At 39.8% G+C, this 121896-nt stretch overlaps 2 protein-coding genes across 9 annotated transcripts; one reads left to right on the top strand and one right to left on the bottom strand.

Annotated features, from left to right (window-relative positions):
• The first annotated feature begins 408 nt into the window (after positions 1–408).
• On the top strand, positions 409–59403 carry NFKB1 (nuclear factor kappa B subunit 1). 5 transcript variants are annotated; one of them, XM_068187481.1, is made up of 24 exons: positions 409–505; positions 12304–12356; positions 13474–13558; positions 21394–21434; positions 23822–23920; positions 30924–31072; positions 32583–32746; positions 33522–33680; positions 35322–35426; positions 37269–37360; positions 37951–38089; positions 40485–40607; positions 41503–41589; positions 42447–42644; positions 45720–45861; positions 48973–49087; positions 51051–51252; positions 52930–53099; positions 53963–54065; positions 55053–55177; positions 56020–56086; positions 56404–56576; positions 56711–56888; positions 58531–59403. In XM_068187481.1, exons 2-24 carry the CDS (start codon positions 12312–12314, stop codon positions 58716–58718), a joined length of 2949 nt encoding a protein of 982 aa, XP_068043582.1. In that variant the 5' UTR covers positions 409–505; positions 12304–12311; the 3' UTR covers positions 58719–59403. The 5 variants fall into 5 exon arrangements, with proteins under 5 accessions (XP_068043582.1, XP_068043581.1, XP_068043580.1 ...); XM_068187480.1 differs by lacking the exon at positions 409–505 and adding an exon at positions 804–964 and having other exon boundaries at positions 21397–21434; positions 42450–42644; XM_068187479.1 differs by lacking the exon at positions 409–505 and adding an exon at positions 804–964 and having other exon boundaries at positions 21397–21434.
• A 4939-nt stretch (positions 59404–64342) lies between these two features.
• Positions 64343–110686, bottom strand: MANBA (mannosidase beta). Of its 4 annotated transcripts, XM_068187482.1 has the most exons (17): positions 110407–110683; positions 100778–100872; positions 100178–100283; positions 98093–98263; positions 95328–95451; positions 92727–92902; positions 90005–90115; positions 84879–85030; positions 83657–83774; positions 81441–81527; positions 80773–80940; positions 78595–78813; positions 77147–77311; positions 75278–75422; positions 68942–69084; positions 66962–67219; positions 64343–64773 (listed from the first exon to the last, which is right to left on the bottom strand). In XM_068187482.1, the coding sequence occupies exons 1-17, from the start codon at positions 110587–110589 to the stop codon at positions 64549–64551; spliced, it is 2646 nt and encodes an 881-aa protein (XP_068043583.1). In that variant the 5' UTR covers positions 110590–110683; the 3' UTR covers positions 64343–64548. The 4 variants fall into 4 exon arrangements, with proteins under 4 accessions (XP_068043583.1, XP_068043584.1, XP_068043585.1 ...); XM_068187483.1 differs by lacking the exon at positions 78595–78813 and having other exon boundaries at positions 110407–110686; XM_068187484.1 differs by lacking the exon at positions 66962–67219 and having other exon boundaries at positions 110407–110684.
• Between the last annotated feature and the right edge of the window lie 11210 nt (positions 110687–121896).

Genomic DNA, 121896 nt, shown 5'->3' with positions numbered 1-121896 from the left:
TGAACTTCTTTTACATAGCATTTATGCCAATTAAATATGGCACTACCTGCCTTGCTTCAGCCTTGCTTAAATGTGTCTGGGACACTTGATTACTATGCTGCAAACCTGGATTCTGGTATTAAAATCATATTATTGATGGTTGGCACTGTTCAACAGACGTCAAGTTACCTGGGAGCCTGCTCTATCAGAAACTGTGTAAACCTACACAAAAATGGTGCTGTGCAGCCTGTACTCCCTGCCCAGTGATGTTGTCAGGCATCTGGCGGTAAGCAATCGGTAAATTTCCTTTAATGAAGTGCCTGGGAAAGCCAGCCAGCAGCCAGGCACTGCGGCAGGGCGGTTAAATTCACTCGATGCAGAGTCTCTCTCTCCCCTTCCAAACTTTTTATTTAGAGGTCAAAAAACTTTGGCGGCCACCGGGTCGGGCCCGTATCCACAGAGATGTCGCGAATGCCGCCGTAGGCCAAGGAACGTGGGCAAGGACGGGATTATTCTTGCGGCGGCGGTAACTGCCTTGGGATGAAAGGACCCGCGTGTTTACGCGGCTTCACCCGGGCGGGAGGGCCTGTCCCCGGCCCAGGGATTTCGTGGCCAGCGGGTGGCTTGGGGGCAAGCGCTCCCCGGCTCCTTCTCCGCCGCCTCCGCGGGAGCGCGCCCAGGGCGCCGCGGCCGCGCCTCCTTCTGCCCCGCCGGCCGCCGCTGCCGCCCCGCCCCGCCCGCGCGGCCCTCCGCGCTGCCGGAGCGTCAGCGGGAATTTCCAGCCAGGAAGTGCGGCGGGCCGGGGCGGAGGCTGCGCAGGCCGGTGCCGGGCGGGTGCCCTCGCCGGTGGGGCGGGCGGGAAGGAGGGGGAAAGTCCGCGCGGAGCCGGGAGGCGGGCGGCGGCACGCCGGGTTACATGGCGCGGCGCTGAGGGACCGCCGGCGGCACAGCACGACGAGGAGGAGGCGCCGCCAGCTCTGCTCCGGTGAGCCCCAGGCGGCCCCTGTCCCGCCGCTCGCTGCCTTCTTTCTCCCCTGTCTCCGCGTCCTCACCGCGACGCCCGCCTGGCTGCGCTCCCTCTGTCCCGCAGCGGCGGGAGCGGGGCGGGAGCGGGCATTTCGCTGGGCTGGGGCAGCGCGGCAGCCCCCGGAGCTCCGCAGCCCCCGGAGCGCAGGTTTGCCGCGGGAGGCTGTGCCCGGTCCGGCCCCGCGCCTGTGAGGGCGCGGAGCTCCCGCTGGAGCGCTGGGAGGGATTGCCGCGGCTCTCGCCTGCAGCCGGCCCGGGGAGCGGGCGGGATGCCGGCTTTGCTGCTGCTGTGTTGCCGGGCTCTTCCTGGCCAGGGAATCGGTGTCCGTGACAGCAAAGTGAAAAAAATTTGCAAGACCAGCTTCTGCCGCTCGCATAGCGGGTGGTCGTAGGCAAAGGAGGTGCTGCTTTTGTCGCTTTTGGTTTCGAAGGTGACACACGTACGTGCTGAACCGAGACGCGGCCGGGGCACAGTCGCCGGCCGGGCTCGGGAGTGCAGGTGGTCACCACGAAAACGTGGGCTGATACTGGCAGCTCTGGGTGACCTCGTGTTGGGTGCTGCCCGAGAGTGCCGCGGACTGTATTAGGAGGTACGAAATTGTGAGGTTTTTAAAGTTGCAAGTGGTGAAACCGAAATGTTCTCGTCGCGACGGGGAGTATTACTGCACTGATTGCTCGCTTACGTTTGACCTTGAAACCCAAGAATATCGAACTTCTCATCATCATAATTATTTTTTCATCTCTTGGTGCTTTCTGCTTTGATGGTAACTTTGGTGAAAAAGCGCTAGTGACTTATTTTACGTGAATGTGAATTGAAGTATTGTTTCTGTGACATGAGGTATGTGCTCTTGGGCCATTATCATCATGTGTACTGCTGCGTATTTTCAAAATAAGCAAATCTCAGTGCCTGTGAGAATTTGGGGAATAAGACTTTGGAGACAAGGGATCATCTGCTGCATTTCAGCTTCCTGTCTTAAAATGCTCAAAATCTTTGCTTAAGAATAACGTTTTAAAGGAAATACAGATTATTGTTATCATTATTTTTTAAATTGGTTTTTAAATGCTGATTATATTTGGCATGTTCTGTGCTTCAGAAGTCCTCTTTTCACTTACTCTGTTCACAGAGAAAAGTGGATGAATTCTTTGCTGTATTGCCTTGTGCCTTACATGCTGCAGGGTGCTACCCCCAGTGCTGTCAAGCTCATAGAACAGGGTTGAAAATAGAGCACTTCGATTTTATTGACATCTGGAGTCTCTCTGCTATGGACTGTGTAGTATCATCTTTTGAAATAGTATTTCAGTTAAAGCGCTTGTGTTCTTTGATGAAAGAAAGTAGCTGCCCATTCTAGGAAAGCGTTAACCAAGACGTCATTCTAAGATAGCATCCTGTCTGCAGTGTTTTGTAATCTACAGAAATTACTACAGTTTAGGAGAAAATGAAAGAGAAAAAAGTAGCCTGTAACCATCCAGAAATAGATGCTCTGTTCCGTAATTTTCCCTGGCCTGAGAATTTAGCTAACAGTTATGCTGAAATACTTTTGTCAGGATGTGCCACAGTGCGTGGAGATTTCAGGAAATCTCAGTGCTGAAATCTGTGCAGGATATGTTAAAGAACTTAATTTGAAATATGAAACAGAAGGGAAAAAGCTTTCTTTCCACCCTTTGTCCCCTTTATAAAGAAAGAAATGTTAGTCAGTGGTAGAGTCATCCAAAAATGTAGTTATTTTCTCATGCAAGAAATGAATACATTTTGAGTTAAGATTATAAAACAGAGCAGCTTTATATTACTTTGCATTGTGTTGTGTGCTTTTAAAAAACAGTTTTGTAACAGATAAACTTCCTATCTGCATTAACTTTGTTCCGGCAACACCTTGGTAATGTTTTTGTAGTATTTATTTTGAAATCAGAAAAGTTTGCTGGATAAAAGTGCTGGGACAGAGAAAAGGAGTAAGAGGGAGAGAGGGTGGAAAGCAGACACTGGTGTTTCATTTAGGTGCACGTTTGAAGATTTCCTGCTTCATTTGTTGAAAAATAGCAGTACTGGTTACTTCTCTGTTAATATGTATTTTACATTTGACAATTAATTTAAATAATAAATGTAAGTTTACATTAAAATTTTACTTCTAAAAATTAAATAATTTACTTTTTTCCTTGAGGTGGCATTATGTGACTTCAATAATAGATACCTACAAATAAATATCATTGACACAAATTTGCTAATTAATAGATTTTTGAGGTTCCTTTTCATTGTTGCCTTTTCCAAAACCTTCCCATGCCACTTTCTCATGAATTCATGCAAACTCCAGAAATATGTTCAGTTAGGATGTGCATATTTCAGACTCTGGAAGGACAGGTACTAAGTTTGAAGGCCTGTGAGTCTTCACTATTAGAGGTGTTTGTAATGCAAAGTAGATGTTCATTTTTGAAGTCGCAAAGATACAGTGAAAGAAAATATATCTTTTACTAACTTACAGCTGGCTTTTTGATATAGCTAGTATTGAGAAAATTCACCTGTGGTCCTCAGAGATGCTGGTTAATTCTCCTGTGTTTTCACAGATTGCTCCAAACTACTTGCTGAAATATTTTCACCTTTCAGTGCTGTGTTTGCCAACTCTTAAGTACAAAAGTATCAGTCATAAAGAAAATTATTGCTTGTTTATGTAAGCAACTAATGAAAGCTCTACAGTTTAAAATCCTCTCATTCAACATACTGATAGCTTTCTTTTGGTTCTCTGACAAAATAACACAGCTATTATAAAACAAAGAGAAGATGATGAATGTTTCAGGCAGGTAATGAAAAAAAACAATTCCTGGTTTTGGTCACTTTTAGTTCTGACAGAGGTATTTTAGAAGTGGAAGTTGTAATTTGATGTCCTTTAAATAAGCTGTGAACCTTTTATGAAGTTCTGTGTTGATAAGATCATAATTATGGTTGTCATTAACTGTGCCCTTAGGTCAGTCAGGCACTAAGTTTGCATCTAACTTTGAGCATAGAAATAATTCGGTGACTCTTCTTCAGTGCTTTCATTTGAACATGTATTTTGATGAGGCACTGTTGACAGTTTCAAAAGTAAGGCCTTAAAAGATGTTTCAAGTTATTATGGTCTCAAGGTAAAATCCTTTGTTTAGCATTTAGGTGGAGCTGACAGATCATGTGCGGGGAGGAAGCTTCTACTGCTACTCCAAGCATTATTTCCCCCTTTCAACTTCTGTGTTCTTTTGAAAAGCAGTGAGAGATAGATACACATTTATTTTTCCCTTCATTTAAAATACTCAGCTGAAATACCCCCATGTTTCATTGCGTCCTCCAAGCAAACTGTCGACAGGCCAAGAGCAAAGAAGTAGGTCTAAGTTGTGTGGTTTGGGTTTGTTTGAGGTTTTTTTGCTTGGGTTTGGCTTTACTTTTTTTGTTTCTTCTAGAGGTCCTGTTTCCATCTGCCTAAACAGGGACAGATTTTAGCACACAAAGTATAAACAAAGGAAGCAGGTGGGTTTTTTGGTCTTACTAGTTTAGTCCAAGTGAGTTTTGTTGTGTCATAGGTTACTGTACAACACTGAGACTGCAGGAGTTTTACAGTTTCTTAGGAAAAAGTAAAAAATTAAACCTTAGTTAGCCACTTTGCATCTGTAGATTTGAAAACTGGCTATGACTGTGATGGTCCTGGACTCAGCTCTACCTGTTTGGTTCCTCTTACTGGTGCTAGTTAAACAATTGCTTCTGTCAGGTTATGACTTCAGTGGCTTTTCAGAACCAAAAGGACACTGAGAATCCTTTAGTTCACCTTTGTGATTGCAGTGGTAACAGCCCTGGCTGTTTTCTGTTCATGAAGTGTGGGACTGTGTCTTCAGTAGGAGCCCCGAGCATGTGTGACTGTATGTGGTGATACGGCCAACCTTGTGTGAGCTGAACTTCTGCAGCTGGTGGTTACATGCTGCTTGGCTTCTCAGAAACACTGTTCTTTCCCTCTACCCCTGCCAAAAGAAAAAAAAGCAAGGGAAAGATTTGCAGCCTAATATTGATGATTCATTACACTTCAGGCTTATGAAATGGGTGTGTGTGGCTTCTTGAGTTAAAATTTGACTTTGATGAACAGCTTTTATATGAGTTAGAGCTATTTGCAAAGAACATTCAGTGATTGATCTTAATCTGGAGGAAAAAGTAACAGCATTTTAACATCATATTCAGAAGTTCAAGTAATATTAGCACCCCACATGGCTAAAATACAATGTAGTTACTACAGCTGTTTTTCTGTATTGAACCTCAGTATTTTTACATCTACTTAACATTATACATGTACCAGAATATGTTTGCCATATATTTGAATACTGTTTATTCCTTTGGTTTAAGTTGCTCTGAATGTGTTTTAACAAAAACGTTCTAACTTTATTCCAACAATATCATGAAAAAACAGTTTGTATGTTTATGGCATTTTAGTATTTCCTCTTGACATATCAGTTCACTACTTTGATACTTGGGAAAGGAATAAAACAAAAATCCTGTTTGCAAACATAGTTTATAGAATATCTTTTAGGTAGTCCAGTTACTCTATGCCAAGGAAATTTTCTCATGCTGTGATTTTTTTTTTCTTCAGATTTAGTTGTTACATGCTGTAATAAATTTGGTTCTAGATTTCATAAAATAATTATGCACCCAACAATTCTGATTTAGAGTACCACATTTGTGAAATCTCAAGTACTTGTGATTGATTTAATTTCCAAAATATTCTGTAGTTTTTGTGCTGTTGTCAAGTAATGCATCTGCTCATGACTGAAAATACCTGAAAACTTCAGCAATTTAAAAATTTTAAAAATACATAAACACAACTGCCAGGTCCCACCCAACAGGAAATAATAAGCAGGCTTAATTAGTCACAAGAGGAGGCAATTTGAGTTGTTATATTAGAAAAACAAACTGTCATTTAGGGTTAAGTAGTGTTACTCCAGCTGCAGCAGTGTGTGGATGACAAAGACTCTGCAGAACAAATTAGAATCTTTGACCAAAATGTCTCTCTGCACAAACTTTTTTGCACTTATATACTGACAAATTGGATTCAAATCTCTATTGAGAGATTACATATCTTTGAAATGCCAGAAGGAATGTGAAAAATACAGCTTCCTTATGCCCCTTTTGCTAAAATTAAGTGTTGGTTCCTTAAAACAGCTCCCTACCTCCCCAGGTATTGAAATCATAGTTGGGAGAAGAAATAGTAGTAAACATTTCGGCATTTAAAGGCAAATTTTAAATCTATTTAATTACTGACTTAAAATTCCTTCAAAATAACATGATAGATGTGGCTTTGTGTCAACATGAGCGAATTAACAATCGCTTCTTGTGTTTTTGAACATGTTTTTCTTTCGTATTTGTCCTAAAGACATCTATGCCAATATTGTGGGTGAAAGTATGCATGATGTTCCCTTCATATTTGAGTTCTGTTTATTTGTATATTACAGAACACATTAGCTGTTTATCGTCTCTTACTTTGATTTAAAGGTGTTGTGCTCTGGAGCTGTACTTCTGGCACTCTGGGCAGATTGACTGGGTTCCAAGGGAAATGAAGTGCTGGTTGAAGTGGAGAGGTGGCAGAAGCAAGGTGAAAAGGCTGTGCAGTGAGAGGGGTGGGCAGCATCCTGACTTCGAAGGAACTGCAGTGGTGAAAGGTTGAGACTGAACAGCTTGGATCATATCTCTGCTTTGTCAGAGCAGATCCTGCTCTGGCCTCCAGCCAAAATCATCTCAGCAGCTCTTGTCCTGCTGCCAGCCCTGACCCAGCAACCCAAAGAGTCTATTGCACAATACCTTTTCCCAGCATCTCTGTTTGGGAAATGCAAATCACTGAAACAATTGTCCCTATACAGATACAGATTCTGTTTTGCCAAGGGTGGAAGACTGAGGCTCAAGGATTTATAGTTGCCACCTAAAGTTAAGGAATAAACAGCAGGTAAAACACATTGTCCTGTCTGCACAATACAGCAGTTACTGTTTCTACCTCAGTACTTCATAGTTGCTACAGGAATTCTGAAAATTTGGTGCTGTTCCTAAAAATGTAGTTCTCTGTGATGAGATAATCTGCCACACTTCATAGCCCTGATGTAGTAAAAATATACTTAAAGTATATGAAAGAGACACCTCTTTGCTTCGTTTTCATCCTTATTCCTCTCTATTTTTAGTAAGCAGAATAAACAGGCTAAGGGCAAACCACACTGAATTTAATTAATTTCATTTAGTGTCCTGTCAGTGTCCTGTTAAAGAAGTTTATTTTTAACAGGTAAATTCCAGTGAAAGCCAAGCTAAAGAGAAAAAGCTAGAAAGTTTTCTCCTAGAAAACTTTCAGGAAGAATTGTTCTTTCAGTATATCTAGTCTAGTCAATTGAAGTGTAGAATTTGGGTTTCCCATTGTGAGGCTGAATCCCAGCCTTGACAGGTGAGAACAGGATGATGTAAAACATGTCATAAAGTAAGAGATGGTTTAAATAAATTTCCTTGTGGAAGAACATCCATCACACTAATTTCAGTTCTCAGGTGCAATGAACTGGGTGATAAAGATCATGTTTTTCTGCAGAAAGGTAGTAGGGAGAAGTCCCATTCCAAGTTTTTAGGGATTGGATTGGATACTGGTGTCAAAGAGAACAAGGGTTCACCTCATGCTTAAAATTCAGGCTGGAAAGTTGAAGAGCAATAAAGGGAAGGATCTGTACCCTTGAAAAATCAGGGGGTCTGAAAACAGTTGGGTAGGGAAATTTATCTTGCTTTTTAAAAGGTAAACAGACACTGTGAATGTGGGAGAATAACAGGGAAGAGCTCTGAAATCAAATGATTGAGATAAGAGAAATGAGAATTCTTGTTCGTCGATTACAGCATTCCTACATTAATTATGTTGTTTTCATTTTAAATGGCTGCTCCTTTTGAAGCTTTAGAACAAATATTCAGAATACAATAAATCATGTTCTTCCAGCTGTGCCACTTGTACCTTGTATCATTTGGTTATTAAGGAGGAGCAGTGGTACAAAGTACCTGCCCTTAGGTTTGCTTGGTTGTTTGGTGCAACAGTCATCTCCTGTGTATGTGTACATGGCTTCCTAGGTTTGTTCTCTTTTTCTCTCTATTTAAACTTTTTTCACAATGGCAATTGACCTGCTGTGAGGAGAAAGGAATATGTATGCACATGCATGCACACATCCCACACTTACTCTCAGAAGGTATAATTGTGTGGGCTTGGGCAAGTTTAGCTGGATTTTATGTTTTCCTGTTGCACTAGGAGCTAAATGAAGTTTCTCCACTGACCTTTGAATTTTCACACTTATAAATACTGTGAATTGAAATGTCTAGCTTCCTGTGCCCCATTATCTGAAAAACTTCAGTCTCCAGGGTGGAGACTGCTGTGGTTGATTGTGGTCTGCAGGTGTTGGGGTATTTTTCTATTGTAGATTCTAGTTTGCAGTACAATTTGTGGGAATTGGAACTTATGCAGGAAGCAGGCATCTATAATAACATGAACTTCCACAAAGCAATTTTAATCTGGTCATCTTCAAATGAGTGAGGTGGCAATCTCTGACCCATAATACAGCTCATGTAATGAGAGAATGAACAAAGCTACTCGAGGTAGATGCTAATCTTACCACCTCATACAAATGGGAAAGGTGCTTAGAAACTGGAGCAGTAAGGGGAAAGGCCAATTAAAGGTCACAAAGGTAGAGCTAGGGTCTATTTTTCTGTGTCTTTTTGGGATTTTGATCATGTTACTGACTGTGGATTTGCATCAATTTTCATGTAAGAGAAAGTGTACGGATTTCTGAACTTAATCCTAGCGAAACAAATGGTTATTTGAAGGTAGGGCTCCCAGGACACTTTTGTTATCTGTTTGGCTTTGGAGGGGATAAAACATAGTGAAACTGTGTGTTTTCAGTCATTTAGAAGGGTTATTTTAAACAGATGGGTTGATCTTTGTCTAGGCCTTGATAAGGCAATTAAGTATGAGTTTACATATACGAAGGTGAATGTATGCTCATCTAGACTATAATCTGTTCAAAATACACTGGCTTAATGTTCAGGCCAGAGAGAATGTCTTTAACCTCTTCCCCAAGCAGTGCAGCTGACCTGAACACGAAAGATCTCAAGTAAGAAGCATCTGCACTTAGGATGTGAGAGAGGTTGTGTTTAATACCTGGTTAGGCATTCATTAGTACCCATCTACAGCTGACTGGGTGCTATGTCAGTAGTTACCTTGCTGCTTCCAAGTGTCATGTTCATAGAATAATGGAGTAGTTTGGGTTGGAAGGGACCTCAAAGATCTTCTAGTCCCAACCCCCCACATTGCCTGGGTGGAGACATCTTCCGCTACCGTAAGTTTTCCAAATTGTTCCAAGCCCCATCCAACCTGACACCTCCAGGCACAGGGCAGTCACAGCTTCTCTGAGCAACCCATTCTAGCACCTTGCCACCCTCACAGTGAAGGATTTCTTCCTTATATCCGATCTAATCCCACTCTTTGTCAGTTTAAAGTGATTCCCCCTCATCCTGTCCGTGCACATCCTTGTGAAAAGTCCCTCTCCAGCTTTCCTGGAGGCCCTCTTCAGGTACTGGAAGGTGCTTTAAGGTTTCCCTGAAGCCTTTTCTTCTCCAGGCTGAACAGCCGCAGCTCTCCCACCCTGTCTGCAGGAGAGGTGCTCCAGCACTCTGAGCATCTTCATGGCCTCCTCTGGGCTTACTCCAACAGGCCCACGTGTTCCTGGGGCTGAAGAGTCCAGAGCTGAACGTAGCAGTGCAGGGGGAACGTCTTTAAATGCTGTTTTGGTGTTGTGACATTGTTCACTGCATCAGCCAAAAAGCCTGAAATTACTGTTTTCAAAAGGTGAAGCTGAAGGACTGATTCAGATGGACGTAGAACCCTATTTTTTTTTTCCTAAATGGGTTCTAATTTTTACATCAAAATACTTTAAATGAAAAGTTTTCAGAAGTAATACCTCTGCGCTGTTTTTCCACTTTGTTGGAAAGTCATGTATTGTAGAAGTGTAGATGTGACCAGAAGTGTGGCAGGTGTGAGGACGCTGACTTTTGCCCCCAGAGTTCTCCTGGAGGGAGAGGGGTGCAGCCTGAGGAACTAGAACGGGGCAAAGAAAATAGAACCTACTATTACATTTATCCTGTGGCTTACAGAAGAAGCTGTGAAATGCTTTGAAAGTTTGGCAAAGTATACATTGAGCAAACAGGCAAGTGGGCAGATGCCATTCATGTTAGCTCCTCAGAATAAATTATTTTTCTGAACAAGCATGTTTACCATGTCATCTGGAAACTTCAGGATTTTGGAATACCATTTTGCATATGTGACAGATGAAATTTTAAGTGTTTAAACATGAGACATCACAAAACAAGATTTGTAGGGCTAGTTTTTATTCTATTTATGCAGAAGAAACCTGGCATTTGCACTCACAGCTACCTAATCAGGGTGTAACAAGAGGGTGGGTATTTTCTGACACTTTGTAAAATAAAGCTGGCTGTTGAGGTCCTCTGATTGTTTTCTGTAATATCTACACCTTCCAGTAAGAAGTGTTTGGCAAAAAATGTTACAAGTTATTTCAGTGATTTAAGTAACGTGTCAGTTAGTGATAATGTTATTTATATTTTTTCTACAGAACAGAAGTCAAATAAAAACATCTTGGTGAATTTTGTTGTATCCTGAAGGTTTTATCATGCCTTGTATGTTGACTTTTTTCCATAAAGATGAAGAATAACAATGGCAAATGGTTGATGAAAATAATGCTTTGTGGAAGGTGCCTATGAGCTAATGTGATTGACTGGTGGTTTTTTATCTTGCTGAAATCCTCTTGTATTAAGTGATGAAGTACAGCATTGGTGACATTGGCTGCTTGTTGTATCTCTTATTAGTTTTTGGCTGAAATCTTATGACCAGTTATTTGATATTTGCACAAATACTACAAATAAATATTGCCCTGTAAATATTTCTAAAATTGAATTACAGTCAGTTGGGTACTTTTTATTTTCTAGGTTAAAAAACAGTTGTACCCACATAAACATCTTTTTCATTGAAGTCATCTGTGAATTAAGTGTCTCCTATTTCTCCATTTTATTTTTATTTACATTTTCTGCTTTGTGGGGATTGGGTAACTGTGTTGTCTTTGGAGATTGTTAACAAGCAGAGTTGAGCCTCCATCAAGGTGAAGTACCCAAGTATTCCAATTTTCCTTTTGATAATTGCCTTTCTAGTTCCTCTAGAAGGTACATGGTGACTCAGTTTTTCTTTGATGACTTACTGATCTCTTGCACCTCTCTTCGATAGTGCAGTAGGTTTTCACAGTTCTCTGCTGCCAAGCATGGCTCGTGTTCACTGTGGTGGAATATGAGGGCCAGTGACCTGTTTTTGTCTTCTGTTAGTTATTAACCTTATTTAGTGTCTGTTGAATACAGACATGAGTCTCTTGAAATTGTCCTACTGTTACTTTCAGATACTCCCTTGGAGAGCCTTATTTAGTGAGCTCAGCATAGGTGAAATTGTAGTTCTTTTAGTAATATCTACATGAAAGGAAATAACACTAATATTAATATCTTCTAATAGACCTAATAAATTCCTCAGAAAAATCACAGGTTCTGCTGCTGGCCCACTACTGGTCCCAGTAAAATCAACCAAGGAAACTTTTCCAGTGTCCAGAATTCATACGTAGACCTGTGAGAAAGGGTTGTGATGGATGCTGTGCATCCATAATTGTCATTGTCAGCACAGAGTTATTGTGTGTGCTAAGCACTTGCAGACCCCTGGAAATAAAGGTGTCCAAAATTAGTCAAGACTAGATTCCTGGTTTTATTTAATTATTTTTTTTAAATACTGTCCTTTCTTTGGCATCTTTATTTGCATTTAGTAATACTTCATAAGAAAAGGGAAACTTCACAGGGTTCATTCAGGAATGCTCATAATGTTCTTTTTATTGTATAAAAGAGTTCTGCTATTTCTATGGTAATGATGTTGCTTAAAGTCTAATGGCAGACTAGTCAGAGCAAAGACAGAATCAATTCCTGATTTTAAGAATTTTTTTTTTCTGGACTTTGACTGTAATTTTTAATTTCTTGGCAATAAGCAATGGAAAATCCTAGCTGTAGCCTATCTTATCCTTACATTGTCCATTCCAAATACTGAGGAATTTTGGAAGTATTTTAGAAATCATTAATGTTGTGAATGAAATAAAAAGTGTCAGAGATTGGGCTTTTAACTCTGAATGCTTTCCAGGCTTCTCTATTGCTCTGCATTGGAAAAAAATGGGAGTTCTAATCATGTTTTTGTGTTTCAGGACTTAAAATGGCAGCAGAAGATTCCTATATTATGGGAGTATCTGATCCCCAAGTAAGTGAATTTCTGTGTTTTCAGTATCCCTGTATCCTCTCCTAGCTGTCTGTTTAAGCCTTCTCTCATATTGTCTTGTCATTTCCTAGACTTAATATGGATATAGAAAATCATTCTGCATTGGCAGAAATCAGGGCTTTTTTCCCTGAGCTGCTTTTTATGTGACCTGTAAAGTGCCTTGCCACTGGTTAAATGGCTGAAATGAGAAGGAAAGCTAGGCCTGCTGAATTCAGCAGTTGAAAAAAATACTTATTTTTATGTCCTGCGTGCCCGTGTCACCTGCTCTGGAGTTTCTTCTGTGGTGGACATTGGAGTATTTCTGAAAACAAAACCCCTTATGTGCTAAGAGGCCCTTTTGTGTAAATTTTTGTGAGGTTTTCATTAACAGTGATGACTAAAACGTTCCTTCTCTCACACAGATCCATAGGCCTAGCTCTTCAGGAGCTCTTCCTGATCTTCTTAGATCATAAATTACTTGTACTGTGAGAATGGTGCGTGGGTGAAGAGTTTAAGTGAAGAATAGGTCATTTCTACTCACCTTAATTTTCAAAAAGCAGCTATTTTCTCTTTTATGCTTGCTCCACTTTGGAAAAAGGTAGATTTATACCTGACAACAATTACAGTAAGTTGAGACATATCAGTGTTAAAAAAAAAAATAAACCAACTTTAACCTGTATGTATTGTTTTCTCTCATTAGAGCTTGTAAATATATTTACATAAGGAATATAGTCTGGTGGGGTTTAATCAGACAGGTGGAAATGAAAACTCATAGGTTCTTAGCAAGGCCTTGGGCAAGACATCTAGGCTTAGATTTTCAGAATTTCTGTCTAAGCTCTTTAGGATTTATAGTTGTTAGTGCAGGTGAGCAAAATGGGTGTTTAGAAACTGTGCTGAGGTTGGTGTGGTCTCATGATTCTGGTGAAACTTGGGTCGGTGCTGTCAGTTCTGCTTGCAGTGCTGTTGCCAGCAAAAATAAAATAGCTATAAAATGTTTATGCAATTCAACGAGGTGTTTGCAGTCTCAGTATTTGCAGAGAACTTTGAAGTGCTTTGCTGATAGATGTTTTATGCAGCTGTGTATAAATGTAATAATGCAGAGTATTTTCTTTCAATATAGATGTTTACAGTGGATCAGTTCATGGGAATGAATGCTTTATTTAACAGTACAAATTACATCACTGCAGACTTACCTCTACGAACAGGTAGGAACCCTCACTATTTGATGGTGCCATTGTCCTGCTGATTCTTCCTGTTTGTTTTCTTTTGAGAAGTTCTTTTCAGTGCCTTTTTTGTTTACCAACTTGTGTGTCATAATAGTAGATTGCAGGTTGTCAACTTTTTTTTTATTACATCTTGCATCTTTCTTCCCCTCATGAAACTTTCAGCAGTGAGACAAATCAGATTTTCTTGTGGCTTGTACAGAAACTGAAAGTTTCAGCAGTTTCCCAGGTGAAACCAGGACAGTGACCAAAGAGCTTTGAGTGACCCGATTTTATAAATTACTTTGTTGAGGCTTTTTTCTGAATTTGAACCTTCAGCAAGTTACACGTTGCTATTGCCAGTTTGCAGACTGCAACATGTGCTTCTTTTCCTTTTGAATGCTGTTGCATTTGTTGTAGTTGCATTTGTTGCTTGTTTTTTCAGTAATAAAATGCAGAGCATATTAACTTCCTGTACCATTCAAATGTGTTTTTCCTTCTCGGTGACTTCTCTGTTTCCTGTGAAGTGGCAGTGTGGTATTAGAAGCACCTGACAATTTCCTGAACAATAACACTAGTTTGAAAGCTCAGACAAATTTTGCAACAAACCACTGAAAATAAGCAAATAGTATTCTGCAAAGGTCTGATAAGCAGCTCTTACTGTATGCTTCCAGAGCAGTAAGAACAATTACAAGTCTTTTATAGCTCAGTCAGTATCAGCTGCTTGATCAGCCTTGGTCTGGTTTTGCTAATTAAAGATCTTTATAAATACTACTTCTTGCATGAATTTGGAAAACTCTTTTCTCTTGCTTAGTCTATTAGAACAACTGATACAAAAGGAAGAAGGAAATAAAATTTAATTTAAACTTATGATTTTTTTTCTCAAAATACAGCTCTAATACAGCTGTTCAAGTATTTTACCATGACAGCTTTCTCTTGTTATCTGTTTGACTCTGTGGTATTAGGATGTAGCTGGTGTCTTATGTATTGCAAATTACTTTCTTCAGTTGAAAGTGCAAACCACTTCTGATTGCAGTATTTGGTACACTTCACAGCAGAGAAGGTGTTAAGTGTAAAATGAAATAAGCATTTAACGTTTTCCTTCATAGGTAAAATTCCATCCTAAAGTAACAATAAATGCTGCTTATAGAATAAAAATTAAAGCAGGCTTACTGTTTTAGTGTTTCCTTGTTTTCTTAAAAGAGTAGTAGCAAGAAAGGATCGAGAAACACATGGTACAGATAATTTGGTTTCAAGATAAAATGTTCTCATGAGCAAAGCACTTGACAAATATGGAAAAACATCCAGCAAATGAATGTTGCAATCATTTGCTTACAGTGTATTTTTATTAAGGCAGATAAAATTATTCAGTAAGATTCATCTGTGTAGTATTAAAGGGCTTGTGCATTATAGACCAAGGGATTTTTTTTCTCCCAGTTTCTGTTGACCAAATAAGGTTATTGAAATTTCCCTGTAATGAGCTCTTTTACATGTACTTTTTAAGCTTATTCTGTATTTTTCATGCCAGACTCATTCAATACAAATTATTCAGATATATAAAACTAATCTTCAGATAACTATGTCTCATCTAAAGTAGAAAACAGCTATTTTCAAAAGTATGTCATGGAGTCAAGGATTCACTGAGTTCTGGAGTTGCAGAAAACTCTTACTGGGCTAAGTCTAGCTCTGTCCTTAATTTGAAAAATTGCTTCAAAAAAGGCCTTCTTTTTATAAGTGCCACTGCTCTTGTCTACTGCTGCAGTATAGGTGGCAAGTTCCTTGTGCACAAAATGGGATTCAGTAAAGGATCATGGATTTCAGGTTATCACAAACAAAAAATTAATAAAAGTTTCAGAAAAGGTTGATCATTTCAGCTGCATCCGATGATGCCACGGTTGGTTTGTTTCTTGAACAGTATCCCAATAATGCTTATTTCCTCCCCTTCTTGAAAATATGCTGCATTGTTACTATGGACTGGCTCTTCAGTTAAAAGATAATATAATAATTTTTATATTCTACTTTAGTGGTTTTCAAGCAGGGACTAATGATGTCTTTCTACTTAGTAAAGTCAGTTTAAAAAGTCATGTGGGGTTTTCCAGAAGTACTTCCAGCTGAGATACGGAGAGAGTGAAATAAAACGATTTTTCTCAAGGACAGATGGATGATAAAGGCAGAAAGAACCAAAGACATTAATTGTTCCTCATGATCTGGCTGTGGTGCCTATATCTTTCAGTCTGTGCACCCATAAAGGCATGATGTCAGACGTACTACATTGGCAGACAGGTTTAATGTATAACCATGGATTGCTGTGTTGTGCCAGCGGGGCTGAATCAACAAGTAGCTGGGGAATTTGGGGACTTTCTGGTGATAGATGTTCTGCTGCTAAATTAACATTTACAGTAATAGTAGGAAACCTTTGAGATGGTGGAGCACTGATTTTCTCAACATCATTGTCAGTGCTCAAGTGTCTTTGCTTCTTTTTCTCTCTTGTATGTCTGTTTTAAATAAACATTTTTTGTTACTTTGGCTCTAAAGATGTAGTAGTTAAGTGGTTCAAGTTTTACCAGCAGAAAAGGCAGAACCTCATGAAGTCAGCCTCTTCTTTGGCTTGCTGGGAAGTATCCTGCCTTTGATTAGGTAGGTTAGGTACTGATCCTTAGTGGCATTAGGGATGGAGGGAGCATTATCCACGGCAAGTATTTAGACAGAATAAAAGTGGTGCACATCAGTGGGATGTCCACTGTGTAGTGGAGAAACAAAGTGATGCCTTACATTGGAGGGGAAATGGTCCGAGCTCTGAGCTAAGGGATTTGTAATTTTGGATGTTTTGTACTCCCTCATGATGATCCAAGATCATCTACAGCCACGTAATGTGCCCCAGTTAGAGGTGGATTTGGGAACTGCCTAGTTGTTTCTGCTTTGAGAGGCTCTGGTCTAGCTAGGTCTTGGCATTAAGGTGATGTGTTTTTAAAACTTTGAAGTTGAAGCAGAGCCATCAGGAGCTGAACAGTATTGCCTGGAGGCTGCTAAAATTAATTTTCTGCTGTTTCTTTAACCTCCTCTGTCCAATCTTGTGTGACACTTGCTGTGAAAAATGAAAAAGTTATAGAGGGAAAAAGAAGGAACTTAAAATTCCTTTTTCATATTTTTTTAGAGAGAGATAATGCTAGAGGCTCAAGGAGACCAGACCACCACCAAAAATGAGATGAGTGTTCATTTTCCCTGTTCCACAGTAGTGGCCCTAATCCTCAGGAGCTTGGGCAGACTTGCATACTGTTTCTGGTGCTCTTTCTAGATCTCCTGTGCTCGTGTTTGGAAGAGTGAACCAAGGGAAGAAGTTAAACAAAGTCTCATGTGCCATTTGCTTTAAGCATTATGCTTTGAACACTGAAGAGCTGGGATTCAAGAGAGTATTCCTGTGCAGGGGAATCCCTGAGGAGTAGGACATGCAAATGCTACAACAGGCCTTCAGGAAGGATAAGGCACTAGGTCTCCAGTCTGAGCTTTCAGCAGCAAGGTACCACTGCCAGGATGGACACGAGAGAGTTGATGTGGCATTTAACAATAAAAATCTACAGGCTACAAGCATTTCCATCCATGTCCACAGAGAAAAACAGCAATTACAAGGGTGAGATGCCTGTTCTGGAAGCCCACCAGCAGAGAGAATGTGAGGGAGGATACTTGTCCACTGGTGGTTGCAGGAAAAATGGAATGGTTTTAGGTAGTCAGAAGCCTGTTAGACACCGGACCCTGTAGATAGCGCAGGACTCCAGGACGCTTTGGATGGATGAGAGATCTCTGAAGTCAGGTCTTAGAAGATGTGGTTTATTAAAAGGGGGAAAGGCCCTGCTTGGAGTTGCCAGGCGCAACTTGTGGCAGGCCCAGGGAGAGAGGGAGAAGGAGAGAGAGGGAGCAAGGGTTCCAGGTGAGGGTCCCAGGGGAAGGTCCAAGAGAGCGTCCGGTCCCTCGGGCACACCTTATCAGAGGGCTTCAAGGTGGGCTGGAAGAGGACTTGGGCCAATGGGGTCACAGATACCTGATACTTCAGGGGAGGGTCACAGGTGTGGGATGAACCATACATTGGGGGTGAGACAGAGCATTCCATTTGACCTTTGGACCTATCTGCAGGTAAAGGGCATTGTTTAATCAGAAAAGGGGGATTGCTTTCAGCCTGGCTATACTATTGTTTTCTAGTTAGTCAGTAGTCAAGGTTTGCTATTTCAAATCTAGTTCTCATCTCAATGTCTGTATTTTCCAAATCTTTTGCCAGGCAATCATATTTATAAGGTTTTCCTATTTCATCTTCCCCAACATCACCCCACTAGTCCGACAGAGATGCCAGGCTTGCAGGGATATCCTGCCAAACTGAGAGACCTCTTTTTCCTTGACTTTGCTTTGGGGGGAAGGAATCAAGGGGGAGCCTAGGATGGGTGCTCCTTTGTGTGTGTGTAGGTTGAGGCCTGTCAGGAGGAAGAAAGAATGCAAGGGGTGGGAGTGTCAAGGGGCAGGAGGGCCTCTGACTCAGGCAGGAAGGAAAATGAAGAAACTTGGCAGTTGAAGAAGATGTGGGGAAGTGGGACTGTGACTCAGACTGGAGTGGGATGCGAGTCGGTCTGTGGCAACCGAGGTGAGAACATAGAAAAAGAAGCCCTGAAGCATGGCCAGGATGTGGCAAAGCCTCTCCAGGCTGGAGAATCACATGTTGTAGCTGCAGTTCTTGGCCTCCCAGCTCTAACCGTGCTAGGCAAAACACCAGGAGCACTCCTGTCAAAACCTGGCTCTTGGCAACTGTGAGGTGAGAGTCCATGCCTGTGTAGAGGCAGCTCCATGACAGTGTCCTTCAGCCTCTCTGTAGGGCAAAAGTAGAACATAAGCTGTGCATTAAGTAGTGTTCCTTTCTTGTGGCTGTCTAGCATTTAAAAGGGGGTTGCTCCTTAAACAAGAACTTAAAGCAAGCACCTTCCAGGCTGGAACAGAGGATCATCACAAATCTCATCATTTTTAGTTCCTCTTACAAGGTGTTCATCTTCAGGTTCCTGCTCTTTGTCTGTGGAGACAAAGACACACCTACTAATAGAAACAAAATATTAAGAACTGCTGTGTGCAAAACACTAAATGTGTTTTCTTTTCCCCGTGGGAAAGGATGAGAGAAGGAAGGAACAACACACAGCCAATGTTAGGCTATGTTATGTGCCTCTGGGAAGTATGCAGAGTTCACTGAAAACAGCTACATGAGACCTTTCACTAAGTAAAATCCTTTTTATAATCAAAGCAATATGCCATTTATGCCTGGATGTTTTCTTGAATATTGCTGGTTTAATTTTAGGTAGCTCTTTCAGATATTATTAAGTGCTTTGCATTAGAATGCCTTCTCTGTATTGTTATTTGTGTTATTTGTGTCTGGTTCAGATGCTATACCAGAGAATTACTTAGTCACTGTTAAAAAAAAAAAAAAGGAAAATCTTTAGTCATGGAACCCAAAGATTAAAATAAGACCTCAAAAAACTGTTTTAAGTACATTGCTATGTTATTTGTATAATCTGGCTTAATGATAACAGACATCTAATTTGGCTTTGTACATGTACACAGCATCTTTTTTGCACTTTTCTAGTGCTGGTATATAAAACATTATGATTTTTTCATCAACATATTTGTATGCTTTTTATAACCTTTTTTCCCCAAGAGATCAGAATAAGCACAGTCCTAAGTTTTCAATTTTCTTGAGTTTTCACAAGTGCCATGCAAGGTCAAACCATTTCAGTGGTATGAAGCATTTTTCTTTACTTTTCCCGTGTGCCAAGATAGTGTGTATGCCTCTCTTATGAGTTTGAATTTCCTTATGCTGTAACTTGGGTGTTATGTGTCCTGGGGGACTTCTGCAGCCACTTAGCCATTGGATGAGGACACTTCCTTTTCTGGCTAACGTTTGAGAGAAAGCAATAATATTTTGTGCTAACCCAACATGTATGTCTTGAAAATTAATTCCTAAGAGGAGAAGAGCCAAAGAACAATTACTTGGCAGATCATGCCCTGGAGGCTTGGTTGAAAGTTGAACTACATGCTGTTGTATTTTAGGTGCATTATTTCTCCCAATGCTCAGAAAATACATGGCTTCTGGATTGTTAAAATATAACTTTTCAGGTACCTAAAGCATGAGGAGGGTTAGAGGTCTGTGAAAAGAGATCTTAAATTTAAGTTCTGATACATTGCTTAAACCTAACTCAGTTCATCTTGACTTTATCTGTTACAAACAAAAATTGAAACACAAGGCCAAAGCTAAATATTACTCTACATCTTTTAAAGTTCCTGAAGTCCAAACTGTTTTTCCTGCTTTGTAATGCAAGATTATTTATATATGGTCTTGAGGCAATTGTTTTTCACGACTTCAGGAAGCACTGTTTACTTTTTCAAAGAAAAGTAGAGTTGATGGACTTGGGAAATAATTTATCTTTAAATGTGAAATTGTTGTGACTTATAATATTTGCAATATAACTTCAACATGAAGTTAGTTCAGTTGCTGAGTCAGCTAACTGCTGTAGCAGAATACTAATTTCATCTATTGTGTATTTATTAAAACTTTCACGTTGAGAGAAACTTGTTCAGTAAAGATCTGTGCTTGATTCCTCAGCATTAATACCTTTAACAGAGTAGAACTGATAATATAGAATTCCAACAGGAATATGGCTGGAAAAATATTATGTAGGTATTCCCAGTGAAGCTGTAATTTGCGGTCTACTTTGAAAACAACAGATCTTTTAGCGTTGAAACAACAATCATCTTGACTGCTTAGCAAGAGAGAGGGAAGTAATCATAGCTCTTGGAACTGTTGTTTTGAGACTCATCAGTGGCTTGCATTTTAAGAGATATTTCACAGCCATCCACCCAGAGAGCTTTCCGTCTTGATGTAAATAATCTAAATGATCAGAGTTGGAGCTAAGCTTTGGTCAGGTGATGAATGCTTAACTCTGAATTCTCATTGGATTTAGGGCCTACTCAAAAGCTATATAAACTGGTGAATTTTGCATGAGGTTTATACTATGAAGTTAGCCACTGTATGAGACTGAAAGTTGTTTAATGAAGCCTCTTTAAAAGACACAAATAGAATTTTAGTAAAACACAATCCTATTTATTGGCACCATGCTCAAGATGGATCTCAATATAGAGTCTGTATTTGTAGTCAAATTGAGTGTATTCAGTGTTTTTAGAGGCCCAGCAGTGTTTAAATGCACTATATTTAAGAGTGTATCTGAAATTATTAAAAGAATGTAAATTGTTTAGTCTTCTCAATTCCAGGATTTTTTTAAAGCAGTTCTAACTGTGTGGGGCATGTTGAGACAGCTTGAATTCCTGCTGTATTCCCATGCCTCAGAGCTTCCCATTGGCTGTCTCTTGACTTTCAAAAGCACCTATTCTGTAGGAAACCCTAGGGCCAAAAGCTGGTGAATATAGTCTCTAGAGCCCAAGGGGCTTAAATATAAAAGTTAACCTTAGCTCAAGAAGCCAGACTACTGTCAGTGGCAAGGGAAGGATCCTGTTCTTATTCACCACTGCAGGTTTTAACTGAATGATCAGTTGTCCATTTAGGCTCTCAAAGCTAAAATTAACTTTTTTGACTTAATCTTTCTCTTCTTATTCCACTGGTCTTTAGTTGGGAGTGACAAACTGCCAAGTGATTAAATAATTTATTGAAATTTTAGTTCTGAAGAGACTTAGATGCTTTCAAAAATTTTATCTCAAGTTATTCAAGGACAGAATCTTACCCCTGCAACTTATATATTAATTATAGTAATGGAAATATAATTTCTATTAATACTTTTCTTTTTTTTCTTTTATGTTAGCAGATGGACCATATCTTCAAATCATAGAACAGCCAAAACAGGTAAGAACAAGACTACATTTTGAAAATGTTTAAGGTAGCTATATTACTACATTCAGCTCTGAATAAACTTATAACTTAAATAAAAAAGAGCACAGAAAAGTCTGAGCTCTCAGAACAAATGTGGCACTTGAACATGAGGAGTTTTAACTCTTGCTTTTGTAGTTAAAGCATTTCCTGTTTTGTTCTGTTATCATCTTTATCGTTCTCTGGAAGTGTCATAATACAAAAAACCAACTCTAAGGGTTTTAGAAATATACCTTGCTAAGTATAGACTCTTCATCTTAGAAGTGACTGTTACAGTACCCCAGTATTTGGAAACATAAATTAATAGATGAAACATGGAAGATTTTTAGGATTTGTTTCATAGTTTTTGAAATACAAGAAGTTAAAAATAAAAACACTTAATTCCCAAGTTACATGAACTTCTGACTTGTGTTTTGTTGTTGCAAAGAAATGCAGTTGTCCTTTGAGATTCGTTTTGTTATAGTTGTCTGTTTTGAATAATTAAAGAAAAATGAAGATAAGTACTCAAATGAAACTTTTTTCTGTTATGTAGCAAATGCTGGCCTATGCTCCTCTGACAGCAAAGTCATTTTAGTGCACTGGTTAGTTTTCATGCAACTGATGTACAAAGTAATTGCTGGGTAAAGATTGCCCTGAAGTGTGCCTGGGTATTGTTCCCCTTTGGCTGATGGCACTAGCAATTGCAAGGATTCCTCCTGAAGCTGCTAATGTATGGAAGTGCCTTTTCTGTCTGTCCCATTGAATTGCATAAAATACTACCTTATGGAGCTGTTCAGTGAACAGGGGAAAACAGTGGCTAAAAGCTGTCCCATCCTCCTCTTGATCTTCTGCAGCAGCATACTGCAATCCAGTCTTCCTGGCAGGAAGCAGTGGAGAACATTGGTTTCAATCACGCACCAAAGACATTTTTGTGCTGGAGCGTCCCTCCAGGAATAGGGTTCTTCATCACAGCACCAAGTGAAACAGCAGTGTTCTGTGAACTCTTGGAAGAATATGCTGCATCTTCCTCATCATTTTAAGTTAATCCCTAATCAGGCTATGTCTTTGCATGGTGGGGCCTGCAGTGCACAGTCCATAAGGAAAAACCATTGTTTCCATGTGTGACTTCCCTGCAAGTGGCTCCTCTCGTGGAGTACCCATGTGACAAGCTGGGCAGGGGCTTATGGCAGGGTGATGAGAGTGATGCATCAGCAGAGTGATGTGTGCTGACTGCAGAGGGTGATTTGCCTTTTGCAGAAGTTGCTTTGCCTTTTGATCAACTTGAGTTCAAGCTCATCATGGCTAGGCACTTCATGAACAGTACTCTGGATCACTCAGCTCACCTTAGGAAGGCAATTGGTGAGGTCGGAATAAAAGTCATAGAAGTTTACATTTGCTTGGTAAACAAGTTCTTAGCCTGAAAAGGCTTTAGTGAGATAGGTATTGAAGCTTCTGCTTATGGAGTAATTTTAAGGCATGTTGTTCACTTTCAGCTAATACAGACTTCAAATTCAGAGTTGTCTACTACTAGAAAGAAGCTGAATGATTCTTGGAAAAGGCCACTACACTAACTGGTGCTATTTGGACACTGGGAGCCTATGGAAGATGGGGATTTTGGCAGAAATTGCAGGACTGGAGAGTAGATCTGAAAGCAAAACTGAGGACCACATGAAATGCATTGTTAGAGTATTAATTAGAGTTACCAGACACCTTTGCTTAAGAATTGGACTTTCTATGCTTTATCGATTGTCATGTAAAATAAAGGGGATGTTCATCAATGGAGTCGATGGAGAGCTGTGCTCTGGACTGGTTTTCAATATCCTGCAGTTCTCTAAAGTATATTCAGATGTCTCTTTATGTAGCTGAGATGAAAACCAGGCAGAGTCCCCTGAAGCTTTCGTCCTGTTTCTGGATTTCACACGGAGATACAGCTTTCATACATTTTTCCCAGAAGGAAGAAGTGTTTCTGTTTCATCCCCGTACTTTCATTTATGGTGCTTTGGACTTCCTTTTTATTTGTTTCAATTTTGTCTACCTAGCAGCAGTCTTGGGGGAGAGTATCTGCTCTTGCATTCTCTACAAGTGGATTTTTATCCTATTTTAAGAGTATAAATAGTTCTCTGTTTCAAAATATCTTCACTTAACTGAAAGAAAAATATGAGGATGCTGCTGTGTGTTAAAGTGAGAATGGAACAGGTTTTCTAGGGCTACAGTTAAGTGATGCTGTGTTAACCAGCACTCAGCATTTCCATGCATGAACAATTGTAACTTTTCCATTTGGGCGAGTCTTGTTTGTGGGTGTGTGTGTTCATCTTTGTGTGTGCTGTTTCTCTTTTGGTTCTGTTTCTGTACAGCTTTCAACTTTCTTTTCCTTTATTCCACAGAGGGGATTTCGTTTCCGATACGTATGTGAAGGGCCTTCGCATGGTGGACTTCCTGGTGCCTCTAGTGAAAAGAACAAAAAGTCCTACCCTCAGGTCAAAGTAAGGACAGAAAGCATTAATTCTGTGAAGTCAATGCAAGTGTCATTGTGTGTATGTGTATGGGGCCTTATTGCGTAGCAACATAAATTTGTATGAAGTTGCTCCAGACAGACTACATTTCAATCCCAACGTTCACATTTGATGTTGAAAATAAAGTTGTCCTAAGATGTGGGGGTTTGTTTTGGCACCGTTTTTATCTGCCAGCAGTTGAGCAGTAACTTACCTGCACCTACTACCTCACTACCATTGTGCAGACTAATGGAGCTCTTCCTTAAGGTGCAGTTTTAGCAAGGCTTGAGCTGCTCAGTTGCTCCATTTCCATTGCAAAGCATGAGTCTGCTTGGTTACTCCACTTCACTCTAGGAATCTATATACTAAGTTTTCTCTTTTTTTCTGTTCATGTTACCCCTTATTCAATATCTCTAGGGTACTCCATTCTTAGGAACTTAATTCCTTTAAAGTAAACGTAGAACGTGTAATTTTTATAGGAACAGTTTTATGTTCAGGTGTTCACTGAACTTTTTTTGTGGGTTTTTTTTTTCCCCCCAGGAAAAAATAATTCAAATATGTTAATCAAAGAAATGTTCTGTGGAGGCACTGTATGAAAATTAGAAAAGTGATTAATCATTCTGGGACTGGAGAACTGTCTTTGCCTATGTTTCTTTCAGCAATTTTTTTTCCTGTGGAAGTGTGGAAAAGCTACACCGTGTATTTTCAGTATTCTTTTTAACTTAAATGCAAGCCTTGGTCTTACTGCATTACATCTTTGAACAGTTGCACTACAAATCTCATGAGGAGCAGGGTTAATGTATTCTAATTCTGGTGTTATTTCTTAATGTATTCTCATTCTGGTTCTCTCTTACTCCTTTATGGGGAAAGAAGGGGAGGGAAGAGTGGCAAGCAATAAACCTCTGCCTTGGTGTGTGCCACTCCTGGTTGTTCTCCTCAGTGTACGTAGTTCATCCACAGTTCTTGGGAAAGGCTGGAGTTTGGAACAGCTGCATCTCCTAATGAGCCAGTATAAGCATAACATAATGGAAAATAATCAGCACTGGCTGAGGTAGCCTAGGCTGATAGTCTTGTGAATTGAGAAGAAGCTGGGAAAGCTGATTTCATATAGCCTTGCAAAACTCTGAGGAAAAATTACTAGCCCAGGCAAATTATCTATTTGCTTTTTTCTTTCCTATTTTGACAGTAATGATGAACCAATGAATGAAATTTCACTGGAATGTTCAGATATAAAACCATTTACTTCAATTGAGCCAGATCTTTGGATTCCGATCCAGTCTGTAATGATAATAAAACAAGTGATACTTTATAAAGGTGTGGTAGGTCCCAAAACAGCATGACAAGGAGTACAGGAAATGGAATTTCTCCTTGAGTAAACTAGAAAGTAGAATGTTCTTTGGCTTTCCATCAAACCTTCTAATTTCATTGATCATCACTTTTTAATTTCATCTAGAGCTTACACACACACACATCCCTTTCCTTCCCTCCCATCCCACTGTGTGCATCTGAGTTTTTTTCCTAGTACCAATCCCCACATGGCAACACCTGCTGGGAGAGGCTGGCAGGGGAACACAAGTAAATTCCTCAAGGCCATTGCTTGTTAGTGCCTGTTCTTGATTCAAGTGGTGCCAGTAAAGACAGAAGTGTTTCACACCTTTTCCTGTAAGTCTTTTCTGTGTTTTGTCAGAATGTGCTCATTTCATTGTAACTGAGCAGAGCACAATTGAAAATTGCAATTTTTTGTTGTGTTGGAGTTACTTGTTTTGGTTAGGTTTCTTTAACTTTATTTTTTGGTGTTGGTTTTTTTTTATTCTTGTGCCAGTGTTTTCACTATACGACCTACATTAGTTGATCACAATGCAGTGAAAGGACTGTAGCATGAGCTTTGGCTGTACTGTAATAAAGGAGGTTTTGTGACAGATCTTTAAACCCTTGGCCATAGTGTGGTCAGTGCAGCTCACATTGGGATCTGTTTTGTGAGAATTTGGCCAACTCTCTCAAAATTTACTAGTAGCTACCATGGGATGTCCTAAAAATAGACATCCTCAGTGCAGAAAAAACCATTGCAGTCTCCATATTCTGTTTTCATAGGATGATGGATTGGAGGCCAAAAGAAAACACATTTATGGGATGTAACCTCTTGCATAATGTGGACTGTTCAATTTCACCCTTTTTTTTAACTAAGCTGGAACACATCAAGGCATATCTCTCACATAAAGGCTGGAGTTTTAAAGACTTTGCTATGTCTCTAAGCAAGGTATTTTGGTATTTAATTACATGTTTAACCTCTCCCTGTATAGTATATTAGTAGATAGTGTAGGTCAGGAGTTAATGTGGCAGTTCTGCATTGCCAGTCTTTGCACTTGAAACAGACCAGCACTGGCCAGCAAGATGGAATTGGTGTAAAACCTCTTGTGTAATGGAACAGTCCTGACTAATGAAGTCTAGATTACAGTGTATATCTTTCTATAATATCAAAAATGAGATTAATTTATCTTAATGATTTGTGGAATTATGTTCCTTTGTTTAGCCCTGTCTTTGCTAAGAGTAATCCTAATATGTTGAAAACATCTTGCATATTCAGAGGATTCTATATAACTTTGCATGTCATTATGGAGAGCAGAGAAGTTGTAGATAATAAATATGTTACAATGAAGTTATGTTTAATGATTGCAACCTAAAATTCTTCATTTAAATTTAATTTTCATGCACTTAGTGTAAGTTACACAACGCTTGAAAATTTTACTGTCTAGAAAATTTGAAATCAAAGCTGCTGAACTGCTTATTCATCGTTACTTTTTTGTTCAGGGGAAAAAGCAGTCAGTAGTATAAAAAGAAATGATAAAACAGCAAAGTCTAATATTATCACCAGCATGCTTAACTATCTAATTTTTTTTTATTTATAATTTTATTGGGTTTTATATATATGAAAAAATGTGAGAAAACTCGCATAGAAAATATCCACTGCACGTTTTTCATGTGTGTCCTGATCTTGCATACTGCTTTTAGTGAGGGCAGATCCATGTTTTTACACTGAAGTGCTTGATCTAGTTTTAGGTGTGACAAGAACTTGCTGAAAACAGCAGAGTGAAAGAAATGTCCTGAATTTTCATCTCCTTGGGGGCAAATCTGCGTGGGTGGCTGTAGTCTCTAGTTCAGTGTTCTTTGTGAGCTGGATGTAAATGAGCTCCAGCCCGATGTTCAGAGGTGTGCCTGAGCTAAAGAGCTCCATCTCTCTGCACAAGAGTTTGGGCATGGAGCACTTTGGCTTGTGAATTGAAGCTGCACACCAGTTACGCAGCCATGAACACAGGCACACCAACAGAGCTGCCCAGCCAGTCGAGTCCTGGGCTATCCCAAATGATACCTCGGTTTGAAGATAAGAGTTCTTCTCAAAACAGGGATTTCAGCACATTTACTTCGAGTTCAGGAGGAGAATTTATGGAAGATTACTTTGCTGATGAGCCTTGGTGACAAAAGGAGCATATTTATTTGCTTTCCCCCCCCCCCCCCGCCTCCAATAGGAATTAAATGTAAAGTGATACAGATTGCTGATTACAAGTCAAAAAAATCACCTAACAGCTGAATTAAGGAATAAACATGAAACAGAAATAAGCAGACTTTTTGGTATAAATCTTTATCTCTCTTAAAGATCTACTGAATCAAATTCAGTGAGATTTGAGCTTTTTACTGGTAAGGCTGATTTAGCTGAATAGGAGGCACAGAATCTCTTCAGATGGGCTTGTAAAGCAGAGCACTTAGCTCCAGTCAGAGGATCAGATCTTCAGCTCCCATTTAAATTACCTGACATTGCTTTTCCTTAAATCTATTAAGTAAGTACTCAGTTGCCTACACGATTCATACCACATCTGAAATATTTTGTCTTCAATTAGCAATTGAAAAAAAGAGAGATACTGCTCTGTAAAAACAGACTGTTTATAAAGAGAGAGTGATGCCTCATCTTTGGAACATTTCTTGTACATGCCTGTTGAGGACAGCAGTAGTCACACTCTGAAGGACAGGCAGGGCTGGGGCTGCAGTTGCTCTAACAAAGGGATTGGAAAGAGAAATAGGTGTTTTTGCAATGCTGGCATTGTAGGTTTGACATGGTCTTTTCCATCATTTGCTCCTGCTGTTGACCAATTGTTTTCATTTCTTGCTTGTAAGAATAACTGGAAAAACATCTTAGAAATATGAAAATGTTCTTATAAAGTTTTTGTAAAGTTTCGGAACCTATAAAAATTCACTGGGATCTGGCTTGCAAGAGGACATGAAATAACTGAAAAAACTTTCACTCTTGTCTTGAAATTGACTCAATTTCGAGTTTACAAGGTCCTTTTAATCATTCAGACAAATCTCTCAAACAGAAAGAGCAGATAAATGTAAGCCTGCAGCCTTTTAACTTTATCAGATCAATTGAGTGCTGCTTCAGGTACAGGATGTAATCAAGTATTATAGCTATACTCTGCCCAGGAACTTCTTTTCTTTTTTTCCCCTCACCTTGAATTTGAAGTTCAATATCTGTTTTTTGGATCACAGCTCTTATTTTCAGCCACACAGCATCCACATGCTATCTCCTTTAAATGCTGAGTGTGTTTTTGTGTCAAAACCATAATCCCTATTCAGCATTGTAACACACCTTCTACCTTTTCAGGCCTTTGACAGTGTTTCTTAAGTTCCTGTGCAAAAGCTGATAGTTACTTGTATACCTTAGTGCCAGAATTAATTTTAAATTATTCTGAATTTGTGGTATGATTCAAGGACATTGAAAACTTATTTCAGACTTAATTTATGGTACATAAGGATATTTAAGCACTCAGACTATTTTCCTGGGCACCAAGTTACCCCAAATGACTCAAAATCAATTAGGAAAGTCTGTCTACAAGAAATAAAGGTAGAAGACATTCAGAGACATTCTGTCCCCTTTGCAGCATAGGACATCAGACTGGATGACAAAAATAGTCCTTCCTTGCCTTATGACCTACATAAGGTATTACGTTTTAGGAGCCCTTTTGTTTTTCCCCTGAGAGGGAGAGACTGCAAAGATCATGCTGAGCTGAGTAACAGGGCAGATTGCAATCTGTGCTTTCAGAGGCTGGAAAGTCCTTGACGTGCAGCAGTCCTGCCTCCAGTTTCACTGTGGTTTCTACAGCTGATGAAGGATTGTCTTGAACTTTTCTGATGTGACACCAGAACATCGATGTTATTCATAGTGAATATGGCACTACAGATGTGCTGGGAGTTTTGTAGTAGGGAAAGGCTCATTGAGTGAGGGGTAAAATGAAAATAATTTTTTTTAAGCTACCTTTTTGGAAAGTTAATTGTAGCAGTGGTGGTAACATATGGTAGCACCAAATGCAGTTCTTCTTATTGTCAGATGACTTTGAGAAAGGTACATAAGAATTTTCTCCCTGCTGGTAAATGACAGAAATAGTCCAGCAGTGATTATCCTGCATCTCTGTACTGTTTCAGTCCAGATTTTAATGTGGAAACAGGAGGGAAGCATCAGCCCTCTGTCTTGTAATTTAGAAACTGCCACTTGTAAAATGCACATTACTGCAGTATTATGCAGCTACCTAGCAGGAGTGGGTAATGAGAGGGCTTTTGCACACCTGCTCCTCCTGGAACAACCTTTTCATGGTTGAGTTTTGTTGGGTTTTTTTTTGCTTTCAGCAATGAATAGGAAGGCAGGGAGGGCACACATTGTACATATGCAAAGTGTTTCAGCTGTGATGGAATGGGTTCAAGAGAGGGGTTAACTGGAGTGAAGGAAGCTAGCAGGACTCAGTAATGTGGTGAAATCGAGGCAATCCCTCACTATCAGCATTTTATCAACAATATAACCTTAAATATTCAGTTCATCACTGTTTCATCACTTTAATGTTTATCATGATCCTTTAATACCTTGGTTGATTAGATCTATAAGGTGCTGTAATACAAAGAACTTGGCCCAAGGCAAATTAGAAGAAAAATTAGAGGAGGAGGGGGAAAAGCCCAACATTGATAAAAGGGTTAATTAAGTGAATTGGAAGGGAAGATAATGTTTGCTTTTTAAAAAGTGGAGTAATTTTATGTTCAGCATAATTTGAAAGTGGTGCATAAGCCGTAACACCCTTGGAGTAATACTGCCTTGGAGTGAGGAAAGAAAATAAAGTTCTAAATAATATATGTAAAGCAAATAACTTACCAGTATGGTATGTTATTAGTAATTTTAGATGTGTTTTTGAGGCATTGTTTTTTATTAAAGGCTGTTAAAATGTACGATGATTAGAAACTGTGGCAAGGGGTAAAAAAAGCTTTGTAGGCTTTCAGAGTTGAGTATATGAAAGAAAGCACACAGTTTATCATCGTTCTAGTCCAGCAAAATCCTAGATGGGACTTCATTACATATCCTTGTGTACACTTAAGGGAGATATTTACTGTACCAAGTAATATATGTTGATGAAGTACATTGAACTAACAAAATGCCTATTAATGTAGAATTTATTCACTGTAAAATCTCTGCCTGAGGAGTCATTGTGATGTGGCCAAAATGTTTTATAACAATCATAATCTTTAAAAGTAATTTTTAAAGTCTTTCTGAATTGGGCTGAACAATGCAGGGTTTTGAGTTTAATTTTCTATATGCTTCTTAATGGGTAACAATGTTTATTGTGAATTCAGTTTACTGATTGAAACTTGAGGACAGCAATGTGGACTAAATGGCCAGAATGTAAAAGTGAGATTCATGTTTTAAGAAACAGATGAGGCTTTCCTTCAGATTTTTTGGTCAGTACTTCTGTCATTTGCATGTCAAGTTTAATTGCAAAAGAAAGTGATTATCTGGTACAGTTAGTTTGCCATTTGTATTTCATGAAGAAATGCATATACATTTCTCCTATGTAAACTCGATTGTACTTAACTGACAAAAAATACTCACCTGGAATCATTACTGGTTCCATTTTTAAAAAAGAGTGAGCAAACTGTCCCACATTTTTAACATATTTATTTACAGATCTGCAATTATGTTGGACCTGCAAAAGTAATTGTCCAGTTAGTAACTAATGGGAAATACGTCCACTTACACGCTCACAGCTTGGTGGGTAAATTCTGCGAAGACGGCGTGTGCACGGTTATCGCCGGACCCAAGGACATGGTTGTAGGGTAAGTCTGGGAGCTCCTCTGGAAAACTGAGCTGTGGGGGAAGCATCAAGACTGTAAAAAGCAATACAGAAATACTCCTAAGAGGCAGCTCTGTGGAGCACTTGTCTCCATGCCCTGATCTCTGTTTTTTTTGTATCATAAATAGAAAATTTAATTGGGTTTTTGTTCACCTTTGTAGAATTTTTCCTAATCAAGCTAAATAAATTTAAGTAACTAATTTTTACTTAGAATTTGTATAGTTTTAATCTCTTGGTGTGCAGTCTAAATTTGTGTTGTAAGTCCATTCTTTAAAATGCAAGGAGTTTTGATCAGAGAAGGGAATAAAATTAGTGTTACCATTTTGTTACCTCTTTGATCAATATTTTACTTTTATTGAAACCTCTCAATAGAAATGTAATGGAAAACATTAAGAAAGTAGGATTAGAAAATTTGAAATTAATGCAGGACAAGTATAAACATGAAAATACTGCATAAGTCAAATTTTTAAAGTTTAAAGCAGAAAGACTCTAGTGAAATTGTAGCTGGCCTGCTCTTGTTTAATTTGAAGGAATAATTGTTTATATCGGTAAACGGAGCTGAAGTTCCCAACCGTGTTTTAAGACTTAGATCAGGTTTCATGCTGGCTGTGAGTTTGAGTTCTGTGATCTCAAGAATGTCTTTGTTGGTGAAGATGATGAAGTTTAAAAAGCTGAGAAGGTTGGGAGAGAGAGATTCTTTTAAACTGTAACTTTTGATGTCCAAGCCCAGTGCACTGACTTTACCGCGCACAACAATTTAAATAGCTTTATTTCAAATGCTCCTTTTCATCTTGAAAAGTTTGGCTCATTTTCTAATCTGTCTTGTTTTTCATCAGATGTTTAGAACCAGCTTTCCTGTCCTCACTTGACCCACATGAAAATTGAGTTCTTGTCTTGTTTTCTTACTTCCAAATCTAATTGATTTTTCAATATGCAGCAGATTTTTATAAAAATGCACCTTGTATTATGGAAATTTTCATTCAAATAGATACCCAAAGTGTCTTGCAGAATGACCAGAGCCTTCCTTAAAACATTTTATTTGTAAAATACTGCACTGTTTTCAGCTTCTTAGCTTGCTCTCCAAACCATTTTCAACAGATGAAGCATACTCTGAGCAGTTGCTCTGCTTAACAGACAAACAGAATGACATATCAGTGTCATTGCCAAGACACAGAAAACAAAGTGTGACTACCAGATTTTCCAACATTTCCTAAGTTGCTTTCCCAGTGGAAATCTGAAACCTGACAGATTACTACTTATGCCATAGGAAAGTGCACCCATATGATCGCTGTCATATGATGGTGCACATTTTACACATTTTGTGATCTTGACTGAATTTTTCTTGATGGAGACTTCTCCCTCAAACACTAATAGGGCCTAAGTAAGCCTGTGGAGTCCTTCTGTAGACTTGGGTTGTGTAGCTCTGTCTGGTAAGAGAAAGGCTGCCTTCTGCAAGTCTGGCCTAAAGCATTCCCCCAATCAAAATTTGGCAGGTTTGCAAATCTTGGAATACTTCATGTCACGAAGAAGAAAGTGTTTGAAACTCTGGAAACACGCATGATAGATGCTTGCAAGAAGGGATACAACCCAGGACTCCTGGTGCATCCAGAACTCAGCTATCTGCAGGCAGAAGGATGTGAAGACAGGCAGCTAACTGGTATGTGAACATGATGGCCTGGTTTTAATTGGTCTTTGATTAAAAAGAGGCTGAGCTTCTGAAAACATAGATTCCTACCTAGAAAAAGACCTTGTGTAGGACAACAGCCAATGTCTATGTGCTTTTAAGAGGTGGTGCATTGTTGCCATGTTTTAGGCAATCTGAAAGGAGTCTGCTGTCAATGCATACATGAGAAGGGAGAAACTTCCTTCCACAGCTGCATGTACCAACCTCTGCACCTGTATTCCATTGCTCTTATGCTGTTTAAGAGCATGTTAAGCTCTTAAATAGAGTAATTCTGCATTATTGCAGCAAGACATGATATCCTTAATTAACTTAGAGGCCTCCTTTTGAGAACACTTTCATTCAGCTGCATTTCACCCATATTGCTGTAAAACCTGTGGTCTGCATTGCTTTCAGGTACTGTACAGAGGGGCCAGCTGTCTTTTCACTGCTCTTAACACCAGGTATTCTGGTGTCCTTAGGGGTGGCCTTCATCCTTTTCAAAACACCTTTATAAATTGAGAGCAGAAAATAGTAATTTTCTGTCTTTTAATTATATAACTTAAGTAAGATCTGATGCACAAACTGCAAGATGAACACAGTATAATTTGAATAGCTGTTCCACTCTGCTTAGAAAGGAAAAACCCAATGGATGCTAAATGTAAAAGAAGACATTTCCTCCCTATCCATGCCTTTGGATGTTTGTTTGTTCTCTCTGTTTTGTTAAGGATGCCCTACCCTTTGTGTTAATTCCTCTGTCTCTCAATTCCAGAACGAGAAAGAGAAATCATTCGCCAGGCAGCCATACAGCAGACCAAGGAAATGGATCTCAGCGTGGTGCGGCTCATGTTCACAGCCTTCCTTCCTGACAGCAACGGCAGCTTCACACGGAGACTTGATCCCGTTATATCAGATGCAATATATGACAGCAGTAAGTATATTTGGCTTTAATTACTTTTTTAATTAGGAGCAGGCTTTTGTGCACACAGAAATGACAGGTAGATATTGCTGTACATAGACTCATCTAGCCCTGCCTGCCTGGTATTTGATGAAAAACAAGTAAGTAGCCCATGGATAATTAGCCCCATGTCTGTCTGTGTACATACAGTATGATTCTGGTTTTAATAGATGGTGATGTAAGCCATAGAGAAAGATTTTATTTTGCTGTTAGCATGTTTAATCCTGCCACTTTTATTATGAGGATTTTGTAAGTTCTTGTTATGTCCATAAGAAGGGCTTGAATTTTGCAGAGTTTTCAGTTGCTTTCTGTGACAAAGGGTTGTTACATGAGATACGAGGAAAAAAATTGCTTCTATATTTGTTGAGAATTTGACACCTTTCAGTTTTGAAGACCATCTGCTTGTCCATATTTTAAAAGATAATGCAACCATTTCCTTTAGATCTGTCAGTATTTTTTTAGAGCATTCCTCTATTTGTCTTTTTTCTGAGAGAATTTTTTCACTTCATGTTTTCCTCTATGCTGTTAAATTATACTGACTCATCTTACTTGAACCCTTTCTGCTGCCTGAATTTTCCTTCCTGAGACTTTGGATTCCCATGTTCTTGATAGTCATTCTGTAATGACTCAGGAAAAGTACTTTTTTTTTTCATTTGTACATCAGTCATGGCTATATTATTGCTTTTTAAGGACAAAATCTAGATCAAAAGGTACTAAATGCAACTGTTCTATTATAGTCTGTGCCTTGCTGTTAATTGGGAAATGTAGTTAGGTCAAAAATATTGTCCTAAACTATGGAGACAAACAAAGGTGACATTTTGTTTGTGTGTTTCTGCTGTTGTAAGTTGCTACACAGATGTCAGTTACTAGTTTCTGATCTCCCAAGGTGAATTCTTAATTGCTAATTTCAAAAGAATTTTCTTGAGTTTTGTTTGGGGTTTTTTTTTGAATACTTCATTGGCACCATTCAAGCCTTTGCAGAACAGACATAACTTGTGGTAGCATAACTTGCCTGTCACAGCTGCTTTCACTTATCAGATGATAGTTCTGTCTTGAGGACCAATAGTTGTCTGTTGATGGAGATCCTGTGGAGGTGGGCTTTTTTATCACTGGATCTGCTAGGATCTGTGGAGATGGGCTTTTTCGTCACTGTCCAGTTCACTGGCCAAAAACTGGCATGCTTTCAAGTAAGCCACAGTGTAAAGCAAAGCACTGTAGATAGCAAGAAGCAAGAAAAAGGAAACACCTCTCAAGAGTGGCAGTCTGTCAGAAAGCAGGGAGGAAAAATTGACGTTCTCTTGTACAGCCCTGTTGTCATAAAATGAGTACTAGTGTAGGGTGCTGGATGCAGTTCACTGCTGGGTTACCTTGCTAATGCAGTAATTGTGCTGCAATGGCTGGGGCCTTATTTTGTAGTTCACAGTTCAGTCAAAACTTAGACGAAATTGTCTTTTGTATGAAAAGCCCTTGATTTATTCATGTTTACAAATTCAGGTAGGTTATATCAGAAGCTTGTCTTTCTATTGCATTTCTCTGTGTTGTGCTTGGTTGTGTTTTTTGAAGTGTAAATCTGTTACAGTCTAAGCAATTTTTTTTCATCTTCCCTTTCAACAGAAGCTCCCAATGCCTCCAACCTAAAAATTGTAAGAATGGACAGAACAGCAGGGTGTGTGACAGGAGGGGAAGAGATTTACCTGCTCTGTGACAAAGTTCAGAAAGGTAAGAGTAATGAGTATTGTAAGGCACACCAGGGTGTTGATCTGGAGCCTTCCATGCTGTCTTTAGTGTTGTCCCACTCTGATAGTGCAGCAGGATTTGTAAGTACTTAGCCTTTCTGGAAGTCAAGGCAGTAGTCCAGAGATTTAATAAATCAAAATAGTCTATTGCAAAGCAAATTCAGCTTCTCTTGCTTCCACAGGGACCATGTGATCATCTTTGTTCTTCTCAAGTTTCTACCCTTGTGCATGTTCTGGAATTTTGGGGGTTGGTGGGTACTGGGTGATGTTTGACTCCAGTAACTAACACCTGCTCTGAATTATTCTAAAGTTTTTGATTTATTATTAAGTTCCTGATTGTGAAGAGTAAGTATGAGTATTCTCTATTAACCATGGATGGGAGCTTAATGTGTTCAGCACTGCTGCTAATAACTTCATTTTTAGGTATATTCTTATGGTAGAGGTTACTCAGTGTAAACAGATATTTCTCACAGGTTCATTTTCAGTCTCTGCTCATGACTTTGAATGTGTGAGAATTCAGCAGTGTGGATTGGGATACTTTGTTTTTTATTGGAAGATAATGGTTAAATGTGGTTTGTTATATTTGGGCTAAGTAAAAAAAAAAAAAAAAGATGGGAATGAGGGAGATCCTTTGTGTATTTTTCAGCTACAGGTAGTACTTGGGACAGCCTGGTGTAGATTACATGGTAGAGTGGGTGCCCCATTCTCATCTATTTGGAAACAGTTCCTGCTCACATTGTTAAAACCACTGTGACATTTTCTGTTGGTGCAGGCTGTCCTTTTCCATCTCTCTTTCTTCTAAATGCCCTTCTACCACTTAGGGAAGAGAGAAAGCTTTGGGCACTTTTAGGGACTTTGAAAGAACTATTTTCCTCTAATAGTGCATCTACCCTCTGCCATCAGGAGGACTGAGATAAAACATAACTCTTATGCATAAAATAAATAAATAAATGTCTGACTCAGTGGAAGCCCTGAGGTGGGGTTTCCCCTCAGCCAGACTGGGGTTTCCCCTGACCTCACTGCCTTCAGAAACCTCCTGCCTGAAGGAACTTGAGCATGCAGGACAGCAGGACTGGAAGTGGTAGTTCACAGTCTTGAGACTAGCAGGTGGAGCACCAGGGGAAGCAGTCTGTCTGCTACAGAAGCCTGTCCTGCATCAGTCACCTTAAGAGACAATGGGCTTTTTCTAGCTTTTTCTCATGGGAGTGCTATGGAATGAATTTGCTCGTGAGATGCTTTTCCTAAAAATATAAATAAATAACTAAATAGAGAATGAAAGAAAATTTGTTCAGAGGAGCAGAAGCCAAAGGCCATGTTTCTGGCCTGAGCTGTTTGGAGGGTGAAGGATTCCCCCCACGTCTCTGAGATGCAGCTCCACCGTGGCACTCTGCCAGCAGCAAGCGGAACTTGAACTGTGGCACTTCAGGTTTTGCTACAGTTTTTTGAACTGAAACTGTTGGAGGAGAGAGGGTGGTTTCTACACTTCACACTTCAAGTTCTCCCCTCCTTACATGTTTGTTCCAAATAAGGCACCTCTGGAATGTTTTATAACCCTAGAATATGAAGATGATGTGAACCTAGTTCTCTTTTTACAGCTCAGTAAATAGCAATTTCAGTGAAGTCATTAGGATTAGGCTGATGTAAAGTTGATGTTGAAAATGGGTTACTTCTGCTGTTTTCATAAAACAGATAGAGGTAATTGATGTATTGTGTAGTATTTTCATCCAGCCAAAAAGTAACCATGTTGATACTTACCTGATATAACCACACCCAAAGGTTAAAAAAATGCACAAACATCCCAGAGTGTTACTTTCATTCTTTGCAGATGATATTCAAATACGTTTCTATGAAGAGGATGAGAATGGTGGTATGTGGGAAGGCTTTGGAGATTTTTCTCCTACGGATGTACATAGACAAGTAAGTAACAGAGCATTTGTCCTTTGTTAAGGATTCTCCCATCTCTGTAAGCTAAGATTATGTTATAGTTTGTAAATTATGCAAAAGCATCTGTATCCTGTACTGACCTCCTCTTTGGTTTGTTGCTTCCTAATAATAATAAAAACTTAACAGTTCTTTAAAGACATCTGTTAGGTGACTAGGAATACAGTGCAAGGAAATTAGGAGAAAGCCCCATTGGTTTAACATGCACCCCCTGTAAAATGGGATAGGATATATAAACAGCTCTGAGAGCCACTGTGAACACACTGAGAAAGCCACAGAAGAGATGCTGAAGGATGAGGGGACAAACGGTGCAGTACTGACATATGAGATGTGGTAGCACTTAGCATGGCAGTTCTGTCTTTCCCAAAAGGCTTTTTTTCTGAGGAGTCAACCTCAAAGGTGAAACTGAAAGCTAAAATTGAAGTTTATTGTTGTAACAGCCCTTTGCTCTGAACTTTTGCCTCCCAAACCCTAAACCAATGCCTTCAAAATAGTGCAAATGTAAAAGCCAAGTTGTCAAAAGCCATGCTCTGTGACAGATATGCTTGTCTTTGTTTCCTTCACAGTTTGCTATTGTGTTCAAAACACCCAAATACCGAGATGTCAATATCACAAAGCCAGCATCTGTGTTTGTACAACTGCGTAGGAAATCTGATCTAGAAACAAGTGAACCAAAGCCTTTTCTCTACTATCCAGAAATCAAAGGTAACTCATTAAGCCCGTTGTACAGATTGGGAATGGAAACTGTAGGGTCTCTCGGAATGTTTTTAATAAGATAGAACTGGTTGAATGAGGAATTTTTTGTTTTAGCTGTTATTTTTAGAAAATATATTTGCCTCCATGTTTTGGGCAGAGTCAATATGCAGTGTGGTGGGTTTATAATGGGTTTTGTTGGTGGTGTTGTAGGACTGCTAGGCAGTAAATCCATGCGTATTTTCCAAGAGAGGCTTGTTCCTTGCAGATTCCCTATATGCACACATGCCTATCCATACAGTAGATGGCACTCTTCCTCTGTGTTTCTGCCAAATAATACCTAAAGAGATTTTACTGGTGGAAAAGGCACATATTTTGCTGTTCTCACCTTTTACCGTCATGCCAATGTCACTGATGTTTCTGTATTTTCCAATTGCCTGTACTAGTTTAGTAAGCCTAAGACATTTCTCATGCGAGCAGGTAAAGTGCTGCTTCAATCTCTTGTTTAAAATTTTAGTTGCTTAACAGAGGTAGAAGAGTCAGTATTGGACGTGCTTTCTGAATTATAGGTGAAAAGAAGTTTAATCAGCAGATCTGTGCCCTTTGAAGTCTGTATTTGAAATGTTTGACGGGAATGACATTGGCAGTCATGGTTTTAAATACCAATAATGTTGATGATATGGAAATGCCTTGAGGCCCAAGTCATAACTGGTGTTTCAGTGTATTAAGATTATCCTTCTGCTTAGCAGTTTACCTGCCTGCAGGGTACACTACTGAATTCTGACCTTGAATGTTTTCTGTGCCTAAGGTAGAGCAGTGTTGAAATCAATTCCCTGTCAAAGTCTCTAAAATAAATCTGCATTAGTGGTGAGAGACTCAGGACAGCTGAGGAGGGAGTGGTGGTGGTCCAAGTGAGTCTACTTCACAACTTTTAGAATAAAACAGCACAAAGCATGAATTCATAAAAGCTTCCAGAGTTGCCAGAGGGTTTCTTCTTGGTAATGATTTCAGGAACCTCTTGCACAAGTGTTAAGGGAAGTGCAGTGTTCAGCTGCAGAGCAAAGTTACCAGATTTCAAGCAAACCTCTTTTATGCACCTCTTAATTGAGTAAAATTAATTCAACATTATGTGCATTTTCAGATCCCCTATACAACCTTATCATGACATTACCATTTAGGAACTATATTTTTCCCTTGTTGCTAATGTTCCCACAAACTTAGACCCATATATGTGGATTTTTTGTGTTTCTCTGACTAGATTGCTCTCTAGGGTTTTCTCTCCTCGTCAGTGTGAGTATGCCTGATGTGTGCATGCATACATACTTAAACATCATGTGTACCTGGAAACAATGCACGTGGCTTTGTCAGTGTACTGTCTCATGTATTCAGCTGTCTCATCTGATGCACTGACTGATGTGCCTGTGCATGAAATTTCTTTTTGTCATATGGCTGTTGAAAACTACTAGATGGTTTAATAAGCAAATGATATTTCATTCTTTTCTCAGCAGTTCTACTGGATTTTAACCCATGTAATGTTTGTATCCCTATTTTTATAGCTCTTGTCATGACATTTTCACTTTCCCCAGTTATTGGGATATTCCTTTTTAAATGTTTGTGTTTTGTTTTCCAGGGGTTCTAAGTCTTATTCAGTACTTATACTGTAAAATAAGTTTAGGCTATTTTTTTTCTCTCCTGCTACTCAGCATGGTTTGACAGTAATATGTCCCTGCCTGAAAATAAGTTGTCTTTGTTCTAGTGGCTGTTACTGGCTGGTATTTTAAGTAAATAATTTTCACCATTTCTTGCCATCCCTTAAACAAAAGTTGAAAGGGCACTGCAGGTACTCTGCACTGTTGAAACTCAAAAGTGCCTTGTGATCCTTTGATAAGGCTCAATTTCTGAAGTAGATTTGCTTGGAAGAAGAGCTTGTGCTTATATTTCCCAAAGGCAAAATTTCTTCAACCAATTTGGGGTTTGGAGCACTTGTGCTGATTCATGACTTGGCTTAGACATAGAAGAATTTTGGGACCACTGCTCTCCAGGGCTTTAAGTACACGAGACACTTTTGAAGGAAGCTCTGATCCCCCCAAGACATCTCTGCATGTGTCCCCCTGGGTCTGAGCACAAGGCAGTGACATGGCTGAAGAGACCAAGGAGGCCCAAGCAATGCTGCTGGTCTGACTGAGGACTTGGCACTGGCTTGTTCTCAGAGGAATTCTTTCTGCTTTAGTACGTACAAAGATTTTCTGCTATTTGGAGCTTGAGGAGAGTTGACTCTTCTATCACACTCCGCATTGTCCTTTATAAACTAGTAACTGTAGCGATGCTTTCTGTATGCACACCCTGTGTGTGCTGTGCCTGCCACCAGCAGGACTGACTCCCTATTCTCTCTGTTCCTTCTATCCAGATAAAGAAGAAGTGCAAAGGAAACGACAGAAGCTCATGCCCAACTTCTCCGATGGCTATGGTGGAGGCAGTGGCACCGGAGGTGGTGGCATGTATGGAGGGGCAGGTGGTGGTGCTGGCTCTGGTAAGGCAGCACTTTTGGGCAAAGAGGGAAAAGGGTTCTACTTTGAGAACAGGACAGATGATTATGCTGATTTTTAAAATGTAAAGAGGATTTTGTCTCCTAGGCATTTAGGACCTGACTCTGTTGCCTTTATTCTACTGTTAACTCAATTCAGTCAAGCATCCCCTTAGTCTAAACACTTCATCATCCCATTTGCCTTCCCACTTTGGAAGCTTCATTGTATCCTAGGGCCTTGGAGGCACTGACATTCATGAGACAGCTCAGTTAACTATCATTTCTGAATTGTTTCTTGGACCATGAGAGGAATTTGGCAAATTAACCCTGTTAGTGCAAAGAACTGTTAAAAAATTGGAGATACTCTTTAGTAAATTTTCTACTGTGCTCTGTCTGAAATCAGAGTATATCTGATATGCAGGATCGTGACAGCATTGCTTTGGTTCTTGCAGCTGAAAAACGTATAGGTCAGCAAACGCCACCTGAACCACAGCCCTTTTTTTAGAGCAGCAGTTTTCAAACTGCTACATGTGTTGCTGGCAGCACATGTATAGCATAACTCCAGAATACAAATGTGTTGTAATCACAAAGATTCAAAAGCACAGAGGCAGCTTGTGATGTCTCAGTTGAGTTTTAGAGGAAAGACATAGCGATGCTACATTTGTGTGGTGTTATGGATGTTGGGATAGAGAGTGTCACTATCCAACCACTTAGAATTTCTTTGGATTTTTGAAGGTGTAGGGGAGAGCTCACCTTTAGCCTGGAAAATTAAATGGATGAAATAAAGCAGAAGGTATGCAGAAAACAAAAACTCAGTTCTTTAGGTTAATGTTCTTGATGGTGTTCTCGTTGTTTTAGGATGTAATTCTATATTGATTCTTAATCTTTCTCTTTTCTTTAGGGTTCAGTTTTCCTTCATACGGATACTCTGCTTTTGGAGGGATGCATTTCCCTGGCACAACAAAGTCCAATGCTGGCATGAAACATGGTATCAGCATAAATGTCTTTCTTCCAACAGTTGAATTGAGTTTGGCCTGTATTTTCTTCTACAGTATGAGCCAAAGTGTCAGGCAGGTCTAGCTAAGCGTGCTGGAGAGGGCCTCTTCTCAAACCTCTGGCAGCAGAGGGGTTTGTGTAGCCTATACTGCCTTGCTTCTATTTTTTCCTCTGCAAGTGTAGTTACTTTTTACTGTGCAGTCCTGAGCTGCAATGACTAAAACCCCTCCATATGCTTCTGTATTCAGTGTATTGTTTCAAGCAACAGCCCTCTTGCTTGCTTGAATGTGCTGATTACAGATGACCCAAGGACTAGACCACAGAAAATGTATCTTCTTTTGTTGCCACAGTCTGGTACTACCCTGTAGCCCAGAGAAATCAATGGAAAAGATTACGTTAATAATGACACTCTTGGATTCCTAAAATACGAAGGTGATTTCAGATGTACATGTTGATTACTCCGTAGATACTTCCAGAGTCTTGGGGATGAATTTGCTTTTAGGAAAAAAATATGTGTCTGAGTAATTCTGCTAGATTTTGTGTGAGTACTTCAGACTTACGTTCTTGTACCATGAAAAGAGAGGCAAATCTGTTGTAATATGTAAAAGTTTATTTCTAAAGTAGAGGCTGTCAAAGACCTAACATCACTTTGGAGCAAGTCACATCACTGTGTCTGTCCATGTGTGTTGGCATCTGGAATATTATGATTTGTGAGTTTAGTGCTAAGTTTTACATTGAAGTAAATTTTTGTATTCATTTTTCAGGGTTTGGTTTTGTCTAGTTGATTTTATCATTTGTATTTGAAAAAAAACAACAGTACTAGACATTAATTATTCTACTTTTTGTTAGAAGGTCTATCAAATTGCACAGCTGAACAAGAAAGAAAGAGCTGTGATAAACAAAATGACCAATGGGACATGAAATGTGACATGAAGGTGGAAGCCGTGGAGAGGACTGAGTGCAGAATGTCTGCTGTTAATGAGAAAAAGGAGGAATCTGTTTTTTCCTGTAAAACAGAAGTAAGCGAAGCCGATTGCAGGTGGCAGGGTAAGTGAGCAAGTAAATGTTTTTAGGGTAAATCAGTCTGCAGTACTGCAAAGCAAGCATTAAAGGTTTGGAAACTCCAAAAATGTCTGCTTGCTGTTTTCACAACATGAAAATTCCCCAAGATCTAAGGTCTGTCCCTATACCTAGTTCTCTATATAACTTTCCAACTTTCTGCTGCCACTGCACACTTGAGCTTCTGCTTGTCATGCAAGGAGATGAGACAGCTTTGCCTGCTGGGCATGCTTAACACTGCCTTTGAATGAACTTGTGTGAGGAAGGAAGCTAAGCTGCAAGCAGTGAAGGCAGAGGGAATATAACTCAGCAGTTGACTTGGCTTTTGATATTTGAGAGACTTTAGTGGATGAGTTAATGGATGTCACTGACTTGCAGTAGGCCTTCCCTGCAACACTGTTGAACTGTGTGCAAAGTAGAATTACTGGTTTGAATTTAAAATGTAAAGGTACCTCTTTACATTTGGCAAATACGCAGTAAAATAATTGCAGTAGCAAAGTGTTACACATCAAACTAATGCCTAAAAATTTTTGCTTTTTATGTATTTTACATATATTTGTAGCTTTGTAGACCATTAATATGTGGTTATACAATTCCTGGTATTTTTCCTACCCTTTCTCTTAGATTTCAGAGTAATAAGCTAACCTTCTAACACATTCCTGAGGTACTGTTTAGTCTTATTTTCAAGTAGAGGACCTACAGGAAGAAAATTTTGTTTTCCAATTAGAATCTTAGAAGACATAACAGGAAGTGGAGCAAAGAAGCCTTGGACCAACTTCAGTGGGGCAGTACCTGGGGGAAAATTACCTAACCAACTGCTCTCCTAATTGGACAATGTTTGTTGGATAGGATAATTTGTTAAACTTACAAAAACTGTAGAAATCTGTTACTGGGTGTGCCCATAGCCCATAACTATGGACACACCTGGAAGCTTCTAATAAAGAACTGCTTATTTATCTTATCATTTTAATACTGTTGTAAGGGGTTTTGTCTTTTTATTTCAGGGAACAAAATGAAAGGAGGAGGAAGGCAAGGCTAGTCAACAGAACTGGTTTAGCAGCAGAGGTCTAGAATATATAAAGACTACAAATCACCCTTTCCCAGACAGCAAGATGTGCATTTCCTGGATATTTTTTAAACAGTTGATGGACACTTTTTGAAAGGATTTGAGTATTCATGCTTAGCATAAAATAGAAAAACAGTAGTTGGACTAGAGAGACATAGTAGTGGGGAGGAATTTAGCACAAAGGAATGTCTTGGTTCTGAGTTTTACCAAGTGGAACATGATCTAGACCACTTTTGTTACTCCCTGGATCAGGGAGAGAGCACATTACCTTGTGTGTGTCAGCCCTGTCTGACACTTGCTATTAACAGCACTAGAAACTTGTGGCTTGAGAATCCAAAGTGGCACAGGGGATGGTTTGTAGCTGGAAACACCTCCAAGGTGTAGCTTCTTGTGATGTGAGAATGGATGGTGCTGAAGCAACCTGCTGTTTGTAGTTTCAGTTGTGATAAATCCCATGACTGGTTCAGAGAACAAAATCTTGTGCTGATATGAAGAAATAACAATGTCCATTTAGCTGTCATGAAGGAGGGGGGTCTGAATTGTTTACCTGTTTGCTAAGCAATTAATATTGTAGGCAGGAAGCTGACCTTTTTTTTTTTTAATCTATTGTCATGGCATGAAAGGAGGAAATTTCTAGCTCCAGATTATACAAACAGTTGGTGCAGAAGAACAGGCTCCATAAAATAGGTACTTCAGGCTAGATCATTTGGTTATAAGACTAAAAGATACATATAATATTTTGAAGGATATCTTTCCTGTGTGTTTGATATGGAAAACTAGGGAGTTTCAACATCCAGTTCTTTGATCTTTGGAAATGTGTATAACAAGAAAAAACTGAATTGCTTAACACCCTTTAACCTGAATATCTATCCTGAATATAACACATTTGGTGTTAATAGGTAAATAGCAAATATAAATCCATCAGCCCAGGCATATAGTATAACAGCCACAGAGATGTACTGACCAGAACAATAAGCTTAATGGATAACTGTGTGAGTCTTTGCCTTACAGCAGTGATGTGTTCATCAGGGACAGGCTTCTGACCCGGTCTAAATGCCTGGTTTTGTGTAGCTGGAAATCCTGGCTATGTCTCCCCATGTGTGCTTTAAATGACACAGTCTGTTGTACTTGTTTGCACTTTGTAATTCCCAGCCTTACAAGGTTTTACAGAAACATGAAACTGTGTAAAATACAGGCTGGTTTCAGATGATACTGCTTCACAGAATGACGCTGTAGTTTCAGAGCTCATCTGTTTCATTTTCACTAGTTTCTTGCTGATACAGAACCACAGAAGTATTGACAGAGCAGCTAGAGTTATTTTTTTTCCGCAAATGACTTTCTTTTCTCCCATTTCTCCCTTTTGCCGCCCCACCATGACAACTTCTGCTTTTTGAAATCTCAGTGGCTGACCATTTTATAATTCTAAAATCAGGATACAAATACTAAGCATTTTAAAAGGTGAAATGTTTTAAACAGAATTACAGACTCTCTGTGCTGCTGCTTTAAAGCAGGCTAGACTGCATGATTTGAGTTGCAGAAGGAGTGCAAAGCCCTGCATTTATTACATAGCTTTTCTCTCAGCTTCTCTGCAATATTTGATGGGTCACTTAGGCTTCCTGTGCCTCAGCTTCCTCAAGGCAAAACTACTTGGACCAGCAAGTTCCAGATCCAAGTTCTGCTCCTTTTGTCTCACTACACACAACTGCACATCAGTGCTGTTAATTCAGTGCCAGTCAAACCAGAGGGAGCTCCTAGATTTGACTGTTCTCAGGGTTCCTGCTGCCTGAATGCTCAGCATGCACCTAGTTTTCCTTCCCAGGCATTTGTTCCCTCTGTCCTTACCTCTCAGAAGTAATTAGCAACCATCTCAGTGAAGCAGTGAATAATGCTTGGTGGTCTGCACTTTGTATTTCTGTGACAGCACAAGTGCTTGTCAAAAGTAGGTGGTGTTCCAGGGAAAACAATTGAGCTGACGAAGAGAGAACTTTGTGTTGCAGATGCTCTGTTCCTGGAGAAGGCCATGCAGCTTGCCAGGCGCCACTGCAACGCTCTCTTCGATTATGCTGTAACTGGAGACGTGAAGATGCTGTTGGCAGCTCAGCGCCATCTCACCGCTGTCCAGGATGATAATGGGGACAAGTGAGTTGACCACACTGCACTTGCTGGGTTGAAACCGATAGGTTTGAGGGCAGAATGGTGTAGTCAGTTTGTTCTGTCCCTCATGGGTGCCAATCACTGATGGTGCCACTTCTCCTTTCTGCTGTTTGGGAGAGGTGCAGCTGTGATTTAGACACTTTTGTTTCATTTGCAAAGAAGTCATGTACCCTATAAACTTCATTAATCTGGTCATTGAGGGTATGTTGAGCATGTTGTGAGTTTGAGTTTCTTTGCCCTTTTTTACTTAAAATCTTAACCAAGTGTGAATTGCTGTGCTTGCATCATGATACACGGTGTTAGGGGATCCTCAGCTTGGTGTTGAAGGAGAGTGCCCTGCTTTTTATTCCATACAAGTCCTTAAATCTTCACAGGATGCTTCAGGTAGATGTAGAAACACAGGTGCTTCGGGAGATGTAGAAACAATAGCTGGAGGGTCCAATACTGCATTTCTCCCACTGACACCAAGTTCTTTCCAGAGGACATTATTTTGCTCTTGCTTACATCTGTACTGTACTGTTGGTTGTCTTCCAAGGGATTGCACAGATGTTTGTGGCAGACTTGGCTGCTAATATTTGCATGTCAGTCTTTCCATAATGTGAGCTGGAGTGGAAATCCATTTTGTTACAGCCATGCAGATTCTGTGGAACTAAGAGTGAAGTACTGTGAGAACTAATGGTCGGTAATTATTTAAAACTAAATTCAGCAGAAGGGCTCTGAACAAATACAAAGATAATCTCTTGCATAAGCAAGTGAAACTATCGCATCCTCACTTTTTAGCTGGCAGGCCCTGTGCAATCACCTATGTTTCCTTAAATTGTAGTGTTTTGAACAGTAGAAGCCAGATAAGCCTCAAGGTGTCTAGCTAGAAGGAAAATTTCAAGTGACCAAGACCTGTATCCCACTGTTCAATTACTCTGAGAAAGGTTACCACTTTCACTCCATTTTCACTGAAAATGGGCCTCAGATTACAGACAGAGGACTGCACAATCAGAGAGAGCTACTTTACAAGCTTTGCTTTCCAAATGGAAACCTACTGTCTGCTTTGAGATAAGCAGGAATATGAAGGAGGTGGGAGCTAAAAACAAAATCTGTAAGCGCTATGGACAGTACAGCTTCTGTGTTTAAAAAAAGAAAGGGGGGAGTTAGAGGAGTATTGAGCAAGTAGGCCCTGCATTTAAATACCAAAAAGGTGCTCATCAGATTTGGACTTGCAGGACATTTTAACTAAGTTAAAATACTTTTTAGAATGATAATAAATAGTTGTTTTCTAGCTGGATCAAGAAGTATCTGCAAGTATGTGAGGCTCAAGTTCACGTTCCCTTTCTCCTGAGATGGATTTATTCTGTGAGCATAATACACATCTGTATTACTTCACAACTGTTTAACAAAGCGAAGCTTTGGTGATTGTCTTCCAGCTCTCTTGGGGGAGAAGAAAAAGGTCAAAATTAATTAATAAATTGCTCTGGTTTTCACTTTAATCATTAAAATTATATGGCAACTAGAAAGCTTTTGCTTAAGCCTTTCAAAAAAACTTTGCTGTCAGCAATTTATGGCTTTGAGAGAGAACCCAGAAACCTGTGATTAGTGTACATTTACAGTGGACATTGTAACACTGGCTGTGACTGTATTTATATCAGTACTACTGCTCTGTAGATACCTGATGGCTCTACAGTGGTGCTTAAATACATTTTTTCATGTAAGTACGTTTAAGAAATTGAACTGACCTTTCGTGGTCTAGTCAGCAGCATCACATATAATGGTACGGTAAGATTAAAATACTTGCTGCTGAAATGAGAACTAAAAGCAGTAGAAGAACAAATGTGTTTCTGTAGTGAGATTTGGAAATAAAATGTCAGCATGATACAGAACATAATAAAAAGCATCTATCAGAGCAGAGAAGAGCACATTTCCAGTAATGGTGTGACTGTTTGTACAGCACAGAGGACTTGAAGGAGGGAAGGTGCCATGATACTTCCAGTAGCAGTATATCGAATCAATAAAAAAATGCCCTTTAAGGATGAGTTTGGTTTGTAAATTATCTTTTCCTGTTTTTTAAAATATCTTCTGGTTTTGACTGCTCTCCATCTCAATTTCAGCATGACTCCTTGCCCTGAATGGCATGGAACTTCCTTTTTATTTTTCTGACAAAAGTGTAAATCTGAGACTGTTCAGGTGTTTCTGGAGTGCCATAACAGACACACCACATGTCCTGTGCTGATATTTTGTGTCAGCAGCAACTTGCTAAAAGATGAGTCTAGAAGTTGGCCAGCATCTGCCAACGAAGGGCTTGGCAGGGTATGTTTCAAAGGGCATGATTTTCAAATGAAGTCTGAAGGTAGCAAGGCAAATGGAGCTCTGTGGCACAGGGGTGATGGACTCACAACCTGCTTTTTCCAGGTGTCATGTTGTGTCCAGCCACTCTCTGGTGGTGGGGGACCTGCCTTTGGAGAAGAGCACAGGAAGGGCCATTGCATTAACCCAGTAGAAGAAAAGTGACTTGCTATGCAGTCACTCATGTCTCAAAACAGGTGCTTTTTTGGCATGATGCCTCTGGCCACTGTTGCAGATCCTGTGGTTGTTAGTCACTGGGCCTGAGTCCTTAGTCATTTTTCTGTTTGAAAACGAAATAAAGAAAAACCCACAGATCTGGGGAAACCCATAAGGGAAAATCTGCTTTGGTACCAGAGAGGCTTGTGGAAATTATGCAGGAAGGTTTTCACAGTAAGAAGTGTTTATCTGCTGCATAATTCAAAATATGATAAAACAGCAAACCAGCAGAGAATCGGAGGATTTCTGAAACAATCGTTTTGTGCTGCACATTTTTTGTATTAGCCTAGTACTAAAGTAATGCTGAGGGGCCAGCAAAAGCCATCCTGAGTTCGCTTTTGTGATTGAAGGGCTAAAAAGTTACCTTCTGTTTTTTTCCAGTGTTGGGATTAATTTTAGGTCTTTGTACTTAGTGTTGGAATCATTATCTCTAATAGTTAAAGTGTTTATATCAGAATGTGGTCAGATCTACAGCCAAGTCTTGAAACTTTTGTAATAAGTTTGAAAACAGTGTGAATTTGTTAATCTGTTTTTTGTTTGTTTCAGTGTCCTTCATTTAGCAATTATCCACCTTCATACTGAGCTGGTGAAAAACCTCCTGGAAGTGATGTCCGATTTGAATTACAATGACATCATTAACATGCGAAATGACCTCTATCAGGTGCGCAGTTGTGGGGATATAAGCGTTGCTGATTGTTTAGCCAGTAAAAAAGAAATTGCACAACTTGATTTATTGTGCAATCCCACAACTTGTGGGAAGAGATCAGACTGATGCAAACAAGTTTAGAAACAAGGATATATTGGAAGGTTGTGGAGGAAAGAGAGCATGTTTTCACTGGTTTAGTCCATAATTCTCCTTGATGGTAACAGAAGTGTCTCCATGGGTTAACTGTGGAACAGGCTAAAAAGAGTAAATTCTTCAGTTCATGGCTTCAGTATTTGGCTTCTCTGTTACTAAACCAGAGGTATGGATTACAGTGTGCCTGCTCCTGGCTCCTCTGACCTTTCTGACACTGCTTAACTTGGGATCATGAGTCAGTTCCTGCGTCATCAGTTATCTGTAGGCACATGTGGAAGCCATAATAACCTATCCCCTTCCTACAGCCCAGATTGTATTTGTGTCCATCACGTGAGCACCAAGATTTCCCCTTCATTTCTGCAATAACTGAGAAAAGCCCATCCCTTTGTCTTTTACCTAGGAGGAAAAGAACTGGCAGGAACAGTTCTGTCTCCTCAACTATTGTCTGGCCTGTTTGCATTGTAATTCATGTTCTAAAAATGCTGTGGGAACCTGCCTGGAAAAGAATCTCTTTTAAAGAGATTGTGCATGCCATTGAGCAGCACTCTGACACTTGTGTCATTTGTTTTGCTGTGAACAGTAAAGGCAGGTTTTAATTCCTTACAGGTAGTCCCAGAAGATTTATTTTGACTTCTTTGTTTTCCTTCACATTTTTATTTTCTTATAAAGTTTGAAATGTGGAGGCTGCTGGAAGTAAGCAGAAGATTCTGAATTGAATTCTGTGTCCTGTGTTGAGCAGGAAGCAAAGCTGGGCTCTACACAGGAAATGAATCCCTGACTACCAGAACCTCTACATCTCTTCCTACCTTCCACTTAAGCTGTTGATAGAAGAGAATGTAGGCTTGTCTAGAATTTTCCTTCTCTACAGATATTCTGAAAGCTGATATATACCTTATAGATGCAGTAATTAATTGCAAATGTGCTGACAGATCTATTGACAAACACAAGCTTATTGTGCAGAACTGGATTTAAAGTCCTCTGTCAATATAATCTAGATATGGACTCTTACTCAATTTTTAAATGATTTTAGCATTGGAAATACCATTTTCCACACCACACTAGAATGCTTACTGTTTAAATACATGCATGTGTATGTTCAGTGTGATGCTGCTCAGAACTGACAAGAATGCAGTATGCAACCAACCTTTGGAAGGTTCCTAAACCTCTCAGCCTGAGCGCTGCTCAGTGCTGCAGGTGCACAGAAATGGGGAATGTGCAGATGGGATCAGCTAGTTCAACACACATGGCATAAATTCACAATTGTTCTGCAGTTTGACAAGTGCACAGAACTGCAGGATTTTCTTCTTTTCTGTGCAGCCATTTTGAGGGATAAGGAACTCCTATGCCCATGGCTGCAAATCTCTGATTCAGGAGCAAAATTGAAAGCATGGTTCATTGCTAAAGGATCTGAGTTCGGCCTGAAAAACACGTGTGCTCCCACTGCAGCATGAACTTGGTGATGGGGCAGCTGTGGAAGCAGGCTTGCAGTGTGTGGGGGGCACAGGGATTATCTCATTTCCCGAGTCCCTTGCACTGCAATGCTCAAATAGCCAGGTCAGTGTCCTGGCTTATAGAGTAGGCAACATCTTTGTTCCTCCCAAAGTCCAGCTGCTGACACTGGCAAGGCAGCTTTTATTTCCAGTAAGTAGAAACCCTATTTGTAGTATTCAGTAGAAAAGAAGCTACACCACTCCAAAGCCAACAAACTATAAAAGCTTGTATATGTGTACAATCTTCTCACACTAGGAGCTTTTATGGGTTTCAGAGATTTCTGTACAAATGATGTAGCTGGTGCTTATCTTCTCATGGCTTCTGTCACCTGCAGACCCCCCTGCATTTGGCAGTAATCACAAAGCAGGCAAAGGTGGTGGAAGACTTGCTGAAGGCTGGAGCAGATGTCAGCCTTCTGGATCGCCATGGCAATTCTGTCCTACATTTAGCTGCTGCTGAAGGAGATGACAAGATTTTGAGTCTGCTCCTCAGGAATGAGAAGGTATCTCCCATGGTCAACCTCCCCAATGCTGAAGGTATGGAAAGATAATAATGGCTATATTTTACACTTTCCTACTAGACAAACACACCACAATTCCTGCCAACACTGTCTTGCTACACAGGTAGATACAGACCCTGAAAATAACATCTTTCCCCATTTTGCATATGCTGTCCTTGGTCTTTATATGCACAGGCACAGGTGAGAGAGCACAGGCATGTCAGTTTTGTGGTTATACAGAACAGGAAGATTGATAATGGTCACATGACACAGCATGGATTTGAATTTTTGTCACTGTACATTCTCTTCAATCTCACAGAACCTCAAACACTTGTGTTCATCTTGTTCCTTATGCCACCCTTGGTTTTTAAAAAAAATCCCCATGGAAGAAAATGTTTCCTCCTGTCTAGTGAATGAAATCCCCTTTGAAGTAGTTTCTGGACTAGTATTGAGTTTCATATCTGGTACTTTGTGACCATACAGAATTAGAGCCTGTAAAATAACCAAAAAGAGACAGTTCTCCCATTTTTCAGTGTGTAGGGGACTTCAGTTTAGTACTCCTGCTCTAATAGATTGTGAAATGTCTGACCTAAAATTGTCTTCATGGATTCAAAAAACTGTGTTCAGTTTTTCAGAGAGAGAAGATTTTTTTTGGTTGGGTGTTGGTTGGTTTTTAAAAAAAAGGCTTTATTATTATCTTTCTGGTGCAGGTATTTTTGAGGTGTCAGGTTACTGTGACCTTACAGGAGGATGATACTAAAATATACCAGTTACTCTCCAAACCATTTTCTAGAAGAGATGTTCAGTAGCAGATGGGGCCAGTGTGGGGTATCTACTTGTTTAGTACCAAGATGCAGATTTTCTTTTTAAGGCTAAAAAGATGCTCTAGGTGAGCTCTGTAGTTCCTGCATTCTCTTCACCTTGTAATCTGATTTTTTTTTTCCTTGCATAGTTTTGACTCTCCAAGTTCCAATTTATGCACAAAGAACATATTTATTAACACTATTAACTTCATCCTGAGTCTCCATTTGGAGTACTCCCTTAGGGTCTGGGGCCCCCAGCATAAATAAGGAGGACATGGGCTTGTTGGAGCAGGGACAGAGGAGGGTGTGAAGATGCTCACGGGGCTGTAACACCTCTCCTCTGCAGACAGGCTGGGAGAGCTGGGGCTGTTCAGCCTGGAGAAGAAAAGGTTCCAAGGAAACTTTACAGCACCTTCCAGTACCTAAAGGGGGCCTACAGGAAAGCTGGAGAGAGGTGTTTTATGAGGACGTGTAGGGATAGGACAAGTGAGACTAGCTTTAAGCTGACAGAGGGTGGGTTTAGATTAGATCTAAAATAGAAATGCCTCACTGTGAGGATAATGAGACACTAGAACAGGTTGCCCAGAGAAGTTGTGGATGCATCATTCTTGAAAGTAGGTTCAAGGCCAGGTTGGACAGGTCTTTGAGCAGCTTGGTCTGGTGGAAGGTGTCCCTGCCCACAGCAGGACTGGGGTGGAGATAGATGATCTTTGAGGTCCTTTCCAACCCAAACAATTCTATGATTCTATCATCATTTAGTGTGTAAGCAGGCAAAATACGTTACTTCTGCTCAAGTAACTACAGTAACTGTAACTCATTTTACAATTTTCTCACTTTGAAACTCATTACTGTGACATTTCTGAATTTTACAAATATTAATGCAGATGACGTATGGGTTTTGTTTTATGTAGGTCTCAGTGCAATTCACATGGTGGTGATGGCAAATAGCATGTCCTGCCTCAAACAGCTGATTGCTGCTGGAGTTAATGTCAATGCTCAGGAACAAAAATCTGGACGAACTGCATTGCACTTGGCTGTTGAACAAGAGAACATCCCTTTGGCAGGCTGCCTTTTGCTTGAGGTAAGGACAGAATTTCTTTCTTCCAGGTCTTTTCAATTATATATTTAAAGGCTGTTGAGAATCCTTGAGTGCTTCAGAATGACAGAAGTAAGAGGGGAGCTTCCTGTTTATTGACTAGATTACTTGAACTGGTATAGTGGCAAAGTTACTGGTAGTGCTACTGTTTTGTTCAGCACTGCTGGTGAAGTTTTTGGCCAAGTTGAGGAATTTAGAGCTTGTGACCCTAACCTGACTGCATATACCATGTATAATTTGCACTGAGTAATGCTGGCAGGCACTGAAGTTACCATGAACAAGTTCATCCCTTCTTCTGTGTTAAGTAGAACATGTATAGAGATGTGCAGAGAGATGTAGTTGTGTAATCTGTAAATATTTGTCTCATCATAACACCTTGATCCTGGTATCCTTCATTGTGCACATCCCAGCTGGCTGTGTAGCTTTCCTCTGTGCTCATGCATGGATGTGCTACCAGCCTGGCTGTTCTGATGAGCAGCAGGAGGGCAGGATTCTGTGCACACCACTCCCACTCTAAAGGCCACAGGCAATCAGATGGCAGAACTCTTACAGCGGATGCGAAGTGGCTTTTATCTACCTGACCTATTTGGACATATACCCTGTGCCTCCTGCTCTATCTACCTGACCTATTTGGAGATATACCCCTGCCTCCTGCACATTACCACCCTATGCATGTAGACTGTTGTAGTTACTTTCTAATTCCTTCTTTTCAGGCAGCAGTTAGAGTTTTTATGGAACCAGGCAGGGAATGGTGCTGCTTGCACAGTAGCGGTGTTTATGCTGACATGAGCCTCTGCAGCTGCATTGTAGAGATTTATTTTCTTTTTTGCCATTCAACAAAAATTTAGGGTGATGCAGATGTGGACAGCACTACATATGATGGGACAACTCCACTTCACATAGCAGCTGGAAGGGGCTCAACAAAATTGGCAGCAGTTCTCAAAGCAGCAGGTATGGAAATAGATCTTTGCTGGAGACTCTTCTTTCACTGTGACAATTCAAGTTAGAAGGCTGCAAGCAGAAAAGAATGTGCCAGTGAACTTGTTTAAATTTAAATGGGTGGAGGACATCAGATGTTAAAAGCAAGAAGGTCTGAATTTCCTCAGAAAGTCCTGCTCTGAGGTGCTATACTTATCACTCTTCAGCACCATCTAATGGCTGGAAAGGCAAATTATGTTGGTCAAAAAAAATTTCGTGAGGTCTTTGGGAAGTTTCTTGAGTATCTTTTTTAGCTTTTATAGCTGAAGAAGTGGAGAAGATCTTTTTATGTATCTGCAGCAAGTGTTGGACTACTTTAGAAATAAAAAGCCAAAAAAAAAATCACTGAAGCATGAGCTTGTTAGTGTCTCCTATTGCTGTCACTTTGGAAGAATTAAGTTGGAGTATTTATTGGAACATTTTGTCAATTGTACTTAAACCTGATTTTTCTCCTTTGAAACAGAATCCCAAGCCTCTCACTGCTGAGGCTGCCTGCTTGGTCTTTTAGAAACACCCCAACTTTCTCAGACACTCTAAAAAGCAGCACCACACCATCCCTTCATCACATGCATGCTGTGCTATGTGAGGCAACATGGGACTGGGAGTCAGTAGATACCAGAACTCACTCTTTGGGCCCTAAGGATCAGCTTGTCTTTTTTTTTCCCCTCTTTATAATGGAGAGTAGCATTGTACAGAGATGTGACAGCATTTAAATGTAATTGATAAAATTACATTTTATCAATTTTACATTTAAATTGATAAAATTACATTTTATCAAATTTATAAATTTTAAAATTACAATTATTATATTAAGCTACTTGCTTGCTTAATATAAAATATAATTTACCTGGAGTAGCTAAATTAGATGATTTGCCATTCAGTACATAGAACACACATTTTAAGTATTATTGAGAAGCAACTTGAAGCCCCTTTTCCCCCCCACACACACTTGTTTTTCAGGTGCAAATCCTCACATTGAGAACTTTGAGCCATTGTTTGACCTAGATTATGTGAAAGATGATGAAGATGATGATGAAGGGATTGTGCCTGGAACAACACCACTGGATATGGCAGCAAACTCTGAGGTATGTGGTCTGTTTTCTCTTTTAGTTTTTTGTTGGTTTTTTCCTAATTATAAAGGATAGTTCAGCTCTCTCAGCCAGCTCCTTTCATTGCATCCAAAATTATTGCAATTCATTTTGTGAATTTGCCTTCAAAAATTAAGCTAACTCAGCCATAAAACTCCCCTGATGAAACAGCACTGGAAGAAAGCTCCACTGAACTGACTAATGCTGCTGAACAGAAATGACCAGGCAGTTCCTGAAGTAGTTGCACTAGAGTCTTCAGTGTGGGAAAGTATTTACCTGGTGGGCAGCTTGTGTTTGAAGGCCCATTCTCCAGTGGGTTTCTTTGCTGAGTGTTCTTCAGAATTGCAGCCTATGTGTGGTGGGAAAATGCATTCCTGTGTTCTACCCAAACAGTGATAAACTATTTCTAAGGGGATTACTGTGCATATGGCTTGCTGTGAATGTAAAGGATAAGCAGTCAGCATCTCTAATCATCTGGAGCTGGGGAATGGTACCAAGCTTAGGTGGAAATCTAATCCAGGCTTTGTTTTAAATGACTAGTTGCAAACAGGCAGCAGCTCCTTGCTTAGTCTCTGCTACTGCCATTTATTTACTGCCAAGACTTCCTCTGTGTCTTGAAAATAGTTGCCAGATGACACAGCTTAAAATAAAGGGAGATGTAACTTCTCAAGATTTCTCCCTAAAGTTTAGCACAGGTTTTGTACAGTATCCTTCATCACACTGAGTCTGGGAGAGAAAAAAAGTGCTCATTCACAGATGAAATTTTATACAACACTGCTGAGACTTAATAGACACTAACCAGATTTCTGCTAAATACTGACTTTAATGTACTCTCTTAGGTGTATGACATATTAAATGGCAAACCCTACAAGTCAGCAGAGGTTTTGGAGGACTCACTCACACAAGGTAACACCTATAAAGACTTGACTTGATATCCCTCTAGTAATTGAGTACTGAAAGCATAGTGGCAGAAGACATTGCCCTGCTTGTAACTGAACTGGTGAGAGAGAAGAAGTGCCCTCCCACCCCCTCACTCATAGAATGAGCATGATTCCCTTAAGATGTCTTAAGGACAGAGTGCACTTGCAGTATTGCAGCAATACATTTGTAAATGCTGAGATTGAACTCTCAGATAGTCTTCAGTTTGACTTTGTTTCTTCTTAAAAATGAACTGGTGCATGTTTTGTATAAATAATAAACCAACATATTTCTCTGTTCCCCAGGACATTTGAGAGAGCTGAATGAGAATTCCAAGATGCAGCTTTACAAACTATTGGAATTGCCTGATCCAACCAAAAACTGGTCCACCCTTGCACAAAAGCTGGGTCTTGGCATACTTAATAATGCCTTCAGGTTGAGCCCTTCCCCATCAAAGACTCTGCTGGATAACTATGAGGTAATGTGCTGTAACAGGTTCTAAAGAACACTGACACATGTAGAGAACCTCGTTCTCCCGCACAGTGAGGCAGCGCAGCCCTGCAGTTTTAGCCAGCCTGGATGATGCTGAGTGTCTGATGTCTGCTCTTTCAGGTGTCTGGCGGTACAATTCAAGAGCTGATCACTGCTTTGAGACAGATGGATCACACAGAAGCCATAGAAATAATTCAGGAAGCACTGTCCATCTCACGCAGACCATCTCCCCTGGAAGACAGCACAGCGAAAGCTCTTCCGTCATCATCACCGCTCACCTTTGCAAATGGAGAGACAGGTAAAATTGACAGCAAAATATGAAGAGCTTTATTTAAGACTTTGAGTTTTCCCTCCCCACTCTATCTAGGACTGCTAGGATTGCACGCCTTCTTGCACACACTGCTTCACCTGCTTACTGGTTTCAGAAATATTTTGCTGCTCTCATCATAGATACCTGCTAGGCATAGGAAAGAGAGGAAAAATTAACTACTTGAATCAGCATGCCTGCATCACAGTATTCATTGTACTGCTGCCCTTTGCTAAAACCAGACACCTGCCATTTGCTAATGGTTATGCCTTGGATGTACTGAGAATATAGGCAGTTATCTCCTAGGTGTGTACAAGTGCCATTAGCTTTTGACTTTTTTTTTCCCCCCTCATAGCTGGATTTTAAAAAGTGTTTTGGGCTTCTGAACTTCTCAGTAAGACTTCAGTATTAAATTTCTCCTTCCACAATGTGTAGCACTCCAAAATAGCCCAGTGTTCTGTAGGCAAAGAAACTGGGGGTGGCTTAGGTTACACAGGACCTCAGGCAGTCCTGCTGGCCAACTGCCTGCTCAGAGCAGGGCCAGTGGAACATGAGGTTGCCCATGTTATGTCCAGTTGAGTTCTGAGCACCTTCAATGATGGAGGTCCTACAGTGATTTTGGGCAGGGAATTCTACTAAGAGAGAAAAGAGAGGTTGTGAGAAGTTTGTCATCAGGGCTTTCAGTCATTGCCTGGCCAGGTTTAGTAACAAAAACCTTTTTTATTTCCTGTTCAAACACTGGTAGTGCTGCCTGTAGCCAAATGTGGAAGCTTACACCCTGTATAAAAACACTGTAGGCATTTCTGGTAAGAAAAAAGAAACACCACAGTCACTCCATTCCAGTCTAACAGTGCCAGTTTATTATCTATAGAAAACTGTTTGGTCAGTCATGAATAAACCTTCACACCCACCCAAAAATGTGCTTGTACACATATTACGCGTTTAGATTCATTTTGAAGGATAAGAGGGGTTCTGCTGCCTCTGCAACATGGAGGGCATCATACCATTTATTTTAAGATGTTTGTTTAGAAAAACAAGACTGAACTCTTAAGGTACCACCACTGTTTTAGTCACACTGATCCCACATCATACCTTCAGTTTCAGCTCTTGCAGTCAGGCACTTCTTCTGTGGATCCTGCACAGGTGATAGAGGCTACTGACTTGTTCCTGTTTTGGGGTCACTAGATAAAAGCTCTTCAAGTGTTTGTCTCAAAAAGAAATCTGTAAGTTGAAATAACACAAATTAGAAGTTTTATAGGAGCCTCATCCTGAAATTGTACACTTGCACAGAGTGTGACTGTGAGAATCAGAGAACCTTCTGCCCTGTGATCACCACAGTTGGGCAGAGTTCTGACTCAAGTGCAGTGACAGCATTAGTGTCAGCAGAGCACCAGGCTTCTCATCCCATCCAAGCTCCAACTGCAAGCTGATCCTCTGCCAGCAGTACATAAGATCACATGCTTTGTTGGCCTGGAAACATTTAGTACAGCTTTTCCTATTACAATACCGCACATTAGACTTATTTTCCTATAGAAGAGCTTAACCCAGTTGGTTTGTATTCCTTAGGCTTTTCTCAAAGCAACCTTGCTCAAGCCACACAAATGACGATGTGTCCCTCTTCTCTGTCCCTCAGGTGAGCTCTATAATAGCAGATGCCAAGACCTCGAAAGTACATGTGACAGTGGTGTGGAGACCTCCTTCCGCAAGCTGAGCTTCACTTACTCAGACTCCCTGACCAGCAAGTCCTCACTAACACTTGGCAAAATGGCCCTGGGCTATGGACATGAAAGTTCAGGGCAAAGCAATTACATAGCTGACTAGTGATCTTCAGTTAGCAATGTGCAGTTACAGGAACAAATGGGACATTTCAAATTACATCAGTGTCATCCTGGCCAGAGGGAAGGGAGCTCACAATCAAAAGTGCACTGGAAGAATCCCACCTGAACACGAACAAATGGCAACTGCAGCATGTGACTCCTAGCCACTGCTTCCTTCCTCAAGTACGTTTAACTGTGTTCATTTACAAGCCGTTTACAACAACCGGGGCTCCACTGCTGCATTAATACACAGGTCTGGATGCTATGAAAGACTGACTGAGCTTCCCTGGTCTGTGAGGATTTTCTTTTACAGATAAAAAAGAAGTTGTTAATGCATAATACAAACTTACTAAAGAGGTTAAGCACACAAGCAATCAGAGGATACAGTATCTAGCTGCTCTCTTCATAATTTTTGCAGCACAGTTGCATGCAAACAGCTTATAAAATAGCTGGCAAGAAAAATCATTAATCACAACAGTGACAACTTGGCGTAAAAAGAGAATCCTAAAAGAATCTTGTATATTTCAAATAATGTATTTAAACTTAACTTTGGTGCCTCTTATTCAAAATTTTTTTCAAGTTTGGCATTTTCCTACTTGTAAATAGTTTTTTTAATATCTGTTTCTTTTTGGAAAAGCGTGCTTTTTAAATGCTTATTTTTATTTTACTTTTATAATAAAACCCCAAAATTAATTCTCCTGTCTCTGCTTGCTGTGATTCTTACATTACTTTTCAAGCAGAGGTATTGAAGATTTAGATGCAGTTTTAGGCATTGATACAAGATCATGCTGATTTCCAAGCACTAAAATAAATGAAAGGTCTTAAAGGTAAAGTATATTTTACGGAGGGAGAGCAGGACCATCAGCTACTGCTGAGCAGCTGTGCTTTGAGATTAAAGCCTCTTCCTTGTTTTAGTTCTCATCATTAAGGCAGTATAATCATTTACACTGAAACCAACTATTTAGTGTCTCAGCAAGATGAGACAGCTCTCCTTTGGGCTATCTAGAATCTCATGTAGTAATTGTGCTCATGAGCACTGTTTCTTCTTGTCTGACATCAGTTCTGAGATGGTGAGTGTCCTGTAATTGATGCTGGCCCAACTAAACAGAACAGGTATCAGAGTTCATGATGAAAAAGCCAAGAGGAGCATTGTACCACTGTCACTTACTTCTAGCCAGTTTTTGTGACATAAAGATGGAGCATTGACAGGGTCGTTCTTGGCTCAGCTCAGTCTTCAGTAACCTGGGTGTCACTCCTGAGAAAATGAATCAAAATAAACCTTGAAAATGGTTACGTTTAGAGTTGTAGCTGGTGTAATGAATTGAACTATGACTAATGAAAAAAACTTGTGAACTAATTTTATAATCCAGCTGAATTACTGAGAATGTTAATTACTTATAGAGAAGATGACTAATAGTAAAAGTGCCATTCTGTCTTTCAGTTCTTATATGTATAACCCTCATCTAGGCAGTGTCTAAAGCATACAGATTTTTGTTCAATTTAAGTACTTCTCCAGTGTTCTCTTTGTATTCCAGCTCTAATAGAAACAGGCAAAGGTTCTCATATTCCAGGAGTGGAGGGGCTTTTTGAGCCCCAAGAGAGCTGTTAAAAGTAGAATACACCTTCTGCTTCCAAAGAATTTCCAGCACAGCTCAGGGGGCTGGCAGAGATTTTTACTGAGGTTTCTACAATCCTGCAGGTCACCAGGGGATCCTGGCTGTTATGCACACCTTTTAGCTTTAGCTCTGACCAGCTCTGCTTTTAAACCAGCAGAAGACACCTGGATCTAAATTTACTTAAAGCCCTTCAAGACCAGATGTTGTTGCATAATAGCTGTAGATCAGGTTAGTGATCGTACACAGGAGGTCCCCTAGGCCCTGTGTAGGGAAGTGTATTAAATGACAGTCTGGCAGCTTCTCAGTTTCAGTGTATTTAATAAAAAGGCTTTAATCTTTTTAGGTTTTTCCCCTTTGTTTAGAGATAGAAAAATACTATGGAGTGTGTCTGTCTACACCTGGCTTATAGAGAGAAACCTCCAAACTTAATCTGCATGTGCAGTGGAATAGAGCTCGCTCTGTTATTCTGCTACTCTGCTGCAGTAATAAACATCAGAAACTTGTGGAAAGCACCAAAAGTTTTGACAACGGATCTCTTCAGTTGTTCTCCACATTTGATATAAAATGAATGATTCAGAAAGTTAAACTGCCCTTGATTTCAGATTGGCTGCTACAGCTGTACATTTCCTGGCATCATCTTGGCATGTATGTACAAACTTGGAAATCACTGGTAGTGGGAAGCTCTAGGCAGCATTCTGAGATTCTGTGGACTGCAGGAAGGATAAGGATCTCACCTACATGTAGTGGTGCATGAACTGTCTTTTCTCCCTTGCCTGGAAAGTAAAATGTTTTTTTCACACATTTAAGAAAAAAGAGCCACTCTCCTTGCTTCCCCCAAGTGAAGTGACAGGAATGGTTGTACCCATTTGCTAGCTCAGTGTGCAGTGGTCAATGCTCACCCACCATCCACGGCTTCTGGCGTTTCTGGATGATCATGTCTGGATGAAATAAAGCAGTTCTAGAGTAATGGCCAATGGCACAGTCCAAACTTTTGCTGGCTTCAAGAGACTCCTCCTACAGCAAAAGACAACAAAAGTTAATTACCAAGGAGTTGATTTTCTCCTTTCAGCATTATGAAGCAGACTGATGTCCCACTTAGAGCCCGGCTGGAGTATGTTTTTCCAAGGCTGCAGAGGATTCCCGTGGGCTCATTTTAACCTAGAGTGCCTATAGGATTTTTCAGCCATCCAGTCACCCTCGCCATATACACAATGCAGAAGAGCACTAGCTCAGGTACTTACAGGTTGTTACTGACTGACTCTACTTATAGAGATGGCCTTTTTTCATTTAAATTTTGGTTTTCTACCCAAATTGAATTAATTTGGGGCTTTTGTTTTGTTACCTTGTAACATCTGACTGGCAAGCAAGGTTATGTAAACACAACTCTTTGATTGAAAACTGTCCTAAAAATTTCAAACCACGAGTTCCTGGTACCTAAGTAGGTAAGAAAAAAACAGTGATTCTGACAATAAAAAGGCTGTCTTGTAAGCTTAAACCCCAGCTCTCCTGTACTGAAAATAAACTCATTGGCCCATTTCTCTGCTCCTGACACTTGTTCAAGTCACTGAAACAGTCTCTGCTACACATCTCCAAAACCAAAAGGGAACTAACAGAAGTAAAAGTACTGAAGAAAGATGTGTCTCTAAGGCAGAAAATCTGTCCAGACCACAAGGTATGTAAACAGGAGGTAACAAGAAAGACTAATAGAGAACTATGAACACTTACTTAGAATGCAATTTTTAGATACATTTGCATGCTTCTTTCCTGGAGAAGATGCAGAACTTGAAAAAACTTCCAAGGACATCCTTCAGTAAACTGGAGCAAAATAAGTCTTCCTTGTGTGTCAGAAAGTACAAACAGGTGCCCTCCAAAGCTCAAAATGGCCTCTGCAAGCCCAGACTGTGTTCACAGCTAAATCCCAGCCAGAGATGGTTTTAGGACAACAGATTAGCCAACACCATACAGTGTTCTTCCCAAAACTGTTCAGCACTCTGGCTGCTGCTTTTGCCATCAGTGGAGAACAGCCCAGAGGGGCCCAGGAGCAAACAAAGGCCATCAGCACAAGAGAATTCACTGGCCCTTAACAAGACATTGTAAGGCAGCAATGAGAGAATACTGACGGGGCCAGTCCCCTCTACTGCTGCCACCAATAATGTATTGACACGGAGGACAAGCACCACACCTGCCAAATGTTCTCCTAAGGCTCCTGCTGCCAAACCCCCATCAGACAGAACTGGCAACATAGGTGCTGCTGCAGCTGTAACAAAACTCAGCGGGCAAGATGGATGTGTGGATAGGAGTGCAGGGTGCCAGTGCTGCCTTCCTATCTCTGCCCCGATCTGAGACAAAGGCAGAACAATGTAACCAATACAGCACAGGAGCTACTGCTAAAGTACCAATGGTTAACCAAAGCTCACCTTACAGCCACTGCTGCATGGTGAGAGAACAGCTTCTATAAACATACACCTACTACAACACCAGGAAACCAAAAGAACGTATTCGTGATATTAAAACAATAATGGCAGTCAACCTTCCCCTTTAAATTCTGTTTTGAGTTCAAGTATTTGGCTTAAGCAATTGCTAATCTTTCATAATGGCACCTAGTGTTGAATTAAAGATTTTCAGTGAGAAAGAAGAGACCTACTCCTTAGAGAGCTCCTGACCTTCAAAAACAGCAATAATTTTAAAAATTGCCCAAACTTTGCTCTGTCAATCTGGTCATTGCAGAAAGCAACAGGGGAAAAATAATAGAATGCTGTTATGTATAACTGCTGGTAGACTTAATTTGTATAGCCACTTCATAGCTTATTAATCAGGTACCACATCATTTCTTTCAAGATTTTGCCTAAAAATTGTGACAGGCTAGATGAGGTCACAGTTATCCAAATTAATGAATGGGTTTGCTTCTAGCAATCCAAAAGTTTTTCTACATATCTCAGACTTCACTTACATGCTGAGATGAACAAGTATCACTGACCTCCAGATACGTCTCTTGATTGTCTCTAAACAAGTGATTCCTCCAATGTTTTATTTATTTACACTATTAAGTGCCATTTTGAAATTCTATCTAGATGTTGCTGGAAGAGACATTTCTCCATCAATGTAAAAGAAAGACATAACAGACTTGCCCTTTTCCTAATACACTGCAGCAGTTCTCCACATTTTTTTTCTTACCTTATATTGACTTTACTGCTGCTTTGATTCCACCTTGATTCCAGGACACCAAAAAAACCAGAAGGATTTTTCTGGTATTGTTAGCCCATGATGCCTCTCGGAATAGCTTTTTAATTTCCTTTGTCAATGTCTGCATTTGTTAGGATTTACTCATGACTGTCATTTTCCCTATCTATTTTACAAAATCCATGAACATTGGCACATATTTTGATTGTTTTCATGTCTTCTTTTAATTAGGACTTGTTCTGAACCAGATGCGACTGCAGTTAGTTGTTTTGGTGACCCAATAAAGCATTTGTAAGAAACTCTAATTAATCATTTCCCTTTCATCTCTAAGATATTCCTCTTGCTCAGGAGTATGTCAGTTTTGGTTAACACCAAGGCATCAACATGCTCACTACAACTGTGATCACAACTCAAATTGAGTCTGAGTTCTCCAGTGGAACACACAGCTGCTCCCCCCACACGTGCTCCAGACCCCCCACACCACCAGCAAGTAATGCCCACTTGCTGCTTTTACTACGGCAATGGACATCAGGGACAGAGCTCGTTCAAGCTCCACCTACTGTGATGCTGATTCTGCTTTGCAAGGAAATTAATATTTGCCTGGGTGGACAGAGGATCCTTGTGGAACCCCAGCAAGATCCCAGCTGTATTTCAAACCACAGCTGACAGACAAGCCAAATGTTTAGCAACCTGTCTATGGAGTGGCTTGGTGGACTACTGAAGGTAGTCCCAGATTCACTCCCTGTCCTTCTCCCTTGCTCCCAGCATACCTTGGTGTTATCCTAAAATGAATTTCCATTTACTGCATAGTGAAACTAGAAAAAAATATGGATGTGCTTTCAATGTACCACATATATTATATGTAAGCTTTGCTGTTGTTATCTTTACATGGAATCAGCAGTTAAAATTCACATGACAGGAAGAGACAGTGTGTTCTTCAGCCAGCTCAAAGTGCATGTCACTTCAGCCTCAGTCAAGTTCTTCTTATTTTTTTTCTCCTCCTGTTTCCCTCTTTATCTAGAAGGAAATGAAGTATTCTCAGACGATGTCCAGTAGAGAGGTCAAGATTAGTGAACTTTCTAGCTCTTCAACACTGGTAGGTTCCCAAGGGTAAAACACAACCATTTTCTTCTTTTCAGTCATGAGGAAACCATTATCACTAAATCTGCCTTTTATACTCCCTACATCCAGAGTAACAAAAGGAGCAATTGCAGTGGTCTGAAGAACAAATATATAAATGTCATCTTGTTGGGATACAGAGGCCTGAAAGAGAAACAAAAAATATGTATTATTTTAAAAAATACATGTTAAAGAAGACCCCAGTTATACTTAAACTGGGAAAGACCTGCATGTCAGTAAAACAGGCTGAACAACCACATTTGATCAGAAATCATATTCTTCATATGTAAGAATCATGCAAAAACTGCAAATATTACTAGAGCCTTCCTACAGAATAATAGATTGTGGAAAAATGCCAAGAAGTATTATCATTTTGCCATCTTCTTATGAGAATAATTGAATAAATGGTAATCTGAATTCTACATAGCAGTGATATCCCATACTGACTGCAGTGAAAGTAATTTGTCCTTTCACCAACACTTCACTCAATTTATCAATTCACATCTACTAAAAGAGCTTGCCCTTTCAATTATATACATAATAGAAATACACAGAAGCAAAAGATGGTAACAATCCTAATAAGACAGAAAGACATTTCATCTTAATGGATCATGGCAGCGAAGCCCTTATACTTCATTTAGTTATATATTTAAAAAATAGTTGTAAAATATAAGGTCAAGGTATAATGTTTTGTATTAAGTTCTGTCAGTACTTAAATCTCAGAGAGACTTTAAATCCCATCCAGAATGCATTTTTGTGCAGCACTCTCCATTCACCATAATGGAAGATTATGCTACATAACTTTCAAATACCAGTTAACCATCTATAAAAAGAGGACAATTTACAGTCAGTGCAGGCATCATGATCCGGTTACAAGAAAAGCAACACTATTCATTTTTGAGAAAAAGCACACATCCTCTACACATTATGTTTCCTGAAGAAATACTAATGCTTTTGATGCTTTTTAAAAGCAATGCTACGAATGGTAGCTCTTGGATTAGCAATATATTTGAAAGTCTAGTTAATTTATTAGTAACTAAGTACAGATGTACAAGCCTCTCCCAACACAGTCATTTTTTTAATCACAGCTGCATTTCTTAAAAAATGACCACTTTGCATTTGTCCTTGCTAGCTATCCTTATTAGTTAAAATTGCAAAGACAACACCGTTATAAGATAAAGGAATGAAATTTTCCAAAAATGCTCCAGTTGCAGAGCTTTTCTTATTGATGATATCATTCATAAACCAAAACAAAAAACCTCCCCACAGCATGACTCAGACTCCAGATTATACCACCAGATGAAAAAAAAATTAAAACAGCCTGATTTCTTTTCTTTGTATACTCAGGAGGCAGGCTCTGCTGCTGTGATAGAGATAAGAAGAGAAAATCTGGCCCATTTTCTTTTTGTAAAGCAATTATACTGGTCCAGATTCAAAGAGATTAGACCTCTACTCCCCCCTTGTTCAGTTTAGTGCTAAAGAGCAAGGATGCAGTTTGAAAGCCAAATGTGAGAACACAAAGGTCCCCCATGCTGCCCATTTGATGATTAGGAATTTTCCAATAAGATGTACATGCTAAGAAGTGAGGTTTAACAAAATGTGTGCACACACACACACAGGGCATGCAAGCTCTCTATATAAACAGCAAGCTTGCTAGAAGCAGAAGAAATCTAGGAAAAAGCAGCAAATTGACTAAATGACAGTGTTATTTAACACTGATGGATTTTTTGCCTGTTTAGAAGACCGACATGCCAGCTATTAAGAAATAATCACTATTATGGCAAATCAGAACCCTTACTGGTTCTGGAGGGCAGGGATTTGAAGAAGGAGGAAAGAAGCATGCAATACTGTGTGTTAGCAATGTTACACTGATCTGAGAGCATGAGCACTTCCAGAGGAAATACTGCTGATGAAAATGCACTCCACACTCAACTGAACTAGGATCACCTCATCCTGACATACAGTGCTGTCTGCAAGCCAGAACACTTGTCATGATGCTATTTGCAGTCTAGGGACAAAAAGAAAGAAAGGAGCAATGCTGCAAGGTGGAGGACAATCTAAATAAATGAAAGGGAGACTTCATTCTTTAAAACAAAACAAAGCCCAGACAAAAAACCGTGAACAAATAAACAAACCCCAGCAGTCTTGTTTGGATAGACATCTAGTGACACCAGAAAAAAAATCTGACTTTGAACACAACCTGGAAACCAGAATAGCAATAACTAAGGAGAAAGAACATTCAGTGCAATCAGACACTGCATAGCCGGCAAACAACCCAAAACAGTAGGATTAGTAAAACCAAATACAGTAATTTAGCATGATTGATGCTTACACTAAGCTGGGTCTTCTCTAATCCCACAACATCCTTGAGTGATGAAAGGAAGTAATGGTTCGTAGGACTCCGGAGCCCATCTTCTCCCACGAGACAGAAAGTAATAACACAGCTTTTCCTGGTACAATTTCTGCATCTTTCCAGAAGGTCACTGATGGACTCCTTGTAGATGGGGACAGCACTCTGTGCTTTAACAGTCACACCTTCTTTGGCAAGTGTGCATATGGGCTCCAAAGAGCTCCAGGCGTGCACAGCGACCTATCAAGCACATTGAGAGAGCACAAAGCTTAGAAGAAAGGCTACATCTGTGAAAACAATGCAGCATCCTAGATTTCAGACTGCTCAACAGATGTTCTCTGACAGCACCAGCTGATTTCCACCTAGCAAGAAACTACACAATAGATATAGCATAAAAATTAGATCGTTCTAAAAACTTAACAAGAGGTCCATTTCAAACAGTCTGGAGCTGCTCTTGACCTGCAAGACTTTTCTGTCTTCTCCAGGCTCCTTGAGAGGAAGAGATTGCCAATTCCTACCAAGGGCGTGCTGGGAAATGGAATTATTGAGTGACTAATTTGTTGACTCTTTTTCCTCCTCTCCTGGATTAAAAAAAAAACTCAGAAGATTTTCTTGAGATTGCTCAGCGATATCTGATGTAATCCAACTGGGTATGCTAGAGTTTCTGCTTAATCACTCTTAAACAGAAGCAACCTCCATCATCTTAAAAGGAATTATGAAGGTTATATAAATACATCAAAATAAATTCCCAGACATCATCCCTGCATTATAAACACACCCTTTTTAAAGGGCATAATTTGGAAATTAAGCATTTAATGAGAATTACAACATTCTGTTTCATAAATTTTCAGTTATTTTTTGCCTTAACAGGGGTGTTGCAGTCAGAAATAGATCTTAACTCCTTTCAAGAGTTAAGTTCCAAATCTTCTTGAAGTGCAATATACAGTTTTCATCAGAACTATCCTACTGCCAACACTTCTCTGCTGCTATCAGAAAATGTGAATTTATGTCTGTTAGAATAACTCAGACCAGAAATGAACAATTTCATTAAGTGCAGTCCTGCTCCAAGAACTGACCATCCAGAAATCACAACCATTTTCTGTGCCATATATTACTCCATACAAGTAACCTTATAAATCTGAACATTCATGGAAGCCCACCAGACAGAGCCATGATCTGGGAGCTGACATACTCATACTACTAGTGAGTTATTCCAGGTCTTGAGGTTTGTTTTTCCATCCTTCACACTGCTTTCACATGGGAAACACTATGTCAGGAGATATATCTCATAGTGGAAAATGGTCCTTCAATTCATCTGGGGTCTGGTTGCCATATGATTAATAGCAACAAAATGTAACAAGCTCAAGAGGAAGACTGCTGTCTACAAGAAAACACAGCAGTCCAAATACTGACTTAAAAATCCTATCTGTTTCTATAGCATTATCAGAAAACATTCAAGGCATCAATTGCAAAATGGTGATGTGCATAGGTGACCTTCCAATTAAAGATATGCTGTTCATATTTCAGAAGATAATCCAGTCCTTTTTCCCAAAGCCATATAGTTTGAGTCCTGGTAAGCAATGGTACAATCCTTTCTTCCCCCCTGCTTAATCAGGTTGTCTAGTTCTAACACCCAGGGAAGAGTTTTGTTAAGTAGTGAGGTACCATTTTTCATACTTTGTTCTATTTAACCATCAATCCCTTTAAGATTTCAACAGAATAGTTCATTTCAGCCTTATACCGACAGGCTATAAACAAAGCAATTCCTTTTTCTGTGAAGAACTACACACTACTTTAATAAAGGATAGTGTTGCCCCTAAGATTAAACACTAGAGTTGCATCTCACAGTGATTCAGAAGCTTCAGTGCCTTACTGAAGCTTCTCTGTACAAAGATGTGCTCATTTCAGCTTCTTACATATTTGTAGGAGGCACACAAGAGTGGTGAGGTAGGTGTCACTTACCCTCAAAGTCAGCTTGTGCTCCTCATGAAGATCTGAGACACCATAAATGTGCAACATCCCTTTATCTTCATAGGCCACAGGCAGCAGTGGTGCAAAGAAGTTCTGGGCAAAATAATGGAGCAGTTTCCACTTACCACCATACTCTAAAAATGGTTAAAAAGAAGAAAGACTTCTGAAAAGAAACTGAATCCAAGATTGCCTTGTCACACACTCCCTGTATGTGCTTTCTGGTCCTGCTATTTCAATGCAACATCCCCCTCCACCTTTTTTCACCTTATCAAGTGCAAAGAAAGATTGAAGGTACTTTTGCTTCCTACCAGGCAAGGCTCTGCCCTGGAAAAGATCTGATCCCCTTTCAAGCTTTGAGCTTTCCTTAAAGTTCACATTTTTCCATGTCTCTGTCCTGTCACTGCTACACTGTCATTCAGTAAAAGGAAGCCTTGAACACAAGTGACAAGGCTGACACAGCATACCACACATAAACCAAGCAGCTGGAGCATCTGTGCTGTTGAGAATCCAGACAAACACACTGGCATTGCCACAGACTGTCACTACTATAAAAAGAGACAAGGTACTTATACAAAGTGCTCTCTTCCCCCTTTTTCAGTCCTCCGTTCAGTTCTTCCTTAGAGGACATCAGTAACAATAAAGACAAAAATAAGTTCCCAAACCAAAGACAACTGTGAGCTTGGCAAAACAAATTTGCCAAGATCTAGAGACAACACCTCCTCCATGGGAGTTAGTATTCATGACAGAATGCTAACATGACAGTTCACACTCCTTCTTTAATGGAAAGCTGTACCTCATTACTGCAAATACTTTGAAAGTCTGCCATTAAATTGGAAAAGCCATCAAGCTCTGCATCCTCTCCAAAAAAAACAATTTTGCTTTCTTGCTTTGCAACACTGCCACGTAATCATTTTGAAAGAGAAGCAGCATCCATATCTTCCTCTATTAACATTCCATTTACCACCTGCTATCTGCATTTTTAGTTTGTCCTTGCTCAACCATTATCCAGTCACTGAAATGGCACTAAAAAGAAGAAGAAAGTCAGCTGCACCATCTTACAAGGAAAGAAAAGTTAGATACTAGTTTTATTCTTGTCTCTGGCTCTTTATACAACAAGTTTAAAACTGATGTATGCTTTATTATGTATGAAGAATATTTTCAGCGAGATGTTTTTGTTGTTACTCTCTTAGTAATTACTCTTAGTTTTGGTTCTTGTATAAAGTTCTTAGAACTTTCAAACATCTCATAATTAAAGACTTATCCAGAGTCATCTTTAAAGGGTTGTTGTGGCTTTCCCAGGGGGACTTGAACCTGCTTTGTCTGCACTCCACATAGACATTGTGAAGAATAAGTGCATTAGCACCTTACACATCACCTTGTTTTCAGCAAGTTAACAACCAGCTAACTTGGAAAACAACAAGAGAAGCTCATATCTGCCTGGAAAACCCACACAAGATTGAACCGTACAATGAGATCAGTCTGTTGCCAGCAAAAACACCACTGGCATTCAAGTTAATTGCACTGAAGCAAACCAAAGAGATAAGGCTGGAGGAAAACTTCAGGAGAGGCAGCTGCATTTCTTCAAAACAGACAGTCGATAAACTGATGAACATACTCAGTATATTGGTGCTTCTCAGTGCAGAACTGTAGAACCATTTATTATGGAAAAGATCTCTAGGATCAAATTCAGCTGTTCACCTGCCAAGTGCACCATTAAACCATGTCCCTAAATTCTCATGCCATATCTGTACATCTTGTAACTACCTCTAGGGATGGTGATTCCACCACTTCCCTGGGTAGCCTGCTCCAATGTTTGACAACACCTTCAGTGAAGAATTTTTTCCTAAGATCCAATTTAAACCTACACTGGCATAACTTGATGCCATTTCCTCTTATCCTGTCACTTGTTAATGGAGAAAAGGGGCCGACCCCTACCTTGCTATGACCTCCATTCAGGCAGTTGAAGAGATCGATATGGGGTGTGTGGGAGTGTGTGTGTTTGTGTGTCCCAGCCTCCTGTCCTCCAGGTTGAACACCCCCAGCTCCCTCAGCTGCTTTCCACAAGCCTTGTGCTCCAGACCCTTCCCCTGCTCCACTGCCCTTCTCTGGACATGCTCCAGCACCTCAATGTCCTTGCAGTGAGCGGCTCAGAACTGAACACAGAATTTGAGGTGCAGCCACAACAGTGCCGAGTACAGGGAGACAAATCCCTTCCCTACTCTTTCTGGCCACCAACACAAGCCAGGATGCTCTTGGCCTTCCTGGCCACCTGAGCACACACTGGCTCATGTTCAGCTACTGTAACCAAAACCCCCAGGTCCTTTTCCACTGGGCAGCTTCCCAGCCACTCTGCCCCTGGAGTGCTGCCTGGAGTTGTTATGACCCAAGTGCAGGACTCAGCACTTGGCCTTGTTGAACCTCATTTAACTGGCCTCAGCCCATCAATCCAGCCTGTCCAGAGCCTTCCTGCCACTCCCACCCAACTCAGTGTTGATTGCAAACTGGCTGAGGGTGCATTTGGACCCCTTGTTCAGATCCTTGAGAAAGTCATTAAGCAGAGCTGGTCCCAGTACTGAGCCCTGAGAAATCCCAGTAGCAACCTGCAGTCAGCTGGATGTGAATCCATTCACCACCACATTCAGCCTGGCCCTCCAGTTCGTTTTCATGGTGAACAGTGCACCCATCCACATAATGAGCAGCCAGTTTCTCCAGGAGATTGTTGTGGGAAATGGCATTAAGGTTTCACTAAAGTCCAGGCAGACAACAACCACAGCCCTTCCTCACCCACTAACTGCATCCCCTTGTCATAGAAAGAGATCAGGTTGGTCAAGCAGGACTTGACTTTCAAAAACCTGTGCTGGCTGGGTCTGATCCCCTGGTGATATGAACAAAGGCATGCCCTGGCATTCCAAGGACACTTCCTGACAGAAAACATTAGTGGTTTAAAGAACAAATCTACCAAAAATAGGGGGTGCTAACAAATTACTCTTCAGTCATTAAACTGGAGAAGATGGGAGATTCGGACTGGGGATGGATTATCTGAAACAGAGCAAACATAGGGGCAGTATCTGATCCAACAAACAAAAGCTATGGGCCTTGTATGAGAACTGGGCAGGGAGAGTCTGGAAGGGGTTGAAATCTCTAAAGCCCTCAGGACTGCTACAGGACTTCCTGGAATTTCAATTGTCAATTAATTAAATTGACAATGCAATAGATGTTGCTAATTGCAGAATCCAGGCAGAGCCCACCACAAGCTCAGACAAGTTACCCAGCATGGTCTCAAGTTTCAGTGCCTGTTGACTTGAATTTTTTTCCTGAGCTTAATTCACATAATGAAAGTCTAGGCTTCAGGTATCTTATATAAGGAAATGAATAATGCAATTGATGTAGAGCATTTTCTGCTACTTAGTGTAATATAAAACCATGTTTCTTTTTGAATGGGTCCTTCTCTCAGTCTCTGCTGTGTCTTGATTTCCAACTGGATTACACAGCCACACTGCAGATGGAAAGAGAGGAGGTTTGCTACCTAGGCAGCAGAGATCCTCAAAAAACCTTTACAGCGAAGACATCACACTCAGAGTGAACATGGCATTAAACTTCCACAGGAAAACCCAAGCAAACAAAAACCCCAGCCAACAAACAAAATCAAACAAACCACACACACTTAAAAGTTTGCATCATTTCAAAACCCACTCTACTACTATGACACCCATTGTTTTGGAATGTTTGAAACATCATTAGTCTGCTTAACTCAGATCAGCTTTTAAGACTGGTATTTCCCTTCCCAAAAAAAACTAGAGCCATTTTAAAGAGCCAAAACTCAACTGCTGTAGCAGTTTCACACAGGAAGTGTTTTCCAAAGACAACTTTTCCAGCAACAGGATCTTAAGAATACATTTGTCAAAGTAACTTCAGACAGCAAGGAAAACTGCAGCTAATTAAAAAGCCCATATTTTTCAGTTCTTCTGTTGTCTTGATTTCCATAGGACCAGAACTACATTCCTTCCTTTAAAAACAGGAAAGTTGCATATCAAATACACCACGAACACACACCCAAAAATGGATGTAAAAAATCTGGAGGTCAGGAAGTTATCATGAGAAACCTCTGGGTTTAAACTTTCCTGTTATAGACATGCATGCCCAAAGGCAACAGTCAAAAGTTATTTAAAATAGCCCTGGGGTGGTTTTCTTCTCCTCCCACATTTAAAAAAATCCTTACAGAAATCCAAGTTTGTCAATTTTTCTTGACAAAAACAAGGGATTTGCACTCTCTGGGGTATTAAATTTCAGAACAAGAAACTAGAATTAGGTTTGTAATGAGACACTGATGGCAGGAGTGCAAATAAACAGATCTCCCTGAAATGATTTTAAATTAATCACTTCACACCATTAAATGCAACCCGAGAAACATGCTGCTAGTTCTTTCCTCACCTCAGCCCCATGAATTCAGATCAATTATTCTCCATAACAGCCTGTACTGGGGCTCACCAGGGGCTCAAATATTGAACCTGCAATAAAAGCCAGTTACCGGCTCAAGGGAATCTCAAGACTACTGAGTTGGGTACCTCAAGGTGACACTTGTCTGGGAGTGTCACAGCACTCCACCAAAACATACTGCAGAGATGCTAAAGCATCCAACATGGCACAGCCAGCTTCACAGCTAGGTGCTAACAGTCAGAACCCAGTTGCGATAAAAGCTGTTTACTTCTGAGCTGAAGCCAGAAGTACTATGACGCAAGTGCTGTGCTGTGTTTTCATTCAACCCAAGCAAACATCTTAAAGGTAAAAGTTGAAAGGAGAAACATTTGCTACCTTCTTCCTTCCCCACCATGTGCAAACATTTCTGCTTTGTACCGGAAATTATGTAAACCCCTCCATGACTTTCTGCAAAGTAACAGATTTAAATAAAAGCACTCATTGGTGATACTACTGTGCCACCTAACAAGATGCAGAAATGTGTTTTTGAAGTGCAAATAAAACTAATTTATCCGAAGTCTTGCATAATTTCAGCCATTAGCATTTCAAAATCCCTCTACCACACTGCCTAATTAAATGAATATTAAACCTTTCCTCATCTCACTGAGGGAATACAACAAAACAAAGGGACAGCTGTATCTCTGCAGAGCTTCTTTCTTCTAAACTTCAACAACATATGAATAATTCAAGTATTTGATAAATATTCTACAGTGATGTCATCTCTGTACACAAAAACAAATTTATGGTCTCCACAACCATTACATCTATCAGTACACCTTTACAAAGGGACACTTTTCCAAGCATCTTTTTCTCTTGAGGCACTTAAAAACCTACCAGCATCACTCATTGCTACAGTCATAAAAGAGAACATTGTGATATTCCATTTCCTAATACAAGTCTAGAAAGTCCAGAAAGACGAGCATTAAAGCTGGACCACTGCCTTAACATTTAAATAAATTAGCCTCTTTCTTCTACTGGATTATGCTTTATTGTTGCAGTTATTTTGCTTGGTAAAAAAAAAAAAAAGAAAAAAAAAAGAAAAAAAAAAGAAAAAAAGAAAAAGAACAAAAAGGGACAGGGACAAACATCTCCCAGAGAAAGCGGGGGAGGAATGGTGTGGGTTAATTTTTTTCCCAAACCCAGGCCAAATGGCATTTTATTCCAAGGGCACACCAAGACTGTCTATAGACAGTCTTACCTTTTCTCTTAGCTTTTTCTAGTTTGTTCATATTTTTTCACAAGTGAAATGCTTAAATAAAGATTTTCAAAACCAAAACATGTGAGAAATAACTGAAATTGAAATAGAATCTACCCAAGTCCTATACAGCTGCCATAGGACAGCTTTTCCATTTCAAAATGATTTCTAGACAAAATGTTTGGAACATAAAACACAGCCACTTCCATCATGCCACACATTCTTCCCCTACTTCTTACTGCCTGACTTATCTCTTTATATGTCTGATTATTTTTGTATTCTACGAAGAAAAAATATGTGTAAATAGCATATTAGTAGAATAATTTAGTCATGAGGAGTGATTCACCTCATCTGACACCAAGTTAGACATCAAATCTCAGGCAGTCTTCTCCTATAAAAAGCTTCTCAGAAGCTATGCCAGGTGAGAGATATCCTATGAAGTTCTATGAAAATCAAATTCACAATGGAGAAGAAAATTCATTCCAGCTCTGAGACAGCTACGGACACAATGAATCACATGGATGGACAGAAATATGTTCAAAGTTTGTAAAGGTACCCAAGACACAGAGCAGAGCTGTATTTCTTTTTCTGATACTTCCAGATGAGGAAAACACAACTGGTAGCTGGTGCTTTTTACCAGACTGTCACAAACTTACCCAAGGAAGCCCATGAAGGAGCCTGCCAAATGTCATTGAGTTGCCAGTACAGAGCTCCCATTGTGTGTCCTTCTCCATTAATTATTTCACTTTGACTAAAACGATAGAATTCAGTTTCTGTCTTTATACACTGAGCCTGCATCACCTTGGTCAACAAAGAGATAAAAATTATTTTTGGCATATTGGATTTTACTTTTTTTCAAAACATGTGTGAATATATTGATACACAAAACAGACTTCACAGCAACAGCATGTAACTTTAAACTTGAGCCCTGAGGAGTATCCACCTGCAGTGCACTGGAACTCTGCTGGAAGGAGATCTATTCCTAGCAGCTCCTAACAGCTTTGCAAGCAGTACTCTTCAGGAATCTCATATGGGGCTACTTCCATACAGTGAAGATGGTCTTTGAAAGGCAAATTGAAGACAAGGAAAATAAAATGAAATTTAAAATAAGTATTTTTTACATTAATTTAAATAACCCACTCCAGAGCTGCAAAATTATGTTAAGCTGCATTGCCTTCTGTATACATTACCTTGGTGTCTAAACCCCTACACTCTGAACTTGCATTCTCACTATATAGTCAAAACTGTGCATCAGAAAAGCAACCTTTTTTCAGCTGCACTCCCACTCCCTTTCTCCTTCTTCACATCATCTAAAAACCACTTTTCAGAGTTTTTCATTGACCAAGTTCTCAATAAGTGCTAAACTGACTGATATGTTCTTCACATAGTTTATTATGAGGCTGGGGAAATATAAAGAAATTCTTAAAATAAAGTTAAAAGTCTTTAGGACAGCCCAGGTAAAGAAAGCCAAGGTAAAGAAATTACTTCTAGTTAACCACTAAAGCAAGTTTGCTTTCTTTATCCTTTTTGCTATCCTTATTTTGGTATTAAATTGTTTAACCTGTTAATAAGGCCTTGAAAGACTTAGCCTTACAGAAACTCTCAGAGCTTTTTTGAGTCAGGACCTCATGGTGCAAGTTTTACCCCGGTTTCAATTTCACAGCATCGTCTATCCTTGCTCTCTTGTCAAGAGTGCCAAAAATTCTCAAGCAATTTTGCTTTTATATAAAACTTGCTGACAGCAGCTCTTAAACATTAGAAACTTAGTGAGCGTGCAGTTATTTCCATCAAGAGTGTTCCTCAAATTCTTGAAACACACCAAAAACTAACAGCACTTTCAATTTGCATAATAGCATTAGAAAGTTACTTAGCATCTTTTAAAAATTGCACAGAAATCACAAATAAAGATGCAAGCATGATGTAGGACTACTATGAATTAAAAGCAAAATACATGCTTCTGACTTGAAAAAACCCCAACATGTATTCTCTTAAATATCAATATTTGAGTCCATAATAAAATAAAAGCTACTACTAATCTAATTAATAGAGAAATACATTCTTTGGAAAAAATCTTGCTTCCAAAGCTCATGTGTTCCATGTGGCAAGAATCAAAGCAGTGAGCCTACAGGGGCCACATGAAGAGCAAAACATGGAACAGGGAGTAATATGCTGCACTGGGAATAATCTTGTACCATGGAAGTCCAGCACATTCCTGCATCCTCTCCCAGCCACGAGAGGCCAGCTCGGGAGAAGGACAAAGGCAGCACATAATTTCAGACAGACATTCTCCCAGTTCCTGGGTAATTCCCTGATTATTCCAGCCCTTCTATCATGGAAATTGGACTCTCTCTACAGTAAAAGAGAGACAAGCTAGCTCCAAATTAAACTGGACTCTCCACTTCTTCAGAATGGAAACTTTCTGTATGATGGAACACTCCCTAAGGGACCAGGTCCAGCTCTAACAGCTGACAGAATTTAATGGAACAAGTACTGACAGCTACTTCTATGGAAGACATCACTGTTACCTGAGAGAGGTAAATAATATCTTTGAACTGCTTTACAGGATCTGGGCTCTGGGGAAGTTTGAAATGACGCCCAATCTCTTGAAGCATCTGAATATTGCCACCTTCATGATGCTGCCGATGGACAGAAAAATTGCTTGTGTAGGACCAGTCCTCAGGGGAGGAAACCTTTTAAAAAGCACAAAAATAAGGTATCTAAATGAAAAGGTAGAAAGTACATTTCATGACAGCCACGATATTGAGGAAAGGATATCCATTACAGCCTACTGATATTATCCAAAACCTTAAAACTGGTAGTATATTTCTATAGTGCCTCATGTAGTCAAGCAAAGGTTTTTAACCACTAACATCCTTTTCTTGAACTCCTTGTACAAATAAATGAAAACACACATTGCTGTTGAACCCAGAAGAGCAACTTTTGGCTCAGTGGCATTTAACCTAATTGTCCTAAGTTTTGGGTTGGCCAAGGGACCTCAGAGTTTTGCTTGCATTTACAGTAAATCAGAAACACCCTAGATTAATATGGAAGAATGCAATCTAGTCAAACACATTGAGGTATAAAAGTTATGTAAGTCAGTAGGGCTATAAATTCTAATAATATGTATATACATTTTCAAAACCTGCCTCTGATAGCAAATGATCATAAAACAGCTTTTTTCAACTAAAGACAACAGCACAGCCTAACTCATTAAGTTATTATTGCCAAGTTTTCATTGTAATTACTCTCTCGAAACAATCTTATCTAAATTTGTTTGAGGCTGGATTGAATAATTTTTATTGTTATTATTATAGATGAATGTACGGATTATGCTTCATATAATATGCTTTGCCCAGCAAATTGAAAGAAACATTCTGAACTCCTTTTGGTTGCATGCATGAATATTAACATCTCTCCCTGGACAAATGGACAAACAGCGTGCTATATCTCTGCTCCACTTTGAAAATTAATATAATATCTAAATTTAATGGACAGAAAACCAGATCCTCTTACATGCAATACATTAAGAAACAGATTATTTAAATGAAAGAAATTGGTAAATGCATAGAAATCAAAGCATTTTAAAATTCAGCACAATTCAGCTTTTGTCATGTTTCTCTTCTTTCTCAAATACATATCCCCTACACACCACAAAAGTAAACAGATGTTAGTCAATCATTACTGAGCTATACATTAAATAGAATCACTACCAGAAATAACAGTTTCATAATAGTCTCTCATCCAAACCAGGTCCCTCTTCAACATCAAGGTAAGTATATTGAACACAGAGGAGGGAAACAGTATGGTTCCATTCCCTTCCTCTCCACCAGCACACACCTCTATCCCATGTATGCCATACCATGCCTAACAACACATTACTACAGTTTGGATGCAGAAGTTTTTTGGGAAGAGACTCATTGCCCTCACTAAATGAGAGTGAAGGGGACAGCAAGGTGTGGAAGCCCAGTCTTACCTTTTCAATTGTACTGAAGGAAGGCCAGGACTGAAATCCATACTCTGAAGCAAAACGAGTTTTAGGATACACTGTCCAGTTCCAGCAGTCACTGTTGTAGTCATAAAAGTGAGTGTCACCATAATGGGTGTCATAAGGATTCCGGGAGAGCCAGCCTTCTTTAACTGACTCCAAGCCATTGGTGGGACTGGATGCAACAAAAGGACGACTCTTATCTTCCTGGGATTTAAAAAAAACCCAAAACAAAACTAAAATACAACCCCTTACAAAAGTGGTGGCTTTTACCATCTGAATACACAGACCATTTTTTTGAAAAGAGAGGCTTGGGGGCAGGGAGACCATACTTTTTCCAAATTTCTGAGTCACCACCTAGAAAACATTCCCTTTTTATGTCCTAACATTCATCATCTTTACTTAATTAGGTTCTTACTTATGTTCTGGAGGATAGCTGGGCATGATTGTGCTTGCTCTGCTGTTCTGAGGGATTCTCTCCTCACATCAAGAGATTTTCTATCTTTATATGCCTCTGAATTCTTAATGAAGGCTATTTAAAGTGTGTCTTGTGAAATATATACTCAAGGAACATTAATATTTGAGTACTATGACTTCTTTATGGAAAATTATTACTTTTGCAGCGTTTTTGCAGGAAAAAGGCCATGATTTTCTCCTTTCTTATTAAACAGTCACCTAAATTTAGTTCTAACAAATCCAAGGTGTTCTGCTTTTAATGCTTGCATGGTATCATTACAGATTATTGTCATTTCAGCTGGCTCTGCATGCTAAGATGGATGAGACTACAAGAATGGTTACATTTCAAATTGTTCAGAGCTGTCTTTATTTATAGTCTCAGTAGACTTAGAATACTAAATCTTTTAACAATAGTCTACAAGGTACTAAAGGAATTCTTTTGCAGGTATAATTCATTTAACACCCTACTTCTAGTAAGATGGAGGCCCAAATTAGTTACCAGTAACAACTTACTGCAATTGGCTCGAACACAGCAACACACTCAGACATTTGTTTCATTTTAAGAAACAATCCTGTTTCCCCATCTTCTTCTTTCTTTTTTTTTCTTGGTGTGAGTAATTAATAATTAACTGAAACAATTTACTACAGGAAATCCTGGATTCCCTGAAGTCTTTAGCTCAAAGGTAGAAGCCTTTTCAAGTTACCAAGTCCAGCACTACTAGCAGTAACAGGTTTCTTCAGCTGGCTTGTATTACATAGGACCTGAAGTTATCTCCCTCTATGGTTCATTTTTGCACTCCAAATAGATATTCTATGGATTTAAAATAAAAATGGGTCCATCTTGGATGGCAATGCTGCACAAGTACCAAGCCAGAATACCTTGCTTTGTAGCACACACTGGCCACCCAACTCACGTAGCTAATCACAAAAACACCACAGCACACCTTTACACAGAGCTCAGTACAGAAATCTAGAATCTCCTCTTCTAAGAGGAGAAATAAACCTAAAAAGCCTGTGCAAAATGGGTAGTGCCAAATCATACTAGACTTCATCAAGGATTCCAGATATTTGTGGACTGCGTACTCACAGTTTAAATTTTGTATCAAAATATTTTACTTTGCCTTCACATACCATAGAATACTGTAGATTTTATTTACAAAATCAACACAATGACTACACAGCATGAGCTCAATGTTTAGCATCACTTTTGCTTTACCTGATTAGAACAAAAGATATACAGTCACATACTGAAAAAATAACATCTTTATAGATTTCTTCAACTGCTATTAAAAAACCTGAGGGCTGTTAAATGCTTTTCACACTGTGCTCCAACAAAATCAGGATAAAGGAAACCTCATCATCTAGATGAACTAGTTAATGGGCAAGCTGATTTTTGTCCACTGGAAATGAAGGTACTTGTGGACATACTAAAAGCAGGAAGGAAAAAAGAAGCAAGATCTACTACACTTTCAGGTCTTACTTTACACATCATAAAATGTTAAAGACAAGTAATTTTAATTTTTTTTTTATTTGGAGAATATCTCTTGAGTTTAGAGAGTTGTTTAGAAGAGCTTGGAAAGGGCAATTTCTCAAAATGCTCTTCCTCATGTCTTAAAAGGATTAAAAGAAAAAAAAGGAAATTCCAGCTTGCTCCAACATTAAAACATTTTGCCAAGCCATTTCCTCCTACAGTTTCTTGAAATTACTTACAGTAAGGACTATTTCACGTATGTTCTTCACATAAAGGGTCACGTAGTCTTTGATATAGGCTCCTATGTCAGGATTAGGTATGGAGAACCAGTTGCTTGCAATTGCTGCTTCATTTTCATTGTTACCACTCCACAGAATAATTGAAGGATGAGATTTTAAACGTCGCACCTGAAATACAACTTACAGTTTCAGAAGTCAAGCAAAATTACTTATCTTAACAATTAACTTTTTTAAAAAATAATCACTTTATTACTAGTTAAATTAAAAGTCCACATGTATACTACATATGCTAAGCCTACAATTCCCATTTTTTGCCACATGGTTCACTATTCCCTCAGCTTGCCACCGGGCTCAAAGTTTTGTAATATGCACTTTCAGAAGGGAAAACTTCTAATATGCTGACATACATCTGCCTTATGCACATATGTACCATCCACCTCTACTCAGCTATGTCTGAAGGATAAATTCTGTGCAGTCTGCTTGACTGACTACTCCTGCAAGCAGTCAGAGGAGTTCAGGAAGTTTTAGCAAGGTTACATTTTGTGTCTGCTACATAAAGTTACACTAACAAAAACTTCAAAACAACCATTTTTGGAAAGCTAACTTACACAGTCAGTCAATGAAAAATAGATAATGTGAAATAGAGCTTTGACACATGGATAAAATACCTGATGAGAAACTTCTGCTCTTACGGATTCTAAATAATTCTGGTCAGTTGGATATAGCGCACACGCAAACATAAAATCCTGCCAAATCTACAAGGGAAAGGAAAGATTAAAAAAAACTGTCAGTAATTTACTTTGCATACTTGAAAAATGTATGGCTATTGGGATGCACAGTCCTTTGTTCAGACAGAAAACAAATCACATTCACCATGTGGCTCAAGTATGTGCACAGTCCACTGTGTTACCCTCGATATCAGGATTACGAAATATTTACCCTTAGGAATCAGCTCCTGACTGCCTACATTGAGGAGCAGAATACTGCTCAGTAGATGAAGTTCTGTAAGTTTCAATAGAATAATCAGAAACATGAACATGTAGCAATTTGCAGCTGAACAGAACAATTTCATATTTACTATTTTGCAGGTGTAACACCATATCCTCATTACTTAATGAGAAGAGACATTAATTCTCCTGATGCGGCACTGAGCACACTTAACAGACATTAAATGTGTACTTGTTAAGAAAACACCTCCATACATAATTATCTAAAAACCAGCAAATCTTACACAGTAAGAGGGGCAGAAACAAACTAGATGCTCTAAAAACACAGTGATCTTTCTCTTCAAAGAAAGATCAAGTAGATACTACTAGAGAACAGCAAGCCTTTCAATTCAAGAACAACACACTCCATTTGTACCTTGCAGGAGAATTACAAAAATGGGAACAGAAGCCCAATGAGATGGATAAGATTTCTTGTTTACCTGTTTTGTTTTTTAAATTGCCGTAAACCTTGAGGCTCCTTCTAGTCTATCTCAAATGTTAATGAAAAGACCTCTAGAACAATCACCTTAACCCAAGGGAGTCTGTATGAGACTCCACTCTTCTAAACAGCATGCTACATGGAGAGAGACAGAGACCAGCTCCTCACAGAATTTCATTTTCATTGCAGTGAGAATATGCTTTTCCATGGCTCTTTTCAGCACACATTCTCTAAGGAAACTGAAGATAAAGAATAGGACATTGGGGGATAATGGAGCCATTAATAATTGTTACAATCTTAACACTGTACAGAAAAAGCAAAGCTATTGCTGCAGAATCACTCAAAATCCTTTAGTGGCTGTTGGTGTCAAAACTCTTTATTGAAAGAAACTTTTTCTCACTATTTCCCTCAGTGAGCTATCACTGGTTTTCCTTAAGCACAGTTTGACTCCAATGCACTTTTAAGCCTTTGCAAGACCATCAGAAGAAACAAAACAAAAAGCCTTCCCCATTGCCTCCTCCAGAATAAGGGTTTGATTTTCTGCATTTACTTGCTATTTTGGCTGTTAAATAAGATCTAAATCTTGCACTGAGCACTGTACAGACACAGATCTAAGTGGCCTACTTAAGGTGCCTAGTGTCAAAAATTAAAGAACTGTAAGTGCTCAGAAGCCTTGAAAATCAGGACACTTATTCAGATCACTAAAATAGACGTAACATTTCTTTTTTTTTTTTGCAAGCACACACATCTGAAAGCAGCAAGGTATGAATTCTGTTTCCCTTCTTCTTCTGGTGTAGACTAAGACCAAACACACTTCTCAGGATTTTTAATACCAGATGCAGCTTGGCCTCCATTCATCTAGTCACTGCTTCATCATAACTTATTAATACGTGCCTCCAAGCTTATATAATAAAAGAAAGGTACTCATTTAGGATTAGTGATTGCAGCAGATGTTCCACCTTACAGCTACATTTATATTCAATTACAGCTTGTTCAAAAGGATCCCTTGAATAATGCCTTCCATGTCTGTCTTTGGGTCAAATGAAAAGTTTGAACCAAAAACCGACACCTTTGAACCAAAACCCATGCCTTTTCAGCTGTTGCTAAAAGGAAGAAAATACTTTTAAAATAAATAAAATCCATTTCCACAACTGAGAAGAGCATAGCTACCTTCTACCCAATGGCGACCTTCTACTATAAAGTCTCCAAAATATCACTTCCAGATTTAACAGAGCCTCTGTAATCATAAACCATTCAAATTACAAAGAAATTAAAGAACCTCAACCAGCCAACCAAAAAATTAGGTTAATCTGATCTCTTGTGTTGATACTCTACAATGTCCTTTGGAAAGATGGTTAGAACTTATGTATTAATTCTCTTTTTTTTTAATTTGAAGTGGATTTTCATTTACAAGTTCTAGTCAGTTTTTAAGTAAGTATTCTGTGTTTATTGTTTTTACCATTATTCCCATTTCATCACAAATATCGTAAAATTCATCTTGTTCATATATTCCTCCTCCCCAAACCCGAAGGGCATTCATGTTAGCATCTGCTGCAGACTTCAAGAGTAGCCTTAGTCTGTCAAATACAAAAAGGAGATATACAAGTTTTGTGAAGTTGTGTTACTTAAGAATTTCTTAGGTTATACAAAAAACAAAGAAACTAATGCCCCTACCAAAAAACCTACCCAAATCTAAATCATTAATAGGCAATCTATGACTATAACTCTAACAGAAACTATCAAAATACTCTGCTTTCTAAACCTGCATGTCTGGACAGAGCTCTCAAAAAGCAATTTTTTTGTGCAGAAAAAGTTGCTTGGTCCTGTTAACACTTACGAAATAGATGGCGTGACACATATGCAAGTGCTTTTACAGAAGTATTGGCAGGACCAAATTTAGAAATACTATGTTTTATTAATCATGCTGGTCTTTTCTCCTCTGATATTACTTGCTTTGTATGTCAATTAATTTGAATTCCAATTCTCTTTAAACACAATCAGGAATGTATAGCCTCTTCCTGAGGTCCATAATGCATAGCAAGAATGGGGGAGTGAGAGGGTGAGGAGAAATACTGTGACTGGGAATCTCATTTTAAGAATTTTAGGCTTCATTTTTCCTTAAATCATACTGGTAGCCTCTAAATTGCACGTGAATGCACACTGCAGCACGCCCTGTTGTCCTGGTTCCCCGCTACCCCAGAGCAAAGCTTAGTCCAAGTACAGTACAGCCCCCATCCCACCTGCATTTTTGCAGGGCTGTGCACTGAAATCCAAGTAGCGTAGATGAGATCAGGAAAAGGGGAGAGGCTACTATGCACCTATATAACCCTGCATGACATGGGTTAGGATATGGATGAAGCGCACATCCTCTGACTACCAATGGATGTGTCCAGACAAGGTCAAAGAGCCTGAGGATCATCCCTAAAAATACCCAAAAGGCCAGTAACTATGAACTGCAAGCAATCACCTTCCCACCAGCAATTGCACCTTCATGCCTTGAACATCACTCAAATCTGTTCATGTTAATTAAGTCCTAATTCTGAAGCCTCCCACCCACAACAATTAGTGTTCCACCTTGAAAGTTTTACCCACTAAAGCCAACCTTTGAGAAAGGGTGCAGACAGAATAGGGAGGAGGAGAACATTATCCTTTATCCTTACAGAACATCAAACATGGCTTACGTGTCATAGGTCACTCTGTCCTGGAAAGAATCTGCTGGAATCCAGTTTGAGCCCTTAATAAAAATGGGTCGGCCATTGATTCTGAAGTAGAAACTCAGACCTGGTGAGCCAGGAATAGGCTCCTGAACAAGCTCTACTGTCCGAAAATAAACCTGTGAAGACATGAAACTTAGATTTAAAGCTGACAAAAAAGGAATTAAAACGACATAAATAAAGAAATTCATTACAAAAGAGATTGAACCGAACAATAACAGTTTAGAATTTGTCAAGGAATCAAAAGACATGGTCTCATCTCTAAATTCCTGCTTGCAAAAAGCACACTATAACAGTACTAGAAATAATTCTTTCAGTAAGCCTGTTCACTTTTTAAAGCTGCTATCATATTAGGAGAGAGCAAGAGAAAGAATGAACAAACAACTGTACATGTGCACAAAAGTATGTAAGGAAGAGACAGATCAAGTCTGCTTTTGCAGAATCCAGTCAAAAGTCCAGCTGAAGGCCAGAAAGAGGAATAGAGTGGTTGCACCAGATCAGAAACACCATGTAATCCACAATTTTCTCTACCAGGAGACTGCAGCAACTCAGTTTTAAGTCTTGTCCCTGAATGCCTAGCATGAGATTCACACAGTACAAGCAAGATCTTCTCCTTTTACTGCTCTGAAATGATACTTTTTTAATAGATGTAACACTTACAGAGAAAAAAACACCCATGCAAACTCAAATGCCAGTGTGCAAGTGAAGGGCCCTCTGGTCATCACAACTGTGTTGGAACAGCATGATCAGCAATAATGACTCAAAGTGATCAGTTCAGCTAAATAAAGTTACTCTGAATAAAGTATTAAAGATAAAGCACATCTCAAGCAGAAGGAGAGGTCCAACTTTTACAGCTGCTCTTTTAGCCTAATATATGGCATTGTGCTACTGAAACAAGAAAACATTCCTTTTTCTTGCTGCAGATGGAATTGTAGCTCCCAGGAAATTGTTCCAGATGTTTTCTAGGACTTCACTACAAGCAACCACACTGCTCTGAGGGGTATCCTGACTGCACTAACACAAATAGCCATGAGGGAGCAGTTAATGCAACAGCACTGACCCTATATTTGTACAGGTGCCTTCCCCACCTGCCATATCAGCTCCTGCACACCTCCAAACTCTTCTGGAAAACAGCTCAGAAAACAAGGACACTTCAAATATTTTCTCCTGCATCCTTGTTCCAGCTTGACTTCTTTAAGTCAGGAAGAAAACACATTTTCTTTCTTGTACCTGTTGCTCATTATCATAGGGAGAAAACTGGAAAATTAAATAAAGGGAAGGAAAGCTAATAGTAAATTTTAGCCAAAATGGGTTTGAGTCAGAAGGGCAGGAACCTATTTTTTTCTAAACAACTCCTAAGACAGCAAGCACTCCTCTCTCAGATGACTATTTGCTTTACCTTTTCAAAAGGTCAGCTTGTAGAGTACAGCCTGTCCTCTCTCTGCCACAAGCTTCAGCTGAGGCAAGTATCTGTCAGTTAATCAGGCTAAAATTAACCTAGTTAAGTGCAAATGATACACCTGTCTTTAAGACAAAATGCAGTTCTTTATTTCACACACCAGATATGGCTGTAGTTCAAAAGGGAAATCCCACTATGGGACTGCATTTTCTGAATGTTCAGCTTATCAAAAATTACACATATAGACAGAAAACTATTTCTAGAGGTAGGGAAGAAAAATAAAACCACAACTTTTTGCTTCTAAGTTAACTGGACAATTATTAACCAAATACCTGGATAGAGACAATGCATGTGACAAACCAGATGCATTAGCAGAGGTTGCAGATCACTGAGCTCAACCTAAACAGCTCTGCATCATGGCAGCGACCATTCCTAGAACTTTGCAGATTTAGTTTAAAAGGAGCAGTTGAATTTAAATAATAACCAGTGTTTCATACAACTTTTGCAGTTACTCTAACTCCTGAAGGTTACAAAAGAAAAACTACAGTATGAGTACTGCACTAGTGAAAAAGTTCTGACCTTCCTGCAGTGAATTCAATTACTCAGAGAAAAACTGCTCAGTCTCCATTGTGGCTCTTTTTTTATGGCACAAAGTGGAATGGGATTTGCAGTTGGAGCTGCCAAAGTATTTGGGATGTCATCTTAATGGATGTCATCATGCAGGTTGAAACTGTCTCAGAGTGCATTTGTAATGGAGTATTTATATTACTAACAGAAGTAATGTAATATTGCTTTATACATGCTCAAGTGGAACTCATGCCAACTGGCCAAATCCAAGGCAATCTGAGAGGCTGAAACACTCAGCCAGGACCACCCAGACAGCAGGAGCAAGAGAAAAAGCTCCTTAGCCTCAGCTCACGTTCCCAGGCCTTCAAGATTCAGTGCAACTCCATTTGTTCCCCAGGGCCAGCTGGTAACAGCACATCTTCCTACTCCTACTATAGCTTTCTTCTACCTTGGGGGTTAAAAGAAGGGCAGTGGGAGACATCCACCATCTGGCATGCTTGGCTACGTGCCCTTCTGGCTATCAAGACCTTGGCCACCTCAAAATCTGTCTGCTAGAGCTTGCTGCCTGAGGACTGAGCATTTCTCTCAGTCTCAGGGCATGCACAAGAGGCTCTCTAGCCACCACAGACCAATTAGCTGGTTCTGGGCATAATTATGAAACAGATACCTGTCTTTTTAATGCACATACAAAAGCTTTGTACACAGTTAAGTGACCTGTGGATCACATTTGGCATTCCCATATTTAACAGTAGGAAAAGTAATAAGGATGAAGATGCCTAGAGCTGAACCAAGATCACAGAACAACCCAGCGACCTAACAAATTAGCACACAGCATGAAAGTGGTGTGAAAACTACAAAGCCTGCTGGAGGCCAAGATCTTGAAAGTACAAAAATAGCCTTAAAAATTAAAAACTCTGAGTACAATGCTGGAGAAACGAGCATACAGAAGGATGGAGAAATGGAACTGAGAAGCAACAAATGCTTCATGGGGCAATGAAAAAGGTAATAAGTTTCTTGATGTGGGGATGGCAAGAAATAAGCAACTTATCAACAGTAAACAGGACCCTCCATCAAGAAAACCAATGTCAATGTGAGATATGACTTTGTTTCACATTATCCTAAGAAACAAATTCTAGAGCAAAATATTAAAATGGAAAACCAAACCAAAACCAAACCACATCCCATCCTAGATGTTGGCTTTTATTCTGGTTTTCTGCTACTCTGAACAGGAATGAGTAAGTACATCTCTGAGCCAAAGAGATTCCCAGCACTGCTGGCTAGAGCTCCATAGAGCTCCTGCAAGTACATACTGGTAGGCCACCCGGAAATATTCCCAAAGGTTTAGTTAAAGTTTTGAAGACTACTCTAGCATGTCAGAATACAGAAAGTAGTTCAAGTTAGGAGTAACCAAATCTGACATAAGATCAAACTGTGCTTTCTCACATGTACATTCCCATGCTTCAGTTTTCTCCTGTCCAAAGTTAAGTAGATACTCATATGGACACAAACCACTTGTGAAATGCCTCACCTCTATTTTTTTTCTGGGGAAAAAAAAGGCGTGTAAGTAGGAAATTTATTCTTCCTGAATACAGTCAGCACAACATGGACAACGGAACTGACAACAAAACAACTTTCAGGAACATTAATCCCTGATTGTATCTCCTGAACTACTCAAAGTTCTTATTAAGCTACATGAATGTTGCTGTTCAGTCCTGCTGACATGAGAGAAAATTATGCTACAACATGAAAAAACTGCATACAGAGCCTTTTTCCACTCATAGAGGTCTGTCTGGGGGGTGATGGTATGTGCATGCATGAGTGTCTCTTGGAATCTAAGAGATTCACCAAACACAGGAAGGATGACCAGACCTCACACTGTGAGCTGTGAAGGCCTCATATGCTGGTAATTCACAATGCCCACTATGTGGTGCATTTGGGTTTTTTGCCCCTCTTTTCTCTTAAGGAGAAAAAAATAAGAGGCTTCTGTTGTAGACCATGAAGTCCCCCCTGATCATGCCACAGAGCTCTATGAAATATTCTGACACAAGCACACAAATGGAAATTATTAGCTTTCCTATCATTGTGTAGTTTTCACACAGTAATAACAGATTTTTCCCTTTTAGAGACTTTACAGTTGTATTTCCTATAAGCAGTTTTTCCACACAACACATGCTGTGTTTACTTGCTGTGGGTTTTTTAATTGTTTCGAAATTAGAACACTAATCATAGCAAATAATAATTATTATTATGACTTCATAATCAACCTAGGGGCTAGTCCTATAAAGATACAGCACCAGAAGGTGCTAGTTTTCCTAAGTTTTTTTCACACTAACAAATGTTAAAGCAAATAGCAGTTTAGATACCTGGTGACCAGATTAGTTTTTAGTAAAACAATACACACCAGAAACATCTAATAAATGCATACATTTATGTGGTTGTTTCCACATGTTCATGGAATAAGGAGGCCAGTCTAATCTCTAAGATTTTTATTTCTAATGGACAATTGGAAATTACCTCCTCTAGGCTTCTTAGTAAAACCAAATAGATAATTAAACAGCCAGTGTGTTAGGAGAGCCCTTATGCAAAAACCCCCAAATGTTACTTTTATGGTCGCATTTAAGATCTTAAGCCTGAAGCACATCTACCACATTCTAATAAATGAATGTATGTTAGCTTTTTAGAATGTGTTTATCCCATAAATTTTTACAAACTAAATTAGCAAGAAAAATCTCAGTAATAAACCTTTGTATAATCTTATAGAAATCTAAAAGGGTTTTTCAGTGCATGATACAAAACCAAGAGCATGGTTTATGAAGTTTAGAAGTGCTGTTTTCTTTTCATAAGCTAGGAAACTTAAGAAGTAAACATCTTTTCTCTTCTGAGGTTCCTGGTTAACTGTAAACCATCTTGCAGCCACAAAATAAGTAAAGGCATCCATACAAGGTAAGACTACCAGAAAAGAGGTAGCCATACATTGTGACATTAAAAAACCTCATTTCTCGTTAGCATTTTTACATGCATATTACAACTCAGCAAAGCATTTCAGAGCTCTAGACACCTGCTATACAGAGCAGATGTCCTAACACTAACAGTGCAATGCCAGATGTAATTAAACTTTAGGGCTCACCTTAGAAAACTTCACAATCTGGCATCCTGTCTCCATCATGAAAGTTGTTGTCATGTTGTATCCAGTTTGCTTTCCATGTCCATTTGGCCACCAAGCCTCCACTGCAGCACTCTAGAACATACAATGGGGAAAGTCTGAGCAATGCGTATAACAAAAGGTATCAAATGCACCTGGGGCTCAGATATCTTTAAGTGAATTACCACAAGCCTAATGAGGTTTTGTGCTTCAGCTGAGATATATTAACGTTCTCTCCAGCTGCAGCTCTGAGGTGAAAATCATTTAAAGAGAGAAGTGTGATTTCTTCTGCTCGAGTCCAGGCTATCACTTCATTTTGTGTCCACAACAGGCCATGAGCATGCCTGGACATGCATGCACACATCTAGCTGCTAGTCCTCAGCTGAGGTACACTGACACACTACTCCTCCAAACCCTAAATATCTGAGTCAGGAGCAGCCATTGTTCACTAAGCTCAGTATCATACACCTCCTTTCATTGATCCTTTTACCTATCCCATGCAATATTCAATATACAGCAGTAACACTTTTCAACTGTTACTCTGGTATTACGTAACCATACTGACTGCTTCACTTATGTCAAACTCTTAAATCAAATCCTTTCATTCATTCGGTGGTTTTTTGCTTTATCTCTATATGTTTCTTAATCACATCATTAGTATTCCATAATTTTTACAAACATGAAATACAATCTCCAAGATGACAGAATATTTATCTTCACTCCAGCAGCCTACTTCAGCCGCTCACTCCTGTTGCCAGCATTCGCCAGTTGAGTGCATAACACAAAAATTGTGGAAAGAAAGCAATAATGCATGCAACCAAACAATGGAGGGATCAGCACTGAATATAGTCATGCGAGGAGTGCCTCAATCTTTTCAAACAAATTGAGGCCAGAAAGCAGCCCAGCAAGACATTTTGCTGTAGTTATACGTGGACACAACCATGAATATATCATGAATATATCCTTCAGCTTCTCCGATACAGAATTACCACAAGTGCTTGTGAGGAAGTACTGATCTCCGTGCCGCACGGATACAAACGGAAGCACAGACTCAGCGTGTGCCTCGACAACAAGGGAGCGTTCGCAGCTGCCTGGAACGACTGGGTGTCTCATTGGCTGCTAATGATGTCACCCCACTGCTCACCACTAGCTGATAAGCAAAATGCTGTCATGCTGGCAGCACAGCGCTTTGCGTGGCAGCTGCAGGAAGGCTGATACACATCTCCGCGATATGCACCACTCGATCACCTACTGACTCCACAACGTAATCTGCAATAAGCTCTTAACTAGAAATACATTTCTGGTGAGGTCTCAGTATCTAACATGCACCACACAACTCTGTGTACAGAGTAAGGGCTCCGTTAGCCTCATCGATACATGAGAAGACATTTCGGGGCTTCTCATAAAATCAGCTGATGTGAATTCATGCAGCAAAGCCTTTTGTGTACAAAGAATAATGAAACACTGCTGCCTCTGCTCTGAAGGAAGTGCTTCCTTCCAGGCTTGCAGTTGCACTATACTAACAGATCTCTGAGGCTGGGACAACTAAATAAGCAAAAATAATTTTTGAAGTTTCACTTTGCAGTGCCTGTATAACGTTATCCATTAAAAGGCTAAGCAGAGACTCATGGTTGCTTTAAATGAAACTGGGTACTGGAAATTGCGCATGTAACTTGCACGTCAGATGACAACAGTAATAAAAACTGTATGTTTCCATGCTTCTGTGTCAAAATAAAACAAAGCATATAAGTACACAAGTCACAGAGTGTGCACACTGTAACATAAACACCCTGCTTGCTTTCTCTCCATCCAAACAACTGACAAGTGAACTCAAGAACACACGGACAATGCAATCAGACTGGGAAAACAGATGCAGCGTTACACAGCAATGCACAAAAACAGCAGAGCCAGTAAAATATAAAAGAGCCTGAAGGCAGACCCTCTAACACTATTAATTGCCAGTATTGTCAGAAGCCCCAAATTCCTGCTCACAGCACATCACCCATCCACAAATGTGTGTCGAGCAGCAGTGAAGCTCCCGTGGAGAACTCCATCAGGTGTGGCTCCTGCTGCACCTGCTGGGGCTCCCACTCTGCCTACTGGCTGGAGCCTGATTTTTAAATTGAGTTTGCTCCTCATTACAGCACCTTCTACCAGTCAAAAATTCCTCCTGAGATTTGCCCATCCAAAGGACTACAAGTGAATATAAGGAGAATTACTCGACAAAATTTTCTTTTGTGTATATTTACCTGAAAGTAAATAAATATCTACTGAAAGGCTTGAGGAATGTTTCCTCTCTCTCCTGGGAGAATCCTATGTATTGTAGTATATTCTGGTCCCAATCAGTCCAATAAACAGCAGCATATGAGATACCTGCTGCAAATGAAGTGAAGTGACACAGGGTATCCAAAGGTTATTTACCTAAATAATTCAAAAAATTCGTTTAACAGTGGCCAGTGATTATGTGACCTTTTTCTAAGGCTTCACCACCTTTTGGCAGTAAGCTACATAGCTCCACAGACATCAGATTTTAGAAAGGAAAAGAACTGTTCTCCTACCCTGTAAGGGATACAGAACTGCTGTTTAAAGTCAGAAACGCAGGGAGGAATTGGAAGGAGGCCTAAAACTGACATGGAGGCAGGAAGTCACACTGGAAACTAGGGGAAACATTTTGTGCTGAACTAGCTCTCCACACACACCTCTTTACCTTGTTGATGTTTAGAAGCAGCACAATGCTGCCTTCTCCAGGTTGAAGCTTCACACTGAATGTTTGCTGCGTTTGTAACTTGGGGATGTTCACAGTCACATGACCTGCAATTGGCTTGGAGCTGACTACATCAAAAATAGACTCGACTTCAAGATACCACTGCTGAGCACTCTTTGCTAAGTGAAGAGGGGGAAAAAATGGGATTTAAGAATTATTTTTATATACCTATTAGTTAACATTATTCTTCATTAAAGAAAAAAATCAAAACACCTAAGATTAAATTTAACAATTTTCAGGCTGTGTCTGAACCATCCTACATAGTTAATCTGCTTATTTAGTGTGTTTGACATCTGAGTCCAAAGGAAGAGAAAAATGCAATATAATTTATGTTTTTTAACTCTTTTTTTTAATTCAAAAGCCATCCAGGCTTTTTTTTTTTCCAGAGTTCTGTACAAAAGTCAGAGACCTTGACACCAGTCACTTCATTAGGAAGGAATTTTTTCCCACCAGCTCCCATAGACATTGTATTTGCTTTTAGTCAGCACTCATATGAACATGGTACTCTTTGGGAAAGATTGTAATCACAAGTCAGTGCAATCACTTTTGTCAATGAAACAAAAACAGTATTAACAGAAAATGAGCTGAATTCATCCCAGACTCACTGGACAAAATGAATGGAGCTACACTGGCGATGAACTGGGCCCACTGTGTCTAGACTTGACAGGCTATATCTTTATGTCCCTTCTCCCACCCATGTGTCATGAAAGAAACAAGTTAATGACTTCCCTGAGATCTCTCTGAAGTTACCACAGAGCATCCTCTTTTTTATAGAGCTTACTGAAGAGGGAGAGCCGCCAGGGTCAAGGGTACTCAAGATCTGTGTGTAAATTTCACACTAACTTCAGCAGTTGAATTGCTTAGCTACTAACATAGCCTGGCTAATCCTATACTTCAAATATTGCAGATTAACATATAAGCAAAAGCAAACAAAAGAGAAAACAAAGAGAACTAGAACAAATACACATTTTATATACTCAAACTACTAATAAATTACTTTCTCTTTTCATTTATATAGTCTAGCTCTCCTTCCTCCACAAGAGAAAGAGAGCTCACTCCAAAAAACAAAGAATTGCATTCAGCCCTGGTGTGATCTTCACTGTCTTTCACAGAATGAAGAGCAATGATTGAGTTCCCAAGTTTATATTACACCCAGCACTACCCAGTGACGACCAATCTTCTGAAATGTGGAAAAGGTTAACAAGTACCCACCCTGCAAGGGTCAGACATTACAGTGCATTCTTCCTCCCATACAAAAGCATACAGAAATTCCAACTCATTCGTAACTGCCTGAACTGTGGGGTCTAGGAAGAGAAACCAAGAACAATGGATCTTTTACAGACTCAGTGGTCAAAAGGCTATGGCACTAAATCTGATGAACAATAAAAGTACATATGCAGCTTAAATTCAGGTTGTCCATTTACTTTTTCTTTTTCAAACGTTATTATGTTTAAATACTAATAAGCTCTTGCTCTGGTTCCAAGCCACTCTCTGCTGAAGGAAAAGAGGTTTGCCTTCTCCATTTACCCAGAGAGCAAGACTTTACCTACCAGAAGGTGGAGTTGTGGGAATGTGGGAGGGACCAGAAAAGATTTTTACTGTAACTGAATTTCAGAAAGCAGAGTCTGTGCTGGGGCTTTCCATGGAAATTCCAGTCACGTCAATTCTATTTAAGACCTGCAGCTATTTCAGGACGCTTCAAAAGCAGCCACGGAGTGATGCCTTCCTCTTTTATTCATACACAACAAATCGATTGCCAAGGGCCGAAATTCACCCCAGTGCAGAGGACCCACGCGCTAGCCTATACTCCACTGGGCTCAACAAGCAGTGAAAAAAAGCATGTGGGTGGTCTACAACTAGGCATATCACCATTTGCAGAAAGTTTCAAGGGAAAATTAACTACTTTTGCACAGCTACAATGATCTTCAGGACAAAGGAGAGGAAAATCAGACACCACTGCAAGAGAGGAAACCGGTTTGGTAAGTTAGGTAGCAAGAATGCATGAGGTTATCCTCTCCAGCTGCAGCTTTAACAATTATCCTTGCATAGCACAACTGCTTTTCTCTCTCAGACTTCATGTTGTGTCCTGAAAACTCAGCACTCTTCAAACTCTGCTCACTGTGCATTTGTCCTTCCAACACAAAACCGAATTCCCACAGCAGCTTTGCCTTTGTTTGAAATGGAAGTGAGATGAAAGTGAGACATATTTACAGGGAGTCTTGGTGAAAACGCATGCCAACAGAAAGGAAATTTTTCAAAATTGAAAAACCAGTGCTAATCTCAATTATACTACATTTATTTCTGCAGTTATTCGGGGATTTTAAGCAAAAAAAAAAAGATTCTGAATTCTAACACTTTTAACAGTTATTGTTTGTACTGAAGTACTGTTTCAATACCTAATAAAGGTGTGTTCTGGAAACAAATACAAACAAAGTAATAAAAAACCCATAGAACATTTCCTACCTGACAGTTAATTTGGCTTACTAATAAAATGGTTTGTATTCTAAAGGTGAAACCAATAACAAGAAGAAATAAGAGACTTACCAAAGATAGGAGTTACAGAAAAGTAAATCAGGTGATAATGGTTATAAGCCTCAATCCTAACATCTTTCCAGATTCCTTGAGTGGGAAAAGAAGGGCCCCAATCCCAACTAAACGAGCACTGCTCCTGGAAAACAGAATTATTATGTTACAAATGCCTATTTTTCACATAGACATTGATGCTGTGCCAGAAATAAAAATCATTTGCTATCTGGGAATAATACTGACATACACTGAAAGAATTTTTCCAGTTTCCATAAATCCAGGAGACCCTACGGTATTTTTTTCTTACTCCACAACCAGAACTTTGCTGCTACAACCTGTATTATACAAAAAATTAAATTTTGTATTAAACAACCATGTGCAGAGAAATTTTTTATTACCATAAGAGCAAAACAACACTTAGCATACCACTAAAAATACACCAACAAAATCCCAAACAGTAAAGATCAAAAAACCAATCCAGATTACTCTCATTTCAGCTGTGAATTATCTTTGTTTGTAATGTCAGTATTTAATTGTATACCTAAAAGACAAAGTAAACAGAAAACTGACAATTAGAAGTGTTACAGTATTGTAGAACAGTATCAAATTAAAAACCATATATGAAATAGTTTATCTCCTACTTTTAGTTTTAACACCACAGAGTAATACAAGGAAAGAAATGGATATGTCTGGAGTATTTGTGTAGTTCAGTCATGTTCACTGTTTCTCCCCTTTTTATGGTTCTCTTATACAAAAACAAAGGGAACAAAAACATGGTAAAGAAGTAGCTTAGTTCTGGTACTAACATCAGAATAACTGTCAGAATTATAAAATGCTGGTCAGGCAGAGAAGTACGTACGCTAATTTCCATTTAGCTCTTTTCAAACCTGGTCAGACCTCTACTTAACAAATCCCTTGACAACATCTATTCAGCTGCCCTCCAAGTTTCACACAGCCCCAGCCCCCAAAGCAAATACAATAGATCTCCTGAAGTCTTGTACAGTGACACACAGTTCTAAATTTAGAGACTAATAACTTACAGCCAAGGCATACTAATTTGGGCAAACCACATTGCACAAGCCTGGCCTATCCCTTGCGTTGCCAGTCAGCCTCCCTGTCTATCAAACTGCAAAAGAGCCTTCCAGGAAGCAAACGCTGCACCTATTTCAAACAGAAAACTAGGGATAACATATTCTTAGAAAACATGTCCAATTGAAAGTCATTTTCCCTTTATAAAAAATAAACAAATGAATAACTGACAGACTAGCAGGTTTCACAAAAAATACTGCAGAGACTGCTATCAGAAACAGTATTTCACAAGAACAATATGCCTGTATCACTGGTGTACATTAGCAGTGACAGGTTTGTGTTCTGCCACAAACTCCTACTCAGATTTAGATAAGTTTACTGCACTTAATACTGCACCTGAAATGTGTCAATAACTCTCCATTACCTTCAGATGGGAAGCAACCAGCTTATAGCAATGTCTTAATATGTTTGTTTAGTTTTAGATGTGACACAGCTGCTGTTGTTGCCAATATTTGGAATTCAAAATGTTTCTGGAAATTTCTGGAGCAGTTTCCAAGTACAGTCAAAAAATTCATTTGAGGAAAAAGCACTAGGGTACTTTCTAACAAATTCAAGGTATAGTTCAGTGAAGTATAAAATCATTCCAGGTCTCTTTTGCTCTATAAATAAGACTACAGCTTGAGTAAGTGCCCTATTCCTTCTGAGCCTCTCCTTGCACTGATTTCTGAGAAACACAGTGGACTCAGAAGAGCTAATAAATTTTCTAAAATGTAGCAAAAATAAAAGTAGTAGCAAGCAGAAATAAAGACAGCCTCTTAATCCTAAAGGATCTTTCCAGGACAACATGGAGCCTATATTTACATTATTAAATTTTAAAGGAAATTATATCCAGATTTAAATACCAGATTTACAGAATCCTAGTCATTTTTTGAGAAGACTCTAGAAGGACTTTATTGGAAAGTTTGAAAATAATGATCAAGAAAGGCATTTCAGAGGAGACAAATATACAAAAACTCCCAAAATGACAAATTAGAAAATAAGATCATCTAGACATTGCCTCTATCTGCTGCAAAGCTATCAGAAATACGTGAGATGCTACTCAAATGACCGTTTGCCCTAAGTTAAGTTTTAACAGCAAAGAAGCCATATCTTAAATCAAGGTTTCTGAGTTTCATTAATTTATATTACACTCTTGTTTTCATTGAATATTTACATGTAAGTCACACTTCACAACACTTATAAGATGAGAACAGGACCCCACAGGATAAGACTTCTTGGGACATGCCAGAGCTGCCCAATATAAATAATACAGCACATGAGCAACAGCAAACACTCACAAAGCTGCTTGGATAAGATTTTTACAGCCTTGGCTATAACACATTGGTACTTGCAACAGTGAACTCTATTGTCAGCATACATTGCTAAACCCACCCAGTGGATCAAAATGGAATGATCACACATTTCCCAATGCTATCCTGCCCTCTTAGCAGCAAGTCTCCTTGCTGACTCTTTGATGAGAACAGTCATTTAAACATTCTTATCACTTAGATATGAAGCCTGGCCTTCTCACGCCTCCTGTATTGTCAACATACGAGACTACAGGTTTCCAGGGGGGATGGGAGAAGGAAGCTGCATGAAAAATATGCCCTACTTATAAAACAACATTGCAGGTTTCAGAATACAGCTGTAAGGACAGCTTGTGGTGCATTCCTCTTTTCCAGCCTGAAGCCAGAGACGGATGATTCTGCCCCTACCTTTCTGATGAAATTAACGTGGCACTCTCCTTTCTGCACAGGTGGAGGGCATGCCGGGGGGATGCCGTGTGCTTTGTGACATCTGCTCTGCTCCGCTGCGTATGAAATGGCCGACAAGAAACGGACTTCAACCAAATTGACCTCCTGGATCACACTGGTAATATCAAAGCTCTAGGACAAAACACAGAACAAAACCATTACAATGCTGACATTTATCTATGAGATTTATAATCAGTATTACATGGGGATTTTAATACCATACATATATTATTCAAAAGCTTTTGAAATACAGTCTCAGCATGCTCTGGTTTTGAAAGAAAAGAAAAGCTACTTTGTAAACTGAAAAAAAGAAAATACACAGTAATGTTCTAGATAGAAGGAAATGTTTCTGGGCAAACCACTTTCCTCACACCAAGCTCTCACTGCAGGTTGCAGTACTTTGCTTGCACAGAGAAGTACTTGAAGGACAAGGACAGCAAGAGAATCTTTACCCTCCTTCCTCATCCAGAACCTATTTGCATCTTTGGAAAGACACCGTATTCCAACTCAGAGAGCTGCTCCATACAGGAGTGCTTCCAGCTCACACTGTGCTGCCAGCTCATGTACCACAAGGCACTGAGCTGCCTTATCCATGAATGCTGCAAAGCTGTGGTTCATTCCCCAAAATGAAGTTGCATTCTAATCCCCCAAATGTAAGACACACATTCTACACCAGCACCAAGTGAAGCATTTGGGGGCTTCCTCACGAGGTCACAAAATCCCCTTCAGTGTGGCTGCAGAACAGGAGAAATGTTCCGTTTCAGAATTATCCTGTGCTATCAAGACAATATGGTTCCAATGGCTAATACCCATTTATTCCTCAGAGTACACATTTGTGAAAAGCCAAGTCTTGGCCATTTTTCTTTAATTTGGGAGTAGCCCAGCTAGAATCACTTTTTTCTGTAGCATACAGCAGGATATTAGAAAGCAAATAGCATTCCCCAGTCCAGAGCCTTCAGAGAGTCCTTCCTGCAGATGTAACCCTGGACTCAATTTAATGCAGTACACTCTGGTTTTACAGTGAGGGCCATTTCATGAATTGTTACAATCTGATACAAAATGAAGTTGCAGAAATATGAACAAAATAATACCACATCCTAACTTTCAGAGCCTGCTACTGACAAGCCTTTAGATACTCTCCAAACAGGAAATCATTACAATTTCATAAAAGCTCTAAAAAATTTTTGGTTTCACTGATGGTAAAACTCAGCCAAAGAGAAACCAAGTAGTTTGTCCTAGGTCACACAGACCCAGGTGGCAGAATGTCTTATGTCTCAGTCCAGTGCTTCTGCAATAAAACCTGCCAGAATGGTAAATGCTGAGATATGGAGACACCAGATTTCATTTGTAATTCAGTTATTCCACTATCAATCTTCCTTTAACTCTTCAGATTTTTTGATTATTTTAAGATAAAAGCAAGAATTATTCCTTATGTTAATACCAGAATAATTTTGTATTTTAAAGCTATAAAATTAGTTTGAATGTTTTTTGCCACTCTCAAGATCATTCCATAATGAATACTCTCATGCTGACAATAAGTGAAGCTCAAAAATGCAAGACAATGTTATCCAAAGTACCATATTAAAAATAAACCACCCTCTTTAAAAACCAAAAGCATGGAAGCACACACAAGCTTTACAGCACATGCATTTTCATTGCAGTATTGACATGTAAACCATTCTAATACCAATTAGTAAGCAGATTTACAGCTAATAAAACAGATTTAAGCTTACAATTTCTTGGAGGTGGGACAGATCCCAAGAAGCAAGACATATTATTAGCTGAATTGATCCTCTTGCACTGGTCCTCTCCTTTAGGACAAGGCACAAAGGCACATTCACCTCTACATATGACCCTGCTGATAGTGAAGAGGTAAGTACACTTCCCCTTCTAACATTTACCTGATTGCACATGCAGTCCTCAAGTCAACACTTTCTGCATCCAAGCACCTACTTTTATGGGTACTTGAATGCACTGGAAGTGCTCAGAACAAAAGGGCTTTGAAGAAAACAAAGAAGCACCTCCAGAAATAAACACATTACTTACATATCTGTTGAACATGTTGTCTGTTCTCCCAAGAGTGACATTGTTGAGCAGAATCTGTGCTACTGTATCTACTCCCTCAAAAACCAAATTCACTTTCTGCCACTTTCTACAAAAGAAAACATACGTGTGAAAAACTGTCAGAATACCAAGAGTTAAAAACACACAGGAGACAAACAATGTAAAAATGTGTATCACTATTATACCAGCAGTTGCCTCAGCTACTTTTGACTCAGTGTAGCTACATTGTATCTTTAAATAGTCAAATCAAGGTGACAGCTGAAGCAACTCAAATCAGCATGCTCAAGAATACATCAGATTCACATACCCACAAGATATTACATGGGATAGCTTTCAATTAGACTAAGTATAATCTTTTTACAGCTGACAATTCACAAGTAACTTTTAACAATCAATTTTTTAAAGAAAGAAAAAAATCATCAATTGAAGTGTTCTGTAGCAACAGCTTTGCAGCTGCACATGATTGCATAATTTGTTTTATCAGATACAAAAGTATTAAGCAGATTTTGAGCTGATGAATTAACTTGCAATTCTGCATGAAAGATGGCAGAGAACTATTTTAGACATATCTTTACTGCATACCTGATGTCAAAAGGAGTTTTGAACGTCCTGCTGTAAGTCCAGTTATCTAGTGAGATCCATCTGTACATCACATCATTAAATCTATAGTATGGATCCTAGTGACAGACCAACAAAAAGAAAATTACATTATTTATTTAGTAATAGCGTTGCTGCATAAAAAGCATCACAATACCCATTAGATGAACACTTCTTGTTTCAGTCAGTCTGCAAATGCAAAATCCACTTTAATTAGTTAGTCCTGATATTCCTTTTCACCCTTGAAATTTTACATGAAAGGAAAGCTTTAGTAATATTTGACTTTATTTATATAGCTCAAAACCCTGTCTACTATAATCACTCCATCTAGAAGTAGCAGGATTTGTTTTTACAGAAGAAATTACTGGTCTGGAATTTAAACAATAAATCCAGAGACCTTGTGACTTAATGAGAGGAACAAACATGATCACCCTCATAATTATGGAGAAAGTAAGACTAATAGGATTTTAAGAGGCAGAGAAACGGCATTTTAGGTCTATAGTGACAGCAGTGAACAAATCTCTAGTTTAAAGTTATTGCAAATAATCCAGTTGTTCCTTGTCAGCTATCCTTGCTGTGGCAAGGATAAATGAAATTGTTGTATGTGGAGGGATGGAGAAAGAGAAGGAGAAGCAACACCATTTTGGTTTTGGTAAAAAACTAAATGACTACTTTTGAGACTGGTATTGCATTTACATCAAATGTGTCCTTCTCCCTTTAACCACACTACCTAGGAAGAACAGAAGGCACGGTTGCTCTAAGCTACGTCCTTGGCCTTTCTGGCTTCATGCTGTATTTATTACCTTACAGCAGGTCACCATGTCCCTCACCCAGCTTTAAGGACCTGACATCCCACGGCCTCGCACCTCACACAAAGGCAGCAGAAAGGTCTCGTCCCATGTCAGAGAGCAGAAAGGCAGTGTCCCATGCCCTGTCACAGAGCAGAAACGCAGTGCCCCATGCCGTGTCAGAGAGCAGAAAAGCAGTGTCCCATGCCATGTCAGAGAGCAGAAAGGCAGTGTCCCATGCCCTGTCACAGAGCAGAAAGGCAGTGTCCCATGCCGTGTCAGAGAGCAGAAACGTAGTGTCCCATGCCCTGTCAGAGAGCAGAAACGCAGTGTCCCATGCCCTGTCAGAGAGCAGAAACACAGTGTCCCATGCCCTGACAGAGAGCAGAAAAGCAGTGTCCCATGCCATGTCAGAGAGCAGAAAAGCAGTGCCCCATCCTCTGTCAGAGAGCAGAAACACAGTGTCCCATGCCGTGTCAGAGAGCAGAAAAGCAGTGTCCCATGCCCTGTCAGAGAGCAGAAAAGCAGTGTCCCATGCCCTGACAGAGAGCAGAAAAGCAGTGTCCCATGCCCTGTCACAGAGCAGAAAAGCAGTGTCCCATGCCCTGACAGAGAGCAGAAAAGCAGTGTCCCATGCCATGTCAGAGAGCAGAAACACAGTGTCCCATGCCATGTCAGAGAGCAGAAAAGCAGTGCCCCATCCTCTGTCAGAGAGCAGAAACACAGTGTCCCATGCCGTGTCAGAGAGCAGAAACACACAATGTCCCATGCCCTGTCAGAGAGCAGAAAAGCAGTGTCCCATGCCCTGTCAGAGAGCAGAAAAGCAGTGTCCCATGCCATGTCAGAGAGCAGAAACACAGTGTCCCATGCCATGTCAGAGAGCAGAAAAGCAGTGCCCCATCCTCTGTCAGAGAGCAGAAACACAGTGTCCCATGCCGTGTCAGAGAGCAGAAACACACAATGTCCCATGCCCTGTCAGAGAGCAGAAAAGCAGTGTCCCATGCCGTGTCAGAGAGCAGAAAAGCAGTGTCCCATGCCCTGTCACAGAGCAGAAACACACAGTGTCCCATGCCCTGTCAGAGAGCAGAAAAGCAGTGTCCCATGCCCTGTCACAGAGCAGAAACACACAGTGTCCCATGCCCTGACAGAGAGCAGAAAAGCAGTGTGCCATGCCCTGTCAGAGTGCCGGTACCCGGCTCCGTGCCTGACAGCCCCGTTCCAGCCCCTGCAGCAGCTGCACGGCTGAGCTGCTGCCCCAAACAAAGGCCAATCTCTTCTGGCCTTCGTGACTCAAGCCGGCTCAGAGAGAGGGGACCTGCATTAAGGAGTGCTTTGATAGGAGTGTTCTAACAGTACCAAAACACTTAAATACCCACCCTGAATATCCTGAAGAAAATCTGCCCAGCTTTTATTTTTTTCTTTCCTACTTGCTGGAACTTAATTTTTCTCCCCATTTCAGGAGTCAGTATGCATAGTAACAACATCTGGGATATGAAATCTTCTGAAAAAAATGGTCTTATACCTCATATTTGTTTTACAAATAACAAGGTCAAGCTCTGCAATAAACACATAAACCTATTTACATAGCAGAAGAAAATCATAACATCTAAGTGACTCTCCTCAGCAGCACAGATCCTTCTGGAGTCCTACAGCAATACAAACATCATTCCTTGAGCTCATACAGAGGAAAAGGTGTCACCCTGCCTCTACATGCTACACTCTATCAATCAAAGTTCCTGCTACAAGGGAAGAGTCAAAAAGGAAAAACCTTGCCACCTGAGCAAAACTATGACTTCTGTATTGATAATACAGTGTATTCTCTAAAAGTTAAGTCATCCTGAGCTTACAGGACTATTGCTGAATTTTAAGACATTCCATTATTTTTAGGGAATATATCTCAGACTTTTATTGAGATGCAGAAGTTAAAGCCAAGAAATGCATATTAATATGCAAAATTTAGGCTTATAAAAGTAACTTCACTGAGATCATTGTATTGAGGTAATGAGGCAAGCATAGAATGTCAGAGACTGTGAAACCCCACAATATGTACTTTAAAAAGCACATTTTTAACAAAAGTCTTGCTTTAACATTATATACCATCTTATATATATTTACATATACATACATATTCGTATTTAACATTACATACAATTTTATTTCACATTATGCTTTGAAAAATGTGCATATTAAATTTCAATCTTTGCCACTTGTATGTGTGAAATATTTAACGAAAGGCGTGAGAGGAAAGTTGCAAATGCACTTCTAACAGCAGACTGTAAAGCCATTTGGTTAATGGTCAAACAATCAACATCAGTGCCTCCGCAAAGATGCACAAAAGAAACCTGCACCGTTTCTCCCACAAAAGCACAGATATAGAGATGTTAATGAACAGAGTCCTGACTTCTGGAAAACACAAAACTGGTTGTCTAGCAGCAGAAACGCATGAATCTTTTATCAGAGGCAGAAATCATTGTCAAATGGGCTCTTACAGGAGCTTACAGAGTGACATGTTTAAATCTCAGAGTATACTGAAGACCCTTTTTCCTGAAGGAGCTTTCTTCTTTACTAGTCTAAAGCCTTCAAACTTCAAGAAATGCACTGACTGCTAAAATAGGTGTCATAGAAAGTGCAAATTAGCCCTTCTGACTCACAGGCATCCACCCTTTTAGATGGAAAGAGCACAGTTCCGTGTACCTTCATGTAAAACTTAACAGTTTACTGATATCATTGCTACCTAACCAGTAAGACAGCGCATACATCACATAAAAGCTGTTAAATGCTAATAGTTGGTCGGCCACTTTAACCATGACCAATGTTGAGTGTTGTAAAATCAGTCGTGGCAACATTCAAGCAATGCTTTTAAGACAATTCTCAAGGTTCAGGAGAAACGCATGATCACAACAAAGTCCTCTAAGAAAGCAGAATTACTTTGCCAATACACTTGTGAGGTTATTGGCTTTTCCATTATTAAATACAACTGTTCTGAGTGCTGGAAGATGTAACCATGTAAGTCAAATTGTTTGGATTTCTCTGAAACAGAATTTCATCCCACGTTAAATCATTTCACATCAAAATGAAAGGCTTAGTTCAGAAAAGTGCATGCAAAAAAAAAAAAAAAAAAAAAAAAGAAAGAAAAAATACCACATTTAAACCACTTAAAGGCACAGGGAGAAATTGAAAGATGGTAGGAAATAGGCTGCGCATCTATTAAATACACTTCACATTCAATAGCTCAACAGCTCAGTGTGTTCCTGGAAGCAATTCATAGAGGGGTGGAGTCAACTATAGCTATTTTTAGACCCCACCACACATAACAGCTTTGCATTTTCCTGCTCCCTGCAATTTGGGGGAAAAATCTGAAGTATTCAAGCTGCCTGCCTGTTTGCTCCCTGCTCCCAGCCTCAACGCTGTAAGCAAGGAGCAAATCACTTCCTAAGAGGAGGTTAAAAGCCCTGCTACAGATCATCAAAAGGAAGCAATTGCCGGGTCGGCTAACAGGACATCAGGAGAACTTCAAAAGCACTGGCAGCACTACAATGAAGGAACTGCCAGCGCCCAGATGGAAGCTTTTCCTTGCCATGATTTTAAGGGGATATTGAAAAGATACGGTGATATAAGCTAAGCGCTTCTCCTGCTAAGCAGGAAATGGATGAGACATGAACACATGAGAAGTGAGGCTCCAAGCCCAAGTGAGGGAGCAAGTGGTGCCAGGCATACCCTGGCCCAATGAAAGAACACCTCCTGGTCACCCAGGCTCCAGGAGTGCTGAGGGGCATGGCACAAACACCTGAATGACACCAGAGTCAGCTGTACCCAGGTGGAAGATCTGCATGTAATAAAATGAAATTTAATAAAGAGAACAAAAAGCAGATTCTTCTGCCTTACCCTGCTTTTGTTATGGTTTGAAGTCAACTTGCATGCTCTTCTCTCATAAATTAACTCTGCTGATATTTTATCATGTACACTGTAAGAAAATTCTGATGGTGTAGCAGATCACCAAAATAAAATTTGCAAGTGATGTTTCATGATTTATAGTTTAATGATTCTGCTCTGGGCAACTTCAGATTGAAAGGTAAATATTTAATATATACTTATCTATACTCATGTGCTCCTTGACATCACAAGCGACAGCAATCAGGACATTTATATAATTTTCACAGCTTGAAGTCGGGCTGAACTAACAGTAGTGATGAATGGATCATATCCTCAGAGTGTGAGTTTTGGAAGTTCCTCCTAAAGTAACTAAATTTCAGTAGCTGCTCTCAGAAAGCAGTAAACTGAATGTCACTGTCAATGTTCAAGATGCGTCACAGCAGAACACTAGGTCAAATATGACTAAAGAGGTAACACTGTAATACCCACTGCTTAATATTACTTGAATAGTTGGATGTATTTAACAGACTACTAGAAATCTTACCTCTTTTAACATCACAAGCTTTTGAAAGAAAATATTAAGTGTCCTTTAATATTTATGCTAAGTTTTACTAAGGGTTTTGAATGTTTGCACATGTTCTTACAGTTGAGCAGAGCACCTGTATTTCAGTGGAAAATAATATAACAATCAACTATTCCAACAATGAATGCCATCTAAACTGAACAGAACCAGAGGATACCAAATGGAATTGTTACCTGGCTTGTTCCAAAAAAATCTAAGTTGTGATTAAGTGTCAGAAAACAAACAACAGCGTATTTTATACAAATGCAGAACAAGATACACAAAACGACACTACTTTCCAGAAATGTAGAGCTATCAGTTGGGGTACATAAACTTCTGTCTCTTCTAATAAATTTTGATATCCAAGTATGACCAAGAGCACTGTTAGTTTCTCTGTCAAGTGCACGCCCTTGTCTAACAGGCCAGAACATGCAGTGCTACCCAGCCTCTATATCAGCATCACACTTGCAGACCTCTCATAATACTCCATACAAGTCTAAGTGACAACTAATAAGACAAAACAGCCTTATGTATAAATGCAAATGGCTATCATATGAGAAAAATCCAGCTACAACAGCCATATTGCTCAGAACTGGAAATTTACAGGAGTCACCTGCCAGCAAGAAATGGCATTGTGCAGAACCTGGACACTATGTGGTAGAGGATGCCTATTTCCAGAACACAGACTTAATAAGCAAGATACCTGTGGGTACATATGGCTTACCAGAACAGTGCCTGAAAAAAATACTACACTGACAACAGTGGTCAAAAGCAAAACTTTCAGACAAAATGGTCTTGGCAAATCTTTTTCCAGAACCGTAGGGTTAGCAACGGATTCACTGCAAGTTTGTAAAATGTTTTCATTCAAAACGAAGCTTTGCTCTAACTTTACGTGACTGTTACTCTTCTCTATGTGCATTTCTCATGTGTTTTTTTTAATTTTACATGTAAATAGTAGTAAGACCTACGGTGTCTTAATGAAATGTTATTAAAACAATCAAGCCAAACACATACTCTGATGCAATCTCCTGGCCCTAGAGCTTTTATCATAGTTAATCCAGCATTTGAACTACATTGATTGAATATGAAAGAAAACAATACTTTGATAGGAAACTCAAGAGTCATCCCCAAGAGCATTTTTTGAGACATGTGCATTTGGTGCATTCAGAAAGACGTATTCCTCCAATGTATATTTTATGAGCCAGAATGAAGATATCTCTAGAACAAATGCTAAGAGGATCCAGAGAGATGAGTAATGAACCCTCAGCATCAGAGAGATTTTTTTCAATTCCAGTTTATGGCTTGCACAGCAGATTAACGTAAGGCTACAGACACGCAATCAGCTAGAGCATCCCTGTGCAAAAACAGTTTGTGTGTCGACCTAAATTTGAAATGAACCACACAATGATAAATAAATTGCTTGCAGCCTAGTCTTGCAATCTAAGCCATGTTCTGAAGACTTAATATTCATCAGAGTCCCCCTGCTGCCCTCCTTCCCCTCATTGTGAGATGCCCACTAAGCTACATTGCTGGAGTAGGCCCTTCCAAACTCTGCTTTAAATTTCTTTTCTGGGTGTTAACCCATTTAAAATCTCATGGATACAAAAGCAAAGGATGCAGTGAGATTTGTCACTTCCAAATCACACAGAAAAACAGCATGTAGATTTCACCAGGTCGCTGAACACAGGGGTCCTGCTATCCAGAATGATTTTATTCCCACTAGCTTTGTTCTCCTATTTCCTGGTACAGCTTTTCAGATCAATCTCTACTTTTGATTACAAGCTGGGTTACTGATCTAGTGACATCTTCTGTAAGATGAATAAAGATCCTATATTCCATTGCAAAGAGTAAAAGGAGCAAATGAAAAAATACTTAAGACCAAAACTTGTATTTAGGCATCTATAATAAATCTCCTACTTCTATATTTGACACAACACCAAAAAAGGCTGATTTCCAGAGATAATGATCTCCGAAAAAATGGAGTAACCAGCGCTCTACGCCTCTACAATTAGGGCAGAGTGCACGCTTTTGTATAAATAGGAATATAGCAACATGATTTTAGGCAGCTGCACTTGAAAACCTCTGGTCACATTCACCACAGTGAAGAAACCTCAGGACAAACAGCTGAGCCCCCCTCTGGAGCACAAAGCCTCACACTGCAATAATTAATGATGTCACTGACTCCCTCCAAACAACCCAGGCTTGCTGCTTTGCACAATGCAAAGCATTTAACACCATCTGCAATAGATTTCAAATCTGCTAAGGTTGCTCCCCTGTTTTGGTATGGCATTCTATCTTTTAAACAAAAATGCAATTTTAAAACAATTTAGTTATCCTGGTGCAAATTTGTGTGAATGCTTCTTTCTGTAAACTGAGCTTTGCTAAATTGAGTAAGAATATGTTTAAGCTGACTTGAGTTACCTGTACACACCTATACATAGAAACAGGTTATCTCATTCTGAGCTTGGAACTAGTCAGACATCAGCTGGGTCCAGTCCAGAGGTTAAGCAACCACACTAGTGAACCATTTTGGTTAACTCAGCATTTCAACAGCAACATCACCAACTTGGCAACAGCTTCCAGTCCACCAGCTGTACCAGCACATGTTTGGAGCAAGTTCTTACTTGTATTCAAGTAAACACGTTCTAAGTGACCACAAACAACCATCATCGATTTAATTAGCCAAGCACCCACTGCTGCCCAGCTGACTGACTAAGCTCTCATGCCTCTGTGCAGGCTTGGGATTCTGCCCAGGCACATGAGAGTTCATGATCCTCATTTCCAAATACACTGCTAAATGACAAGTCAGTTTGCTGCAATACATTTAAATTAGCAATCACATCTTCTCACCTCATAAGTGTACTTAGTGTGAGTAGTTAAATGTGAGTCTTTTATTACATCACTGTCTTGTGTGCCTGAGTCAGTGCATTGGTCACAGTTTCTCCTGATGATTCTTCACACTTCTTGCAGCTACACCTCCCAGCACAACCAAACATACCAGACGTTCATCTCGTGCACTTCTTCATCAGAGAAACCCGTGCAGTTCCCTTCACCGATCCTCCACATAAAGTCTCCCTGCCCCCTGCATATTTGACAACTATAGAAGAACCCTTCTGAAACCTTAATTCTCAATGTCAAAGATGTCACATCACTTAGTACACAGATGTTAAAACAACAGATCATCATAGCTCTGCCTATCCCTTCATAGCATAGTTCTTTTTCCAGTGTTGATGCTCTGTATCTGGCAGTGACACTCTTTGGAATCTATTATTAGTGCTGGGATTCCCAACCTGTGCCAACACAGAAAATGCTAAAATTATCCTGCCCAAAGGGTGTCACTTTCTCCTTTTACTCTCTAACTTTAATCACAGTATAATAAGCTGAAGGATAAACCCCAAGAAATAAAAACACAGAATGTGTTTTTTTTTTTTTTTTAAACACGTCTAGAATGTGTTTTTTAAATAAATGATGCACAAGAACTGCACCATTGGGCCCACAATAAAGGAGGGGTAATATGATACACTCACTCCATACAACAGTACATTTTCCACCACAGAACTGTATTTATCACCTTTATAGATGACTTTGTTAACTTCACTGTGTTTCACTTCTTTCTTTGTTCCAGGTACGCAAGAACCTTTTCCTTGTTTCCTTTTAAAAAGGCATCTTATTTCAACAATGATCCAGTTAGTGCCATGTTTCTTGTCAGGTCTGAGTCACAGGCACCTTATGCTAGTATCAGATTACTTTGCTGTCCATCTGCAAGGCAGTTTTGAATTTTTTTCCAAGAAAGTGGTTGTTATGTTTCTATAAATTTAAAAATCTAATAGAGACAAGCATAAACAGAAGCAGAAAAGGTTCTTCAAAGTCTTAAGACAGGAGTTAGTCCTTTAAATTTAACTTCGTCTGTTTCAGACTATACTTGCCTTAGGTAGAATGGGTGTATATGACCTCCACTGTTCTGATATTCCCCACAAGTTTTAAAAGGGCTTTTAGTAGCCTGAATTCACTAAACTTATTGGATCAACGAGTCAAACTTTAGGAGTGTGGGTTTAACTCTTCATTCTTTTGAGGTACCACTACAGGTACGCACGACTTACACCCTGTGAGGATTCTGCAGGTATCTGGTGTCAGCACCTTGGCTGCGTGTCAAAACCACAATCTCACATACTGCAAAGCTTCCATTTGTATCCTCGGCCTTATGCGGGACCGAGGACACTGCAGTCAGCAAACGAAGCCTGCCTGCTGCCCCGGCGACGCCAACCAAGCCTGCAGTGGCCAGGCAGCTGCCGGGACGGGGCTGTGTTTTGGAGGGCTGGGTTCTCCCCTCCGAGGCGGGCTACCCACGGCGGGGAGGGCTGCTCCAGGGCCCGGCTCCCGGCGTACCGTACCTGGATGAGGCCCCGGCAGAGCAGCGCGGTGTGAACGCAGCCCGGCACCTCAGCTCGGAGCGACACCGAGCCGTTCCCGCTGCGGAGCCGCCAGCTCCCCCGCAGGCTGTGCACCTCCGGGCCGCCCGCGGCCACCGCCAGCGGCAACAGCAGCACCGGCAGCAGCAGCGCAGCGGGGCCCATAACGACTGCCGCCGCCAGCAGCGAGCTGGGGCGGTGCTTCCAAGGAAGGAAGGGAGGGAAGAGGAGGGAGGACGCCGGCGCTGCTGAGGGCGGTGCAGCGCGGCTGCGCGCGGGACCTGGGGCGGCCGGGGCTGGCGCTGCCGCGGGGCTGGCGCTGCCGCGGGGCTGGCGCTGCCGCGGGGCTGGCGCTGCCGCGGGGCTGGCGCTGCCGCGGGGCTGGCGCTGCCGCGGGGCTGGCGCTGCCCCGGGGCTGGCGCTGCCCCGGGGCTGGCGCTGCCGCGGGGCTGGCGCTGAGCGCGGCCGCGGAACGCGAGGGGCAACGGCCGGGCCGCGCTCCCGCCCCGGCTGCAGCGGCTCCCAGCGCACAACCCTGCCCCGGCACGTCGGCGAAGGGCCGGGGTGGTTTTCTTTTTTCCTCCAAGAGGCACGGCGGAGCAGTGATAAGGGGAGCTCTAATACGGTTAACCAGTCTCTCAGATGCTGCAAATTCCCTCGGAGCTCTAGAAAACGGCAGGGAGGCGGGAAGGGATGAGGGGAGCTGTGAAACCACCGCAGTGGGTTCTCTCAGTATTAGCTCCCCTCGAGTCGTGAGGCTTTTATATGGCCTCAGACTTCCACATCCTTTTTTCCATAAAATTACAGAGGCATATAAAACCGTAACAAACGTCACGGACGCCGCAAAGTACTGTGGTCTCCTCATAAAGCAGGGCTGTGGATTTTGTGTATAAAAATTCAGTAAATTCCTCTGCAAAAGGAAAGAAGCATCAGCTCCTAAGAAAGAACATGTAAGAAGTATGGTTTCCAAATCACGCTGTAGCTTTCCTGTGCGCCCTTGCTAGGTTAATTCCCTTCATTCACAGCTCAAAAGCAGGAATTAAAGCAACAAGTTTTTAAATAGCTCTGTGGAAGGCTTTAGCTACTCTCCAGCTGTAACACCATGGTACTTCATGCTCTGTTCCCACTACACCAGGGGGTGCAGGGCCTTCTTGCTCACCTCCATGAATTGGGAATGTTTCACACCAGACTGACAAGAACAGGAACACCAGAGTTTTGTTTTAGCTCCTGGCTTTCACACACCTATTTCAGCATACTGTAGGAATCCACCCTAAAATTTGTCTTTAAGGCATGACTGAACATGGTCAACACGCCTATATATTTTTGATGCAAATCCTTTTGAGCTGACAACCCTTTGTTTCAATGCAATATAAAAATGTCAGTCCTTCCATTCACCTACAATAAAAAGTACACAATCCAGCCACAGGTAATATTTTCACCTGTGAGAGCACAAGAGGGGGTGCAGTTCTGAGAAATACTGACTCAAAGAGAAAGACAGTAGCTGATATTTTTTTCTCTTAAAAAATTTCTTCTGCCAACTTCAAAAAGGGAGAGCTGGGACCCACACTTTTGGGCAGCAGAAGGCCATGCAGAAACTTAGCTGTTAGAACAGTTGCCGTGGGTGTAATTTTAAGACAGAGCAAACCGTGTTCAATATACTGACTAACTGAAAGGCCGGTCCCATTTCAGTTCAACTCCCTTTCAGCTCAGCTGTCTTTTAGTGACATTGCCAAAAAAGGCTATCATCCTAGACTGAGTTACCCCAACTGGCTTTGCATGCTGTAAATTCAGTCAAAATTAGCATCTTCTCACCTTTAATAGTCCAGACTATAAAATAATTATACATTAATAGTATAAAGCCTTACTCTGTTTGTGTCCTCATCTGTCAATGTTTTCTCTGTTTCTGTCCACATCTGTCAATGTGTTTTCAGGGCAATCAAACATTTCAGTGTTCTGTCCTTAAACTCAGTGATACAACACTAAAGCCATTTAAACATTGTAGTGCTGCTTGAGAGATCTTACAGGATATTATTTCTCAAGAAGCAGATTTACAGCTGTCAAAGAAAGAAACTGCTTTTTTTTTTTTTTTAGTAAATCTTTTCCAGCAAGTCACGTGATAGGTTCCCAGTAAGAAGGAAACTGCATTTCAAGATGTTTACTGTACTTCTGTACTTTGCCTTTTATTCTTTCTGCTTAAGACTGACTGGAGCAACACACACACCAAAAACCCTCAACCTAAAAACAATGCTGTAATTAAGTATTCTTAGAACATGCTGTTTCCTTGTTCAAGGTTTATAATTAAGTAAAATCATGTCTCATTTTCATGTCCCAGTTTTAGGGTTTGTTTTTTGTGTGTTTGAGGGTATTTTAAAATAAATGACATTTTTGCTGTTTCAAGATACAAATTTTAAAGGCTGTGGTTTAATCTTTTTAAATCTTAAGGTATAAAAGAAGATAAACCTATTACTTTCTCTTACTGTGTACTATATTAACCCTCTTTCTGAAATACCAAAAATTTAGGAGGTTATTACAATTCTTATTTTACGATACTGCAAGCAGATATTCTTTATCAACTAAGACAAAAAGCTGAAGGTAAAACCATGCCTTAGGTTCTATTAGAATAAATTCAGAGCAGTTCCACTGTAGCTGCCCAAATTCTGCCATGTTAATCCAGATGCCCTTTGTTTCCAAATGCTATTCAATCTCTATCATTACAACAGGCTGCTGCTATTTTCTCTTTCAAATTCATGTTCAATAAGCTCATGTAAAGGTTTTAAACAAAAAGGCTCTCACAGATTTGGATGCAGTACTTCAAGTTATTACTGCCCCCACCTGTCCACCCTGTACCATTCTTCTGCTGAAGGTAAACACCTCTGAAGCCAAACAGGACTTGTGTTCACAGCAGCCTGTATCAGGGCATGCTCTCTCTTTTGGTAACTGTGTTCTGCTGCAGATACCACCACCACAGACCATATGTCAAAGATGCAATATCAGTGTATACATGTTTCTATGAGTGTAAATACCTTCAGGCAGCACAGAATACCCATAAGAAAGCTCCACAGTTCCTCAACGTAACACCAGACCTCTGTTTTCTGACTGCACCTGTGGAACAGAACCACTGTGCAGAACAGTTACTGTCTGCACTGGAGTAAAGAGAATATGATGCAGGAAGCTCTCCAGCTATGGATTTCTAAAGGACATTATTCTATACTTATCTTGAACTCCATCCAAAAGGATGTTAAAAATAAAATGAAAAAATAAATTAAGATTGCTTTTAGAGGATACTATTAATACATCACTAGAAGAGAATGTTGTAGTTGGTTATCATGAGCAAAATACAAAGTGACAATCTAAATGGTAGGCCTGAAATTTCTTTCATAATTATGGCAAAGTCTGTAGGCCACTGCAAGGGGATTTCCTTAGCAAACAAAATTACCCAACACTAACAATCATGAGTAATTAAAAATAAGTATGTAGCAGGGAAGATACTGCTCCAGGCAAATGCCGTAATGGAAGGGGAAAAGCAAAAAATATGTAATAATAACTTTATAATTTCAGAAGCAGAAAGACAGGTGATGCCTTCAGTATAACCTTCAAATTCATCAGGCATGCTGGGGCAAAAGCCTGTATTTGTATCTCTACATAGCATCTTGCTTTGAGATGCACTTAAACCAAAGATTTAGGTGTCAGGTCACCACCTTCCATAGAACAGGCACAAAAAAGCCTAAGGATCTTCAAAGCCAGCATGACCAGATTTCTGAAGTCATGTTATTTAGAAGGTAGAATTCCCATAGTTTTTATTCTCTTCATTTTATAAACAATTTTGAATTGACCCTAATCAATTTATAAAATTATGTAACACTGATCATTGCCATTTACCCTTTGTTTCATAAGCAGCAAAATTAGTGTCTTGTACGGTGCTGTCCAAGCTCCCCTTCAATTCTCATTAAAACATATTTAAAACATACAGATAGTCCGGCACTTACAGAAAATAAGTAGCACAAATTCAGACACTATGAAACAGGTTGCTTAGCCTTTCTTAGAGGTTTAAAACTAGACAGTCATCTGTGACCACAGTACAATGTACAGCTTGTCCTTGAGTGCCTAAAATGAAATCCCTCAACATGTGGGTATCTGTAGGTAGCAAACTTTCCCCCATTATAGAAGGTTGAGAGGCTTCTCTGAGCCCATGCGTGTGGCACTGGACCAGCTGAGAGCAGGACATACCAGATAGATCACACTACATATGAAGCACACATCCAGCCTGCTGTTTAATGAATGTTTTCTATGCAGGTGAGTATTAAGAGAATGTCAACAAAGGTTTGTAGCTGATAAATTGGATGAGTAAATGTAAATGTATTTGGAGTTGCTGAAACAGCTGGGAGCTGCATTTCTTTTTCTAACTTAAGTGACTCCAAACAAACCACTGGGGCAGGTCAGGACCTGTTTCTCAGACCTTCAGTGTGGCTAATGCTCCTGGCTTCAGCCACACTGAAGCCACACATTTTTACCAAAATGACTCTAATGCAAGCACCAGAGAATATTCAAAATAACTTTACTGAAAATTGTGGGTACTCAAGAGACACTTTTTTTTTCCTCTTGAAAGATTAATGATTATTTCATCACCTGTAAGAATTTCCAGAATTCTTAATCAATGTAGTTCTCGCTGAATCAACTCAAGCCCCACTTAGACAACAGCATAAGCCAAGAGCATGGCTAAACAGGCAAAAATATCCACTTGTCTGAATGATTCCAGTGAAAACCCTTGTACATAAAAGAGCTTCATCCTCATGCAGTCCAGGAAGTTACGTGCCCTATCACTTGCTGCACTGATACAAATGTCTCAGGAGTAACATTTACAGAAACTGACTCTAGCACATTCATGAAACAGGCATCCTTTAATATGGGCTCTATTTTTTTTTCCCCAAATGACTTCATACATAAACAGCACTAAAAATACTACTTTATATATACACCCATCTGTTAAAAAGATGCATTATATGCTTGATTCTCATGGCAACAAAAAGGAAAAGACTACTGCAGTATACTAAGACTACTGGAAGGATAGAGAGTATCTCAAATTGGAAAGGACTCATACGGATCATCCAAAGTCCAACTCCCTTCTCCTTGCAAGACTGAATAAAGCTAAACCATATGACTAAGAGTAACGTCTACATGTTTTTTGAACTCTTGTCAGGCTTGATGCTGTGACCATTTCCCAGGGGAGCCTGTTCCAGTGACCAACCACCCTCTCAGTAAAGAACCTTTCCCCAATGCCCAACCTGAACTTCCCCGACACACCTTCATTCCATTTCCTTGTGTCCTCTCATACTGTCTGACTAGATCTCCTGTTTTGGTACTAGTCAGAATTTTAAAATTCTGGTATTTCCACTGGAAGAAGGGAAGGCAGGCAGTAATTGTATGGCCAGAAACATTTAAAAAGTGAAAAGAACCTTGTCTCTTCAGCTAAGTCCTTGGTGAAAGAATGATCCCTTCAAGAAGTGGCCATGCTAAAATACTACTCACACGTTCTGTTTACAGCTAAATTCTCAGCCCAGTGGATCCAAATAATTTGGTGCTCAAATTAGTCCCTAAGCCTTTGATTGCTGCTACAAATGTCACTGTTCCATGGAAGAACTCTTCTCAACACAAGGACTGTAGATGAGCACAAAGGCAATAGCAGCCCGTAGAGAGGTTCTAAAAACCACAAGAGATCACTGCCTGGAATCAATCTCCTCCCAGATTGTTTCAGCAAGAGCAAAGATCTTCAGCTAGTCTGAACTAGTCTAGATCTAATGAAAGGACAAAAGATACAATATAACTTCAATTAAACCTTGTATTAAACACTCAGCATACATTTTGATGTCTACAGAACATTTCACAGAAGTGCCACAATATTCTGAAGGTATTTAAAGTTTTAATTAGTGCACTGAAAAGTGAACAGCCACCTAAGCTTTTGGCACTTTCTACATATTAGCAAAATAAACAACATTGAGCAAACAACCATTTCCAAAGGTATGGCTTTCTGAGGAAAGGGTTTCTTTATCACAGGAAGCTATCATGAGTCCAGAATGTTATTAAGCACTTAGAAGGTTCAAGATGCAAAATTATCGAGTACTTATCTGTCAATAAAGGTTCTATTATGTTGATTCTCTCAGCATATTTTCAGTACAGTTTATCAACAGTGGTCATATTGAGAAATAGAGTTTTAAAGGCCTGGAAATGCCCTGAGGAATTTCAATCACAACAAAAAGATATTTAAAACTATTTTAAAAAGATATTTTAGGACACTCAGTCTAATGAAGTACTTCAATACGCATAGCAAGTTGACAAGTAACGATTTTTCCACAATAATCACTTTGGAGTCCTCCATATCTGGTCAGAGACGTGAAGGTTTACTTGGAGGACAGAAGGGTACAGCTAAGCTTCTCCTGCTACCTCCTGCTCTCACAGTTAGCAGTGGACAACTTAATGCTGACATAAGAAAGTCACTGCATGACAAGAAAATCACTCAATTGTTTAGTGAACATCTTGGTGGTAGCTTAAACTTGGAGGCTTTTCAAGACTTCTTTTGTTGGGTTCTCTCATTACCAAGCATGCTGATGCACTGTTTATCCTTCCAGCTTCCCGGCAATGACCCATAATCTAGTAACCACCAACTATTACTGCTACTTCCTCCTAGCAGAACCCCGAGAGGAGCTTATCAGTTTGCTGCAGCTGGCTCAGAAAGTACAGCTGGCTGCCCTCTTCTCTGTCCACACCCTAAATTATTCATGATGTATGTGTCATCATATGCTTCATGGGAACTTCTTTTTAAAACCTCACTGAGCTTGCAACATTGAGCTTTCACCCTTCACTCTGTCTCTGTATATCTGCACTCTAGATTCCTAATCTTAATACATACATGACCTTTGTTTTACCTGTACTCACGTAACTTAAAAACCTGAGGAAGTTTCTTAGTCTAGGAGGGCTGATTGGTCAACTATAACCTATTTCTATATCTGGTCTCCTGCCCTGAGAACCAGAGATGTAGCTTCAGTTAAACAGCAAAGGGCAACTTCTCACCTTCCTTTTTTCCTCCCCTCCCACCCCTCATAAAGCACAGCATAATGCATGTGTAAGATATTAAGATGCCATGCCAGTCACATTAAAAAAAGGGGAAAAAAAAAGGCTGTTTCAAGTTAAATTTTGCATCCAAAGATTTCAAGGTGGCTGCTCAATGCTTCTCCACAAACCTGTCTTTTCATGCTTCCACTCTGAAAATTTGGAACGTTTTTCTACATCAGTCTTATCAGTATTGGAAAGAATAGTATGTGCAAAAATATGACTCAGGGTTACCTGCACCTTTTCAAAGCTTTTCTCGTATCATTTATAGTCAAGCCAAAAAGAATGCATTTTTACTTCTTTCTCACTTTATAAATAAATAGTTAAAGCTATGAATATTCACATCCTTTGCACCAAATGGTAATTCTGAGTGTAAAGTTCAGCACATACTAAGTAGGAGAGGACAAAAAGAGCTAAGTTAAGTAGCAGCCATCTACCTACCTCCTGTCTAATTCAATTGCTTTTGATTGTGGGATGATACTTTGGAGTATCAGCTGCTTTCAATGAATTTGGAATGGATTCTCAGGAAACATAAATCACACTGTAAACAATAGCTTAAGAGATAGCCTCATGAAATACAACTCAAACTGTAAAAACAGAGCAGTTAGTACAACCAATCAATAAAACCAGGGGATCACAATTAGTTTACACAAGAAAGTTCTACCTCTTAATGCTGGTTAGACTCATCATCTGCACTTGTGCTCTGGTAGCTTGTTACCGAGCTTAGACCAGACAGACATGCTTGAGAGGTGCAGTACTTTAACTCTTCACACAGATATTGAAGACCACCAGTCCCAAATACTAAATTCAGTTCTTCAGCCAGCACTAATCCATTCTAGAAAAATATCACTGCCATGTTCCACTAAGTTTGTTACCTGAGAACTCCTACAATCACTAACAGTGATCCTCTCCTCCATGTTCTTCTGAGTACAGACACAAAATCTAGAACCTTATGAAGAGATATGGACCTCTTACTCCAACAAGAGCATTCCAAACCTCTCAATAGGAAAGAGAATAAAATAATGATTATATTGAATAGAACCTTCGATTACTGATGTATCTGTGAATTAATTTTAAGCAGTCACGGTCAGAGCAGGATTAACACTACGGCAAGTAATCTGCAAAGCTTGTTTTAGCAAGAGTATCCTTCCCCAAAGAATTAACAGCTTCACACCGAACAGTGATCTTTGCCAGAGCTATGACAGATCTTCACTATTTACCTTCATAAATTTGCCAGGGATTATAGACTCACATTACGTTCTCTATGTAAGATTGCAAATTGCAGTTGCTCCTTTAGATCTCAAGAGGATTAGAGTTGCATGTATAGTAGAAGGTTCTGTTCTAGAACATTCTCTAGAAAACCCCAATAACCCCACAAAACAAAACCAAAATAAACAGAACCAGAAAAATCCCCCCAGGACTCATGACTGAACAGTTTCATTTTTGACTTGCATCAAAGACTGTAAGATAAGAAGTGCTGAGGCTTACCTGGCCAGAGGGAAAAAAACAAAACAGGCTTGACTTACAAACAAGCACAGGCTTCTCTTCTCCTCAGCACACATGAAACTACTATATTCACTGTCCAAAAATGTTTTCTAAGAGAACATCACCTCTTAGGCAGCTCTTCAAAACACAGGTAACAGCTTAATTTTTGCATTCCCTCCAATGAAACATGAGATCACATCTGAGACTAAATTTGCGTCAGAATTCCCAACCCTGATAAAACTAAAGGCATTTTGAAATTCTGTCTCCACAACCCTGGTCTGCCAAAGCAGCTGGAGCAAAGCCAGCAGCCCAACTCTACAGCTAACATTCCTCCCATGAGGATAAGCTTGTATCACCATCTTCTAAGCAACTGTTCATTCTCTGCACATTAAGTCTGTGATGGAACAATGCACAGTTAATATGAATATTAATGAAGTTTAGGCAAAAGCCAGAATTAACTAATCTGCCAAACCCAGGATTCCCTAATTACAGAGCTTGAGTATTTCTGCTTGAAGCTCCTTGAAGGGGAAGCAATCTCAGCAGAAGCCTTTTAAAGAGAGGAACCTACTCTTCCAGAGCACAGGAACAACCCCAGAGATCAAAGATCAGTATTAAAAGCTGTTGAAAACCAATATATTCTGTTCAGCTCTGTGTCCTGATAAAGCTTTGTCCAATCATGAATTAAAATTCTTCACTGTTCAAAGAAGATACTCAAGTCTCACCAATACTTCTAATGCATAGGCAAAAATACCCCAAACAAACAAAAGCTATTTTGGGCAAACAGGGATGTTTACCAGAGAAATTCTGAAGTATTACTTTACACAGAGCTGTCCTATCAAATTCACTGTTTCACTTCTGGCACCTATCACTATGAAGATTATGCCTGTCTCCTCTTCTAACCTACCCAAGGCACACAGCTGCTCTAGAAATAGTTACAGCCCTTACTCCTGCTTATGTGGAAGCTACTGAACTCTTCCCCCACAACTGGTTGACATTAAACCAACCACTGCAGTACAGAAAAAAGACACTGACAACTTTGAACTATCCCTGCAGAAGTCTGAGTGCTTGCTTCTAAATGCACTGCAGACCAAAGTTATTTCAGAATTTACTGCTGCATTAACAAAGAATGCTAAGTCAGTTTATGAGCATCAGCTAAACCATCACAAACATCAATTTAGAAACTGTTCTACACTACACACACCTGCAAGAGCTTGTCTGTCTGCACTCTGAACTGGTTTTCCAGTTAAGGGTTATTCTGAATTGCTATTCTCTATTAGACTAAGATGGACACTTATAATTTATCAACTTTCTTATTCCAGATTATTTTGAAACCAACTTTTATACTAGAACACATGGATTGACAGCAGCCCATTTTCACTTCACAGTAATAGTCAACTTTTATCTTTACCTTCTATACCTTCCCTTGATATCACGTGTTTACAGGTTTTTTTCCTGTGTTCCCATGCTTTCTCTGCATTAGTCCTGCACTATTGCCAAAATACAAGCCCTCAGCCTTATACGCAAAGTATTTTAGCCACAATTCCGTCTGCCTTTTAAAATAGGCAATTGCCTATCATGATCTGAATCCAACTGTTCTTCAATTTATACCTACTTTATATTGAAGGTGCTGGGGTAAAATATCATCCATTCAATGACAACAAGAACCAAAGACCAGAAAGCAGATAAATCCAATCAGAACATTTCTTTTTTCATGTTTTAAGGAATTAATATAGTCTGTGGTCTAGTAAAATAACCTGCATACTTTAAGATCTTTTATTGATTGCGCAGTATCTCATTCCATTCTTCTAGTGCTAATTTGTTTAATTTAAGTAAAGAGTTTTGTCTTAGTCTCATTTTCATGTATAAAACTACAAAAGAATGAGGGAAAAACAACTAACAATGTTTTTTTTTGACAGCTATAAACACACATCAAGAAATCTTCAGCTGAATTCCAACTATGCTCTAAGTTTTACTAGGGATATGCAGACTGAAGACTTCTGATTCACCAGCCACATTTGATGGACCCAAGGTATCTGCTTCAGATGATAATGCCTGTTAAAATATTATTTTTTAAAAGCAATGAAGAGTTTGAAATAAAATTACTAGACAGAACAATTGAAGGGAGGCTGCAAAAAATAATACAATGGAGTTATTTAGAACATTTCTGGTTGTTTTTAAACCCTCATGTTATCTGATTAATGCAAAGTTCCGCATAAACAACTACCCAGCCTAATTGGACTGGTACTCTACGTCTCCATATCCATCTACTAACTGGCTGTCTTTTAATTATTTGCCAGACTTTAGTTCCATACCCTCACAGCAACCAAAGCTTGTTCCTGTGGTCTGCTTAAAGCCAGGTTTTTCAGAAAAAGTTAGCATCTGTTATCTTCATATAAAACTATAGCACACTGCAACTGAGTACAATGTTTTTTACTCAAGCATGCAAAAACGTGTGTATATTCATTTTATAACAAATACAGATGCTGTGTGCATCAGAAGACAGAAAAACCAGAAAAATCCCTTCCAATGCTACAGATCAAGTTTTTCCTGCATCCTTGGAAAAGACTTTACTGTACTTAAAACCACTCAAGGTTTTTCAAGTAAAACTTAACTGATTGCAATTGTGTTGTTAAATTCAAACCCCAATAAAACACAGCAAGCAGTCTTAAAAAAATTATTGCAGAGAGAACACTGTAGTTTCTTTCCCTGTTACATGGCTTGGCTTGACACTTTGTTCTCTATACTCACTCTCAAAAGTCTTAATAGAGATAGGTTTTGTTTAATCCAAATTTTCTACCATGAAGCTGACCCCACTGAAGCTATTACAGCATTTATCATGACAAAAAATATTTTGCCACAGCAGAACAGGAAAACTCACATTTC

The sequence above is a fragment of the Anomalospiza imberbis genome, chromosome 4 (assembly GCF_031753505.1).
Source record: "Anomalospiza imberbis isolate Cuckoo-Finch-1a 21T00152 chromosome 4, ASM3175350v1, whole genome shotgun sequence".
Classification (NCBI taxonomy): domain Eukaryota; kingdom Metazoa; phylum Chordata; class Aves; order Passeriformes; family Viduidae; genus Anomalospiza; species Anomalospiza imberbis.
The sequence above is the reverse complement of the archived record's forward strand: the minus strand, read 5'-3'. Positions and strand labels throughout refer to the sequence as shown.

Bases quoted from the DNA above. Each gene is read 5' to 3' on its own strand.
- NFKB1 (XM_068187481.1), top strand. From the start codon at position 12,312: ATGGCAGCAGAAGATTCCTATATTATGGGAGTATCTGATCCCCAA. The intron at 35,427-37,268 runs GTAAGAGTAATG...CATTCTTTGCAG, and splicing joins CTGTGACAAAGTTCAGAAAG to ATGATATTCAAATACGTTTC. The intron at 41,590-42,446 runs GTATCAGCATAA...ACTTTTTGTTAG, and splicing joins CAATGCTGGCATGAAACATG to AAGGTCTATCAAATTGCACA.
- MANBA (XM_068187482.1), bottom strand. From the start codon at position 110,589: ATGGGCCCCGCTGCGCTGCTGCTGCCGGTGCTGCTGTTGCCGCTGGCG. The intron at 95,452-98,092 runs GTAGGGGCAGAA...TCTGTTTTCCAG, and splicing joins ACGTTAATTTCATCAGAAAG to GAGCAGTGCTCGTTTAGTTG. The intron at 83,775-84,878 runs GTAAGCCATGTT...TGTATTTGACAG, and splicing joins GACAGAGTGACCTATGACAC to ACTAAGGCTACTCTTGAAGT.